The following is a 112,442-nucleotide window of genomic DNA, read 5'->3' on the forward strand; positions in this document are numbered from 1 at the left end:
ACCCACTCCAGTGTTCTTGCCTGGAGAATCCCAGGGATGGGGTCGCGCAGAGTTGGACACGACTAAAGTGACTTAGCAGTAAAGTCTACTACTACTTTATTTAGAGGACAGGTGTAAGTGAGAGCAGGAGAGAGTGGGGTAGACACGCCTGTCCCTGCTTTCCTCATCCCATCTGGACCCTTCTTTGCCCTTGAATCTATTCCTCCCTTTCCCCAGCAGTCTATTTATTAACTAGCAAGAGGGCAAATAAGGGATCTTCTAGGATTGATTTTGCTAATTTTTTTGAGGATACCGAGCACCATTTCACCATATTCTGTACCCTTATCTGACAATCCCTCCCAGAACTGAGTTTTCTTTTCATCCAGGGTTCAGAAGGAAAAACAAAAACCAAATCATATCGTCACGCACCAATAAAAGGTAAGCTGTCCAGATGGAAATAAAATCTAATTAGGCAATAAAAGTAGAGATTGTGAAACGGTTCAAAAAAAAAAAATTATTTGCATTTGGTCTTTGATCCCTACATAATCCAGCATTTTCATTTTCATGGAGATATACTACATATGTGTGTCTATTTACATACATATTTTTAAAATATATTTTAATACATATTTATATTTATATAAATGTAAGTAGATATTACTCTGAATGTCTTGGGGGGATTGGATCAAGATGTGAGCTATTATAAATAGTGTTGTGTTCATAGCTCAATCGTGTCCAACTCTTTGCAACCACATGGACTGTAGCCCACCAGGCTCCTCTGTCCATGGGCTTTCCCAGGCAAGAATACTGGAGTGAGTTGCCATTTCCTTCTCCAGGGGATCTTCCCGACCCAGGGATCAAACCCTGGTCTTCTGCATTGCAGGAGGTTCTTTACCATCTGAGCCATCAGGGAAGCCCATTATATATAGCAACTTGTCAATTTTCCAAAATCTTCTGGAAGAACAAATCTGTATCAGAAACATTCTTCCAACTAGAGCTGCTTGGACACGGCAGCTGTGCGTCAGCACAAGGTTAATTTGTGTTGACTATGATCCCCACAATCTTTGATCACTTTCCCTCTGCACTCTACTGCTATGTTTGAATATGTTGTCCTTTGAATCTTTCAACTTAGTTGCAACATTCTAAGGCAGCAGGCCAGACAAACATACCCCATTTTAAAAAATTTAGATTTTGACTCAGGAATTGATAAAATCTTCTTAAGAATGATGGTTCCAATAAACCATATTTTAAAGCTTTTATTCATTGTTTTGTTTAGTGAATGTTTACTGAGCACCTATTTTGTTTCTTTGATCTTTCAAGGCACAAAAGATACTATGGTACATATTAGAGCATTTTCCTGCTCAGATAATGAATAAATAAATCAATTTTAAAAGTTAATTATGCTTAATGACAAATGCTATTATATAAGGAAAATAAAAGAGCAATGTGACGGATGGTGATGGGGCGATGGTTAACTCTAAAGGAGTGGTCAGAGCAGACTAAGTCCTTACTGACAGGAAAAAGCCAGCATGAGAAGACCCAGGGTAACAGGATCTGAACAAGAGGGACCAGGGCCTTGGTCAGGAACAACTTTGGTGTATTCCAGGCACAGTAGGCAGGCAAGCATGGTGGGAGGCATGGTGAGAAAGTACGAAAGATGAGGTCAGAGAGATAGGCATGGGTGTGTCTGTTATCTCCTGCTACATAACAAATCACCCCCAAAGTTTAGTGATGTTGAGCTGACCAGTTATTACCTGAGACAATTTCTGAGGGTCAGGGATCTGGTAGCAACTTACTTGGGTGATTGTGGGTCGGGATCTCCCAGGAGGCTGTATTCAAGCCCTCAGCAGGGTCTGCACTCATCTGAAAGCTTGACTGGGGATGGGGGATCCACTGCCAACATGGTTCACTCACAGCTGCTGGCAAAGACCTCCTTGTCCACCTCTTCATGGGGCTGCTTGAGTGTCCTCATGCTGGATCCGCTAACTTTCCCCAGAGTAAGCAGTCCAGGAAAGACCAAGACGGAAACAGCAATATCTATGACCTGGCGTTGGAAGTCCTGGTTCCAAGGGCCGTGATAGATTGAGGAGATGGCCTAGAAGGGACGGGGCCAGCCAAGGAGTCTGAGGAGGAGGCATCTGTGAGGCCGGGGAGTGTGGCATCACACCGCTGGAGACTGAAGACGGCAGGCAGCGGGGTGCTGAGACAGACGTCTGACAGTGGGGCCGGCGGGGGTCGGGGGCAGGTTCTCATGGGAAGTTTGATGTAAAGACGGCAGCCATTGACAGCCCTTTGGAGAAGGCTCGCGCCGCAAAAGGCAGATGAGTGGGATAATAGAGATCTAGGACAGAAAGGAAGGGTTAGGCTCAGCTTTATTTGTAAATGTGGGAAGTCACCCACGAACAGCAGAAGCGGGTGTCCCAGCCGCAGAGGTTCCTAAAGCCCTAGGATGTCAGACCCCAGGGAGTGCAAGTGCGCCACCTAGTGTTCAGCCGTGGCATCCGCCAGACTCACTGCTCACGGTAGGTGGGGCCTCTTCAGTTGAGAGCAATCAACTTGCTGGAACAGAAAAATTGCTTTTTCTGAAGCCTGTGCTCTGGGACAACCCAGAGGGGTAGGGAGGCGAGGGAGGTGGGAGGGGGGTCCAGGATGGGGGGAAACACATGTATACCTCTGGCCGATTCATATTGATATACAGCAAAAACCATCACAATATTGTAATTATCCTCCAATTAAAATAAATAAATACAAATTTTAAAAAGTCGTAAATCCACATACACTGCTCCCAAGAGAAACTAAAACTGCTGATGGAAGGCTAAGTGGGAGCGTTGTCCTCTCTTCCCCTTGACACTTTTCTTTTTTTTCCCTTGACACTTTTCTTATGCCCTCATCTCTTCAGCTTCTTCCATAAGTCCTTCTGTTCCATGTCCTTTTCCATCCTCCGCTTCTATGATACAGATCAGAGTGATGCTTCCACAAGCCAAGGAACCCCAAGGACTACTGGCAAGGAGAAGAGCATCACGGAACAGATTCTTCCTCAGAGCCTTCAAAACGAACCAACCTTGTCCACACCTTGATTTCAGGCCTCTAGAGGGAATACATTTCTGTTGTTTAAAGCCACCCAATGTGTGGTCATCTGTTACAATGGCCACAGAAAACTAACACAACTACTTTGCAATAAACAAGAATGAATACACCCAACAACATAGTTGGATTTCAAAATGATACACTGAGTGGAAGAAATTAGACCAAAAAGCAAAAACAAAATTACTTGTACGGTTCTATTTATATACAGTTCTGGAAAATGCAAACTAGTTTATTTTGGCAAGAAAGTAACACATAGTAGGAAAGGAGCAGGGAGAAGACAGTCCAAGGGCATAGGACATACTATGTTCACCATATTGATTATGATTCTTTCGTGGGTGTATACCTGTCAACACTTGGACTTCCCTGGTAGCTCAGATGGTAAAGAATCTGCCTGCAAGGCAGGAGACCAGGGTTGAATCCCTGGGTCAGGAAGACCCCTGGGAGAAGGGAATGGCAACCCACTCCAGTATTCTTGCCTGGAGAATTTCATGGACAGAAGAGGCTGGCAGGCTACAGTCCATGAATTACAAAGAGTCAGACATGACTGACTAACACACACATGTTACACTTAAAGTATGTGCCATTTATTATATGGCAATTATACCCTCAAATATGATGCTAAGACTAAACGAGGCAAGTAAAACCCCCCAAATCTATCCTGTGATGGTCATTCTGGACAATTCCTCTCTTCCCCCCACGCTGCCTCTCTTTCTTCTGGGAAGTTGTCATCTAATTACAGTCAGGCTTTGGTCTCTCCTGTCCTACACCCCTTAGCCACCTACATCTCCACCCCTTAAAACCAACAGCAACAACAAGCACTCCAAAACAAATCCAAAAAGTCCTCTTTCGTCCCTGGCTGGTTTTCCGTTTATTTCCTTCCCTCTTTCCCGTCACCTCCAAAACTCAAGGAGTCTTTACTCTGACTTGATGCCTCTCCAAAGTCCTGAGCTTTGGTTTCTTACCGAATGAACTAATCACCGTATTAGTTCTAATAGTTCAAAACTCTTTCCTCATATCTATCCTCTTTGATGTCTTCACTGCAGATCCAAGCTCTGTCTCTTCTTCTATCAGCAACTTTCTGCCAGACCCCCGCCCTCCATCACTCTAGCACTGACATTGTCCGTACCGCTCACTTTCTTAGTTTTGTGATTCACACGCCTTCCTTGCCAACATGCTGTCACACGAATCCTATCCAATCCTGCTTCATTTCAAAAGGTCAGAATTTTCACAAAATAAATAACACGTTATCAGTGACAGCCCTCCCCCATCCGGAGCTCAGGCTTGTGAAGAAGGCTCTGAAAAGGCGCCAGTGTCTGACGTTGGGCAGAAATGCAGCATGTGGCAGGGCAACCAGGATGAGGCCCAAGAGCGGCATGATAGGGATGTGAAGCAAATTAAACAGGGTCTGTCCCAGAGACGGGTTGCAGGGGGAGGCGAGGGCAGAGTTCTGCTTTATCTTTTCCTGCTTTAATGAAGTATAACTGACAAATGAAATTGTACAGTATTTTTAAAATGTTTGATATACATCGTGAGATGGTTGCCCCCACCAAATTAATTAACACATCCATCATCACCATACATATTTACTTTTTATTTTTATTTTTTCATATTTACTTTTAAAAAATATAATATAATGCTACCATGGAGAAGAAAATGGCAACCCCCTCACCAGGAGAATTTCATGGACAGAGGAACCTGGTGGGCTACAGTCCATGGGGCCGCAGAGAGTCAGATACCACTGAGCAACTAACACACGTGTTACCAACTAGGGCCACCACGTTATACATTAGATCCTCAGAACTTATCCTATCACTGAAAGTTTGTACCCTTTGTCCGGTGAAAGCTCTACTTTTATTCTTTTATTTTTTTGTTGTTATGTATTTATTTATTTGGCTGTGCTGGGTCTTAGTTGTAGCATGTGGGATCTCGTTCCCTGACCAGGAATTGAACCCAGGCCCCCTACGTTGGGAACGTGGAGTCTCAGCCACTGGACCACCAGGGAAGGCGGGGGAGCTCTACTTCAGATGGGTAGTGAGGGAAAGCCACTCTGGGGAGGTGACATTTAAACTGAGACACAATGTAAGAAAGAGGCAGACAGGCAAGGAGTTGGGCAAGACAGTTCCAGATGGACACACCAGCATCTTCAAAGCCCTGGAGTGGAAAGCAGTGTTTGGTACTCCCAAGCCAAAGGAGGCATGACTGGAGGGTAGGGGGTGGCTTCCAGCACGAAAAAGAAAGGGTTAGTTGCTCAGTCATGTCCGACTCTTTGTGACCTCATGGGCTGTAGCCTGCCAGACTTCTTTGTCCATAGAATTCCCCAGACAAGAATACTGGAGTGGGTTTAGCCACATCCTTCTCCAGAGGGTCTTCCCGACCCAGGGATTGAACCCGGGTATCTTGCATCGCAGGCAGATTCTTTACCATCTGAGCCACTTGTGGAATGAGAAGGGGCGACAGATGGCAGATGACATGCTCCTTCAGTCCTGTCAAGGAATTTGGATCTTATTCTAAATGAAGTGAGAATCCAATGTCTGGCTTTATTCCATAAGCTTTTGCCAGATGATACAGTATTTTAGGAGGTATAATTTCACACTGTAGCTATTTGAAAGCATAGCTTGAACTGAAGAAGAAAAAACTCATCTGCTTCTGCACCAAAAAAAGGATGAAGAGAAAACTGAAAACCAGTCAGAGTGTGGATTTGCCAACTCTACTAGACTCGTTAGCTTTCTGGAGTTTCATGGACAAGTATGCTGGTATAATTTGTAAAACTTGTAAAATAAATGAATTGTAAATGTATTCAAAGGATGGGGGCTGAGAATTCCCTGGCAATCCAGTGGTTGAGATTCCGCACTTTTGTGCTTCCAATGCAGAGGACATGGGTTAAATCTCTGTTGGGAACTAAGATCCCACATGCTGTAATGCGGCCAAAAAAAAAAATCGTAACAGCATAGGAAAATGACTTTGATCTCAAGGGGTTATTAAGCACTTACTTAGGGAGCAGTTGTAGAAAACTATTTGATACCCAAACAAAAAGCAGTTTTTACCACTTATTCTTTAAATGTTGAGCTGTGAATGCATGACTCAGTGCTTTTAAAAAAGTGCCCAAAGTCTGTGGTAACTGGTTGTTGATACTGAGCTTATCCAAGGTGGTGCAAACAGCGATTTTAACAAAGGAAGGAAAGGAGGAGGAAGGGACACAATGCTTATCATAACTGTGTCTCAAGAATGTTAAGAAACAGGCAACTGTTTCTTAATGTTAAGAAACAGTAAAAAATACTGCTTAGTATTAAAAATAGTGTTTAACTTGTCACTTCTTTTTCTGATGACCTAATTTTTTCAAATCGGGGAAGGGCCAAATCTGAGCTATGTGATGCTCTTCATGGGTCTTCTGATTTCCTCATGGTTTTTATTTTCAGCGTTGGCACCATCCGAGCAGGCCAGGGTTAGAAGAAAGTTCCTAGTCAATATTCACCTTCTGTGCCCAAATTTCCCTTACAATGTGAGTCTTGGCAAATTTTCAGAAGTTAAATCATCATGCTCTAGCATATACAAGTTTGCCGAAACAGCTGCACTTTATCTTTGGAGCCCCTGCAGATAGTAAGCCTTCACATAGTAAGCCTGTAAGCACATTAAAAAAAAACACATCATTTTTGTAAAACAGAGTTCTGCTGGGAAAACTTTTCTGTGTAATCTGGAGAAACTCAATCTTAATATACCAGAAAATTCTTTCGATGGTATCTATTTGGACTTTTGATGCATCTCAGAATGTTTCATGGCCCCACCCAGAGTGTGCACCCCTGGGCCAGGCGGGGTTCACAGCTGCCCTCTCCCCTCTTCCCCAGCTGCCCGCAAGGCCTAACAAGGTAACAAGAGTGCCCTCATTGGAATTTTAGACTGGGCTCCAGTCTAGGAGCTTCTGGAGTCTTGGCAAACCAGACAGCAAAAAATTAGCCTTCAGTTCCTGACATGAGAAATTTTAGGAGAAACTGAAATCAGGAACATATGCTTTTTTTTTTTTTCAAATCACACTTCATAAAAGTCACAAGTAATCTTTAAATTTAAGAGAAAATGCTTTGGGGGAAGCTTTGGTTTATTTTGGTTACCCCTCTCTATATTCTTGTCTTTGTTATTAATTTTGGAACATGTCTTCTTCCTATCAAAAGTAGTTAAATACAGATTAGACATTTGCTAAGATGAGAGTCCGAGAAGGCAACGGCAACCCACTCCAGTACTCTTGCCTGGAAAATCCCACGGACTGAGGAGCCTGGTGGGCTGCAGTCCATGGGGTCACTAGGAGTCAGACATGACTGAGCGACTTCACTTTCACTTTTCACTTTCATGCATTGGAGAAGGAAATGGCAACCCACTCCAGTATTCTTGCCTGGAGAATCCCAGGGACGGGGGAGCCTGGTGGGCTACCGTCTATGGGATCACACAGATTCGGACACGACTAAAGCGACTCAGCAGCAGCAGCAGCAAGATAAGAGTATCCAGAAGGTGGTGGGCTTGGAAAGAAGAGATCCCAGCCCTGGTCCTTCCCACCCTTTAGCTGAGGGACTTCAGAAAAATCACTTAATGTCTCTGGGCTTCCTAAGAATCAAACGAAGGCTTGGAGAAGAGCACCAAGGTGGTTATGTCAGTTCTCCCCACCCCCCCCTTTTTTTCTTTTGCTGGTGATAATATGTGAGAAAGAGGGGAATCCCCACCACCAACTGTCTGAAGTGAGAAAGTTTGGGGACACAGAAGAAGAGAAGGTGGAGAGAAAGCCTTCATACTGGGCATTATGAGCAGACCCAGAGATAACTTATTTGGGGTTGTTTTTGTTTTTCTTAAAAAACTTATTGAAATATAGTTGATTTACAATGTTGTGTTAGTTTCCGTTATACAGCAAAGTGATTCAGTTATCTATCTTTTTTTAGATTCTTTTCCATCACAGGTTATTACAAAATACTGAATATAGTTCCTGTGCTATACAGTAGGTATTTGTTGGTTACCTATTTTATATATAGTAGTGTGAAAGAGAACTTATTTTGTAAAAACAAAGAGTAGAGGGGAAAAAAGAAGAGAGGCCCTCATACACACTCCACTCTTACTCAGGATTCTTTTTAAAGGTAGTTAAGTGCCCAATTTCTACCTTGCGAATGCCATGTTTCTACTTATTAAGACATAGCCACAAGGAAAAGTACAGATCTACTAAACACCTACCTGCTCAACCTGAGAAAAAAGGCCCTAAGGAGGACAAATGTTTTTAGCTTATCCATATTTTCTGGTTTGTCTACAATGAGTTCCTATAACTTATGCAATAATATTGAAAATATTTTGTAAGTGAATAAGGAGAAGGCATCTGTCTTGTCTTCTGAAAATGGTAGGATTCCCTGGGAATAGAGATGTTTCTTGCTCTTGGTTTTGAGAATTGTATTAATTAATTGTAGTTGATCTTCATGGTATAGAATGAGGGTGATCTGATGCCCTAACACTATTTAACATAAAAGAATTACAATTAAAGAATGACAATCAGGGAGTCCTGTATCAGTATATTTTCTTAATACTTTTTATTATTCCAAATTATAAACATTTAAACTTTTATTTATTTTCTGTTATTATAAAGGGAGTAGAATAGAATCCTTGAGAAAAATACTATCAAAGATGATGAGGATATAGAGAAGACTTTAAAATGAGAGAAACAGGTTTAAAACAGGTCTTTTATTTGAATACTGAATACATTCTATTTGCACAGAGTGTGCTGGGGATGAAGTTTATTAAAGAAAAAAAAAAAACCACAGGCAGAAATACAATTAAAATGGAAAAAAAATCGAATATAACACAAATGACAAATAGATACAAGAGCATTCCATGAAGCCCAATTAGGGCATTCCATCATCTGATAAGTTAGTTTATAATTTAAACTTATTCCAGACATGAGTGTTAGGAACCACCATCTATAAAACATGACATAAAAAAAAAATCAAAGAGTACATCACAATTTCATGAAAATATCTTTAATGAAATCAGAATCTAACAATTGGAAAACAGTTAAACTATTTATTTAAAAAAAACAAAAATCCCTCAAACTAGTGTCCTTATTAGAGGCAACAGTGTTTCTCGGGCAGTTTCCAACATCAAATAAGACCACATCGAACATCCCATACTGGAATTTATCTTTTCAATACAAACAGTGGGCTTCTGCCCGTTACAGCAGAATGACTCAGATTTAGTTTTCACTTCCTCTGGATTCTCAAAGCAGCAGTAAGACAAGTCTCAGGATCATCAAGAGGCTGGGTTAAAATAAAAGACAGGCAAGGGGAGGTGACTCAGGAGGTGAGAGAAGGCTCACGTGCCCACCTACGTGTGGTACTAGACCCTGGCTTCCAGGGTGCATCTCTGCTGCCACTGCCTGGGCCAGAGACGCTCTCAGGATCCCTGCACTTGAACTTCCAAGATGTGACTGAACTGGCCACTTAAAAAATGTTCACTAAGTGAAGGAGAAAACTCAGAATTCAATGTTCTGAAAATCTGGGCTGAACTTTTGTAAGAGAAAGGTTAGAAAACACAATTTTCAATAGTTAGTAAAGGCAAGGAGCTTGAAAAACTCATCAAGGGGCAATTTTATGCCATTATTACAATCTCAGCTACTTTCCAAGCTTGGAGTCTTGTCTTTTTAAGCTGTAAACCCTACTTTGACTTTCCACCACCAAGTATCATTATTAGAACAGGACTCTCATTAGAAATCAGCCCTGTATAATCACACTTTCGTTCCCAAATCGTAAACACTATATCCAGCCACGCTAGAAAATTCTATTGAAAAGTAGAAAGCAGAAAATTTCTCATTCCATTACCACCTAGAGATTATTAATATGAAGTATTTGAAGAATTTCCTTCCTATCTTGTTTATACACAGACTTTCAAAAAATTGAGATCACACTATATTTGGTTGTTTATTCTGTTTTCATCTCCTATTTTTTCATTGATATTTTCAAACATCACTAAATGGTTTTTGAAAACATGAGATGCAATACTTGCTCAATATTCTACTAAGTGGACAAAACAATTATTGAACCATTTCCACGGGTGAATTTTCAAGCTGTTTCTAATTTTTCAGTTCATCATGTCTTCAACTAGACACAGAGTTGCAATAAACATCAGTCTTTGTATACATCTCATTATTTCTTTAGCATAAATTGTTAAAAGTGAAAACGTACATCAAAGAAGATGAACACATTGACAGCTTTCAACATATAAAGGCAGCTTCCAAGAAGAATTTAAAATGTTATGCACAAATTTTCACTTGGGAATGTGCTTAATCTCATGGAAAGAATTAAGATTAAGAGAAACATGAAGCTCCCTGTTTATCTTTTTAAAAAATATTAAGTTTTCTCCCTTAAAAACTCAAAATAACTGTGAGAGACTATCACTGTCGAACTCTCTAAGAGAGATATCAGATTTAAATGAATACACTTACTGTCTCAGACAGGTAAATCCTGAGAGAAAAATGAGGCTGATTTTAATTCTTTATTCTGAAAAACGGTAATTGTGTACATGTGATCAGATACTACAGCAACACTAAGTGTATTTGATAAAAACATTCCCAGGCACATAAATGTCAGCGATTGAATGGATGATGTTTTAAGGTTTTACAGTCATGCTGACTGTAATAAAAATTACTTTGACCTTTCAAATTAAAACTGACTTTTGCCCAAAATTCAGCACTTCAAAATGACAACAGAGAAAAGAATAGATCAAAATAGGTTTTTCTTACCTTAAACCTGCAACCAGTCCAGCTGGCATGATTTTCTTGGATCTCTTAAATCTCACCCCCATTATGGTGGCCAGGAAGAAAGCTGTAACTAAAAAACAGACCAATGCATTGAACCAGGGCCTCAAACATGTTATCAGTGCTTGCTTGTGAAACAGAGGGATTTGATTTTAGCTTTCTGATATAACAATGATTATGTGTTGGTACTGAGTTGCTATGTTCTTGAAAAGATAAAGTGTTCTGTCAAAATACTTTATAAATTAGCTAATCAACAAGGTTTCTGAGTAAACAGCATGTTAAAATCCATTACTGAAATATCTTGAAAAGAAAAAGTGTTTTTCTAACTTAAATTTCTATTTATAGAACACTCCTGGGAAGGCCAGGACTGTATCTGTTTCAAGTTTCCTCAGAACACTAGGCAGTATGCCTAGACTCACAGGAGACATCCAACAAATGAAAGGAAAAGAATCAGTTACTAAAGCGAATCTTTAAAGCAAGACTTGATTATTAAAATAATAGTAGGAAAAGGCTGACTTTATTTCATAGCATTCCATTTTGAAAAAAATGAATGCCTGGAGACGAAATATATAAGAACAGTCTAGTAATAATACTAAATTCAGAAGCACCATACCAGTCTTTTAGGAGCTGAACCACTATGATCAGAGACTATGTAAGAGATGAGGCCATTGATATCACAATTTAAGAACAACTTTCAAGGCAAAATCACTTGCTAATACACAAATCAACATGACTGGCAGTAACATATATTAACTGTTTAAGTGCATATGAATAAAATGCCCAATATATATATATCTTTTAAAAAAATATTTATCTATTTATTTGGCTGTGCCAGGTCATAATTGCAGCATGTGGGATCTAGTGCCCTGCCCAGAAGTTCAGACCTACACCCCCTGCATTAGAAGGCAAAGTCTTAACCACTGGACAGTCAGGGAAGTTCCAGCCTTGCTTTTCTAGGTTAAATCTTAAGGCAAAGTGGGATCTAAAAGCAGTTTGTGAATTCAATAAAACAATCCAAGACTGTCTTTTTTAGATATTTTCACAGTAATATAAACTATGCTAACATGAATTTAGGAGGGTTAGCAGAAAATTCAGACATAATTCCTCGTTTTTTCTAATTTTATTGTCTCTTCCTAGTAACAAACTTTACAGAAATATTCCTCTGAGGCCTGGCAGCAACATCATTACTTTTGATTAGGTCTGTGTAGAAAGGAACAAGAATAGTCTTCCACCTCCATACAAGCATTTTGCCACCTGCCATCTGACTGGTATTTTCTAGGTCACTTGGGTTGGGTATTAAAAAGCTACCCCCAGGCTTTGATTTTGCATAACCAGGAAAAAAATGCCTTACACAGTGACAGCTTTACATCTCGCTTGTCATTGGAGACACGGTAAGCTCCATAGCCAGCCAAAAACCCAACAAAAAGACCAGCAATCAGAGACAGAACACCACCTGGAGGGGGAAAAAAAAAGTAAGGGTTAGGATAGAAAATCCTCAAATGAAGACATATCTTTATCACTTAATGTGTGATATAAGCAACAAGTGGAAGAAATGTGTTTCTTCTTGGGCACTGTAACTGCACAAGGCCAAATCAGGTGTCAGCTATCCATGGAGAGTTTCTAAGAAATGCCTGTTTCATGCTGAACCCCGAGAACACAGCAATGGGAGGGATGGGTATGGTGATAAAGTCTGCCTTATCGTCGTGTTTCCAATGGCGACTGCATGATCTTAGACAATTATCTAACTTCCTTATGTCCCTCTTTTATTCCCCCTATTCTCTTTGCCTCTATTATTTCACTCTCAGCTTGTGATGATAAAAATAAGATAAATGATGTTTTCAACTCATGGAGGTAGAGAGGGTCCTATGCAAACCAAGCAGTGGTTCTCTCCTGAATAATTAACAAAGCTTCCAGCCTCAACACATAAGGACTCATGGGTGGATCACGACAATGAGTAATAGGAAAAATCTGGTCACTGATCCCAGCTGCCAACCCATCCCCTTCTGCACCCAGTACCTGCCCAGCATTGCCCCAGGCACTGGGACAGACAGAGAGGTCTTCCTGTGCCCTAGGTAGGGAGCAAGAGGGCACATGCCAGTGATACTGTGACCAACACACACCATCCCCACTTCAGGGCACTCACTCTATTTAGAATCTATCAGATTGTAATCTCTAGGGTCAAGGCACCTCTGGGGTTTTTTTGGGGGGAAAGGGATTTAAATGTATCATTTATTTTTATTGAAGTACAGTTGATTACAGTGTTGTGTTAGTTACTGGTGTACAGCAAAGTGATTCAGTTACAAGGCATCTCTGTTTTTTAAACATCTACAGAAAATTCAGATTGCAGCAGGGTTAAGAACCATTACAGCAATGCACATACATACACACCCATCCAGAAACAGAAGTGACATGCACTAGGTTCTAGCTTAATTCTTCAGTCAACAAGTGGAAGAAGATGCCTTATAACTTATAACTAAAGTAACCCTTTCCTGCCACACCCTGCAGCACACACACACACACACACACACACACACACACTCTCGCTCTCCTTTTCCTACACCTCAAAAAAATCACTAAAAGAAGTAACCTTCAAAACCATATAGACCTGAAATTCAAGTCCCCCAATGTCACTGATAAAACAGTCTTCAAAATATAGCTTCATTTTATGAATTTCTTAAAAAAATAAGAAAGAGACATGTGGGACACTGTGACTATATAAATGCATCTACCTTAAAACAAAGTAAAATAGAAAACTTGGCCTTTCATCTTTTTCTCCATGAAATCCTTTATTTTATCAACTGGGTGTTTTCTCCACCTTGGGACAGAGATGAAGAGACCACTTCAGATATTATAACTAAGTATTGAACAAATTTTCTGTTGCCACACACAATATCAACGTAATTCAGATTTTTGACACATTTGGGACCCCATGGACTATATAGTCCATGGAATTCTCTAGGCCAGAAAACGAGTGGGTAGCTGTTCCCTTCTCCAGGGTGTCTTCCCAACCCAAGGATCGAACCCAGGTCTCCCACATTGGAGGCGGATTCTTTACCAGCCTGAGCCACAAAGGAAGCCCTTTTGACACTACGAGTATGTTAAAAAAAAAAAACAACTCATCTGATAATAAATGAGTAGCCCTGAGGAGGTTAAGTCAATTAATTATGCAACTGATATTAACAGATGAAGGGAGACCCAGACACCCAGGCTCTGGAGTGACGGGCTCTGTTCACCCAGCCGCAGGGAACCCCGCCTCCTTCCCCGAATCCTCCCACCAAATACTGGTCCTCAGCCACCTGAGGACTTCATTAGCTTCCTGTCCTATTTATAGACTCCTCAGATGATCCCAGCACAACCTCCCACCAGGTCGTTTTGAGGAAAAATCTGGTTTGGCCTCACCTCTCCGCTTATATCCCAAAATGCTTCCGAATGTCACCAGGGCTGCATAACCAAAACCAATCAGGTCCATTGGCAAGGTTCAAGTCTAAAGCAAGGGGAAGGGACATATTTTACAAGAGAAAAAGAGTCTGGGGGAGCAAATGTATATAAAAATGATGTGCATTCCACAGAATTATATACATTAATTTCTCCAGTCCACTAAGAAAAGGGCAGCTAGATCTTCCCCCTCTCCCAACACTCAGCCGCCACTCATCACTCCCCACCCTCATCACTCTCAAGATCACTCAGGGAGACACCTGAGGATGATTTTCCTTTCCTGTCTGCAAGACTTGTCCTGTCCTCTTAGTTGGGGACGCCTTTCCACCTCCCCAGCAGGACTTCTGCTCTGGTTAGCGCGGTCTCCTAGCGGGGCAGTGACCTTGCCATGTTCACTTTGCACTCCGTGCCTGGAACTTGTCCCCTTCTCCCTGACCTACATTCTCTGCGCACCATCTTCCTCTGAACCTCCTTTCCTTCTCAGCCACACCCCTAACTTCCATAACCACGCCCTTTCCCAACCACACCCCTAACCTCCTTAACCACTCCTTCTCGGCCACACCCCTAACCCCTTAGCCACGCCCCTTCCCAACCACACCCCTAACCTCCTTAACCGCTCCTTCTCAGCCACACCCCTAACCTCCTTAACCACGCCCCTTCTCAGCCACACCCCCAACCTCTTTAACCACTCCCCTTCTCAGCCACACCCCTAACCTCCTTAACCACTCCCACCTGCACCGTCCACCAGGTCTAGAGAGTCTGCTCTTCTAACTTCCTTGACCTTAACTCTATCTCGTAATTCTTTCCTTTTTGTACCCGCTCTTTACACCTAAGAACAGGAAAGGGGTAACAAGGACGTGTGCTTGTTGACTGATTCCCTTCCAACGTGCTCTTTGCTTTGTTGTGAGACAGCTCTCCTGTGGTGGCAGAGACACCCACGCTTGGTCCACGGGAAACCATTGAAGGATGCAATGCAAGGCAGCCCTGGCAGAAGTTAACTGAGTGGCCTTGAGATCCTGCAGGCCTCACAGCAGCAGCTGAAACACCCACAGGTGAAAAGTTCGAAGAAACTCCACGGAAATCCTGCCTGGAATTCTCCAAGACGTAGGAGAAAGAGTGCTGGCCACAGGCTGGACACACGGCTTCTGGTCACTAGTGGCTGCTGGACCCTGGACCATGCCCCATCCCTAAAAGGCCAACTCCCCCAAAATGAGGGGAATAGACGAGGTAAGCTCTAGAGTTTTTTGGTTTTTTTTTTTTAATTCTAAGATTCCTGGCGGTGACTGCACATCTTTTTACATCTCTATTTTCTCCCTGGGAAAAATAATTATCTTTGTATACACAAGGAATGGTAGATGAGAATTTTTTGTATTTTCACAATTTTCTCACTGTTTGCCATTTAGGTCAACCTGATCTTTAATTCTCTGTAGCAACTGGTAACAAACTCGCCCAGAAGAATGGAAAAGGAAAGTAAGCTAGCACTTACTGCGAGGAAGGGTCTGGGGTTGGGAGCCCAAGGCACAGGAGGTGATGGCGCTGAAAAGGAGGCAACGATGGAAAATTCTCAGTGTCTGTGGGATGAAGAATTAAAACAGGATGGTTGTTGATGCCCAAGAAGTGGTCCAGTGGGGCTGAATATAGAAGAAGGAAGGACCTGTGTTCCAAAACCATGGATAAATCATAATGAAGATGTTGTTTCTGAGCAGTTACCATGTGCCAGGCACCACTATAAGGCCTTATATGTATCAACTCATTTAATTATCACCACGACCCTAGGAGGTAAGTACTATCATTATCCACTTTGCAGATGAGGCGACTAAAGCACAGAAAAGGCAAGCAGCAGCCCCGAGGTCACACAGCAGAACCAAGATAGCAGACTCAGAGAAGTTTCATTCCTAATCAGTAGTACTTCCAAAAACTAAGTTAGTTGCCAAAAGAATGAACATGCAAGTGACACTGAAGTTCCTGAAAGTTTTGAATTCTGCGTTAAGCACTTCTTGGCCTCGTAGCTTAGCCCACACTGCACTGTCTTGCACCTGGAGACCTATCACCCTCAGCCCTGTGAGCACCTCACGTCCAGTCCTACTTCCTGTCTTTTTCAAGGAGCCCATCACATTCCACAGGGTATGCTTGTCTTCACCAACATGTAATGTTAGGCAGGTTGCTTAATCTCTCTGTATCTTAAGTTTCTCCATCTATAAAACAGGGATAATAAACATGCCTACCTCACAGAGTTGCTATGGTGATGAAATGAGTTACCGCTGTAACGCACTCAGAACCCATGCCTGGCACACACTGAACACCCAACAAATATTAGCTGCTCAAATGATGATCCTCCCTTTCACTCTTCACCCATTTTTATGCTTGACGTGAACAAGGGCAATACTATTTCAGCACAGTAAGAAATCAACTGAGGCAGGGTGGATTTAAGATGCAGGCGTTCATAGACTCAAGCCATAACAGTACTGATATAACTTGCACATATACTCAGTTACATCAACAACGATTTCTTGGATGTCTTCTATGTGCCGGCAGCAGGAAGAGACGGAAAGCCCCGTTGATGGACACGGCCCTGATCTTCCGGGACTTCCAGTGTGGCACCAGGGAGGCGGCAGCTGCATGAGGGAGCCCTTAGAGGACAGGGACAAGCCCTATAACCAGGAGCTTCACCCTCCCAGCCTGGGAGCCTAAGCTTCATTCTGTGAGGAAGCAGGGGCCCAGCGGGGGCCTTGAGGAGGGCAGGAGAAAGCAAGGAAGGAGGCTGGCAAGGAGGGGGGTGTCCTAGGCAGAAGGGAGACACCTACGAAAGCCCAGTGGCATGAGACAGCATGGCATGGTTTTAAAACGGAGAGCAGTGCAAGGGGTGTGAAAAGAGGGGGTGCAGGTGAGCAAGGGCCAGACGACTCCTGAAAGCCCTATAAAGGGAGTCTGGTAAAGATAGGCTGGGAGTCGGAAGCAGTAAGCCAAGCAAGAGATGATGGTGGTCTGGCCTGGAGAAATGAAAGTGGATGAAGTGGACAGGTCAGGTGGTTGAATCAACAAACCCAGGGTGTGTGTGGGGGGGGTGGGGGTTGTCAGGGAAGGGATGAGTCTCTGGCTTGGGCCACTAGTGAGGAGAAGAGCCTTGCTATTGTTTCCTGAGACAGGGAAACATATTCAGTCTAAGATGATCAACACACAGGAAACACCCTTACATACAGAGGTGAAGTTATGAGAGAAATCACTTATCATCAGGTGGTAACAGGAACCTAATTTTTTCCTTAAGTCAATCACCCGCTGTGGAAGGCTGTTTCCTTTTCCCTCTTCTGAGCCCCCACCCCCACCCCAGTTTTTCCTCTGACGCTCTCTTGGGGCCCTGATGCAGAGTCACTTCGGTTGACCTTCTCTCTCCTCCGCACCAGTCAAGCTCCTTCAAGACTAAACTCAGGAATAACTTCTGCCTTAAGATACTCTGTAACTGACCTACCCTCGCATAGATCTATTGCCAGGAAAAATCGCTTCATCTCCTTAGTGAACTGAGTGTTGTTCTAAGGAGGCAAAAGAAATCTATTTTCAGCTCTTGTAAGGGTTTACAGCGAAAATCCAAGCAAAAGGCAATTCGCCCTGTCGCTCCTTTTCCGTTGCAGGACCGTTTGATTTGCTCAGAATTACACAAGAAAGCCAGAGGCTGCGTTAACAAGGCGGGGACGGGAATGAGGATGGTGTGCGCGACGCATCACGTGCTCCCATCGCAAATGCAATGCCCAGCCCTTGGAAAAAGCCAGAAAGCATCTTGGGTGCAATGCAGCAAAATGATTTACTGCACAGCGGACAAAACTAGGTGATAGGGCCCTGGCTTGTCCCTAGCCCTCAAAAATTTGGAGAACCCACTAAGAGATCTCCCTAAGCTATTATATAAAAACCATTTGCTATGCTAAGTATCAATAATTACCTACCTTTGAACTCCTTGGGGGCTCGAAAGACTTTCCAGTGAAGTCTGGATGGTGCTGGGAAGGTTTGAAACCTTACCAAGCATTTCTGCGTTGATCCAAGGGCCCCACCCCCTTCTCCATCTCTCCCTAGCTCCGGGAAGGGAGGAGGGAGGACAGGTAGGAGATTCAGGACCTCGGAAGGAAGAAATTCGGGGACTTCCCAGAAAAAAGAGAAGCGATACCCGGAAGAGGAGACTCCACCCCCTGCAAAATCTTCCCAAGTTTCTCGGCATCGTTATTTGCCTATTTCTGCACCTTTGCATGAAAATTACGGGCAGAAAGATCTCGAGGTACAGCTAGATGTACAGCTCACCTGCAGCCTCAAGCTCTCCCCGCGGGTGAAAAGAAAAAAGTTGGGAGCCAGCTACAGGAAAACTTCGTACCTGGAACCGAGAAGCTAAGCTCACCGCCAGCGCCTTCCCACTGAGAGCTCACCTCCCAGCACTGGGCGGGACGGCTGGTTCCAGGAAGCACCGGCCCCGCCCCCTCATGCGCATGCGCTGCATCCCTTCCTCCGCAGCTCGGTCCTACCCGGTCGGTTCCGTCCCGGCGCAGCGGAGGTTGTTACTTGCCTGTACCACCTGCAGTGCCGGCGCTCTAGCATCCCAGGTGGCGGCCACACCTGGTCACTCGCTCGGGACCCGGCCACTCGCTCCGGCGGCCCGGCTTTCGGGTCTGGCCCTGATCCTGGGACTGGAGTCTGCTGCCCCCTGCTGGACGGAGCGAGACTGGGCGTGGACCTGGGTATAACGGGGATTCCAGAGGGCAAACGATTTTTTTACCAGAGAAGAGATTCCTTCATTTAAGGGGCGTTTGTGGGGCCTCTCCAGCAGGCCTTTTACGTACTCTCCAGCAGATTGACCCCATTTTCAGCGGAGGGAGCTAAAGTTCGGAGAGGCAAAGGAGTTTTCCACAGGCTCAACTCCTAAGTGGAGTGCAAAGGTTAGAGCCCGAGCTGGTCTGGTTTCAAAGCCCGAGCACCCTTCACTACATCGCACCATCTACGACGTTATCTAGATGTGGTGCGGAGACCGGCATCCTGGTAAAACCCAGGATTTGCCGGCCTTAAGTACCTGAAGGGACCAGGTACAGAGTGCCAGAACTGAAAGGCACTAAATCATGTCTAATTCCAGAATAACGCATTCCCAGGGATAAACCTGTGAGTCCTGCCTCCAGGCTACAACTTCTCACCTCACTCCAGTTTTGCCTTCCAGGCCACTGCCAGTAACTCCCACCCTCTTCCTTATATAATAGCTCTTCAGATTTGAAGAAGGCTCTCATCTAGGCTGTCGCTCTGTCGTGTCCGACTCTTTTCGACCCTATAGACTGTAGCCAGCCAGCCTCCTCTGTACGTGGCATTCTCCAGGCCAGAATACTGGAGTGGGTTGCCCTTCCCGTCTCCAGGGGATCTTCCCAACCCAGGGATCCAACCCAGGTCACCCGCATTGCAGGCAGATTCTTTACCGTCGGAGCCACCAGGGAAGCGTCATCTAGGGTTCATCAAGCAGCTATAGGGATGCCGCGGGACTGGGAATAATAGGATTTCTTTTTTAAAAAAAGAAAACTAAGAATATATAATTAAACCTTGTGATATTTGTTTGTTGAATCTACTCCTTGTGTTTAAAAGTGCTTCAAGGAAGCAGTGTGACTATATCTAACGTCTGAGAAGTCTTAAGGTGGGCTGAGGGAGTTAACAGGGTTCTGGGAGAGGCATAGGAGAGTTGATGGCAGGCGCTGGAATGTGAATGGAGAAAGTGGTATCCTAGAGTTTGGTGCTGAGTTCTTCCAGCTCTCCTCATCCCCTTCTATGCCCATCCTTAGCCCAGTGCACGCTGGAACCCTTGTGCGTGTGTTCTCCCACACATGTGCACACCCACGTGTGTGTGTCTCTTTTCCTTCCTCCCTCCTTCCCTTTTTCTCTCTCCCAAGACTCCCAGGACACTTTCTCTATCCAGAATAAAACCAAAAACTTTGGGATACCTCAGTTATCTTTAACTAATATGATCCCCCTCAAGTAAATAACTTATCCCTGAACCCCAGAGCCTGGATTTATGATGCTGAGATCCCTTCCAGCCCTGTCACTGAGGTCTTAGAGGCTGAAAGCATGAGCATTCCTACTCAAGGTATTTTCATCTAAAAAAGCAACATGAACAACATGTGGGAACAGGAAGGTTCTTGGGCAAAGGGGCCACGGTCCTCTCAACTTACATGCCACCAACTGCCACCTACTCCTTCTAATGGGAAGATTAGAGCCCAAGGTGAGGGTGCAGCAAAATCTATTCACCTCTGCCTTTTTTGTAAAGCTGTTTGCTCATTATCCACTTCCAATGTGCCACCACTCCTGCAGAAACGTACAAGATAAAATACACAGGATTGCCAGGGAAGCCAGTTTTATTGAAATAAAGTTATCCAAAGAAGGAAAGTTATTAAAGTAGTACACATTTAAATCTGTGCCAAAGATGTGCTTCATTATTAAATCATGGGATCTAGGAGTGGGTATAATAATTACTGTAACTTCCAAGTAGTGGTGCATATAACAATACTTTGAGGTATCTGTAACATGTGAGTATCTGTGATTCGTGGGGATGACACAGTCACAGGTACCAGTACTACTTGGTTTGCTGCCTATTTTCCTAATGGAAACAAATGTTAAATTTCAGTCAGAGGCTGGTGAACACAGAAACTTCTTTTTCCCATCCAGGTTCTCCAATTCCTGATTTCTATCCTCAGGCCCCTTTGGATTTGCAGAACTCCCAGTCCCCAGTAATGCAGGGTTTCCTAAGTTGATTTGATGGATGTGAAGGAAAAGAAGGGCAAGGCTGAGAGCCCGACTGACTTGCAGATGGGCTGCTCAGGCAGGACTTCCAAGGACGTTTGCACATCAGTAAATGCTCTGTGATCCTGAACCTGGTCCTCATTTTCAAATGTGCAGAAACTCAGTTTGTATCCTTTCTTCCAGGGGCATCCTGGCTTTGGGAGATTGATTCATAGAAACCAACATCACAAGGGACTAGTTGATTTTTAAACAAAGAACAAACCCTCTGTCAGGTCCTTGATTCTTTTCTTCTTCCAGATCCCACGTGGTTACTTATCATTTAGGCCTCTCTCTGCTCATCAGTCAAACAAATTTTGAACAAGCATCTCAATACATGTGTATCATTTATCTCTAAAGTAGACACATTGTGGATATTTTAAATATAAATATATAAATAAGATACATAAAGTAAAACTTTAAAAGGAAACTATGAATAAGATTAAACAGGTATTTCCCATATTTAAAAGATGACATATTTCTGTCCCAAGATACGGTAGAATATTTTCATTCTTTCTATCTTCTTTTCCAATAATACTTTTCTGAGTTGCTTGCAGCCTTTAGGACATCCTTTTCTTTGATGCAGTGGTAAAACTGCATAAAATACAGTCAAAAGTCATCAAATTCACTCTGACCTGCAGCTCTGTTCTCATGCTCACCACACTGAGGCTCAGGCCAATGTGATGATATTAAGCTATCCACTCAATACAAACATTTGAACATGGAATACTTGGAATTTTACTTATTAGTAATGACAAGTTTTTAGATTTGTAGGGATTCATTTCCATTTCTCCAAAAACATCCACCCACTTTGTTTCCACAGCCTTGTTGTGACAGCCCAGCTGCTGACATCTGTAAATTCATCATATAACCACAGGATATTCTGGTCACTGCCTCTGAATCAGGAAAAGTGACTGTACTCAGTTTCATAAAATAATCAAGGCACCCAAAGGACAAGGCATGTCTGTTCATGTGGGACACCCATGCTAATTCAGCAGCTGCTGTTGATACTTCTGACTGAAGGCTGATTTCATTTCTCCAAAAGACAACACTTTTGGTTTGTTTGGAGGCACTCACCTCTCTCATTCTGAACTTGCCAGATTCAAGCTCCAAATGTGCTTTCACATTCGCTTCTCCACTACGCCCAATCCCAGTCTTTCCCACACACTGCACAGGATGCTCTGTGTGGATTATTTACCACCACCCACCCCTTTCAATCCAACCGTATGTGTCCTTCCATTTGTTGTTAACATAAGAAAGTGAAGTCGCTCATTCGTGTCGGACTTTTTGCCACCCCATGAACTGTAGTCTACCAGGCTTCTCCGTCCATGGGATTTTCCAGGCAAGAATACTGGAGTGGGTTGCCAATTCCTTCTCCAGGAGATCTTCCCGACCCAGGGATTGAACCCGGGTATCCCGCATTGAAGGCACTCTTTACCTACCGTCTGAGCCAGCAGGGAAGTTAACATAACACAGTTGTTTAGCCTTTTTTTTTTGGTGATGGGATCATGCTTGCCTTGGTAGTATAATTGTTCTCATTTTCATTATCTGACCTCTTAGAAAACATGGTCACAATACTCAGTGTTATTTAAAAAAAAAAAAAAGGTTAAAACTAGCACTCTCCTGATACAAAACATGACAGTTAATACACAGGCTGGGTGTCCCAGCTTATGCCACCAATGAACAATTTTCTGAAAAGGTCAGGTGAGACACATGGCCACAAGAAGTCTTACAAAGAAGTCATGAGCTTTGAATGCCTTACTAGAAATCCATGAGCTAAGGAAGGGCTGGGTACCCCAAAGTTTTCACTGCAAGGATTACAAATAAAGCCACAATTCGCAGCAAAAGTCCATTCTCACTCACCCTGAGGATGAAAGATTCCATCTTGGAAAGACAGTTAACAAAGCTGCACCACCTCCTTACTGAGATCTCAGCTCCACCGAGGCCCTAACAAAACTCAAGACTGCAGCCCCTTCAGGCTGGGAGGGGAAAGAAAGGGCAACCTGGCCCGGGGGGCGGTCACAACTGGAAGACACCCTCTTATCAAAGTGCTACCGTCTATCCCTGTCTTCCTCTGTGCTCAGATGTCACGGTCAGGAAACGTGGCCTTCCTGGGGCAGAGGCTGCGGTGACACAGTGAGTCCGTTCCCAGCTGGAGGGGAGAACGTGCCGGGGGGATGGAGGTCTTGGCTGGGGTACGGCAGGACTTGGCTCAGCCCCAATCCGAGCGCACACTTGACGCCCGGCCTCCTATCCTCTAGGCCAGGAGGCTTGGGGACGATGCCCAAGGCCACCCAGGGACTCCCGAGTTTCCCAGCCCCTACCCGCGCCCTGCTCGCTCTTGGAAGGTTCTCCGGCGGCCCCGTGCCTGTTCTCGGCTGGGCGCATCGTCTCCATCGGCTGCTCGCCCTGACCTGCTTCTGACCCCCATAGCAGATCCAGCTGTACCCTCCCGGCGAGGACGCCGCGGAGCCCGTTCGTGGGCACCGGACACAGCCCAGACCATAGTCGGAACCACCTGCTTTCGTCGTGAGCGACCAGCAGACCGCTTATATGGCCGAGGTGGGCGGGCCCATATCGCCTAACTCGCATACTCATTGGTTGAGCCCATCCGACACTTAGTTGTGCGCCGGCGTCCCATTGGTTCTAACGGCGCGCTCTATAAATCCGGGGAAGTTCGGCGTCTGAGGAAGTTGAGTGGTCGACGCGCGTCAGAGGCTTCTTGGGTCGCGTTGGAGGGTTCCCGAGGCCGGAGAAGCCGGCGGAGGTCGCCTCCGTCAGCCGACGCCTCAACCTTCGCCCTGGGCGTCAGCCTCAGGCTTCACAGAAGTGAAAGCGAGCCAAGAGTAAGACAAAAACCAGTACAAATAAATCCCCAAGTCACAACAGGTACAGTCGAATTCAAGGAAAGCAAAAGTAAATGAGAAAAGTATAATTAAGCTAGTCATTTTTTTTTCCTGCGTAGGCAAAGTAAACAGCTGAGTTTCAAGACATTGACTTCTAGAAAAGATAAAACGGGAATCTAGCTTCAATTTTAGGGTATTTATACCAATTTCTATTTAAAACTTGATCAGCAAAAGTTCACGGTCAAAGAATCGAGCGTTTTTTATTTGGTTGCCTTTCCTACGAACGGCGGCAGGGGGCACTAGATGCTCTCGTTTCGTTCAGGTAGCCGGGACTTTTAAAACCTTTTGATAGACTTAGGAACGGTCTGACACCAAATAATTTGCTCTTAGAAAACAGATCGGTGGTCTGCGTAAAAGAATGTACTAAAAAAGTAATGCGTTCTGCAGTACGGCCTGTAGACTAAGGAGTACAGGTTTCTGAAATATTGTGGCGAGGGGAAAGGTCAGTTCCAGGATATAAGGGGGAATTTTTAGGTGGGCTCTGAAAGAGGCAGGCAGTGGAGAATGAGCAGGGAACCTCTGACTCCTTTACCTGAGTCTGCCATCTAGACTCACTTTTAACTTTTGCCGAGAACCGGGGACTTTCTGTTCTAAAACCAGGACTGAGAGGTTTCTTGGAATTTTTGACGTAACTATAAACAATAATGATAACAACTAACATTTAATGAGTCTAGTGGGCTTCTAAGCATTTAGTCCTCTCAGTAGCCGTCTGAGATAGATAATGGGTCATCCCCATTTTACAGAAGAGGAAACTGAGGCAACTTGCCAAAGGTCATGCTGACAGTTGAGAAGTGTCAGATCCAGGTTAAAGAAGAGTGTGTATACTGGCTCTGCATTTGTTGGGCCTGGCTCCAGTCATGGCTTCACTGCATATTTTATTAATACAGGAAAGCACATAACATTTTGACTGGTACGGAGGAAATACTCAATAGTGTTTGCTATTATTATTTAAAGCGTGGTCCTTGCTCTCCAAGACTTTAAAATCAATGACCCTTATGACTCATAAGTAGAGATGTCTCTAATGGGTGAATGGGACAGAGACTAGATGCATGAAAGTGAGTGGAGGAGGAAACAGCTGGGAAACAAGAGTGGTCAGGTCTGGCTCACAGATCACTGAATGCTTAAATGAGTAGCCTACATATCATCATTAGAAAGTGGTCTCAGATCCTGAATGGCTTGAGCTGATCACTGTAGTCTCTGTATTTAGGTATCATGTGGGCGTGCATGTTTAATTAAAAATGTAGTCAGGGCTTTCCTGGAGGTTCAGTGGTTAAGACTCTCTGCTCCCAAGGCAAGGGACAGGGGTTCGATCTCTGGTCAGCGAACTAAGATCCTGAATGCCACATGGTGAGGCCAAAAGAAAAATGTAGTCAGTTTTTATTAGTCACTGAAATTGTCCTAATAAATGTTAAGCTATCTACTCATCTAGCTGGAGGAGGCATTTATTAATTTTTTAGAGAAAGCATTTATTAATTTCATGAATAATTATCTGTTAGATGTTATATGGTCAGGCCATTCAAGATGGCTGTTCTCTCACTCTGCGTACATCCCTTGCTCCACCAGCCCCTGCTTCACTCACATAAATACTCAGTCCGCTTAGTTATAGGACTTAATTAGTCCCTGGTAACTGACATTAATTCTCCCTGTAAATGGTAGCCTCCTTCTCCCCTGAATAGCAAAGGATGTTGCCATGTCCTGTCCACACATTGTGTTGAGTTGTTGTTTCAGGACCCTTTGTAGGATTCCCCCTTCCAATAAACCACCCATGTCTCTGTCGCTGTCTCCAGGCTGTTTCTTTGGTCTTGAGGCTGGACAACTCCAAGGCTTGCAGACCTGTGGGATGCCCCCCAACAGATGTCAAGCCCTGGAATAAGAGTCTGAGACTAGGACTCAGAGTTAGAGACTGACTCTGGAGCGAGGGGAGTGGGAAGGGATATTGTAATTGAAACCTGAAGTCTGAGAGGGAGCCAGCAGCACGGAGTCAGGGGGCCCTCATTGCAGGCAGCAGGAATGGCCTGAGCAAAGGCCCTTGCAGGGGGCTGGATGGGAAGGGTTCCTTGCCTGGTGAGAACCAAAGGAGGGTGGGGCTAGAGAACTGTGAATTAGAGGCAGAGTAAATTGGTGCAGCAACAAGCTGTGTTCATAAAGAGCTGGGCTGAGTAGGGGTTTCCTGCCTCTGAGTCTTTTATTTAAATCGTCTTGACTGTGCAGCCTCCAGGTGTTGCTGAAGGGAAGTTTCCATCAAGGGGTGAGAGGTAACCGTGTGCATTGCTTTGTTTCCATTTGTTGTCCTTAACTGAGTCGAATGCTTTGCATCTGTGTGTGCTTAAATCCAGAAGTGCCTCTGTTTCAGAGGTCATGACTCCTGACTCTTCTGTCCTGATTAGCAGGTAAATGGATTGAATGGTAAAATGGATTTACATTCATTCCCTAGCATCTCTGTCTAACTTCATCTTTCCCTGAAGAGTTCTTGGAATAAAAAAAAAACAAATATTAAAGATAGCTCATTTTTCCTATTCTTTGGGTCTCCATGGAGCCAATTCTGTACTAGTAGTGTAAAAATCAAACAGATGTGAGAAAGAGGACTTGATGTACAGACTTAATTTGTGTTTCTTCTTCAGATCTCTTTGAGCAAGCAATCCTTAATGCAATAAAAATGACATCTTTGAGGAAAAGCAGATTATCTTATCCGATAAGGCTGCCTTTTCTCATTACTTTAATGTTCCTCTGATCATGCATTTTAAACAGTGCTTTTAATTTAAAAGAAAAAGTCCCAAGAGAAGACTTAGGTCGAAAAAGAGGGCATGATAACATTTGGAAACATGCAATGGAGAAACATTCTGAAAATCCACTCATCAGTGTAGTAGGACTCACTGCAAAGGTGAAATTGGGTCCAAACTTAAAGAAAGGAAAGTTTCAGCCTCTTTCTCTCCTTTCATCTTATACTTCATACCAATTATTAGAGCAAGTTTAAGTGGTATCTCTAACAAATGTCATGGGAAAAGGGAAGTGAATATTAGTTTCTGACATTCCAACCAGGTGTGGATGGAGAGTTAATTTTAAAACAGCCACACACCTGTAATACCTGGGGAGGCCCTGAAACTTCTATCAGCGTTTATATAACTCATTTCTCAGGCTGGATTTAATAAAGATCATTGGGATAAAGATGGATAGGAAGAAATTGAACTATTTATAAAATATTTTTTTGTCAGTTAATACAATTAGTAAAGTGGTTAATAATGCTGGCATGGAGGCTGGAGCTTTCAGTTAGGGAAAACTCAATGCTAGGAGCCTGCGAGATGAGTAAGAAACAGTCAGGGCTTCTCCCTCAAATTGTCTGGGGCTGTGCCCAAAATGTAATAGGATGCTTCTGCCATTCCCTTTTGCAAAGAGGCCTCTAACAGAACTTTAGGAAAACTGTTTGTTTGTCTTTTCTCATTCTTCTTAGATTATCTCCTTAGAGGCTTCTGAAATGCTCAATTCAGTGGTCCCCAAATTTGCTGCCCACTGGAATCACCTGGCCATCTTTTAAAACTACTGATGCCTGGCTCCCATCTCTCAGTATTGTAATTTACCAGGTATGGACTGCAACCCAGGCATGGGGAGTGGTTTTGTTAATCTCTTTATATATATAGGCTTACAGATGATTGTAAGAAATAATACAGAGAGAGTCCATATACTGTTTACCCAGTACCCCCTGCATGGTAACACCTTCCAAAATGGTACTACAATATCACAGCCACATTATTGACATTGATACATGCAAGATCCAGAACATTTCCATCATCACCAGGATCCTTCCCTCTTGTTGGGCTTTTATAACCACAGCTACCTCCCTGCCTGCTCCAACCCCATCCTTTTTTATTGCTTTTTAAAGTAAAACAATTTTAATCTCACAGTACAGCACCTTGAAAAGTACAGGAGTACATTATAACGGCTGGCACACAGGGGCTGGCATCAAGTGAGCAGGCAAGAAGAGTTACTGACTAGAGGAGGAAGGGGAGGTGGGAGATGGTAGAGCTGAAGGGTCATCAGCAATAGGAACGGAGGGCAAGCTGCAGTTTCACTCATGCCTGACGTCCAACCCCATCCTTAACCTCTTGGCAACCATTAATCTATTCTCTATTTCAATAATTGGTCATCTTAAGAATATAAGTGTAATCATGCAATGTGTAATCTTTGGGAACTAGCTTTTTTCACGCACCATAATTCTCTGGATATTCATCCAGGCTGTGGCAGGTGTCAATATTTAGTTTGTACCACAATTTGTTTTACCATCTGGAGTGTTACCAGATTTTGACTATTAGGAATGAACTCCTTTAAACATTGATGTACATATTTTTGTGTAAACATACATTGTCATTTCTCTGGAATAAATGTCCAGCAGTGGAATTGTTGAGTTGTATGGTTAGTGCATGTTTAGTTTTTGAAGAAAATGCTGAACTATTTTCCAGAGGGGCTGTACCATTTTTGCATTCATAAAAATGCAAAAAATCACACACAGCAATGTGTGAATGATTCGGTTTCTCTGCATCCTCGCCAGCATTTGGCATTGTCAGTCTCTTCTATCTTAGTGTGGTGATAGCACATTGTGGTTTTAACTTGCATTTTCCTAATGGCTAAGTAAACTCCTTTTATTTCGCCTTTCACGTGCTTTCCTTTTCTCCTCTGCTTTTTGCTTCTCTTCTTTCCACAGCTATTTGTAAGGCCTCCTCAGACAGCCATTTTGCTTTTTTGCATTTCTTTTTCTTCTTGGGGATGGTCTTGCTCCCTGTCTCCTGTACAATGTCACAAACCTCCATCCATAGTTCATCAGACACTCTGTCTATCAGATCTAGTCCCTTAAATCTATTTCTCACTTCCACTGTATAATCATAAGGGATTTGATTTAGGTCATACCTGAATGGTCTAGTGGTTTTCCCTACTTTCTTCGATTTAAGTCTGAATTTGGCAATAAGGAGTTCATGATCTGAAGCACAGTCAGCTTCTAGTCTTGTTTTTGCTGACTGTATAGAGCTTCTCCATCGTTGGCTGCAAAGAATATAATCAATCTGATTTCAGTGTTGACCATCTGGTGATGTCCATGTGTAGAGTCTTCTCTTGTGTTTGTTGGAAGAGGGTGTTTGCTATGACCAGTGCATTCTCTTGGCAAAACTTTATTAGCCTTTGCCCTGCTTCATTCTGTACTCCAAGGCCAAATTTGCCCTTTACTCCAGGTGTTTCCAAATAGATGGAGAAACAGTGGCAGACTTTATTTTGGGGGGCTCCAAAATCACTGCAGATGGTGACTGCAGCCATAAAATTAAGAGATGCTTTCTCCTTGGAAGAAAAGTTATGACCAACCTAGACAGCATATTAAAAACCAGAGACATTACTTTGCCAAAAAGGTCTGTCTATCAAGGCTATAGTTTTTCCAGTAGTCATGTATGGATGTGAGAGTTGGACTATAAAGAAAGCTGAGCACCAAAGAATTGATGCTTTTGAACTGTGGTGTTGGAGAAGACTCTTGAGAGTCCCCTGGACTTTGAGGAGATCCAACCAGTCCATCCTAAAGGAAATCAGTCCTGAATATTCATTGGAAGGACTGATGTTGAAGCTGAAACTCCAATACTTTGGTCACCTGATGCGAAGAGCTGACTTATTTGAAAAGACCCTGATGCTGGGAAAGATTGAAGGCAGGAGGAGAAGGGGACGACAGAGGATGAGATGGTTGGATGCCATCACCGACTCACTGGACATGAGTTTGAGTAAACTCCAGGAGTTGGTGATGGACATGGAGGCCTGGTGTGCTGCAGTCCATGGGGTCGCAAAGAGTTGGACATGACTGAGTGACTGAACTGAACTGAACTTCATGTGCTTATTTGCCACCATTTGGTGAAATGCCTATTCATGTCTCTGCCCATTTTCTAGTTGAATGACTTATTTTTTTACTTTTGAGTTTGAGGGTTCTCTATATATTCTGGATACTAGTTCTTTGTCACATTTGTGGTTTGCAAATGTTTTCTCCCATGTGAGATTTGTCTTTTCATACTTCTGATAGAGTTTTTCCATATAGAGCAAAAGTTTAATTTTGATGCAGTCCAGTATATCATTTTTTCATGGATTATGCTAGATATTACTCAAGGACTATTTAGCATTATCCACTAAACACATTGCATCAAAGAATGCTGAGTCCCTCACTGCAAAAAGCTTTCATGTTAAAACTTTCCATCTAGATGAAGATGTTTCCCTTCCTTTTCTTGTTTAGGTGTGTTGACTTTTAAAGGATGTTTGTGGTTTCAGAGAAACCCCAGGACACACAGAAACTTGAAATTTCCAAGGATGTGAACTGCAAGACAACCATTGCGTATCAGATCTTGTCCTTGACATTATGGACAAGCTTCTTTCAAAGAAAGCTCTTTACCCATGAGGATAAGGGAGTCGATAGATATAAGAGGCATCTCTGGATTGTCACACACAGGCCATACAACCTCACCAAATAAATAGTTCTTTGTATAAAGAAAAAAAGAACTGTTGTCATGTTGAGAAGAGGACAGGAAAAGGCTCAGATGTCCCAAACGGAATTACAACTCATTCATTTGAATGGAATATTTGAAAAATAAAATAGGGGGATTTAAGCACAGTCCTTGGGGATTATAAATTATGGGCAGTGTGTTCCTTATTCAGAATGTTTCGGGAGGAACAACTTTTGTAAAGTCAGAGTCACGAGTTTCCAGTTAATAGAGATTTTCAAGCAGGCCCTGGGCCACCACATGGCAGGGGGTGCTAGAGAGATGAGTCAGGCAGTAGAACGGTATACGAGGTGAACTCTGAGAACCTGTGCAGTCCTGCTGTCTCTGGCAACATCTCCTTTCTCCAAGGGAAGATACAGAATTATCCTGGAAAGGAAGAGTATAGGCAGGACTGAGCCCAAGAAATTTAGGCAAAGCACTAGGAAGAAGCCAGATAACTTGAAGAGAGCCTTCTCTAGATTAAGTTAGATTTATGGAGCTAGAAAAGACTTTGGGGGGTGTCTGTCTTGCTCTTGATAAAGAAATGGAAAAACTGTATTAGTCAGATAGGCTAGACTGTGATACGTTAATAAATTATGAAATCTCACTGGCTTAACAGGAGAAAAGTTGACTGTTCCCTTGTGCAAACTCCTTTACAGATGTTTCTGATCAGGCATTCTCCTCCAAGTGATGACTGAGTGATACAGGTTCCTTCCATCTTGTTTCATGTCCCTTCAACACATGGCCTGAAAAGTCCATGGGAAAGGGGAAGAGAATTCAGGAAAGGTACCTGGATACTTTAGACATCCAAGTCCTGAGTATTTCATGAATCACTTCCACTCAGATCCTTTAGGCAGAATGGATCCTGCAGCCAACCCAATTGCAAAGGAGGATGGGAAACAGAGAGCCACACAGATATTGGTCACACACCTGTAGTTTTTTCCCACAAGAAGCCAAGATGCAGAGGGATGCCATGATTTTATTATGTTCATTGTGTTAATGTTGTCAGAACTAAGATCAGATTCTTGATACGATGATTTATCAGGTTAAGTGTAGTATATGATGAAGACTTCCATGGCTGGATTCTGGGCATCCCACTTGGCAGCTAGAACCTCAACAAAACTTTTATAGTTCCTCATGCCCACTAGACCTTATATCTTTGCTCCTGAAGCCCCTTACTAAGGTGTGAATACCTTCTGCTTCTTTACCTACCTTCTCTGCCTACTTATTCTTTAAGACTTAAGCATCTCTGCTTCCAGGAAGGTGATCCTAATCTCCGAATGGCCTCCTCTCCAGATTGAGTTAGGTGTCCTATGCATCCACGTTATCCTGTCCTAACATCAACCCTGAATATTTACTGGAAGGATTGGTGCTGAAGCTGAAGCACCAATGCTGTGGCCACCTGATGTGAAGAGCCGACTCATTGGAAAAGACCCTGATGTTGGGAAAGATTGAGGGCAGGAGAAGAAGGGGACGACAGAGGATGAGATTGTTGGATGGCAGCACCAACTCAATGGACATGAATTTGAGCAAACTCCAGGAGATAGTGAACGACAGGGAAGCCCAGCGTGCTGCAGTTCATGGGGTTGCAAAGAGTCAGACATGACTTAGTGACTGAACAAAAACAAACAAAAAAATCATACATGGTAAAGGTTATGTCATTATCCATTTTTTTATTCTATTTCCAATCCTAGATTGTGAGCTTCTTTGAGGCAAGTGACATTATTGAAATTATTTATTTATTTATTTATTTTTTATCCAAAACATGTTTATGGGATGGTTTCCCGTTCATCTTGATACAGGGTACTTTTAGTGCTGCTTCTGTCTGAAAGAGCATCCTTCTGTAAGCCTTGCTTTTCCTTCTGCAGGCTGGCAGAGGACAGTAGAGCTGCCAGCACACAAAACTACTGTTTGTGCATGGCTAAAGACAGTGGTGATTTTGTAGCATCCTGGACATTTTACATCCATGAAATAGGAACTGGGGCTCTGCACCAGGCGCTTCTTCTTGTGTTTCCACTTCTCTTCTGGAGAGGGATGAAGAAGATCCTTTTCGAGAGGCATGTTCTCGTGAGGAGGTCGTCACCGCCGGAAAGGAAAATTTTTTTACATTGTAATAATTAAAATATTTTGACATACAGCAAATCTGACTTTTTATATAAAGTTTATGAAGTTTGACAATTGTATATATTTTTTGAGTTAAGATATTCCTGGTTCTTGATATGCTGAATAATTTGAATAATGGTATCCTGGACATTTTGAAATGATATTATGAGACTCTGAGCCTTGTTTGAATCCTGTAAAATGTTGCCATTTCTGTTTTAGCAGGCAATCAACTTAGCTGATTTCAATCTGCAAGATCTGGCCAACTTGCTGTGGATGGTGTTTTCAATATTGGTTCTATTTTCAAAGCCTTTGCCGCTCTCTTCTGAGCCGGTGTGTACGCCGCCTAGTGGCCAATCTGACCATGGGCGGTGATCTCACCCGTGGTGGGTTTCTCAGTCCCTCACTGGACTCTTCAGGGTCAGATTCACACACACGCAGCTAGAGAGTAAGGCCAGACTCTTAAACAACTTGAGCAGCGCCTCATCGGCCTCCTCTCTGATACCTTCTGAGGTCTCCCTGGTGCGCGCTGGTTCCCTGGAGTGTCCCTTGTCTGCCGTGTGTTTCCCATGACTGCACCCATGTCCGGAGCTGTTGGGGTCGCTCGGTGCAAGTGAGCTAGAACCCCACCCCCAGTGGTTTGGTTTTGTTTTGTTTTGGATATTAAGATCAATGATACCACACATGTGGCTAGATGCAACTAGGAGGCATGAAAAGGGTTATTACATTCTGGAGAGAGCAGGGAGAGCTCTCAGGCTTGTCTGAAAATTGCTTGGTGTTTGTGATGCTGGGGTATGATGCTGGGGTGAGTTCTTGGGAGCTGGAGCTCCAGCTGGAGTGTGAACTGCCTGCTAGTTACAAAGGAGTATCTTAGCTTTCTATCAGTTTTGCCCAGATGTGGGGCAGAAAGGGAAGGGGGTGTAGTGAGGTGTGAGAGCTATGACCATTCAGACTTCAAAAAAAGAATCAGATCCATCATTGTAAGCACCAGAAGATAGAAAAAAAAGTAACAGGATTTGTGCTATTCTCTTGGGCCACTTCTTCCAATCAGAGAGCAGGATTCCTCTCCCTCAGAGTTTTTAGGTGCCTGTGGGCTGTTGAAGGCTGGATCATGTGAGAGATGACAGAAAAGCAAAGGAAGGAAGAAGAAAAGTGGGGAATTTTCTCTGTTTTCTCGGAATGTCAGGAAACCCTCTGCCGTTCCTCATGTCAGAGTTTAAAAAGCATCCCCTGGAGCCTTCATTTTGCATCCTTGCCAAGGCTCATCTCCAGGTCTGAGGCGTCCCTGAGACCAGGCCAGGGCATATCAGTGGGAATAAAAGTGTCAGGTTCACCACCTATTCAGTGGTATTTCAAAATTTGGTCTTTTCTCCAGTCAACCTAATACTATTTACTTTTCATGGTGAATACTTGCTCCATGTAGTCTGTCCAGGTTTTACAGCTGCATTCAGTGGGAGACACAAGGCTACCTACCCCATCTTAGATAGAACTGGAATCTATGTAATTTCATTTTACTCCCCCAGGCCTAGCACAAGAAAGGACTTACCAGATGTCCAGTGAATGAACAAAGTGAATGAATGAATGAACCAGTGTACAAATCAGTTATTTGATTTATTTATGAATAACACAGAAATACTCATGTTTCCAAGAACAAATTTCTGATCACCATCAGTCAGTTCTCTCTCTTCTCTTCCTGGGAATGTGAGGTATACAGAACAGTTCTAGCCTGTTTATGAAAAATAATTTTTCTTGTTGAATATTTAAATCAGATAAATATTTCAAAAACAGAAGTTGCTGTGTCCCTGAAAAGGATTTGGACTGCACAGATTTCAATGAACTTTCTTGAACTCTGGTACTTGTTCAAATATTAAAAGAAAAATAAAAATTGACAAAGGACTTTCTTTAGTTGCATGTGTTTACAGCCTAGTTACTACCCATACAGGCTAAAGAGTAGGTTTAAAAACAACAACAACAACTCTACAGAGCTCTGTTGCCCATTCTTCTGTCTGAATATAAATTATTGGATCTATTTACAGTCCAAATGCTAGAAACCCCCAAGTACTTGAATAGCAGGCTCTTGTATTTCTGTCTCTTTAATCCTAGGCTGATCTGAACATTGCCAGCAATAGAATTTAGCTGGTGAGTCCAACATGAAATCAACTAGGGCTCATCTTTTCCATTCTTGAAGTTGGCTTTGACAGGGACCACAGGAGTCAATGGGACCTCTGTGTGTGGATGGGATTCCCAGGAGAGTCAGGAAGGGACGGATGATTCATGAGATAAAACATCCCAAAGGGACTCCACTTCCCTTTTAATTTTGTGTCCGTGTAAGGAATTTTGAAAACTGATGCTGCTGAAGACAAAATTCCCATCATGAGCTAAACAGGCTCCCTGACAGAGAGGAAACACAAGCTTCTGAGAACCAGGGTCCAATTCTCTTTACATAGAGGCCACACCGGTGGAGAAGGGCGCCCAGCCAAGTACAGTGCATGTTCTTTCAAATGGGATGTGGGCCTTGACCCCCTTCTGAAGAACCTTTTTCCACTCTGTCTGATTCCATAAGAATAAGTCAGTAATCTGCTCTAAGTGATCAAATGCCATTTCTCTGTGAGTCTACTTGTCTCTCCTCCCTTTTTGTTCTGTGTAGCTGCTTCGGCTCTTTGAATGGCTTTTTCTGTCCTAGTTTATCACAGGTTTGAGTTGCATCCGTATCAGGCATTCTCTCTTATGGTAGATTTGGCACCAAATGGAGAAGATGAAATCCTCCCTAAGTCAGATCCAGTTTCAGGGAACCCCAGGGAACCATCTGTGCACTTTGGATGCAATGGTTTTGGTTTTATCTGAGTTTTGTCTCATTTGCTGCAGCCTGGAACATACTTGATTATGTAAGAAGTTTTATGACATAGGTCTAGTCTGGCCACAGAATCCACTCCCTGCCTCCACCCTGCAATCTCAAAAGCCCGACAACCTGCTGGGGTGCATCCTCTGGGTCAGCTGCCATCTAGTCCAAGTTGACAACTTGAGGAGGGTTCCTGCAGGTGGACTTTCTACCTCTGAAGACCCGGCCCCTTGGGGGACCACCCTGTTGCCACATCTTTCTGGTTGCTCCCTGGGAATGTTTGTTCTTTCATTTACATCTGGATCCAGCTAATGAAAACAGAATGTGACAGGTAGTCTATGTCGCCCCTTCTTGTAAAAAATGCATAAGCAAAGCATGCTTGTTGCAGAAAAATGAGATAAAAAGAAAAACATCTTAAAACTATTTTTCAGTAAAAATATCAGGCTGAGGTCACTTTCCTCCTTCCAGTCTTTCTAACTCAGCTCCTGCTCACTTTCATCAAGTATTGATCTTGCCCTTCACGGGGACAGTGCCCCTAGCAACCAATATTTTTTTTATTCCTAAACCACTTTAGCGAAGTTACTTTAAGGAAAGTGTTCTCCCAAATAAAATGCAAAAGAAACATATATCCATGATAGAACAAAATATTTTAATGAGCAGTTTAAACAACTCTCTTATAAGGAAGCTTCTGAGTGGGCCATAGCACTGCTTCTTAGGGTTGCTTCCTCTGACCAGCCTTCGTCCTGATGTTTCACGAGCCTGGGTAATTTGTCTCTTGTGGGTGACACCCAGAGTTCTCTATTTAGGACCTCTGAACAGTGGTTCCTTGCCAGGCTGACCAGTCTCTCAGCTTCCAATCGGCAAGATGATGCCTTTTCTTGCACATTCTTAACCCTATGCCTCTACCACTTCCTTTCCCCATTTTGGGGAGGATAGTATGTCAGGTATGAACCGCAATTCATAAATTCAGGAACAACCTTGGAGATTCTTTGTCTATAAACAAACTTACTTTCTACTTCAAACCTTCATTTCATCTGATGGCAAGAGTTTAATCTGTCCAAGTGGGTTTACACTCAGGTACAGATCCACCTCATCTGGGTCACAGTCTCTCCATGCTGGTATCGCCCAGTGGCTGCCTGCTCTCACCTGGCCTTTGGACTGCCAGGTCAGTGCTAAGTCATCCCTGACCCAAGGCCCCCCAATTCCAGCTTGCTCTCAGCTCAATGCTTTACTACTTGGAGCACAAAGGTCTTCTTTCCCACATGGTGCTGAGAAAAGCAGGAACCTCTACGGGGCTATCTATGTACTTCATTTCATCTCTGCTATTTCACCTCTTCATTACATCTCTGCTATTCTTGGGTGCAGAGGTTTTGGTGGGCTGTGTCAGGCCCCATGTTCAGGGCAGCTACATCACTTGCCAGACTCCATGTAAAATGAAAACACCAGACTGGGCAGGGGTTGGGAAAGTCAATGTCCCCTTCTCGAGGGCCCACAGCAGACAGCCAGTCCCCGAGGGATGGCAGCCTTCATACTGGTACACATGCAAACTCAGTCTCTGGATGAGTGGGCAAGAAGCTTCACCAGATTGGTACCCTCAGCCTGAGGCCAAAAGGCAGCTTCCTTGAATCCCACCCCCAGATGCCATGGGGTGGGCACACCCAGCCCTGACACCCCCAGTGCCTGTACCTGTGCCCAGGCCCGCATCAGGTGTGAAGGGAGCTAGCAGATCACAACACAGGAAGAGGGAGATGAGAGGGGCTGTGGCACCAGGGGACATAGGAGTGAGCAGCAGGGATCCCAAGCCAGACACAGTGGGGGCAGGATGCACAGGAGTCACAGCTCCAAGCCCCTGGTGCAAGCTCCACTGTCCTGTGGTTTGGTTTACAAGTCACAGATTCAAAGCTAAAATTATTAAGAAATTCAGGGCAGCCACCACAGAGCATTCGACCTAAGTGCAAGGGCCTTCTGGGGGCAGTGCCCTCTGCATGACCCTGGTCACACAGCCAACAGGCTGGCCTGTGTGGTCAGATGCACAAAAGCTAGAAGTAGACTTCCTGTTTCTTGTACTATATCAGCCCTTACTTGGTGCAATGAGAATAAAAGTGTTCTAGCTGGGACCTCCCTGGTGGTCCAGTGGCTAAGACTGTGCACTCCCAATGAAGAGGGCCTGGGTTCAAACCCAGGTCAGGGAATTAGATCCCACATGCTGCAACTAAGAGTTCACATGCCACAACTAAAGATCCCACATGCCACAATGAAGATTGAAGATCCTGCATGCTGCAACTGAGACCCAGTGCAGCCAAATAAATACTTTTTTTTTCTTTTAAAGGGGTTCTAGTTGTTGCCTGGAGTAGAGTCAGAGGAGAGTTTTGGGTAAGGGACAGTGCTAGAGTAACGGGAATTATCAGAAAGGAAAAAACCCTGAATTCATACTTTTAAAATGTTTTCTCACCACACAAGCATCAGCAGATCCTAGCCCTCCTGGACTCCTGGCTCTAGTCCTGTATCTTCTTCACAAGTGATCTCACCTGGGGGACACCAGGGACTTTTGCACGACTGTCCAGGCTATGCCTCAAGCTCTGACTGGCATCTCTCCTAGGGGTTGGGGTGGGGAGAAGTGGGGGTCTCCTACTATCTAGGGCTAGGGCAGCGCGGTGTGGAGGTTTTATGTCAGCCGGTCAAGCTCTCTCAGAGTTGTATTTTAAAATCTAAACATGATCTTTAAAAGTGGGGTCCCACCCAGACCTGCAGTACCAGCTTCACTTGGGAACTTTTTAGAAATGCAAGTTCTCAGGCCCCAGCCCAGACCCACAGAAACTGAGGCTCTGGGGGCAGGGCCCAGCCTTTGTTTTAACAAGCTCTCCAGTGACTCTACCGCGCAGCCAGGTTGGAGAATCACTGCTCTCAATGTATGTGACATGGGGGACATTTTTCAGGATTCTTCAGGAAGGTTTCATTTACAGTCTTATAAAATGACTCTTGGACCTAGTGCCCAATGTTCAGAGAGTAAGAAGATGCTTCAGCACCTCCAAGTATGTTCTCTAACCATATGCTACAATGCTACAATTTGGGATTCCTGCTTTAAGAAATTTATTCCTTCAGGATCTTTTTACTGTTCTCTTTTAAAAGGTAAAGGTTCTACTTAGTAGAAGAAGAAGTGTTAGTTGCTCAGTTGTGTCCAACTCTGCAATCCCATGGACTGTAGAATGCCAGGCTTCAACTGTCCATGGAATTTTCCAGGCAAGAAATCTGGAGTGGGTTGCCATTCCCTTCTCCAGGGGATTTTCCCAACCCAAGGATCAAACCCAGGCCACTCTCATTACAGATTCTTCAATGTCTGAACCACCGTAAGTTCACACAAAAGTATCTGAGATACCTGTCATGTTCTGCTTACCGCGGTTAGGAAGAGAGAGAACATCACAGAATAAGGAAACAGCTGAGCCTAAATAAGCATTGCCTGGGGATAACAATTTTGCTTAGAGCTGGCATTTCCAGACCTTATGAAGTCACTAGAGTAAAACCATTTATTTGAAATGGGCCCATTATCTTAAAACAAGGGGGAGAGAATGGAAGAGTGAGTTCAGAGGGGTACCTGTTTGGTGAAACCTCAGTTCATGTGCTGATACCAACTAGCTAAAATCTTAGATAAGTTACTTAAACTGCAAGTCTGTAGAATGTGATGATAAAACCCAGAACATTATATCAATTAGGATTTGGTTGCAAGGGACAGAAGCTTCCATTTGAACTGGTTTATGCTGTCAGAGAAAAAGGATATCTATTGGCTTTAATAAATAAAAACTCTAGAGATAGTTCTGACTTAGAACAGCTTGATCAGGGTTCAGAAGAGACCATGAGAATGCAGAGGTTCTTCATTTTACTCTCTGTTTCGCTGGGTGCTGGCTTCATTTTGCGACTATGCGAGTTGGCAAGATGGCAGCCCCAGCTTCAGCCAACGTGTCTCCAGGTTCAAGTCTGGATCTGAGGGCAAACCCTGGAGCCCACATACACCCTCCAAAAGAGACTGATTGACTCTGACTTGCCTCCCTTGAGTTATGTGCCTACTCCTGAGCCAGTCACTGACCACAGGGGAAACTGATGCTCTGGATCAGACGCCAAGCCTGGATCCTACACTGTCCCTGGAATGGGCGTGGTGGGAGGTCCTGCCAAGGCCACAAAAACCACAGGGGATGGAGGTGGGGAAGGATGGTTCCCCACAAACATGGGAGGTCGTTACTGGAAACAGAGTGAATGGCAAAGGGCTGACCAGGAAGCCACACACGTCCACCACGAGGGTCTTGGTTCCCACATCTGTAATTCTGTGAGGTCCTCCCCTGGCCCAGAGTGCGGGTGTGGGAAGCTGCATTCGCTAGACTGCCCACCAGATGGAATATGGATTGGGCTTAGGGATGAAGGAATCCTGCTGCTATTGAGGATGACTAAACTCATCCCCTTCGACAGGCCCAGCGGAGAGGCTGTCCCTCCTGGCAAACCCATCCAGCTTCTCGCTCCTCTGGGAGGATGCACACAGTGCTGTCCACACCACACCCCTGCTGGCCTCTCCCCTCTGCTCACTGCCGTCCATGTCCCTGTTCACCTCTTTCTGTTCCCAGGCTCCTCCCTCGATACACGTCTCTCTCCCTCCTCCTCTGACCACCTCTGTCTCCTGTCTGCTCTTCTCTGCTGCCTCTTTCTGTCTCTCTCTCCATTGCTGCCTGGCTGCCTCTGTCTGGCTCTCTCTCAGCTCCTGTCTCTGCTTCTCTCCATTCTCTCTCGCTAGGATTCTGCCTGTCTGTGTCTCACTCACTCTTTCTTATACTATCTGTTCTCCGTCTCTATTTAAGTACCTTCCTATCACTTTCTCTACCTGCCCATTTCATCTTTTGTGTCTGCTTCCCTCTCTCATCTGCCTTTGTCTCAGATTTGTCTTGATTTCTTGAACAGTTCCCACTTCTCCCGACAGAACTCTAAAATGCTCACAAGCCATGTTTACTCCATATGTTTCTTGGCCAACAGAGAGTTTGTAAGGATGGAGGAAAGACCTTGAAGGGACGGAAATTCAGAGAGAAAAAGGAAGCATTGATGGGACACATGAGGCATAACACTGTGAATAAGGGGTTATTCAAGCCAAAACATACACAGCGCACTCACACATTAGAGTCACAAGCCACCTCCAGACAGGCAATGAGCTTCTCCACCACGATTACAGTTGGGTTTGGTTGAAGTCTTGTTTTTCTTAGCTTACCTTTTCTTAACTGAATAGCTGCTCCCTGGGTCTCTAAGCAGTCTGGATGTCCATAAATAATATACAAGTCTCAGTCCACAGCACGCTAGTTTACAACAGGGGCAATGAGTGACCTGACTGCGTATAGCACCTTGGTGACTCCCACCCTGTGGACAGCTCAGCCCGATTTTCTTTGTCGTGGCCACCCAGTCCTGCTCTTCAATGGCTATGAGTAAGTACATCTCTGAGGCTCCACTCAACAAGGGCTGCCATCAGGCCCTTCTAACGATCTACAATTTCCAATTCAGTAAGAGACGTTGCTGGGTTTTGAAGAAGAGAAGGAAATATATATACAGTCTAAATACATTAGAAGGAAATATGTATCCAATAGGCCTGGCACCCAGATTTTATTTCCATATATGTTTAAAAACTGGCTTCAGGGACTTCTCTGGCAGTCCAGTGGCTAAGACTCCATGCTCCCAATGCAGGGGGCCAGGGTACAATCCCTGGTTGGGGAACTAGATCCCACATGCTGCAGCGAAGAATTTCTGTGCCTCAACTAAAGATCCCATGTGCTGAAGCTGGGGATTCCACAAGCCACAAGTAAAACCTGGTACAGCCAAATAAATTAATAAAAATAAATATTTAAAAAACTGGCTTCACATAGCATTCTGAGGACTGTCCTTCTAATCTTCAGTGAGTCAGTCTTCATTTACTCATGTCTATGTTTTCAAAGGTCAGACGTTGGCTTCTGCAGTCACTAGCGTATTTTTTAATTACTGTGATGTAAATGGCAAAAAGAGTGTAAGGCCCTAGGATCTTTTTTCTTTCCAACTTTAACACTGAGTTGCTCTATCATGGTAAGCAAGTCAACATCCACGAGTCCCAGTTTCCATGTTAGTAAAATAAAGAATAACAAGTACCCAGCACAGTGCCTGGTATTTAGTAAATATGATTAAATATGTTCATTCATGTAACAGAATGATGCTCAGCTCTGGCTGCCCATTAGAATCTCCTGGGAAGTTTTTTTTAAATCTGAAGCTCAGTTCAGTTCAGTTTAGTTGCTCAATTGTGTCCAACTCTTCGTGACTCCATGGACTGCAGCACACCAGGCTTCCCTGTCCTTCACCAACTCCTGGAGCTTACTCAAACTCATGTTCATTGAGTCAGTGATGCCATCCAACCATTTCATTCTCTGTCGTCCCCTTCTCCCGCCATCTGTCTTTCCCAGCATCAAGGTCTTTTCCAGTGAGTCAGTTGTTCGTGTCAGGTGGCCAAAGTATTGGAGTTTCAGCTTCAGCATCAGTCCTTCCAATGAGTATTCAGGATTGATCTCCTTTAGGATGGACTGGTTGGATCTTGCAGTCCAAGGAACTTTCAAGAATCTTCTCCAACACCACAGTTCAAAAGCATCAATTCTTTGGCGCTCAGCTTTCTTTATCGTCCAACTCTCACATCTAAACATGGCTATTGGAAAAATTTGTAGATTAAACCAATTATACAAAAATTTCTGGGTCTGAGACCTGGCAGGAGTATGTTTTTCAAAGCTACCACTATTCTACCCCAGGTGATTACAATATACAGCCAGGCCTGATAACCACAAATTTAAGAGGAGGTTTACTTAGCTGTGTGCTTGTTTTGTGCTTAATAAAGGATCAAAGCCTCCTTTTTTAAGCATGTTCTTGGACTATAGTCCTCATGAATCCATTTGTCCAGTTTCCAAAGATCGCCTGCTCCTGTAAGCTCATCAAAAATAAAGGCTGAAGGGACTTCCCTGGTAGTCCAGAGATTAACACTCTACCTTCTAATACAGGGGCACGGGTTTGATCACTGGTCAGGGAACTAAGGTCCCGCATGCTGTGCAGTGCAGCCAAAAATAAATAAGTAAATAATTCTGTATCTTAAATCAAAATAAATAATAACCCATAAAATTTCTTTATTTGATCAAGGGAAAGTACATGTTAGGCATTCAGTTCAACAACACACACTATGAGTGTTTTCCACGTACTGAGAATTGTGCTAAACCAAAAACCTCTATCTTCAGAAAATAATCCATAACTTCAAAAAGCCCACCACAAGTAAAAAGCAATGCTTTGTAAAACAAAACAAAAACTTCGTTTTCTTGTAAGTTGATGCTTTTACGCATACACGCCGCCAAGTTAATTTTCTGCTGAATATCAGCTCTCCTGCTGCCTGTAATGAAGGGCCTACGAAGAGGAACAGGAAGTTTGCACCAATGTGGGAGGTTTACTGGAAAATTATGTGCTAAGAAAATAATCTCAGTGCTCAACATTACTAACAAAAATACACGGGGCTGACAAAAAAAAAAATTGAACAAGCTTTGTACTTGGTGGGACACAAGTGTTTTTAATCTAAAAAAAATTATGTGTGTACATTTATAAATATCTTCCTCAGTTTGATACTTTTGACACTCTGGAAATGATACGTGTTTCTATTTTCCCTTGTTCTTCACTCTGCATTGGTTGTTTCCAGTTGGAAAAAGAGGTGTAATCCCAGAAAGGAAATATATGAAAGGAGATCCAATGTAAGAGAGTCCATCAGAAACACCTCTTTAACTTCACCCTGAAGTCCTTGCTGTCATGTTTGCATACAGCAGCTCGTGTCAGCTGCCTTCATCTCCACCTTTTCCCTCACGCTCTGGACCCCCAGGATCACATTCTGGGCTAGTTTTCTGATGGCCAGTCAACCAACGCTACTCTCAAAAGAGTTCAGACATTGTAAAGCAACTCTATTCCAACACACACACACACACACACACACACTTCCCTAGTGGCTCAGACGGTAAAGAATCCACTTGCAGTGCAGGAGACCTGAGTTCGATCCCTGGGTCATGGAGATCCCCTTGAGAAGAAAATGGCAATCCACGCCAGTATTCTTGCTTGGAGAATTGCATGGACAGAGGAGCCTGCCAGGCTACAGTCCATGGGGTTGCAAAGAGTCAGACACCACTGAGTAACTAACACTTTTCACATACACACATATGTAAAGTCAAACTAGCATCTAGCATTCATTGATCACCTAGTGGGAAAAGATTTGGAGCAAGGAGGCCAGGGTTCTAAGCCTTGTCTTCTTCCTTACAATACCCATAACTCCAAGCAAATACACATCCTCTTTGAGCCTTTGTTTACTCATTTATAAAATGGGTAATACATAACCAACCTCACATAATCGTTGTGAAGGTTTGGTCAATTACAGGCTTATTTATACCTATAGTACAAATGTCCAGTGCTATCTTGTAACACTGTTTCTCCAGGTTTGGAAACATTTCACCCTTAATACAAAAAATTTATAAATGATTTGAACCAACTGAACTTTTTCTACTAATGTTAAGCTGCAAACTGCCCAGCACACACCCTAGTACAACCCTGTGCCTTTGGAACAGGTAACCCTGAACGCTCTAGGAAGAAAGTCAGATTTCCTAATATGTTCCTTTGTCCTTTTCTCTCTTGCTAGGTAATTTATTACAGAGATCTGGTTGGGCTTTGTAGTGAAGTCTGGTCGCTCTGAGGGAGGTGACAAAAGCAAAAATGGATCTTTAAGCAAAATGTAACAGAGGGCAGAGGGACTTCTCCATGCCTGCCCTCCCTGCCACACTGGGAGCATCCTTCAGGATCTGAGAGTGACCGTGGCAGCCTGTGCTGACATGTCCCCACCACCGGCTCTTGGGAAAGCTGCACTCCCACACACCAGCCAGGTCCCAGATCAGTGATTCCCAGTGAGCAGTAAAAAAACAACAGCAAGAAACGGCTTTCTTAGTACTCTTTCATCAGGAAGAAAAGAAACTGCAGGCAATATTTTCTTCATTAGTTATTATAAAATGTTCATGATGTTCTAGGGAGATAAAAGGCGAGTCTCGCACAGCCCTCCCACTCCCACCTGCCTTGATCCATCCATAGCCACCTCCCCTGTAAAACAGTTCAAACTGGACTTGTGTAAATTACCCAAAGAAGGTCCAGATTTTAGAGTGTACCTACCTCCGAAATATGGATGAAGGAACATTCTTCACTCTTGTCCCCTGCTAAGGAGTTAAAGGGAGGCAGTAATATTTACTGAGCTCCTGGCGGATGTCAAGGCATATTCTCAGATGATGTTTACTCTTCATTATGACACTTTGAGGTACATATTCATATACCTGTTGTTAGGGAGGCTGAGGGTTAGAAAGATCAAAAAATTTATTCAAGGTCACATAGCAAGTAAATGGTAAAAACAGCATCCTAACCCCAGTCTACCTCTTTCTTTTCATTAATTCATCTTCTAAAATATGAATGGAGAGGAGTACAGCATAAATTATTACTGTAATTCTTCAGTTGGTAAAACAGAAAAAAACCACTGAGCTTATTTTAAAACTAATCCTACTTGTTTCCTCCTAAAGGCAATGTTGACCAGTAAAAAAAAAAAAAAAAAACTTAAAAAATGAAGACTTGCTGGTATTTAAAAATTAGGTGTCAATAGGTCAAATTCTGACATTCCATTGAAATCCCTGAGAAGGCTAGAAAATTCTACCTTTCTAAAATTCGAGAAATTTCTCAAACCCTGAGACATAACAAGGGAGGAGGAAGGCTTTTATGAGAAAATCAACACACAATCATTCCTGGCTCATGAATGAACGGGGAATCAGTTGTGATGCATGTCTTAAGCAATTTATTACCAGTCACAGAAGTCAGCAAATCATTACTCCAATATGATGGAGTACTTATAAAAGTATACTTTCTATTGTTTTATATGTTTGAATTTGTATTAACAAAAAGATTTGTTTCTTTTAAATTTCCCCCTTGTTTATTGAAGTATAAACAATACTGTTTGTACATTTCACTCCTGTACAGTGAAATGACAGGTCTTAAGTTCACAGTTCTGAGTTTCAGCAGTCACATCTGTCTGTGTAACCCATACCCCATCACAATACAGAATACTGCAATAACCCCCCAGATACCTGTCAGCTCCATCCATGTCAACCCCTTCCATCTCCCACCCCACCCGACTCCACAGGCAGCCACTGCTCTGATTTTTTTTTTTTTTTTTTTGCCACAGATTGGTATTGCCTGTTTCAGAACTTCACATAAACAGAATCAATGTGGATCTCTTTGTACCTGGCTTCTTTTACTCAACACAATGACATTGAGGCCCGTCCTTTTGTTGTGTATATCAGAAATTATTTTCTTTTTTTATTATTTTTTATTGATGAGTAGGATTCCTTCATACAGAAGGATCCATTTTGTTTATTCATTCTCCTATTGATGGACATTTGAGTTGTTTCTAGTTTGTTGCTGTTCTAGTCGCTAAAACCTGGACTAGGAAAAGAGAGCAAGTTTTTGAAATCTGATTTTCTTCCTAGAACATTCTGTGTTAGGAATAAAGGTGCTGTGAATGTTCATGCACAAGTGTTTTCTGTGTTCAATGTTTTCATTCCTCCTGGGTAAATACCTAGAGGTGTATTTGCTCGGTCATAGGGTAGGTGCATGTTTAACTTTATGAGAAACTGCCAGACCAGTTTTCAAAGTGGTTGCACAGTTTCACATTCCCGCCAGTAACACATGTGGTTTGCTGCTCTGCATCTTGGCCCACACTTGGTGCTGCCAGTCATGACGTGCGTGGTGACTTGAACCACTTTTCCTTGATGACCGGGGATCAGTTTTTGTGTGCTTATTGGCAACTCCTCCTTTGTGAAGTGCCTGTTACAGTCTTTTCCCCACTTTGTTTTTTTAATCTAAAAATCATGTCATCTCAACACCCAGAGATAACCATCATTAACATTTAACATTTGGGGCTTTCAGGACTTCCCTGGCTATCTAGTGATTAAGAGTCCACACTTCCATTGCAGGGGCCATGGGTTCGATCCCTGGTTGGGGAACTAAGGTCCCACATGCCATGAGGCACAGCCAACACACACATACTTTTGGGGCTTTTGTCTATGCACTTACTTATTTACCAAGTATATTCTTTACAGAATTGGGTCCATATTGTATTAACTGTTCTGTAACCTTTTTTTTTTTCTCATTTAGCAATTTGTCATGAATGTTTGTCAGTAAATATACTTCTCTACCACCTTTTCTTTTTCCATGAATGATCATTGCAGTTTTATTCACAGTAATAGCCCAAACAGGATACAACCAAATGCCTTTCACCTGGTGAGTCAAAACACAAAATATGGTGTATATCTGTACAATAGAATACTGCTCAGCAATCAAAAGGAACAAACTACAGATAACTGTGACATACACGCAAAACCATTATGCTGAGTGAAAAAAGCCAGACCCCAAAGTGTAAAAACTATAATGAAAATGCAAATATAGTGACCAAAAAAACACTTGGGGCTAAGAGATAGACTGCTAAGAGGGAAGATGAAATTTTTGAGGGTGATGAAGATATTCTATATATTGATTGCAGTTATAATTTCATTGGTATATGCATTCATCAGAGTTTATCAGATTATGCATTTAAAAGGTGTGCATATTGAAGCAAATTATATACAGCCCATATTGAGGAGATGCAATATAGGATACAGGCTAAGCACTGAAAAAAGTGGGGCAAGCATGGCTGACACAATTAAAGAAAAGTCCTTCTTTACGGAATTCTCCCTAAGGAGAGAAAGCTGAGTTAAGAAAGTGGAGTTTTGGTCTCGGGGCGGGGGGCGGGGGAGGGGGATGGTGGGCGGGAATAGTTTTAAGTTGTATTAGGGCTCTTTGTTAAACCTCATCAAAGTTTAGGCTGGGTAGGTGATTTATTCCTCACAGCATACCAAAAAAATGTTGAACAGCTGGAACCAGACTCAAGGTTGTCCATTTGGGTCCTTGGCTAGAGCCAGTAGGCTTTTCTAGAGTGTGTGTGTATGTGTGTGTGTGTGTGTGTGGTGTGGTGTATGTGATGTGAGAGAGAGAGAGAGCGAGAAAAGAAAACCCAGGGAATTTACCACCTTGTTCCTCATTTCCTGAAGTCTATGGCTGGTCTTCCTTTTCCCCACCTTTCAGAGTCTCTTTATCTTTGCTTTATATAGAATGTCCAGAGTTTTTAGCTGTACTGAGCAGGAGGAGTAAAGTAAAAGTATGTCTACTCCACTTCTCTGAACGCAGAAGTCTTCCTGACTTTTATTTTTGTTTTATATTTATTTATTTATGGCTGCGCTGAGTCTTCACCGAGGATCTCGGGCTTCTCATCGGGGAGGCTGCTCTTGTTGCCGAGCACGGGCTCTAGAGCTCGCTGACTTGAGCAGTTGCGGCACAGGAGCTCAGCAGTTGTACGTGGGTTCTGTTGCCCCGTGGCATGCAGAATCTTCACAGACAAGGGTCGAAACTGTGCCCCTTGCATTAGCAGGCAGATTCTTAACCACTGGATCACCAGGGAAGTCCTTTTCGGCTACTTTTTTTGAAAAAATTGATTTGTTCATCTTTTTATTTTTGAGTCATAAGAGTTGCTCGTATATTCTGGATAAAAGTCCTTTGTCAGATATGTACATTATGAACAGAAAGGTTCCTATTATTCTGTGTTTGCTGAGAGATTTTACTGTGAATGAGTGTTATATTTTGTCAAATGATTTTCCTGTGTCTGTGGAGATTATCACATGATTTCTCTTCTTTATTCTGTTAAATTACATTAATTTGTATTCAAATGTTAAGCTAACATTGCATTCCTGGAATAAACCCCATTTGATCATGATAATTATTCTTCCATATGGCTGGGCTCAATTTGCTAAAATTTTGTTAAAGACTTCTATATCTATGTTCTGGACCATATTGGTCAGCAGTTTGGGGGGATTTTTTTGTAATGCCTTTTTAAAAAATTCTTTTTATTTATTTAATGAATTTATTTGGCTGTACCAGGTCTTAGTTGTGGTATATGGGATCTTAGTTCCCTGACCAGGGATCGAACCCAGGCACCCTGCATTGGGAGCATGGAGTCTTAACCACTGGACCACCAAGCAAGTCCCCCACCATTTTGTTTTGTTTTTTGGTTTTGAGATAAGTAACTCTTGTCTCATGAAACAAGTTTGTAAATGTTCCCACCTCCTCTATTTTCTACAAAAGATGTGTAGGATTAATATTATTTTCCCTTTAAATGTTATGTGTATATGTAACTTACCTTGTTTCTTTTCCTTCTTTCAGGAAAGAAAAGGAAAATTCTTTCAGGAGAGTCCCCCCAGACTGTTGTCCAATGTCTATTTTATGTACCTTATCTAGTTCTGTGGCTATTTATAGTGAAAGGGCTGTATGGTACCAGCTTTTCCATCCTGGCTAGGTCAGAAGTATCTAGTAAGAAGCTTGTCTAAACTGATCTTATTATTAGGGTAATTCTAAATTCAATAGATTCAGTATTGCCCCAGTATTGAACCTACCTCAATAGATTGTCCTAATTGCATTTCTATTGAACCTATCCCCAAATTAAATATTAATGTAATTAGTTAATTCAATATTAGCAAACACTAGTACAATGAACAGAAGTCTGGATTCAATATTAATAACATTGCTTTTACTTACTTCAATATTGATATACTTTCTTGTAAGGAGTACAGCAAAGTTACAGGTAGAGTTCTTTTGTGTAACTCTGATAGACCTCAGGAGAGTTTTGCATTCCATCTATTATGCTTATTAATAGAAGAGTGAGTGTTTGAAAGCCATCATTTAGAGATTTACATGCTTCAGAAAGGTTATTACTTAAATGTGCTAAACTTGTCTAATAAAAAGGTGTATATAATTCTGGTATCTTAGCAGAACCAAGGCATTTCCCAGTTGAGTATACAAGAGCTTTGCTATTACATCTTCTGTGTAGCTTTGTCCCTGCTGCTTCTCATCACAGACTAGACCATGAAGAAAACAATCATTTTCCAAAATGATATGTAATATCCAGGTTAAGTGGATTTATTAGGCTCATATCTCTCTGCATAAGGAACCATGCTGGAAAATGAATGCTTTGCTTATAAGGCCTAGTCTGGGCCTAAATCTGCCTTCTTAGATAAACAGTCAAATTACTTCAACTTCCTTTTTGGAATTAAGTGGGAATATTAAACAAATGATAAAGTAAAATGAAAAATGACTTGGCCTTTGTGGCTCTTGCCTTTGCTTAGAATAGGTGAAATAGCCTGTGCTCCCTTAGAGCACCTCACCTGGGGCTTCCCTGGCGGTCCAGTAGTTAAGGATCCACCCGCCAACACAGGGGACACAGGTTCCACCCCTGATCTGGGAAGGTCCCACGGTCTGCGGAGCAATCAGCCCCTGCGCAACACTCCTGAGACTGTGCCCTGCAACCAGAGGAGCCTCTGCGATGAGAAGCCCTGCACCACGATCAAGAGTAGACCCCGCTCGCTGCAACTAGAGAAAACCTGCATGCAGCAATGAAGACCCAGCGCAGCCAAAAATAAATAAAAATTTATTTTTTTAAAAAAAAGCATTTCACCCTTAGGACAGCCTCAAGATCTGAAGTCTGGCTCCCACTCTGGAATTCAAAGGGAAATCCTCAGAGCTAGGGGTCAACATAGCTCTCCCAGTGTGAACTCTGAAGCTGAAGTAGATTAAAAAAATACAACTCTGACATTACAGATCATTATAATGACACTGTAATTAAGAGTAATGTTACATTTTTTGAAATTTTTTCCATGATATTGCAACAGGGAGAACATGTAAGAGCATGCTAATTGATTAGCACTGGGGGAAAACTTTAAAAAACACATTACCGCAAAATGAAACAATATGTCCCTTTGTTGATAGCACTGGTGAATTCTGACACCTGTACTGGTGAGTTTTAGTTACAATTTCTTGGGGCTTCCCTGATAACTCAATTGGTAAGGAATCTGCCTGCAATGTAGGAGACCCCAGTTTGATTCCTGGGCTGGGAAGATCCCCTGGAGAAGGGATAGACTACCCACCCCAGTATTCTTGGGCTTCCCTTGTGGCTCAACTGGTAAAGAATCCACCCGCAATGCAGGAGACCTAGGTTCAATTACTTCCGACATTTTTCTACCAACTGTCCCCATCAAAATTACCTTTAGAGCCAGGGAGAGTCAAAGAATCTTGCTAATGCCTACCAACAATTCACAATTAAAAAAGATTGATTTTTTTTTTTTTTTTTTTTTTTGGCCATGCTATACAGCTTGTGGGATCTTAGTTCCCCAACCAGGGCTTGAATCCAATACACCCCCTGCACTGGAAGCGCAGAATCTTAACCACTGGACCACCAGGGAAGTCCCTGATGGTTTAGTCAATGCAGTGGGTTACAAACTCCCGGTGTTCAGAATCGCAATATAGTTTTTAAAAATTTAAATGCCCTAGCCTCATCTCTAGCTATTTGGATTTGGTTGATCTGAGTAGGGAATAGTTATCAGTATTTTTTCATAGAATTTTCTGAGATATAATTTACATACCATAAAATTCACACTCTCAAAATATGCAACTGAGTGGTTTTAGTGTCTTCACAAAGTTGTGAAACCGTCACCACTAATAAATGCAGAACATTCATCTTCTCAAAAGGAAACTTACACCTGTTGACTGCCCATTCCTTCCTCCTTCTAAACCCGGGAAAACACTAATCAACTTTCCATCTCTATGGGTTTTGCCTATTCTGGACATTTCATAGAAATGCAGCCATACAGTGTGTGGCCTTTGATGACTGACTTCTTTCACCTAGCATCATATTTTCAAGGTCATACTGTAGCATGAATTCCTACATCATTCCTTTTTATGACTGAATAATATTTCACTGCGGGGCTTCCCAGGTAGCTCAGTGGTAAAGGATCTGCCTGCAATGCAGGAGACACTGGTTTGACCCCTGATCTGGGAAGATCCCCTGGAGGAGAAAATGGAAACCCACTCGAGTATTCTTGCTTGAAAAATCCCATAGACAGAGGAGCCTGGCAAGCTATAGTCCATGGAGTCACATAGTTGGTCACGTGTGTTAGTTGCTAAGTTGTGTCCAACTCTTGCAACCCCATGGACTGTAGCCCACCAGGCTCCTCTGTCCATAAGATTTCCCAGGTAAGAATACTGGAGTGGGTTGCCATTTCCTTCTCCAGGAAGGAAGATATCTAATATATCTAAGATAATTGGTATCTAATATGGGCTTTGCTGGGGGCTCAGTGGTAAAGAATCCACCTGCCAATCCAGGAGACGCAGGTTCAATCCCTGATCTGGAAAGATCCCCCAGAGAAGGAAATGGCAACCCACTCCAGTATTCATGCCTGGGACATCCCGTGGGCAGAGGAACCTGGAGGGCTGCAGTCCACAGGGTCACAAAGAGCCAGACATAACTTAGCAACTAAGCAGCAATATCTAGTATATGATTTACAGATATATGATTTATAAATATTTTCTCCCAGCTTTTGGTGAGTTGTCTTTTCATTTTGTAGTGCTCTTTGCTGTGCAAAAGGTTTTAATTTTGATGAAGTACTGTATATCTATTTTTTTCATATTGCTTGTGCTTTTGGTATCCATTCTAAGAAACTGTTGCCTAATTCAAAATCATGAAGATTTACACCTATGTTTTCTTCTACAGCTTTAGTTTGACGTCTTACATTTGTGTTTTTGATATATTGATATTTGAGGTTAATTTTTATATATGGAATGAGGTAGGAGTCCAACTTCATTCTTCAGCATGTGGATATCCAGTCATCTTGTAATTCTGATTCTGATCTCATTTCTGATCACCAGCTGATCACCATTTCTGATTCTGCACCTAATTCCAGTGTGTGAGTGTTTCCCCTATGTCACCAAGCAATCTTCTGACACCACGTAGGTGTCCTAGAGTTCAACTCATTATCAGACCCATTGGTTGAGGGCTCAGTCCCATAAGACTGACCCCTCCATATTTCAGATGCCAGTAGCCTTCCAGATTATCACCTGGTCTCTGGCTATCGATCAGAAGTTCCCACAACCCCCTGTTTGAGTTCTGTTAATTGCTGGAGCAGCTCTTAGAACTCAGGAAAACATTTGCTTACTATGTTACTGGTTTGTTAAAAAGGATACATTAACCAAAAAAAGTCCCTCTCCATCTAGTTCTACAAGAATTAAGTCACTAGCCACTGCAGTCACCACTGACCTTTCACTCTGAAAGAAGTTCAGGACAGAGTTCACAAATGAGGCATTCTTTGCTCTGGAAAAACAGGCAGAACGGGCTTTTAGATAGTGATTTTCAGAAGAAAATGTTATGAACCCAATTTTTTGTGTCTTCTCATGTCTAGAAGAGCACCAAAATCATTACCAGAAGCGTCTGCTCCACATGACTAGCAGCAGCCTTCCGCTGAGATCTGTGCTTGCTTGCATGGACTGCCTTACAAAATCTTGGCGTTTACTGACCTCCCTCCCTATTTCTTCCGAGCAGTTCCTCAGAGCTACGTGAGAAGCTGTCTCCATGGCTGTAGTCTTCACTTGCTCCAAATAAAACTGAACTCACAGCTCTTGAGTTGTGCACTTTTTTTTTCAGCCAACAGATGTAACACAGGAATAGCCAGATGGAAGAGATGCCTCGGGCGGTGTACTGGGAAAGGGCATGGAACTTCTGTGCCTTCCAGGCGTGTCGCCCTCCTTGCTCTCTGGATTGATCTCTTGATCATCACGTAGTGTCCTGCTTTGTCTCTTGTAACAGTCTTTATTTTAAAGTCTGTTTTGTCTGATATAAGTATTAGTACTCTGGCCTTTTTTATTTCAATTTGCATGGAATGCCTTTTTCTCTCCCCTCACTTTCAGTCTGTGTGTCTTTAGATCTGAAGTGAGTACCTTGTAGGTAATATATATACGAGTCTTGTTTTTTAATTTTTTCGCCATACCAAGAGGCATGTGGGATCTTAGTTCCAGAACCAGGGGAGGAACCCATCCTCCCAGCATTAGAAGTGCAGAGTCTTAACCACTGGACCACCAGGGAAGTCCCACAGATCTTGTTTTTATATCCATTCAGCCAGTCTATGTCTTTTGAATGGAGCATTTAGTCCATTATGGTAATTATTGATATGTATGTTCTTTGCCCTTTTGTTGTTTGAGGGTTGTTTTTATAGGTCTTTGTTTTCTTCTTTTCTTCTCTTGTTCTTTTGTAATTTGATGACTGTCTTTAGTGTTTGAAGTCCTTTTATCTTTTTTGTGTATAGCTTATAGATTTTTGGTTTGTGGTCACCATGAGGTTTTTATAGGGCAGTCTATATATATAGAGAGAGACTGCATTTGATTTGTTCTCTCTTCCTCTCACAATTACTATTTGATAATTATATTTTTCATCTGATTGTTTTATGTATCCCTTAATTGCTTATTGTGGATATAGATGATTTTTACAATTTTTGTCCTTTAACCTTTCTAACAACTTTGTTTGTGGATGATTTCCTATCTTTTCTGTATGTTTACTTTTACCAATCAGTTCTTTCATTTCGCTGTTTTCGTGCATTTAGTTATGGCCTTTTCTTTTTCACCTAAAGAAGTTCCTTTAACATCTGTTGTTAAGCTGGTTTAGTGAATTCCTTTAGCTTCGATTGTCTGTAGAGCTTTTAATCTCTCCATCAAATCTGAACAAGAGTCTTGCTGAGTAGAGTATTCTTGATTGTAGGTTTTCCCCTTTCATCACTTTAAATATATCATGCCACTCCTTTGTGGCCTGCAGAGTTTCTCTCGTATGTTATTTGTTGCTTTTCCCTTTCACTTTTGATATTCTCAGTTTATCTTTAATTTTTGTCATTTTGATTACAGTGTGTTGTGTTATACTCCTTTTTGGATTAATCCTATGTGAGACTCTGCACTTCCTGGACTTGGGTGACTGTTTCTTTTCCCACATTAGGTGATTTTTTTAGCTATTATGTCTTCGATATGTACTCAACTCCTTTCTCTCTCTCTTCACCTTCTGGGATCCCTGTAATGCAAATATTTGTGCACTTGATGTTTCCCCAGACGTCTTTTAAACTCCTAATTTTTTTCATTCTCTTTTCTTTTTTCTGTTCAGTGGCAGTGATTTCCCTGACTCTATCTTCCAAATCACTTATCTGTTCCTCTATCATTTAGTGTCTATTGAGTCCTTCTAGTCTTATTTTTTCATTTCAGTTATTGTATTCTTCATCCGTGTTTGGTTTTTCTTTACATTTTCTAACTCTTTGTTAAAAAGACCTAACTTCTTGCTCTATGCATCTGTTCTTGTGGTGACCCAAGGACGAAAGAGCAAATAAAACCAGGGAGGGTCTTGGAATGCAGGAATGGAAAAACCAGACCCTTATCGTCCTTCCCTCCCCCATGTTGTAACTATTAATGGAACAGTATAACCTGTCTCCCCTCCTACCCCATAGGGAAAAGGTATTTGCCCTACTCTTCCTTTGGGGTGCACTTTCCATCAAGCCTTCTTATCACTTTCTATACCCATTACTTTGTTCTCCCATCCTGAAACAGCCACCTATAAGTCAGACCTACTTCCTTTTCCCTTCATAAAATGTAATTTCATTCCTTATACTTTCTTTATTGAAAACACACATCCTACCTTCCTTAAGCAACCGAGAACTGACCTTTATATTAGCATTCTATAGATTGGTGAACATAAATACCAGTGATAATTTCTAAAAAATATTCTAGAGAACATCTCAGGATGGCATCAAACATTATTCATTAATAGTCCAAAATCTTTAGTTTCTCTGTAAGAGGAAGTTAATATTCAGTAATGAATGTTTCAGAATCTTATTTTATTTGAAAATGACCTAGCTATTCAATAAACTTCTATCACTTTAGCACAACCCTAGAAATTCAGGTTACCAAAATCTAGAGAGACTGTTTTAGACAGACATTTTAAATCTTAACAGTTTATCTAAAAACTCATATATCATTTACATTTTTTTTTAAAGTTTCTTCACTCGAGTTACTTTCCTTGCTGACAAACTTGTAACAGAGATAACAATATAACAGTATTTAACTTATAATAAATCTAGACACAATGAAAATATTATGGTTAATGTTAGCAGCCCTTAGACATGTCTATATTAGATTAGCAAACAAATATTTATACTGGATATTTAATATTGAATATTTCCCAGTTCACATGAATCTGAAATTCATTTTGGTTGATTTCTCTTGTATTTAGAATTGTCTGATTTGTAAGCACTTACTTTTCTTTGGGCCAATTAAATCAGAACTCATTTACAACTTCAGGAATATTATTTAAAAAAAACCAAAAGATACACTGAGACATGCATAAATCCAGACAGACAGAGATCTCATAGTTTTCCACTTGAGATTTAAAATGTCTCTTTGACACTCCCCGCTCCACCTTTTTATTTTTTTTGAAGTTCTAATTTGCCCAAGGCTGATGTCTCAGGCAAAATGGGCTGTGTATTTCAGGGACATGGAAAGGGTTAACTTCAAGTTTTTCCTTAGGTAGGTTTTTTAACAAGCTAGTTGTTTTTAATTGCATATGCGAAAAGAACTGGTTTTGAAGCATAGAGGAGAGTTTATGATCCTTCAGGCTTTTGATTGTAGGAGAAAGACCTGGACCAAAGGGAACTTTAGAATCCTTTTTTAGAGATCATGTGGATATGAAAGGTAGAGCAGGGGTTATCTAGGAAATCTGATGGAGAGAAACAGAGGGCGACAGGAGATAGGGAGGCAACAAAAAGACACATGCCTCGTGAGTCCTCAAATCTGGATTCTGACTGAGGGCCACAAAGGAGTGAACGTAAGGAAAGTCTGAGTCTCTTCCCTGCTTTTGGGAAAAGCTAGTGTGCCATTCAGAGGCCATTTTTTCGGGTGGAGGGGGCCAGTTTGTACCGGGGCCAGGCCTTTTGCAGGGTCAAAATTTTCCAGTTTCTGAGAATGTAGCCAAGGGGTGAGTCTGAGAGAGGCTCCCGAGACGTACCAGAACTCATCCTTAGCCTTTATGCTGTAGAAGGGGGGCACTGAGAGTCACCAGTCGGCAAAAAGGCGTCCCTTTCTGTCTCAGCAACGTCTCCGCGCAGCTAAAGGCACAAAAATGGCCGACCGTCCCAACAGTCGCGTCCAACAGTGAGAGAGGTGACCTCTGAGAACCGTGCAGCTGTTCCCGGGCAAAGAAAGACAGATTTCTGGGAGCAACCAGGTGACTCACCGTTTGGCGATTCCCTGAAAGGTGGAAGGCACTCTTGGGATGGCTCAGAGGCAACACCTAGGCTCCTGTAAATCGAAAGGGAAAGGGACCGAAAGGGAAAGTGAAGAAGGAATTCACAGGGCCTGGACTCCATCTGAGGCCTGTCCGTGCTGATCGTGCTTGGCCACCTCTCCAGTGGACTCTGAGCTCTCTGCTTAGTGCCTGTGGGAACGACAATGGAAGGATAAGACCCCCTCCAGACAGGGGAACCTTGAAGATTGTATCCAGGTTATTCATCACCTAAGAGAAAACAGACACTAATCACCCCTGCCTCCGGACAGTATCTATCGGAATGTAACCACAGGCTTATCAGTTATTAACTGGTTGGAATGTAACCACAGGCTTATTGATTATTAACTGTTTGAACACAGAACACGTGAATGACGGGGTTATTGTGATTGTATTTACCCTTCCTTTGTAAGCCTCAAGGGATTTGGGATGGTGGGTTTAGACACGTACACATGGGGTATAAAAGATTTTCACAAATGCTGGTCGGGGTCCTTGGCTAAGAGGAGACTCTGCCTTGGGCCCCCCGGTGTAATAAACTGCACTCCACTATCTGCTTTGTCCTTCTGAGTGAGTTTGTTTCCCGGAAAGCGTGGCTATAACAAAAGAAGTGAAAGTGACGGGAAGAAGGCTGAGGAATCCGCCTTACAATCCTATCAGGGAGGTGATGGCCAGGTGACAATGGTCTCTGTTTTACTTCAACCACTATGTACCTGACAAGGTGCACGTAAGTTGTCTTGCTGGGGGTGGATGCCCTTGTGGCCTGATCCGTTCCGTGTCCCCCTTATCCTCACATGGGAGTCTTCATGTGGCAGGCGCCCTAATGGCTTTTAAGTGCCTGACCCGTGCCCACACACTATTGGTTGGCCTAGTCCTCAGTTGGAAAGAAGACAAAGGAGAGACCCTCACCCGTTCGGGCGGCAGCTGGGGCGCAGTGAGCTGTGGGGCCTTCGGAACACACAGGGGGTAACCCGGGCCAGAGTTCCTGAGCTGCTTCCACAGCACGTGCCTGTTCGCAGAGGGTCCCTATGAGAAAGGAGAAATGAGGAGCTGGGGGAGGAGACCCCAAGGTCCCCGTATGGGCCACCAAAAACCTCGTGGTCTGGGTGTGGGTTGGAAAAGAATTTCCAGACGTGAGACAGAATGAGAGGGAAATAAAGTTTATTAGAGTGGGAGACGCTGCTAGAACAGAGGGCCAGCTCAAGGGAGAACCGGCGTTGAACAGGGGTCTTTAGTCCACTTTTATACCCAGGGTCCAAGGAGTACCATAGGGGTCTTGCAGGTCATTTGCTGATTGGATGAGGCATGTATATTGGGTGGGGAACAAGTAAGGCAAATACCTTCTCCCTATGGGGTAGGATGGTAGACAGGTTATACTGTTCCATTAACAGTTACAACATGGGGGAGGGAAGGACGATAAGGGTCTGGTTTTTCCATTCCTGCATTCCAAGACCCTCCTTGGTTTTATCTGCTCTTTCTTCCTTGGGGTCCTTGGATCACCACACTCCTCCTGAGTTCTTTGATCAGCTTTACAGTCATTACTCTCAATTCTTTCTCAGGTAGCTTGCCCATCTCCACTTCACTTAGTTCTTCTTTTAGGGCTTTATCCTGATCCTTTGCCTTGGAACATGTTCCTCTGCCGCCTCATTTTGCCTAAGTTGCTGTTTGCATTTTTACGTATCTGGTAGGTCAGTTACATTTCCCAACCTTGGAGAAGTCGCTCTCAGTAGGAGACACACTATGTGTCTTAGCAATAGACTCCTTTCTTGTCACCCAAGCTATATGTTCTAGGGGCTCCCCCTTGGAGAGCTGCACGGGTCATTCTGTCGTGGCAGGCTGACTTTGTGGGCAGTCTGTAGGCTTGGTTGTCCCCTCGTCTGGTTGGTTACCAGGCCCTGCCTTGTGCAGAGGCTGCCAGCTCCTGGGTGGTGGGGCCAGGTCACGAGGTGGCTGACTGCAGAACCCCAGGGGCTCAGAGGCTAGTGCTGGCTCACTTGTGGGTGGTGTCAGGGTTTAGAAGTAGCTAGGGCTGTTGCCCACCCACTGGTGGGTGAAGCCAGATCTGTGGCAGGCAGAGTCGGGTCCTGGAGTCCGGCTGCAGGCCCCAGGGATTCCAGAGCTCTGGTGTCAGATCTCTGGTGTGGGAGGCTGAATCCTGATACAGTTGGGTATGGAGTTCAGGGTGTCCCAAAGCTCATGGTCAGGGCCCAGCTGGCCCCAGAGTAGGGTCTGGCCTGCTGTGGGCAGGCTGGGTCAGCAGGCTGTGGGATTGTGGTTTTCTTTTGCCCTGTGTCTACCTCCTGGTGGAAGACTCTGGTCTAGGGGCTAGAGCAGGCCTCCTGGAGGGCAGGCCTGGTGCCTGCCTACTGGTGGATAGAGGTGGGTCCTGTCCTTTGGTGGGCAAGGCCACATCTAGAGGCACATCTTGGGGTTCCTGTGCTCAGGAAGTCTTTGGCAGTCTGTCTGCTGATGATGGAGCCACAGCCCCACCCAGTTAGTTGTTTGGCCTGAGCCAGCCAAGCCCTGATGCCTGTAGGCAGTGACAGGAGCCAGGTCTTAGCGCTAAAAAGCTAGATGGGGGATTTCACAGTGGTTCCCCCCAGCACCAGTGTCCATGCTGTAAAGAAGATGCTAGTGTCTATGTGAACCACAGCCACCCCCTGCCTCTCCAAAGACTCCCTAAGACTAGCAGGAAAGTCTGGCCCAGACTCCTATCAAATTAGTTTTTGTCCTAGATCCCAGAGAGTGTGAAATTTTATGAGTGACCTTTAAAGGTGAAGTCTTTGTTTCCCCTAGTCCTTTAGGATTCCCCAAATGTTCTGGTGGTTCATCCTCCAAGCACAGGACCCCCCAGGCTGGGGAACCTGATGTGGTGCTCAGAACCCTCACTCCTGTGGGAGAAACTCTGTAATATAATTATTCTCCAGTTTGTGGGTCACCCACCTGGGGATATGGGACTTGATTATATTGCAAGTATGTCCCTCCTACCCATCTCATTGTGGTTCCTTCTTTATATTTTTAGTTGTAGAAGATTTCTTCTGGTAGGTTCCAGTCTTTTTCACTGATGGTTGTTCTTCAAATAGTTGTGATTATGGTGTGCTCACGAGAAGAGGTGACGCCTCTCTAGTTCCCCATCTTGTCTCCATCTACTTTCTGAATCTGGCCCATTTGGGTTTTTAAGGAGACTGCATTGATTAGGCATGATTGATTAAATCACTGGCTATTGGCAATCAATTCAACCTCTAGCCCCTTTCCTCTCCCCAGAGTTGACAGAGTTCCTTTCAGAGCTTTACTGAAAGTCCCAACATTCAATCCATGGGTTTGGTTCTTCTGGCAACCAGCCACCATACTTAGGTGTATTCCAAATATCTCCTCATTAGCATAACAAAAAACCATTATGGCTCTCATCACTTAGGAAATTTCAACGGTTTGAGGAGTTCTGTTTTGTGCAGCAAATTATGCTCTGAGACTGTTATGCTCTGAGACTAAGATTGTCTTTGCCAATAATTTGGTTAACACAGGTTCAAGGCAGTAATTATAATTTATAATAGTAATATTTCACAAGTCAATACTGTATGGGATAATGTCTCTTAATAAGCCAATAAAGAGATTTCATACTTCAATCCAATGATAGGTAAATTACAGTATTGCCTGAGGCAGAGGGGAGGTAAAAGAAGTCCAAATTTAGTTGAGATGTACTTTCTACAAGCTAGTTCTCAGTAGAGTCAGCCCACCAAGAGTGGGTATCCGGTTGCCAGCATGAACAGAAAGTCCCTTTTGTTGCTAGAGCTCAACGCCAGCAGAGTGAAGCTGCCAGTGTTGGCCGGGAAGGTGGGCTGCTCCGGAGACCCTTTCTTGCACAGCTTGCACCACTCTTGTGAGGAGTCGTCTTTCCAAGGCATGAACAGATGTCCTTTCTCTTCCTGAGACTGCTACCCAGTTTAACATCACTGCTGATCAGGAGTGGCCATGGCCGGAGCCAGTGTCTCTATTATTATTATTACTTTTGCCTGTACTGGATCTTTGTTGCTACACCAGGGCTTTCTCTAGTTGCAGTGCACTGGCTTCTCGTTGTGGGTGCTTCTCCTGCTGAGAAGCACAGGCTCGACAAGTGCAGGCTTCAGTAGTTGTATCACACAGTCTCAGAAGCTGTGGTTTGTGGGCTCTAGAGCTCAGGCTCTGTCATCGAGGCACAAAGGTTTAGTTGCTCCAAGGCATGTGGAATCTTTCCAGACCAGGGATCAAACCTGTATTCCCTGCATTAGCAGACAGATTCTTATCCATGGTACCAGTAGGGAAGTCCAGGAGCCAGTGTCTTAAGCTTGTCGGAGAGCTATTTTGATCAACAAATAACCTTGCCCAGACTGAACACTCCCAGTGAATCTTCACAAATACTTGGTATTTAAAGTTTAAATGTCCATTCTGTGTTGGCCACTCTTCCATATGTTTTGATCCATCGGCACCCCCGGCGGTTCCTCTCAATAGCTGAGCTCCTGAATGCTGATGCACAACAGCTATCAATGACATCGCCTTTATATAGCTTCCTCAAGATAAACAAGATCAAAACTTAAGTCATAAACAAGTGGACTTGAAATCATAACCAATCCACAACAAGTTTTGTGCCAGAAAGGGGGATGAAGACCAAATATATCTTATTATAAATCACAATATCACACGTCTTATCACCATTAGTTGAGAAGACTATTCTTTCCCCACCGAATGTCTTGGCACTCTTGTCAACTGACCATGTAGGTTTATTTCTGGACTCTCAATTCTATTCCATTGATTTATATGTCTAATCTTATACTAGTACCAAACAGTCTTGATGACTATAGCTTTGTGGTAAGTTTGAAATTAAGAATCGTGAGTCCTACAAATTTGTTGATCCTTTTCAAGAACGTTTTGACTGAGATCCCCTGAATTTCAGTGTGAATTTTAGAATCAGCTTGTCAGTTTCTATGAAAGGGCCAGACTGGAGTTTGATAGGAGTTGCATTGACTTTGTGTATAAATCTGAAGAATATTCCCATTGACCAGCGTTAAGCCATCCAAACCAGTACTTGTTTTCTTTTGTTTAGGAACATCTTCCATAATTTCTTTCAAGGATGTTTTATAGCTTTTTGTGTAGCAACAATTTTTGCAAAGCTCTTCAGAGAGTTATAATATGCAGCCAGTAAGGATCATTGTTTAACATCCTGAAAATTTTGTCCCCAAATCACAAATCTTAGGTTATGTGTCCATGTATGGCCCTGCTAGGCATAAGGAAGTGGGGCTGACTTTGACCAAGATGAACCACTTCTGAGAGATGTCCATTTCATGACATTTCTTAGGACAAATTTGGCAGCAAAATCTGATTACACCCTACAGAGAATCAGAGTTGCAAAATCTTAAGAGGCCTGAAAATTAATTTGTGTTGGTCCAGAGGGATGCGATCTATCCTGTTTTAGTGTCTGCTGAGAACAAATGTTCTTTGAACAATCTTTATCATTATAACCCATTCCCATGTTAACAAATTCTCTCCTCTGGAAATATCCTCATCCACTACCTCTGCTTCCCTATTTATCATTAGATTTTTAATCCTCTGGGCTCTCCATCCCATCTGCACCAAAATTATGATGTGTCTAAATTCTTATTATTATTACTTAAAGCCATTTCTCGGTGATCTGAGGAACATCTGTTCACCATCTCTAGTACAAACACCAGAGGACTTTGTTGTGTGTTTTTGTGTTGTTTGTTTGGTTTGGTTTGGTTATTTCCTTCTGGTTCTTGATTTTCACTGCCTTCTAGACTGGACAAAATCACTATGAGAGCTAAAGGGAATGAAGTGACGTTTCACTTTAATCCTACATTCTACATCCCGTCGATGTCTAAGTTGGGCTGTGCATAGCTGGATGTGTTGACTCAAAGTGCTTTCCTACGACTTCCCTGGTGATCCAGTGGTTAAGACTCCGAGCTTCCACTGCAGGGGATGTAGGTTTGATCCTGGTTAGGGATCTAAGATTCCCACATGCCATGCAGTATGGTCAAAAATAAGTATCCTAACAAATGGTCAGTCTATCTCTGGGGAAGCTTTGGAACAGGTCAGCACATCAACTTATCTGTGGCTGTCATCTATTCTTGACTCCATATCTTTTTCCTTCCCGTTGCTCAACCTGAGGGTCCCTCTAGGTCCTGACACCATCTGCTCTTCTGAAAGTCCAGTCCAGGTGAACTGCCTGGAGATTGAGGAGCAGTCTGGATTTCGGAATACTGATGTAGAAATGGGGTTGAAATACAGGCCCAAGGTTCTCATGTTTTTCTTACTGCAGTCTGAATGATGGGTGATGTTCGCAACCATGCCACTCTCTCATGATCTATCCAGATATTGAAAAATATCTGGAAATATTTTAAAGAGAAAAAATAAGAAAATAGTACTACTGACCTTTTTCCTTCATTTGAGATTAATGAAATCATTTTATTCATCTGATGAATCAGTCCTTTAGAATTTAAAAAATTATGATACAACATGGAAAACCACAGGGTTTGTCTAATTTTTAAATTTTATTTACAATGCAAGATGAGTTATTTTTCAATTCACTTCTCCACATGTATATTAACATGGCAAGGAAATATTACAACTGAAGAATAAGCTTAGATAAAACTTGTCTTACTATGCCATCTGTTGAGTTTTTTAAAAATTAGAATTAATATAAATAAAATAAATAATACATAGTTATAAATATAAATATTTATTTATAATATAATAAATAATAGTAATGCTTATTTCAGTCACATTGTTCCAGTAATAACTACTACTTATTAATGTTGTTGTTTAGTTGCTAAATCATCTCCGACTCTTTTGTGACCCCGTGGACTGTAGCCCACCAGGCTCCTCTGTCCATGAGATTTCCCAGACAAGAATACGGGAGTTGATTGCCATTCCTTCTCCAGGGGATCTCCCCAACCCAGGGATCAAGCCTGCATCTCCTTCATTGGGAGGCAGGTTCTTTACCACTGAGCCACCTGGGAAGTCCCATTATATATTAGTAGTGATGTACGTAGTCCCATTCTTGCTTACAAACAGTGTATGCATGTTGTCTACTCTTTATTTGTATTCTACTATACATCTATTCATGTTTCTCATTTAAAAGAAAATGAGAAATTTTCTCGTGAAAAAAACATATTACAATGATTTACAGTTTTCTTAACAAGTAATAGTATCTTAGAAATGAGGTCTAATTTGGGGCTTTAGAGAAAATTTGGCAAGCTGTATGACTCTTTTTCAATGGAAAAAAAGCATCCTACCAATAGCAAAGGCACAATCCATAAAATAAATAATTGATAAGCTGGATTTCAATTTCAATTAAAATTGGAAACTTCTCTGCAAAAGACAACATGAAGAGAATGAGACGACAAGCCACAAACTCAGAGAAAATTTTCAAAAACACATCTGATAAAGGACTTTTATCCAAAATATACAAAAAATACTTAAAACACGACAAAAAGGAAGCAGACAACCCAATTTTAAAAAGTGGACCAAAGACCTTAACAGACACCTCTGTATTTGTAAAGAACATGTACAAATGACAGTTGGGAAATAAAAATATACTCTACATCATATGCTATCAGGGAAATGAAGATTAAAATAACAATGACATACCCATTTTACATCTATCAGCATGGCCAAATCCAAAACACTGACATCACCAAATCCCACTGAGGAGGTCGAGCATCATTCATTGCTAGGGTGGATGCAAAATGGTACACAACCACTTGGAAAGGAAATTGGCAGTTTCTGAGAAAACCGAACATACTCTTACCATATGAGCCAGCAATCATGGTCCTTGGTATTTACTCAAAGGAGTTGAAAACTTCTGTTCAACAAAATTCTGTATACAGATGTTTTTGTTTGTTTGTTTTAAATATTTATTTATTTGGCTTCACTGGGTGGCATACAGGATCTTTAATTGTGACATGTACAGTCTAGTTCCTTGACCAGGGATCGAAGTCCAGTCCCCTGCATTGGGAGCTCAGAGTCTTAGCCACTGGACCACCAGGAAGTCCTGCTTACAGATGTCTTTGTCAGCTTTATTTATAATTGCCAAAACTTGGAAGCAACCAAGATGCCCTTCAGTAGATGAATGGATTGATAAACTGTGGTACACACAGATAATGAAATATTGTTCATCGTTAGAAAGAAACTATCAAGCTATGAAAAGACATGGAGTAAGCTTACATGCATGTTACTAAGTGAAAAAAGAAAATCTGCAAAGGATACCTACTGTGTGATTCCAACTATAAGACATTCTGAAAAAGGCAGACTATGAAGGCAGTAAAAAAGGCAGTTGCCAGGGGTTGGAGGGTGAAGAGAGGGATAAATTGGAGGGATGAATTGGCAGAAGATTTGGGGAGCAGTGAAAATTCTTTGTATGATACAATAATGATGGGTTCAGTTCAGTTACTCAGTCATGTCTGACTCTTTGCGACCCCATGGATGGCAGCACACCAGGCTTCCCTGTCCATCACCAACTCCCAGAGCTTGCTCAGACTCATGTCCATTGAGTCAGTGATGCCATCCAACCATCTCATCCTGTCATCCCCTTCTTCTCCTGCCTTCAATCTTTCCCAGCATCAGGGTCTTTTCCAATGAGTCAGTTCTTTCCATCAGGTGGCCAAGGTATTGGAGTTTCAGCTTCAGCATCAGTCCTTCCAATGAATATTCAGGATTGACTTCCTTTAGGATGGACTGGTTGGATCTCCTTGCTGTCTAAGGGACTCTCATGAGTCTTCTCCAACACCACAGTTCAAAAGCATCAATTCTTTGCTGCTCAGCTTTTTTTTATGGTCCAATTCTCATTTGTCCAAACTCATAGAATGTACAACAACACTAAGAGTGAATCCTAATGTAAACTGTGTACTCTGGGTGATAATGACATGTCTGTGAAGGCTCATCAGTTTTAACAAATGGTAGGGGATGTTGGTAGGGGAACAACATCTCTGGTAAGGGATGCTGATAATGGGGAAGGCTGTGCATGTGTGGAGCAGAGGTATTTGAGATATTTCTGTACTTTTAATTTGGCTATGGACTTAAGCCTGCTTTAAAAAATTGTCTTTTAAATGAAAAAAAAAATTAAAGCACACTACCTGTATAAGAACTGAGAGATAAACTGAGTCTGCTCTGATCTTTAAAAATCCCAATTTGATATAAAGCATTAACTGCTACATGTTTCACAGTTAATTGAGTCTGAGAGCCTCTGATCTAGACTGATAGTCTCTGATTTTTTTTGTTTTTTTTTTTTTTTTTGCACCCTACCATTAGAAAACGTGAGCATGCAACCCAGTGCTCTGTGACAACCTAGAGGGGTAGGAAAGGGTGGGAAGTCGGAGGGAGGTTCAAGAGGAAAGGGACATATGCATGCCTCTGGCTGATTCATGTTGTTGTATGGCAGAAACCAAATAACATTGTAAAGCAATTTTCTTCCAGTTAAAAGTAAATAAAAAATTTAAAACATGAGCATGAACACCCCATATATATATGTGTGTGTGTGTATTTATTTTTAAATTACATTCATGTACCACTATGCTGATAAATTCTGTGCACAAAGAGAAGGGAAATTTTTAAAAGGTGATGTGAAAGTAAATACAAATCAAAATTCTAATATGTTTTTGTTCCATCTATATGGATTGTGTTGCAGAGACTTTGGCACATTTATTTTCCCTCCAACTTTTAGCAAAAATAAAGTGGATTTTGCGGGTCCACCGGGGAATACAGGCCTTAAATGTTGTCCTTTAGTTAAAAAACAGCAAAACTACTAAAGAGCAGGTCAGATATTTGCTTATCTGTGTCATCTGTGTTCTGTGGGTGTCAGGAGGACTTTGGGTCTCCTTCAGAAGATTCCAGATTGGATTGGTTTTGACCTTTCTTGTGAACTCTGAAAAGAAGATAAAAATGTGTCATCATAGAGATTTGCAATTTTTCTCTTATTTTCCCCTTTCTTCCCATTGTAGGAATAGTACAGAGTTTTATGCAGCTTTCACAGTCTTTTCCTTTTGATGAAACATTGAAATGATGAACCTTTATCAATTGTCTGTAACACAAGGTGTGTCATGGGATATTCCTACACGTCTGCATTTGAATTTTGATCTATTCTGTACTTTGTTGGTTTTGTTATTCATGTCTCCAGTGACATTGATATGGGAATTGCAGTTATTTCATCCTCAATGGAACTGAACCAATCACAATTCATTTACTTTCCTAGCTTACTTTCTTCTTTTTTTTAATTAAAAAAACATTTATTTTTCTGTTTTCTGATTCACTGATTTCTGTTCATATCTCAATTTCTGTTACAGCCTCTCAGTTTATTTTTTGTTTTTATTTATTTTTTATTTTTTTGGCTGCATCACTCAGAGTGCAGGATCTTAGTCCCCCGCCTAGGGATTGAACCTGAGTCCCTGCGGTGGAAGCAGAGTCCTAACCACTGAAACTCCAGGGAAGTCCCTGGATGGTGGTATTTCTGATAGCTGAAGCAAGGCCCTAAAGCTAGGGCAGGTCCAGGAGCCATCATTCCTCTGTAATTCAGAAGCCCTGTAAAGCAGTTTTACTTTTTCCCAATGCTGAAAACATAATCCTTCCTCTTATGATCTCTTTTTTTGTTTATGTTTAGAATGTCCTTCTCTCATTTATATCTTAATCTTTATTTTCAATTAAAATTGTATATCTTAGCAGTTATATGGAAATCTTGAGGCCAAAACATTGGAATTAAGCTTGGTTTTGTTGTTCTTTTTCATATAATCAATGAAAATATATATCATCTGTTGAATAATCTTTCCTTTTATCATTGGATAGTGATATTCTATCTCAAACACATATATTTTTTTTTCCATTTATTTTTATTAGTTGGAGGCTAATTACTTTACATCATTACAGTAGTTTTTGTTATACATTGAAATGAATTAGCCATGGATTTACATGTATTCCCCATCCCAGTCCCCACTCCCACCTCCCTCTCCACCCGATCCCTCTGGGTCTTCCCAGTGCACCAGGCCCGAGCACTTGTCTCATGTACCCAACCTGGGCTGGTTATCTGTTTCACCCTAGATAATATACATGTTTCAATGCTGTTCTCTTGAAACATCCCACCCTCGCCTTCTCCCAGAGTCCACAAGTCTGTTCTATACATCTGAGTCTCTTTTTCTGTCAAACACATATATTGATAGATACTAATAAATCTGTTTCAGGGCAGATGTTCTATTCTGTTGTATTAATTCTTTTCATTCTTATAATACCACAACATTTAAAAAGCTGACATTCTGTGCTATGTTAGTGGAACAATATAAATCTTGAATTTTCTCCTCATTCAGTTCTTCCAAGTGAATTTTAGAATCATGTCCTCAAATGCCAACAACAAAACAAAATTCCACTGGGATTTTTTGATGGGATTGCCTTAATCTTGTAAATTAATTTAAGAAGGATTTATTCACCCTTTTTAGCAGTCAGGTTTTTTTCACCCAGGAATATACTCTACCTCTCCATTTATTTCACCCTACTTGCATATTTCTTAATAAAGTTTTGGTTATATAGTGCCTTGTATATTCTTCTGCTGCTACTATGAATGTATTTTTTTTCATTGGGTGTCCTTCAACTGATTATATATTGGAAAACTAAGCATAACTTTGGATAATTTACTCAATTTCACCTTACTCTTGGGGGCCTTCTTATTTACTTTTAAGTTTATCTGTGAAGTATGTTCCAGGAATAAAAGTTTTCAGTAAGAAAGAATTCACAGTTTCATTTGGTTATCTGTTTTGTAATACTAAATACTTAAAGTATTGTCACTTCTTTAATATTTAAAAGTTACCAAACTGTCCATATTATCCTGCAATTTACTTTTTCCACTCGACTGACAAGGAGAATTAGCTCCCTGAGTACAACCATTAGTGCTTCCTTTTCCTCGTTGTGTGATAGCCCACCATGTAACTGATTGAAGGCAGGAGGAGCAGGGGGCTGCAGGGTATGAGATGGTTAGTTGGCATCACTAACCCAGTGGACATAAATTTAAGCAAGCTCTGGGAGATAGTGAAGGACAGGGAAGTCTGGCATGCTGCGGTCCATGAGGTTGTAAAGAGTTAAACACAACTTGGCGACTGACAACAAAACTGTACTTCCTTTCCCTTGTTGTATGATATTCCACAACATGACTACACTAGTATATTTGTCATCTTTCATTCATGGATACTTAGGTTGTTTTCTGGGTTTTTTGCACAAGCAATGTTGCAATAAGAATCTTTGCCCTTGCTACCCAGGGTGGATAGTAAGTGATGGGATACCAGCAGAAATATTGATTTATCATTGAGTTCCTAACCTATTTTTAAGGTCTTGGATCATTTTCATTATTTTTTCCATTGTTAAGTAGTTAAACAAGATTGAGGCCCAGACTTATCTTCTCAGACTCGAACTAGTTAACAAGCAGATCTGGCCGTTGTTTTCTTTATTGGGCAGGGTGATTCCTGGAAGCCTCTGGAAGCAAGCTGCTGCTGTTTGTTTTTTACTCTGGGCCGTTTGACTTGGAACATTTCTAAGGCTGTTCAGTTCCTGTGCATCTAAATGGACGGCTGTTTCTGAGTACAGGTTGGTTGGTGGTTTTTAAAACCTGGACACGGGCCTCTGTTTTTGGAGGACTGTGTTCTGTGTACTTGTGTTCCTCCGTACAAGGGAGCCTTATGTGAGGAGCCATTCATCACACCTCTCAAATGGGCCACAGGAGAGAAGCAATTTCCCTCCAACCCACTGGTTATTACTATAAGGTGAGGGCCTGAGCTGAAGTCAGTGAGGGAAACATTAGTTCTACTCATTTTGCATGGTTTAAATTCCGCTCTCCCATATCTCATCAATATGAAATACCCCTCACCCTCTTCCCTGCTGAATCCTCCTTTTACTCCTCATTTCTTCATCCAACACCATGTTTATTATTATGTACCTACCAGTCTAGGCAAAACATATAGTAACCTGTACACTTGGCCGTATGAGGAAGGGTGATGGGATATGCTAAAACTTCTTTAATGAATACAGAGTAACTTTCAACTAAACAGACCTTAAAATTAGCTGTACTTTGGAATAAGATCATTCTGGGTTCAAATGCAAGCTTTGCTTGTTCATAATAAGCAAATATTTACAATCAACCCTAAGATCTGGAGCCAGTTACTTAGACTGGTTGAGTCTCAATTTTTTCATCACTGAATGAGTATAATAGTAGGTATCTCAGTCAAGGTCATGAAAATATGAGTTTGTTGTGAGTGCTCAACCAGTGATACCTATTATCTTTATAGCAAGAGTTTAATATGAAATCTCACCAGGTGATAGACTAGTCTCTGTACTGATTTAGGTAAATCGCCTATATTGTTCTTTTAAAGCCCCATAAAAAGCCTGAATTCTCAAAGACTGACTCAGCTGGGTTTCTCATACTTTCAGGACTAATGTAAGGACATTGATCAAACATCTTAAGAAGATCATTAACAATAATCCTAGAAAAAAAGACCTTACTTAATGCTCCCAAACACTCCATTCCAGATGTGTGGGACTCAGGCATGGCATTCTCCAGATGACAGCCATATCTGGTCATGAGAATCTGTGGCTTCAAACTCATCCCGCCTATGCCTGTCAGCCTAGTTGATGAGATCTCCACTGATCTAGGCTTGCTTCCGTCTGCAGTCTCTATTGGTTTCCCTATACACAACTCAACACACACACATACACACACACACACAATGCAAACTTGTATTCCATGTTCCATTCTGATTTGCATTCTCTCCGTTTCTCATACACAACCTGTTCTCATCGCAAGGGCATTGAGTACACTGCTTTTGCTGTCTGGAACACATTTTCTTCAGCCTCTTGCCTAACTTCTCACTTTAGATGTCATTTTCTCTGAGTGACATTGCTTTACTTCTGCAAAGCTGAATCAGCCATGTTTATGTGCACCCATCACATCTGGTGCTTAATTCCATCTAGCGCTCCTTCTGTCATTGTCATAGTCAATTCATTTGTTTTAATCCATGTCTAAACAATAAACTCTTTAAATACAGAGACTGTACACCATCCTTTGTCACAGCACTGCCACACAGAAGACATCCAATCCATTCTTAATTTTTTTTTTTTTTTTTTTTTTGGCCATGCCATGTGGCATGTGAGATCTTAGTTCCCCAACCAGGGATCAAACCCATGCCCCCTGCAGTAGAAGTGCAAACTGTTAACCACTGGACCACCAGGGAAGTCTCATCCAATCTATTCTTGAATAGATGAATAAATAGACTGGATGTATAGTTTTAGCATAACAATCTGATCAATTTGTCTGAGCAGAATATTTATAAAGAGGAGTTTGGAAAGTAAGGTCAGAAAATAAGTTCATTTCAGATTTTAGAAGCTCTTAAATTTAAGTTAAATTAAGAGTTTGATCCTTATCCTGTGAGCAGTGAAGAGCTATGAAAATGTTTTAACTCTATGAAATGGTATGATTAAAATGTTTACTTAGGAATATTAATTTGGATGTGGAATGCTTGACAGAGAAAATGACTAAGAGATTACAAACAGGAAACTTGAGTTGAACCTTCAGTTTCGCACAAGGAGAAAAATACCTGAGAAAGAGCTGATGACGTGTGACCCTTAAGAAGCTTCGTAGAGCTTCCCTAGTGGCTCAATGGTAAAGAGTCCACCTGCCAATGCAGGAAACACAGGATCCAGGAAGATCCCATGTGCCGCACAGCAGCTAAGCCCAGGCAACACGACAATTAAACCTGTGTTCTAGAGCCTGGGAGTTGCAGCTCCTTCAGCCCGCACCGCCACTGCAGTGAGAAGCCCGTGCACCGCAACTAGGGGAAAGCCTGATCAGCAACGGAGGTCCAGCACAGCCAAAAATAAATAAGTAAATAAAATTATCAGACAAAAACTTCTTACGATAAGAACCAATTCTTTTTTCTTGGTGGTGGTTTAGTCACTTATGCCACGTCCAACTCTTGCGACCCCAGGCCATGGGATTCTCCAGGCAAGAATACTGGACTGGGTTGCCATTTCCTTCTCCAGGGGATCTTCCCAACCCAGGAATCGAACCTGGGTCTCCTACATTGCAGGCAGATTCTTTACCGACCGAGCTACAAGGGAAGCCTATCTATTTCTTAGTCTTATTTTTGCCCACTGCAACTGATACAATGGCTTACATTTGACTGATACTTAGTAACTGTCACTAAGTAGATGGACGATGAATGTAAAAAAGAACAGATGCACAGACTTTGGAAAGGAAGAACTGATAAGACTTGGCTGATTGCCTCTGGAAAGGTGTCATGTAGAAAAGAGGCCCTTTGCTAGAAACAGAGGATATGGGAAGAAGATCCAGTTTATGGACAAGGTGAATCCAAGAATGCAGCTTTTCATGGATGTTTTTCCTAGAGGGGACAGACAAAAAGTTCATTCTCATAGTATCCTTAGGCCTTTGCCGCGATTCATAAGATTCCCCACTCTCCTCACCTTAAATGGCAGGAAGAAATTTGCCAGATGGTTGAGTGAGTCACCTGCAGTCATAAAGCCAGGAGAACAGAACAGAACAGAAGCCAAGCCCCCTCCTGACATGGGATCTAGGCGAGAGACCATGACAGCTCCTCTTTGAACTAAAAGGCAAATGCAGTCTTTAAATAAGCATATCACAACACTCCAGTTGTGCTACGCGCTCTTCAACTTTTCACCGAGGCTCAAGTAGATGAAACCCTAACTGCCTGACGTCTGAGTGAATAGCAATAGTTGAAAGGAAATAAATCCACACACTGCTTTTAGCAGAGTCCTCAGGTGGGCTGTTTTCCGGGAATGCTCTCTTGAGTAAAGAAGTGAAATGTGGTGAAGATGGCTAAATGACTAAAAGAAAGGGTGCAAGTGAAGCCTGGTGATGTGTAGTCCAAACTGGGATTAAGTAAATGGTAATCATCCTTGATGCAGGTTCAGTTAGGGGCCTTCCTTTCTATCTATCTATATATCTTTCTTTTTAAAGGCATAAAGATATTAACTGTCACACATACTTGACCTGGGGTCTATGGTCTTTGACTGCCAGCTGTGAGCCACACACAGCCCTCCCAGACTGCCTCCTTTCTTCACAAATGCCCCGGCTGGGTCCCCTCATGTCAGGGATACTGGCTGCATAATACACAGGGCAGGCCATGGTTATTCATTCACACACAAATATTTATAGAGTGCCTGCTTGCCTGACACTATGCTAAGTCTAGCGGAAGTGCTAAAGAATCGTAAATCCCAATATGCGGAAATCATTCCCTAAAACTGAAAGGAGCTTACCATCTACTCTGGCAGACAAAGGAAGTAAAGCAGTATAAAACTGTGTAAACATTATAAACACATGATAAGAGGTATAGGTGTCCCATGATACCATGCTAGGACTTTACAATGTGTGGAAAAAGTCAAAGGTGGGTTGAGTCTGTAAGACAAAAACAGAGTTTATTTTTTGTTGGAAGGAAGATCTGCAGGAGGAGGACAGAGCTGAGCTGGACTCTTTTGCCATCATTATACAAACCTGGCCTGAGGCTAAGCTAAAGATGTTGTATGGGTCGCCAGAGATAAAACAATTAAACAACAGACCACCTGGCTTGCACAGCCCAGCAACCAGTCCTGAAGCATTTTCCTCTGAATGGCCGACTGTTCTGGTATCACACAGCGTCAGCCTACTATTGCATCCTTTATTAAGACTCTAAATTTACTGAATTTACTGTTTTAAGACTGGTATGAGCTTTAGTTGTTGTTATGGCTTCCCTGGTGACTCTGATGGCAAAGAATCTGCCCACAATGTGGGGGACACTGGTTTGCTCCCTGGGTCAGGAGGAGCCCCTGGAGAAGGGAATGGCTACCCAGTCCAATATTCTTGCCTGGAGAATTCCAAGGACAGAGGAGCCTGGTGGGGTACAGTTCATGGGGTTGCAAAGATTCAGACATGGCTGAATGACTAACACACACACACACACACACACACACACACACACTCACGAATAATTAGTCAGATCTCTGCATAATTACTCAGCAAATGGAAGTCAGCTCTCCCTAGAACTCTGGATTATCGAGACCCATCGGGAACCCCAGAGACGAACGGAACACACCCAGCCTGATGAGTGACCCCGGTCTAAGACTCCAGCAGACAGGAAATCCTTTCCTCTTCTGAGCAGAGCCCTGGTTGGGAGTAAATGGGGTAGAGTGTTCCCTGCTCAGTCGCTTTGCTTAGAAGTGGGGAAAGACAATTTGGGGTCTAGAACTGTGTAAAGTTGCCCATCTTCTATCTCAATCCAGAAACTGTGATTTCAGTACAAGCTTACCCACACCATGGTTGTTATAGAGCCTGGGAGCGTACTCAAGGCCTTTCTACTGAAAGCTCAGGCCCTTGTTTTAGCCTAATGAGAAGAGGGTACCTCATATAGATGGTGAGGTCTGAGCTGGGCAGGGGGGAGGGAGTGATTTCAAGGGCAAATCCTCAGAGACATGTACCACTCCTGGCCTCTTGTTCATCTGCAAACTCCTTTTCACCCAAGCTTCATCTATTTTTTTAAAAAATATTTATTTATTTGGCTATGCCAGGTCTTTGTTGTGGTATGTGAGATCTAGTTCCCTGACCAGGGATGGAATCCAGGCCCTGGTGAAGGAGGAAACAGACAGAACTGGACTCCATCTCAGGCCAGGCTGCGAACATTAGGCTACACGCATGGTCACCCTCCCAATGAACTCTGAACTTTGTGCCCGGTATCTATAGAAGTGGCAGACCAATGGGAAACCAGACCCCCGGATAAAAGAGCCTCAGGACTTGCACTTGGGCTCTCCATTGCCTAAAAGAATATGCTAATTATCTCTGTAACAGAACAAAGTCATAAATTCCATTATGTTTATCAGGATATGACCACAGTCCTACTGATAAATGTCCACTGTTTATCTAGTCTTGTGACACATGAATCATGGGTTAATTTTGATTGTATCTCTCTTTTACCTTGTCCAGACTAGTTTCAAGGAATTTGGGGAGGTTTGAGCAAGTACACTTAGGGTATATAAGGTTTTCACAAAAACTGGTCGGGGTCCTTGGCCAAGAGGAGACTCTGCCTTGGGCCCGCCGGTGTAATAAAGTGCACTCCACTATCTGCATTGTCCTTCTGAGTGAGTTTGTTTCCCAGAACACATGGCTACAACATTTGGTGCATGGCCCGGGAAACTCCTCACTTTGAGAAGACAAGTCCCATTTGGGACTACTCTGAGGCCTTGCGGCTTGAATCTTCTGAAGGGGGGAAGGCGCCTCACCCTTCTCGAAGGATTCTGCTTCTCAACGCCCGGACCTTTCACGTTAGCAGGCAGTGGACGGCAGCAGGGGAACTGAGCTCTCAGGTGAGGAGGAACCCACCCAGGAGGGTGGAAGAGGGGGCCTGATCACCCCCCTGGGAGGGACTAGAAGCGGCATGGATCCACAGGAGCCTGGAATAGCAGGCAGCAGCGATTGCTTGGTACACAGGTCGACGAGCGTGCTAGGGCTTAGGAAGGAAATTTGCGAAGGTCATTTAGGAGGTGTGTCCCCGCCGTCTCAGGGAAAATTATTGCCAGTGATCTCCAGGGGATTTTTAGGATAGGAAACTGGTCCTTGTATGCTCATATTCTTCTCTCCCCCAGGAGGTGTTCCGTCTGCTGTGAAATTCTTGACCCCCTCAGAATTGTCAGGCTAGAAGGAGGGGGATACATAAGTGAGTATGAATTGGCTTTTCTGGAGATGGCCTGGGACATGGGATATTTAACCCATCTGTGTTTTCATCTGCACCTGATCAAGCCCACCAGGGCAGAATGGACTTTAAGGGAGAAACAGTCTTGGAACACGTGGTGTTCTGGTTCGGTCTTGCTGACTGGCAGGTGAAGACACGCCGATCCCCCTTCTCCCTCTGGGATCTGGCAGGACTTGGACGAGGATGACCTGCCCCTCCGCCGTACTGGATGATGACGCACCTGCCGGCCCAGTGCCCCACCAGGACCGGAGGCCGCCTTAACACCCGATCCAGGGCCCAGTGAAGTCCCTGCGGCAGCCGCTGCTCCTCCGCCAGCTCTCCTGGAGGTAATGAGCAGCCACTTCGGCGGCTCTGATCCTGGTGGCAGGAGCCTCTGGCCGACACTTCCAGGATCTGGCTCCAGCCGAACCGCCCAAGCTATACCCGCCTCTCCCGGGGAGTTCTGACAGGAAAGGAAGGGAGACGTTGGAATTAAGCATAGACTGTGCTCTGCCAGAGAGCCGGAGGGAAGGAAAGAGAACAGACAAGAGATTTGCAATGCTAGCTGCTGCTCTGGGAAAGTCTACCTCGGGCCTTCTGGAAAACCTCCTCTGCCCCAAGGACAGGACAGTCCTTCAACCGGTCCCAACAGAGGCCCCGGGCCCCGTTATAGCCAAACCAGTGTGCCGCGTGCCGAGCTTTTGGCCACTGGAAGAATGAATGCCCTAAGGCAAGGAAGGAAGAGGAAGCTCCCGCAGTTGTGGGGCTTGCTGACTTGGAAATTAACTAGGGCTGCCGGGGCTCAGAGATATCAGGTCCCCGAGAGCCCATGGTAACCTTAAAAGTGGGGGACCAAAACACTGACTTCATGGTGGATACAGGAGCAGAACTGTCAGTAGTAACAAAACCTGTGGCACCACTGTCCAGAAAGACTACCGCTGTAACTGGGGTATCAGGAGAAGAGATGATTAAATAGTTTTGCCAGCCCAGAAAATGTCAGATGGGGGGCACCAAGTGATTCATGAATTCCTCTACATTCCTGAGTGCCCAGTACCCCTGTTGGGAAGAGACTTGCTCTCCAAACTAGGAGCACCAGTGACTTTCTCCCCTGAGGAGAGGCCCACCTTCCAGATGGACACTATGACTTATTTGCTCTCTCTCTCTCAATACCACCCCAAGATGAGTGGAGTTTGCATGAAACGCCAAAGGAAGAACCGGGTGGGCCAGAAGAGCATGAGAGAGAGCTAACTGACTTATTTCCTGAGGTCTGCATGGAAGACAACCTCCACCAACCCCAGGCTGGCTAAACATCACGCCCCAGTGATAATAGAACTCAAACCGGGCACCATCCCGGTTAGAAAGCACCAGTGCCCGCTACCGATAGAGGCCTGGGCTGGCATACTGCCCCACATCAATAGATTGAAACAAGTGGGCATTCTAGTAGAGTGCTAGTTGGCTTGGAATACGCCAATCCTGCCAGTCAAAAAGGAAGGAGGACAGGACTATAGGCCTGTACAAGATATCAGGCTAGTCAACCAGGCTACTGTGACTTTACACCCCGCTGTTCCAAACCCTTATACATTACTTAGCCTCCTCCCGCAGAGGACTAAAGTTTATACTTGCCTAGATCTCAAGGATGCCTTCTTCTGCATACGCCTCGCCCCAGCATCACAGCCCATCTTTGCCTTTGAATGGGAAGATCCAGTCGGGAGCACCAAACAACAGCTCATCTGGACTCCCCCACAAGGGTTTAAGAACTCCCCAGCCATCTTTGGGGAAGCCTTGGCTTCTGACCTGGACTCATTCCATCCGAAAGAGTATGGATGTTGGTTCCTACAATATGAGGAAGACCTGCTGCTGGCTGCCGAGTCCAAGGAAAAATGCTGGAAAGGGACAAAAGCATTGCTCCAGCAGGGTGTCAAAGAAGGCACAGATCTGCAAGGAGGAGGTAAGGATATCTGGGGTTTGTCTTAAAGAAGGACACAAGGTTCCAGACCCTAATTGGGTCCTATATACTGATGGCACTAGCCTGATGAAACAAGGACAATGGCTATCAGGTTAGCCAAAGCAGAAGAGGCCATCAAAACTGAAAAGAGATGGTGGGAATTGCCAAGTGGCAAATTATTGGTACTGGAGGAGCTGGCACACACTCTGGTAAGCCAAACACACCAAGCGACCCACCTAGGCTATGCTGCCTGCTCACAGGTTAATACTGCCTCTCGGGTATACAGACAGAAACCTCCGGGTATTCAGCTGAAAGGCACACTGCCCCTTGAACACCTGGGAGTGGACATCACTGACATGAAACCTCACTGATACTACCATTACCTGCTGGTCATGGTATGTACGTTCTTGGGATGGGTAGAAGCTTTTCCTACCTAAACTGAAAGAGCATCAGAAGTAGCCCGGTGCCTGCTTAGGGAAATAGTTCCCAGATTTGGATTTCCTACCAGCATTGGATCAGACAATGGCCCGGCTTTTGTAGCTGATTTAGTACAAGTAAGCAAAACTTTAAACATCAAATGGAAACTGCACACTGCATACAGGCCCATAGAGTTCTGAGTTGGTGGAATGAACCAACCAGACACTTAAAGAGACTCTCCAAGTGGATCATAGAGATTAACTGCTCCTGGGTGGACTTGCTTCCAATGGCTCTGCCCAGGCTCAGGATGACCCCACAGTCCCAAGGCTATTCTCCATACGAAATTGTGTATGGGAGGCCCCTTCCCATAATAAAAAGGTGTCAACAAATTTGCCTCAGATAAGGGGGGATAGGATTTCACTGCAGATGGAACTGGGTAAGGTAATAAATCTGGTAACTAAGTTTGTACAAAAAAGGGTGCCGTTCCCCCATGGGGAACAGATTCATGAATTTATGCTTGGTGACCAAGTATGTGTCAAAGATTGGAAACTTGATTTATTAGCCCCTTGGTGGAAGGGTTGGGGCATAGGCTTGGATTACCATGACATTGAATGGTTTGCCTTGGAAAAGAACAGAGATCATTCTGTCGTTTTTGAGATTGCATCCAAGTACTGCATTTCAGACTCTTTTGTTGACTATGAGGGCTACTCCATTTCTTGTAAAGGATTCCTGCCCACAGTAATAGATATAATGGTCATCTGAGTTAAATTCACCCATTCCAGTCCATTTTAGTTCGCTGATTCCTAGAATGTCGACATTCACTCTTGCCATCTCCTGTTTGACCACTTCCAATTTGCCTTGATTCATGGACCTAACATTCCAGGTTCCTATGCAATATTGCTCTTTACAGCATTGGACCTTGCTTCTATCACCAGTCCCATCCACAACTGGGTATTGTTTTTGCTTTGGCTCCATCCCTTCATTCTTTCTGGAGTTATTTCTCCACTGATCTCCAGTAGCATATTGGGCACCTACTGACCTGGGGAGTTTCTCTTTCAGTATCCTATCATTTTGCCTTCTCATACTGTTCATGGGGTTCTCAAGGCAAGACTACTGAAGTGGTTTGCCATTCCCTTCTCCAGTGGACCACATTCTATCAGACCTCTCCACCATGACCTGACCGTCTTGGGTGGCCCCACATGGCATGGCTTAGTTTCACTGAGTTGACAAGACTGTGGTCCTGTGATCAGATTGGCTAGTTTTCTGTGATTATGGTTCAGTGTGTCTGCCCTCTGATGCCCTCTCACAACACCTACCATCTTACTTGGGTAAGATAGCATATTAAAAAGCAGAGACATTACTTTGCCAACAAATGTCCATCTGGTCAAGGCTATGGTTTTTCCACTGGTCATGTATGGATGTGAGAGTTGGACTTTGAAGAAAGCTGAGTGCCGAAAAATTGATGCTTTTGAACTGTGGTGTTGGAGAAGACTCTTGAGAGTCCCTTGGACTGCAAGGAGATCCAACCAGTCCATCCTGAAGGAGATAAGTCCTGGATGTTCATTGAAAGGACTGATGCTGAAGCTGAAACTCCAATACTTTGGCCACCTCATGTGAAGAGTTGACTCATTGGAAAAGACCCTGATGCTGGGAGGGATTGGGGGCAGGAGGAGAAGGGGACGACAGAGGATGAGATGACTAGATGGTATCACCGACTCAATGGGCATGAGTTTGAGTAGACTCCCGGAGTTTGTGATGGACAGGGAGGCCTGGCATGCTGTGATTTATGGGGTCGCAGAGTCAGACACGACTGAGCAACTGAACTGAACTGGTGGAAGGGCCCTTATACTGTTATTCTAACTACCCCTACTGCAGTTAAAGTTGCAGGTATTGCCCCTTAGATCCATCATACAAGCCTGAAGAGAGCATACCACGCAGACCCAGAAAACGCTGAGTGGACTGCACAGAGGGACCCCGCTGACCCTCGAGAGACCAAGACCAACCTTAAGAAGAAGGAAAAGAAGATCCCAGATGAGCCCTTTCAGGATGAAACTGCATGATCAACTCCTGCTGCTTGAGCTCATTGACACCAACTTCCACAATACCTCCGACTGTTGGGTATGTGGGGCTATGCCTCTGTCTGTGATGGATGGACTTCCCTGGTGGCTGTCACCACTCCACCAAGGAGATTTTAAACCACTCTGCTCTTTTCTGGGACACAATCATAATCTCTCCCTGCTCTCTCTGGGTGTAAGCCAGACCTACAGTCAATGGACTTGGGTCACAGGGCTACATTTGATATAAATGCCAGTGTAACAAAAGCCTAACCTACAACAAGCCCCAGTAAATCTACCTTATTTACATGCTAGGTGGACAAGATCTGTGTCTCAATGGTATGAGTATAATGTTGCCTTATTCGTACCCTCTATAGGGACAACAGATATTATGATTAAAGTAGATGCCTTGACTAATTTCACAAAACAGTCCCTCCTAGATAGGACAAAAGCCATCCAAGCCTTAAATGAAGAGCACATCCAAATGAAAAAAGCGGTAATTCAAAATAGAATGGCTTTGGACACACTCACAGCTGCTCAAGGAGGGACCTGTGCTATAATTAAGGTTGAATGTTGTGTATGCATTCCTGACTTATCTGGCAATGTATCAACTGCTTTAGATGACATGAAAAACCAGGTAAAAGCAATGTCAAATGAAAACATTCCTTTCTGGACTTCGGTCCTATCTTGGGTGAAGGGCGATTTGTGGAAAACTGTATTTACCATTGTTACAGTTGCCTTGGTAGTTCTGCTCTGTGGACCCTGAATTTTACAATGTATTATGAACTTTGTAACCCGAAGGTTGATGTCATTCTCCCAAATTGGCAGTCGGAGAGCCAGGGTGCAATATATCCCTATGAATGATGCTCATAATATGAGTTAAGAACATCAAGAGAGGGGAATGAAGGAGGAAACAGAGCTGGAATCCATCTTAGGCCAGGCTGCGAACATTAGGCTACACGCATGGTCACCCTCCCAGAGAACTCTGAACTTTGTGCCCGGTATCTATAGAAGTGGCATACCAATGGGAAACCAGACCCCCTGGATAAAAGAGCCTCAGGACTAGTACTTGGACTCTCCATTGCCTAAAAGAACATGCTAATTATCTCTGTCACAGAACAAAGTCGTAAATTCCATTATGTTTATCGGGATACGACCACAGTCCTACTGATAAATGTCCACTGTTTATCTAGTCTTGTGAGACATGAATCATGGGTTAACTTTGATTGTATCTCTCTTTTAGCTTGTCCAGACTAGTTTCAAGGAATTTGGGGAGGTGGGTTAGGGTATATAAGGTTTTCACAAAAACTGGTCGGGGTCCTTGGCTAAGAGGAGACTCTGCCTTGGGCCCGCCGGTGTAATAAAGTGCACTCCACTATCTGCATTGTCCTTCTGAGTGAGTTTGTTTCCCTGAACACATGGCTACAACACTGGGGACAGGCAATCTTAGCCACTGGACCGCCAGGGAAGTCTGGCTTCATCTATTCTTGAAAGCTTTTCTGCCTGTGTCCCCTTTGAGCCAACGGAGTTCCCTGTCCCACCCTCTGTAACTGCACATTGCATTGCAATGTGGTGAGTCACTCGCCCAGGAGAATCACTCCTTAGAGAGTTCATAGAAGAGACTGTCTTTAAGTTCAGTTCAGTTCAGCTCAGTCGCTCAGTCATGTCTGACTCTGCGACCCCATGAATTGCAGCATGCCAGGCCTCCCTGTCCATCACAAACTCCCGGAGTCTACTCAAACTCATGCCCATTGAGTCGGTGATACCATCTAGTCATCTCATCCTCTGTCGTCCCCTTCTCCTCCTGCCCCCAATCCCTCCCAGCATCAGGGTCTTTCCAATGAGTCAACTCTTCACATGAGGTGGCCAAAGTATTGGAGTTTCAGCTTCAGCATCAGTCCTTCCAATGAACATCCAGGACTTATCTCCTTCAGGATGGACTGGTTGGATCTCCTTGCAGTCCAAGGGACTCTCAAGAGTCTTCTCCAACACCACAGTTCAAAAGCATCAATTTTTCGGCACTCAGCTTTCTTCACAGTCCAACTCTCACATCCATACATGACCACTGGAAGAGACTGTCTTAATCACCTTCAAATGCTCAGTGCCTTCTTCATGTCTGACATACCGTAAGGGTTCAACACAGGTTTATTGAAAGAATGAGTCCTTGGAAATAATAGGTGGCAAAGTTGCGGCCAAGTGTCGTGTTTCTTAAGCTAGGTTCATCAGACTCCTGGAGCTTCTGGCACTCTAGAGGTGTTGTTCTAAAGCCCCAGAGAGGTGTCTTGGGGAACCTCCTGGGAATGTGGGGGAAGATGTTCCCCAGGGGTCCTTCTCCTCCTATAACTCTCTTTGATCTGAGTGGTTCTGCTTTTGTGTTTTATATATTAGGGGGTGGGCTACAGTCCATGGAGGTCACAAAGAGTTGGATGCAACTGAGCATGCACACACATCTGGTTTTGCTTGAAACTTGCTGGCAAACCCCTATAGGTGGAAGGAGGAAGAGTCTTTGGGTCTGTATGGTACCATATCAGCAGGATATCATCACAAGATAAAGAGGAGTGAGGCACTTGGGAGCGTCTGAGCATGGTCACAGCCTCAAGACTGATTGCAGGCCACTAGGGAAAAGACCTCAAGAGAAAGAGAAAGGTGGTCACGGGGGTCTCTGAGTCACATCTCAGGGGCCTCCTTGAGAAGATCGCCGTCCATGGGCCAGACTCCTTAGGACAGCAGACAAGGCCCCCCTTCCTCCTCTTGCTGTTTCCACTCCCTCAGTCTGCACTCCAGCCACTCTCCCCTCAAACACAATGCAATCTTTTCTGCCTCAGTATCTTTGCACAGGCTGTTTCCTCTTCCTGGAAAACTTCCTTCCTCCTCTCTATCTGGACCAGTTCTTCTTTAAGCCTCCACTGAATTGCCTGTCCCTGACGTGCATCCTATCTCCCTCAACCTAGACCAGATAGGAGCCTTTATTCCATGTATTTCCAACTCAGCGTATTTGTCACCAGTTGCAATCATCTACTGAATGTCTGTCCCCTTTCCCCCAGATAGGTTGTGAACTGTGATGAGAGAAGGGTGTTCCTCACTGTATCCTCTGTACCTGGCACAGGGCCACGCAGCTATTAGGGGCTCAACAAATTCTTAATACATGAGATTGACAGCCTCTCAGATGGCCCCCAAATATCTCTACCCACTGGTGTTCACAGCCTTGCGTGTTCTCCTTACCCTGAGAAACTTGTTTCTAAACCAAGGCATATGGCAACTGTGAGAGGATCTCACTTCCATTATCAGGTTATAATAGAGTATAACTTCCATCTTGCTGGTTACCTTCTCAGCTTGCTTACGTTGATGAAGCAAGCTGCCATGTTGGGAATGATCCCATCGCACGGAGCCGAGGGAGTCCTCAGGAGGAGCTGAGGTCCAGGCTAACATCCTGCAAGAAACTGAATCCTGCCCACAACCACATGAGCTTGGGAGTGGATGCTTCCTGACTGGAGACTCCACCCCTGGCTGACACTTTGATTACAGCCTTGTGGGAGACCCCGAAGCAGAGATTCCAGCTAAGCCACATCAGACTCCTGACCCTCAGGAACCAAGAGATAATAAATGTGTGCAGTTTTAAGCCACTAGGTTTGGGGGGTAATTTGATACACAGAAATAAATAACTAATAAGACAAATACATGAATAAATCAGTACACAAATGAATGAAACTGAAGAGCTCACCAAAGGAAAAAAAAAAAAGGGAACGTCAGACTTCGGGGGGATAAACTGAGTTGCTAAGTCAATAACAAGAGCTAGTGTTTCCTGTTTGTTTCTCCGGGCTGTGAAATCTGAAGATGGGATTCTGAAGTTTTGATTCTAAAAATTCTCCAGAGTTTTCAGAATCAGAAATCTATCAAGTCTGTAGACATTTTATTTGCCCTAGTCCTATCTGACATCACTCAAGAGAATTTGTGTTTGTAGGTAGATACCGAAAACACATCCTCAGTGATGCCAATTTGGTTCTGATTTATGTCAAAATAAGCAGTCTGGCTTCAGAGGCCTTTATTATAAATGACTGTATTTTAAATCTTGATCCGAGTGACCCTCTCAAAACATCTCTATCTCAGGTATATCTGGCTGCAAGAAGGTTCTCGTGTGACTTTTAAAATGGAAATAGCACTAATTAACTGGAATGGGTTAGTGGGCATTGATTGTGTATATAGTCTAGATGTAAATAATATAAAATCCTTGATGGAGCTGTAAATACCAGCTTTATAAAAAACTCTCATAATTTATAATTTACGAGTGCATTTCAAGATGCCAACTTTCACCTTTTCCCTAGATTGATGCACTCACTTCAGTGAAATAAAAGGGTGGGAAAAAATAATGATGTACTTTAATACGGGACTTCCCGGGTGACTCAGTGGTAAAGAATCCGCCTGCCAAAGCAGGAGATTCAGGTCTGATCCTTGGGTCAAGAAGATCCCCTGAAGAAGGAAATGGCAACCCACTCTAGTATTCTTACCTGAAAGATCCCATGGACAGAGGAACCTGGCAGGCTACAGTCCATGGGGTCACAAAGAGTTGGACCTGACTTAACAACTGAGCAAACACACATACTTTAAATGCTATTCAGGTTTCAACATCCAATTTTAATAGAGGTCTACAAAGAAGTTCCTTTTGTACATTCTTAAATCTCATATTTTTCCTTGCTCAGTTACCTATGGGAAATATAATTGCCTATTGAGTTTCCCTGGGTTAAGCTTATTTCAATAGGAACTACTAATTACTTGATCACTGTGGCATTGTAACTTGCCCTAACATTTAAAGTGTATTTGCTCTCAGATAAAGGGCATTTGCTTTTCCTTTTATTTATAATCATTTTCTTAATCTCCTAGCAGCGAACTCCCATTTCAATTGCTCATTATGAAAAACTCTTATTTGCTGTGTGGAAATGCAGAGATGTGTGTAATGGCATGAGGTACATTTGTGTGTATCCTAAAAAGAAAGGGAGCAGGCTTATTGAAGAAATCTGAATGGTGAAATCCTGAGCTTGAAGATAGGTTACAGGCTGCCTATTTGAGTAGAAAACTCTTTTTTTGGCTATGTCATTTGTCAAGTGGGGTCTTAGTTCCCCACCTGGGATTGAACCCATGCCCCCTACTCTGGGGGCACAGAGTCTTAACCACTGGACCACCAGGGAAGTCCCTTGAGTAGTAAACTTTTAAAAATCACTCTTCGCAGAGGGACGTGTTGTACTTTTGTACTACTGGTTGCAAGACCATGATTCTTAAAACTGCCATTTTAGAGGCCACCGTCAAGAGGCAATAGACCAGAAATTAAGCTAAAGTGTCTGTGAAGTTGTAATACAAGTGCACCGGGGCTGGAAGTTTACCCACACTGTGCTCAGGTGACCTGAGAAAGCAGCTTCTGACTTTCCCTCAAGCCCTTGCCTACTGACTCACCTTATTCTGCTGCAATAATAAGTGAAAATGCTTGGGCTTTCTGTTTTTGTTGCCCTTTCCTTTGTTTCCCTAAAATGGCATTGGGAGGAATAATCATGGGACTAGGGATGAAGGTCTAGAATCCAGAAGTGTCTCTGGTGCTCCGATCCCCACTGTTGCCCATTGCTGCCTCCCTGCTGACCTCTGCATACAGCTCAGTTGACTGGAGATCAGGGTTTGGGGCTGATTCCTGGTGCCTGGGGGCTTCCAGGTAGGGCTTCTCAGTGTTAAAGAATCCACCTGCCAATGCAGGAGACTAGGATTCGATTCCTGGGTCAGGAAGATCCCCTGAAGAAGAAGAAAACGGCAACCTACTCCAGTATTCTGCCTGGGAAATTCTGTGAACAGAGGAGCCTGGCAGGTTACAGTTCATGGGGTCCCAAGAGTAAAGGACACAACTTAGCAACTAAACAAGAACGTGGCTGCCTGGCTTCTGCAGCCTCTTGCAAGTGTTAAACCCTCCAAGCCATGCCCTCTGTCCAGCCCCCGCTCCGGGGGATTAGCCCGTCCTCCCTGCTGTAGGGTCAGCCCCCTCGTCACAGGGGGCCATTCTCAGCTCAGCTCCATCTTCTTCTCCCTTTCCATGAGGGGACATCAGGGCCCCTCCACGCCATGTGGGAGCTGAAATAGTCATGGTGCTACCAGGCTTACTGAGGAGTGGCTACCTCCTAGGTCTGGCTCAGGGAGGTAGCAAGACAACCTCATCCCAGAGTCCTAGCCATGAATTAAAACAAACAAAGAAGTGAAATACCCCTACCCTTGGCATTCTTCCCCACTGCTCCCCCAGACTTCTCCTAAAATGGAGAGATGGAGTACCATGTGACTCACTTCCTGACTCACACGACTCTCTCCTCACCCCTTTATCCATACAGGTAAGGAAGGGAACTTGTATTTCCCCTTTCTGAATCCCTGAGATCTCCTCCTTGCCAGCCCTGGCCTCAAGGCTGAAACTTAATGACTGATAGTGTATGACAAAGACCCGCTTACCCATAAAGGAACTAATTCAGGAGGTATTTGAAAAATACCACACCTCTTCTATAAGTCAACAGAAAATATATCACCTGATTTGAAATGAAAATTATATCTTGATTCTTTAAATCCACTTAGAAATGTATTGGATGTCAAGTATATGTCAGTCTTTAAAAATGATGAGCTTTCTTCTATTAATACATATTGCATGGTGACATTTATGACATTCAGTAAAAGACAAAACTAGAGGGAGAGAAAACAGATCGGTGGTTGCCTGAGGTGGGAGATGGGGAGAAGAGTTGATGACCGAGAGGAACAGAAGAACTTTTAGGAATGATGCATCTTGATTGTGGTATTGGTTACATGATTGTATGTGCTTGTTAAAACTTGTACATTAAGTGGGATAAATTTCATTACACATAAATTAGACCTAAATAAACTTGACTTTTACCAAAAATGATGAACTTTCACACTGTCAGCATTTTAGCTGACATATATTGAACATTCGTGAATGTTAAGTGGTTCTACCGTTGACTGCCTTAGCTCATTCAGTCCTCAAAACAACTCTGATTGGACGGAGCTATTGTTATCATCATCTCCATCTTACTGATAAAGGAACTGAGACCTAGAAAAGTTAAGTAACTTGCCTAAGGCCACACAGTGAGCACAGCTGGAATTCACACCTACATTTTTCTGTCGCCAAAGCCTGTGGGTTTCATCATTATGTTATATAAGTAAGTTTAGGCTGATAAATATTTAAGAGATAAACTTGTAACGTTTATGTATGCCTGTAACTTACCTTTCCCATGGTAAATTCAATCACATTTGCTCTCTGATCAGAAAGTATGTGGTACACCCCACCCCCAACACAGACAAAGACACAGACACACACACACACACACACACACACACACACGCCCCAGGAATGTATTTCTCCAGTTTCCCCAATTCAACATCCTTAGTTAGACTGAGAGTTGCATTCCTGTCTGTGAACTAAGAATGAGTCAGAGCTGGGTAACTACTGGTTAAAGGATCTCCTGGAAAGTTCCAGGGGCTGTGTGGCCCACCAAAGCTCAAACTCCTGACCAGGCCCCCATCCTATACTCTCAAGTAGGAGTCTTGCAGTTCCAACCCAGATGCCACCACAGCCTGCTGTAACAACGATGGCAGACTTCTCCTCTGCTTCCAGAGACTCCTTCTGAAGTTCGTGTTCAGTTGATCAGGGTCTGAGAACTCCAGCTCCTGCTTCCTCTGACAGCAGATGAATGAAGCACTGTTCTCATTAGCTGCTGGTTGCTAGCACACCCAGATTTCCGAGAGAGTCTTCCCAGCTGCTTCTCTCTACAGCAGAGGGCTTTCCATAATCAGCCATGGAGTTTGACGTAGGACAGTGGTCAGTCAGTTCACTCTCTCAGTTGTGTCCGGCTCTTTGTGACCCCATAGACTGCAGCACACCAGGCTTCCCCGTCCATCACCAACTCCATGTGGCAAACTGTGAGAACTCCAGGCTGATTCTCATCAAGGGAAGGGGACAAGGAGGACCACATCTGGTCTTTGGTTCTCTCAGTCGGGAAGGTATGCTGTGGAGCCCGCTCACCAATGAGCAAGGTGGTCCAGGAGTGCGCATCATTACAACAGAGGCATGGGCATGTGCTATGTTCACTGCCAGGAGAATCTAACTGGTCATATATCAATTTGCTCAGCCAGGGACCTTGGTTCAGAAGTAGATGGTGCAAACACACTGAAAGGGAAGTGATTTACCGCAGCAAAAACTACTTTGTGTTTTTTCTTATCTGCTTTACTTAGGGGACAACTGGTCCTCTGAAATCCCGGTGAATCTCCGATGCCCATAGGGCTGGAGGAAGGAGCTATGGAATCGGGAAGGGACCACACAGGGCACAGCTTCACTCACCTGTCATCAGTCTTTATGGGGCTCCTCGATCCAAGGGCAGGGTTGCTTATGTTGGGTGATTTGAAGGTCTATCATCTCAGAAATGCACTTTAATTCTCACTATTAAGGGGCCTGTTGTTAGATTTGATCAGTTTCTGACAAAGATGCTGAAAACTGGGGCAAGGCTGGATAAGTTTGGATGGCATGGTAAGAAGGGGAGAGGTACTGGGGTTAGGGCGAGACTGCAGGTCCAGAGCCTTCCCAGAGGCAACAGAGAGCCTCAGAGACATGCTCTGGGGTCCAGGGACACCTTGACACTGAAAACAGAGGATTAAAAGTAGTCAAGGAGGGGGCTTCACTGGTGGCTCAGTAGTAAAGAATCTACCTGCCAATGAAGGAGACAAGGGTTCAATCCCTGATACAAGAAGATCTCATATGCCACAGAGCAACTAAGCCCATGAGTCTGTACTCTAGAGTCTGGGAGCTGCAACCCACGAATCCTAGTGCTCCACAACAAGAGAAGCCCCTGGAATGAGAAGCCTGTGCACCGCAACTACAGAAAACCCACACAGCAATGAAGATGCAACACAGTCAAAAATAAATGAATGAATACTTTTTAAAAAGTAGTCAAGGAGAGCCTTAGGAGACAAATTGGTTTGCAGTTTAGCCTGAATACCACATCTCGACTACTCTAAACTGTCATCATTATCAGTTGTTCAGACCTGGATATAGTTTTTCCTTTTTTTCTAGAGGAAGCCATGAAAATACAGGACACCTGATGGGAAGGATCATGAGTGTAGGTCAACAAAGGACCCGGAGGAGTGAAGACTGGAGACAAAAGAGCAAATGTCGCTTATATTTACCTTTGCAACCTAGGCAAGAAGGATGAAGATTATTCAAATTCGAGAGGGCCTAGCAAATAAGCAATAGAGAGATCAGTCAAGGTAGTAACAGAAGACCAGTCTTCTTTCCCGCACAGAGGGTGGAGGGACCTGAGAAGGCAGCCCTCCTCTAATTTTATTTTCTCAAGCACTAGAAATCATGTGCGTGAAACCTAGAAAGCCATCTTATATGTATAAACATAAAAGAACATTGCTACATTTAGAGCCATCTCTTTTTCTGTCTCTTAGCAACCTATTTTGTTTTTTCAATCCTCCTAAATCTTATTGTTTTGATATTCTTTTGTTTAACAAATAGGTATTGCTGATGGTATATGCAAACCTCTTTCAAAGCTTGTTGCTACCAGTGGGGAAAGATAGCAATTTCATAAAACTGCTCAGGGTTCTATACTCAGATTGTGAAAGAAACATCAGGGTATTTTAAAAAATGAGCACCTACTGTATACAAAGCATGCTGCTAATAATCCAGAGTCACGCTGCTCTAACACTTCCAAAGATGGGGAATCCCTGATGGAGAGGAAATGTCCTAGGAGGGAAACTGAGTTATGATGTTTCCATTTCCATGATTAATTCCACTCTTTCCAACCTCCCTCCCCCAACCCACCTTTTCTCATCTATAAAATGCACTCAATCACAGTTTATTGATTTCAGCTCATTGATTTGTAAATACAGATCAAGATGCCAGACCAACATTTGTGCAAACTGGCCTTGCTCACAAATGTAGAAACTAAAATAAATCAGACCTTGGGCTACAAGCGGTCAGCTTGACCTCAGGAGGCAGAGACAGGGTGCTCCCCAGGGGCTGTCTCCCTCCCTCCTTCAATGCTAAGTGGTGATTCAATGCTGACCCGCATGCTGGCTTGGTCTCATCAACTCCAGAAGATCTTTGGCCTCCCTCCATCTCCCAGGGTTCAGTTCTCTGCAGAGTGCACCTATCTATACAGTATTAGCTCTTAGATGTTAAAGATTCTGTTCTGGTTCCCAGCACCATAGGCAAGACCAATGCACTTCCAAAGTCCAGAATGTTTCAAGGTTAGACTTTTTTTAAAAAGTGGAAGCAGGGGCTTCCCTACTGGTCCCATGGTTAAGACTACTCCTCAATTCCCCTGCAGGGGGCTCAGGTTCCATCCCTGGTGTGGGAACTAGGATCCTGCGTACCTCAAGGTGCAACCAAAAAAAAGTGAAAGCGACATAGGTTCATTTGTGGAAAATTTGGGGAATACAGAAAAGCACAAAGAACAGATAGAATTTGCCTTTAACCATGTTTCTAGTATTGTTATGCATACATATCCAGATTACCTTTAAGACTGTATTTTAGAGCAAAATCTGGTCCTTTTCATGGTTGATTCTGCTCTTTCTTTAAGATTGCCCAAGACTCTCCACGAAATCTTCTTCATCCTTTGCTCTAGCCTCTGACCTGATCGTTAAGACCATTCTTGGCAGGGAAACAGGAGGGGACAGATAAAAATTCTACATACAAGTTGGCATTGGAAAATCATTTTCCAATGATTTGGATTGTGTAAGACACTTTCAGAAAATGCAATTACCCTGTTTTATTTTAGGTTTTTGGCAGCAGTGGTGTGTGTGGAAGGGAGTGCCAGGGCAGAACAGGAGTATCTCTTAGTCCAGAAGACAAACCTCAGGGGCAAGTAAGTCAGAAACAAAAGTCCCTTGGGTCCCCCCAGACCTACTGGTTAAGAATCTGCATTTTCATGAGATTCCCAGCTGCTTCCACACTGTGCATCTGAAGTCTAAGAAGCCCCGGCCTGTGGAGACCCTTCCCGGCCTTCCTCAGGTGGTGTTGATTGTCAGGATTTGCACCTAACCTTCACACCTCCTTGATGTTGAAACTAAGAATAAAAATCCCACCTGCACAGGAGTGAACACCTTTGGCTCAGGCCACAGCCCTCATTCTCCTGGGAGAGCTCTGTAAGTCATTCTCAGGGCCCCTGGAGAGTTGGTCCAAATGGAAGTCAAAGGAGGAGGCCAACTTTTTACTCTGCCCTCCCACCCCCCAAAGTCCACTCCAGGGTCAGAGCTGTCACCGTAAATCATTCGCCAGGGGAAACAAGAGAGATTCAGGACCACGTTCTTTATTAATTTAAGCTTATTTACTTATTTTATTTGGCTGTGGTGGGTCTTTGTTGCTGCACACGGGCTCTCTCTAGATGCAGCAAGCTGGGGCTCCTCTTGATTTCGGCGTGCAGGCTTCTCCTTGTGGTGGCTTCTCTTGTTGAGAAGCGCAGACTCTAGGCACTCAGGCTTCAGTAGTTGTGGCAAACCGGCTTAGGTGCTCCTCAGCATGTGGGATCTTCCCAGACCGGGGATTGAACCCATGTCCCATGCATTGGCAGGCAGTACCAGGGAAGCCTCAGACAGCACTCTTTAAATTTTGTTGGAAAAATATCCACCAAACCCTCCCTCCCCGTCTGCACCAGCCCACTGGCCTTATTTCCAGCCTCCACTGATGCCTTTAACCTTGGTGGATCCACCAGGGGGCCCCACGGGGGCACAGGCAGGCACCCACGGATTGCGGCGACCCTAATCAGGAGAGCTGGGATCAAGGACTCTGAGTGTGGTACTGCTGATAGAGAGAGAAGAATCAGAGGGAGAAGAGTCAGAGAAGCCAAAACAGTCGTGTCTGCCCGGGCTGTCAGCCACAACCATGTGTGAACACTGGGACGTGTGTCAGCCCAGCCTGGGTGAAGCCTCCAGAGGGCTGCTGCCATTAGGGCTTCGCTTGATGTCTCCAACCAGGCAGGCGGTGTCTGAAGCCCATTTGAAGAGGAGCATCCCCCTCCAGGACTAGCTGCACCCAGCAGGGCGGGGCGGGGGTTGTCATTCCTCTGTCTCCTCACATACTTGAAAGGTGTCCCGGAGCCTTTGTGCCCGGGCACTGCAGCTCCCTCTGGGTGCTGGCACCGCATCCTCTATCTGTTCGGCAGCATCAGAGGATCCCGCTGGCGCCCAGCCCCGGCTTTGGCTATCAAGCTCTCATCTGGCACCTCTTCCCTCCCAGGGTTGGCACCCTAAGCTCTGGTGTCGGATCTGCAAATCCTTCCGTGGACGCAGATGGGACGCTTATGGGGCCCCAATGCCTGTAGCAATAAGAAGGATGGTTAGGAGTGGCTGCTTCTTAACCCTGGGGGAACTTACAAATGTCACCCAATTCATCCTGGCAACACCGTGTTTATAAAGCAAGCAACTACAATGGTCATCTTTCCAGAGGTTATAGTGCATAGTGAAAGTCGCTCAGTCGTGTCTGACTCTTTGCGACCCTGGCCAGAATTCTCCAGGCCAGAATACTGGAGTGTGTAACCTTTCCCTTCTCCAGGGCATCTTCCCAACCCAGGGATCAAATCCAGGTCTCCCACATTGCAGGCAGATTCTTTATCTGGTGAGCCACAAAGAAAGCCCAAGAATACTGGAGTGAGTAGCCTATCCCTTCTCCAGCCAATCTTCCCGACCTGGGAATTGAACTGGGGTATCCTGCATTGCAGGCAGTTTTCTTTACCAACTGAGCTATTAGGGAAGGAGATGGTGCATAAGGGATCGAAAACTCAGACACCGAGGTTGCAGAGGCCTGTAGTCAAAACCTGACTTCCCATCACTAGCTGGGTGCTTCAGCTTTAGAGTGGGGATCACAAGCCTAGCTTCACAGGGTCCTGTGAAAATTAAATGAGATGCTATATATAAAGCACAGTGCCTGGCAGTTAGTGTGTGCTCAGTGAGAGGTAACTGTCATTGTTGTTATTATTACCTAAAGAGGACAGCAAGTCAGGCCAGAAAGCCCATGAATCAGTGCTGGGTTTTGGATCCATTCTGGATCTGCCTTTAATCACCCCGTTCATCTGTTTCCTCATCTGTAAGATGTGGATGATGCTGTCTGGTGTCCTGACTTTGCTGTAGCTAGCGTTTATCCATTCGTACCAGGCACTGTTGTAAGTGCTTCTGTTATTAATTCATTTCATCCTCAAGATATCCCTGTTTGACAAGTGAGGAAACCAAGGTACAGAGATAACCTTCCCCAGGTCAAGCAGTTGGTAGCAAATGGAGCTGAGATTCCAACCCAGGCGGTCTGGCCCCAGAGCTTGCATTTCTACCTTTCTTACCGCATCTCTGTTTTTCTCCACCAGCAAGTGTACGTGTGTGTGAAGGCTTAGTTGCTTCAGTAGTGTCTGACTCTGTTTGACCCCATGAAGTGTAGCCTGCTAGGCTCCTCTGTCCATGGGATTATTCCAGTAAGAATACTGGAGTGGGTTGCTATTTCCTCCTCCAGGGGACCCTCCCAACCCAGGGATTGAACTCTTGTTTCTTGCATTGGCAGATGGATTCTTTACCACTGAGCCATCTGGGAAATTCACTTTGCTTACGGTGGGGAACCAAATGGTATTTTAATTATGAATGTGCTTTGGGTATGGGAAGTATGAGAAAAACATGAGAGATTATTACTACTTATTCAAGTCTCTTGGTGCTCCATCTTATTTTTTAAATTTCTTTCTTCCTTTCCTTTTTTTTTTTGGTCATGCCCCTTGGCTTGTGGGATCTTAGTTCCTTGACCAGGGATTGGACCCAGGTCCCCTTCAGTGAAAGCTCAAAGTCTTAACCATTGGACTGCGGGAAGCCCCTCTTGATGTTTGGTCTTGACCTGGAATCCTTACTCTTTCCTGGCAGGGTATAGAGCTGGGACTTTAGTTTTTCCTGAAGTCTTTTAATCACTGGATGTTGAGTTGAATTGTGTTCTCCAAAAAAAATACATGTTGAAAGTCTAGCCCCTCATACCTCCGAGTATGACTGTTTTTGGAAATAGAATCTTTTTAAAAATAATTTTATTGATTGATTGATTTTTTTTCTGGCTGTTTTGGGTCTTCCTTGCTAGGAGGGTTTTCCTCTAGTTTCCGGTAGCGTAGCTCCTCTCCAGCTGCAGTGCTTGGGGTTTTCACTGTGTCAGAGCTCGAGTTCTAGAGCACAGGCTTGATAGTTGTGTTGCACAGGCTTAGTTGCCCTGTGGCATGTGGGATCTTCCCAGACTAGGGATTGAACTCATGTCTCCTGCATTGGCAAGTGGATTCTTTACCACTGGCCCGCCAGAGAAGCCCAGAAATAGGGTCTTGACAGAAGTCATCAAGTTTAGGTGAGGGAATTAGGGGGAGCCCTAACCAATATGCCTGGTGTCCCTAACAAGAAGGGAAAATTTGGGCATGGATGTACACAGAGGGACAGAGGTCATGAGAGAATGCCAAGTGGAGGCGAAGTATTGGATCCATCATCTCCCAGCCAAGGATCACTGAGGCCACCTGAAGCTAGGAGAGAGGCACAGAAAAGATCCTGTCGTGGTTGCCAGCACCTTGATCTTGAATTCTAGCCTCCAGAATTGTGAGATGAAAATTTTCTGTTGTCTTAAGCCATGTAGTCTGTGGTACTTTGTATGGCAACCTCAGGAAACAAATACTCTTACTAAGATCAAGGAGGTGGAGATGAGATGAGGACAGAGATGAATGGGAAAGTCAAGGCTGATGATGGGTAATGAGAGGATGCTGAGAGGAGCTCAACACTCCCCCGTGTGCACACGTGTATGCACATGTGTATGTGCGCTTTGACTGTGAAATCTGAGCTGTAGGCTCACCAAGCCTGCAGAACTTTCCTCTACAAGATCACAGGAGAGGTCAAGCAAGCATTCAATCTGTTCCATCTCCACCTAAACAGGTAGGAAGAGGTGTCTTCTCTGGGAGAACCTTTAATTAAACCCCACCCCCTATTTTCTGCACCAGAGGATGTGAGAAGTGGGGAGCTGGGCTCCCAAGACCCCCACATCAGTGAACAGCAGCAGTGGGGTCGACATCAGCCATGCTGACACTAGGGGTTTATTTCTGGTTGGCATGGAAGAATTCACTCTTATGCTATTACAACTTACTTTACAAAATTACATTCTGGTTTGTTTATTTTTTAGGAAACTTTTGAATGAAATATAACAGACATACATGTCACAGATCCTAAGTGAACAGACATCGAAGTGTGTCTACATCTGTGTAAGCAGCATCTGGACAAAGACTGAGCCCATCACTGCACCCCGAGGCCCTCCTGCCCCTCGCAGCTACTCATACCAACAAAGGAACCACTATACCGACTTCTAACATCACAGATGGATTTGCCTGTTTCTGAGCTGATATAAATGGGATTCACAGTCCTCCTTTGTGTCTGCCTTCTTTCTCTGCACCTTATGTTTGTGAGATTTCTCTTCATTTTGCCTATGGAGCAGTTCATTCTCACTGGGAGAGAATAATCTGTGTTTCTGGTCTTTTGAATCAAATCAAGAGGTGCACAGAGACAGAAGTGTCCTTACATAATTCAAGCTAGTCCTTTAAAAAAAACAAAACAGTTAAAGCCACTCAATTGCTGAGACAACAGCAAAACAAGTTAATTAATCTTTGTAAATTGGATCCAATTTATTGGCCCTCTTTTAAAAACCACTTTCCCAGATCACTTTCAACCCACCCTCTCCTTTCCTGTTCCCCTGGATTCCCAAGCCCCAGTTATGTCACCCTGGGCTGACCTAGTCTGGACTTAGGGGAAGGGAGAGGGGGTTCACTTGCTTGGATTTCCCCGGGGTGAACCCATCTCGACCCCAGAGTAACTGGGAGCCTGGACTATCCCTCACTTGGCTAGTAGGGTTTCTGTGCCTTGAGCAGTGTCAGAGCCGCCTTCACCCAGAGTCGAGGAGGCTGCACCCCACATCTGAGATTTTGGAGTTCTTTGCCGCATCTGAATCAGAGATAAAGTCTTTAGAGCCCCAGTCCCTCCGAGGCAGGAGGGAGTCTGAGAAAGGGGGCGGGTTCTCTGCCGAGTCCCTCCCCTGGTACTGTGGCTGAGAGTCACTCCCACAGCTAGCTCTCGGCCTCCGGCCTTCCTTCCTAAGAGCTGCTTGGCTGGAAAGGGGTTGCACCCCCGCCCCCATCTCACCCCCGCCCCGTCCCTCATCGCTTCTCGCCAGACCACAATTGGCCAGATTCCTTTATGCTGACCAGCCTTTCTGGGGGCTTCCCTTTTGCTGGTTGCAATGACTTAATCCCAAAATGCAATTTTCTGGGAGCCCCGATGCCGGCCTGAGCCTGAGTCCATATATGGTCTTAATCCAACCCCTGGGCCGGGGCAGGGGTAGCGCTGAGAGGCCCTCTCCCTCCCCACGCCGCGCCTGCCCACTCCAGTTTCCAGCGACGTCAGCCCTGCACCCAGAACAAAAGGTTAAGGCGGCCCCCCTCGCAGCACTTCTTTGTGCCTTTGGAAGGAGCAATCTAGTTGCTTCTTTTCAGGCTCCCCAGTTCCTGGGGGCGCTTTCCCTTCTGGAATGTGAGAAAACTGCGACCCGACTGGTACTTTTTCTTCAGTCACTGCTCTGGCCGTGGGTGTGGGCAGGGAACATGAAGAGAGGACAGTTACTTGCTCAAGCCCAGTTGCCCTGGACTGTTTTGAACTGGAAGCAGTCCCAGGGCCCCACCCTGGCATGGGGCAGAGTTCAGTTTTCGCAGACCTTAGTTGGAGCCTTGGCTGTGCCTTGGTCTCCACCCTCAGCTAGTTTTTATTTGTTTGGCCTTTTGTCTGAGTGAGGGAACTAAGACATTGTCAGACAGGGGAAAGAATATTGAAGTCTAGTTACAAGCTCTATTCAAAGCTCATTAGTAGATGAGCATGTTCTTTTTATTAGCATTCTCACCACCATTCTAGAACCAATTAAAAGCAAAGCCTGGGACTAGACTCCAGCAATGGCGTGCTGGAGCTAGCTCAAACCAGGTGTGAACCTCATTGTTAAGTTCTCAGGAACTTTGCAAGCCTATGGTTAAACACAACAATTACTAAAGATTAATTTATATCCGGAGAAGGCAATGGCACCCCACTCCAGTACTCTTGCCTGGAAAATCCCATGGACGGAGGAGCCTGGTGGGCTGCAGTCCATGGGGTCCCTAAGAGTCGGACACGACTGAGCGACTTCACTTTCACCTTTCATTTTCACACATTGGAGGAGGAAATGGCAACCCACTCCAGTGTTCTTGCCTGGGGAATCCCAGGGACGGGGGAGCCTGGTGGGCTGCCGTCTATGGGGTCGCACAGAGTAGGACCCGACTGAAGTGATGCAGCAGCAGCAGCAGCAATTTATATACAATTAAAATAGAAGCAAAAAAAAAAAAAAAGAAGCAACTGGATTTAAAACAAATTTTAAGAAATGATCAAAACTCATTCACTGCCTAAGGATTTTACTGCATTTGCTGTTATCCGTGTTCTTGAGATTGAAAAAAAAGTGAAACTGTCAGTTGCTCAGTCATGTCTGACTCTTTGTGACCCCATGGACTATAGAGCCCACCAGGCTCCTCCTCTGTCCATGGAATTCTCCAGGGAAGAATACTGGAGTGGGTATCTGTGTTCTTGAGATTATTCACATCTATTTATCTGTGGGCTTCTCTGGTGGTTCAGATAGTCAAGAATCTGCCTGCAATGCAGTGGATCTGGGTTGGATCCCTGAGTCAAGAAGATCCCCTGGAGAAGGGAGTGTTGGTGGAAACCTATAGTGCAAACGTCCTATGATGCTGTGCACCGTTCAGTCTTCCCAGTTCCTGGTTCAGTAAGGTCACACTGGTATGTTGAAATCAGTCACGATGGGGGTATTTACCCACTAGAAAACATTATAAATCAGAGCTCCAAGCCCCAACCCCCAAGGCAGTTAGTTGTTGACCTTGACTGTAACTCTGAGAGGCAATAAGAAATGACTCACTCCCTGCCCTCAGGGTGCTTATAAGATGTGGAAGGGGACAAGTCCCTCATGACTTGGGCTGTTCATAACTTGTCTTCTCTAAAATGCCAAATGAAGAGTGTCAGAGGACACAGGCATTGAAGTCAGAGAGACCCACATCCGCATCCCAGTTCTGCCACATGCTGGCCATGTCCCCTTAAATAAATTACCTGATGTTTCTGAATCATTTGCCAGGGAATAATAGCATCAAAATATGGTTGCAGGGATTTAATGGAGAAGATATGTGAGTGTAGAAAGAATATTTCCAATTGAGGGAACAGCCTGAAGGGACAGTGTAGAAGCATATAGAAGTGGAAGGACTATTCAGGGAATGGCCAGCAGTCTGGGATGTCTGGATATTATGATACACCAGAAGTATCAAGCTGGGCAGAGTGCGGGTAAGATGTGAATCTGAAAATACAGGATTAACAGGGAGGGAAAAGCTGAGACTTCCTGAAGCAGTGCTGGGGAGACTGAGCTGCTGTGAGGGCAACCAGCAGTCCAAGTCACCAGGTTTGAAGGATACAGCAGAACCTGCCTGCTCCGCTCCGCTCCAGGCGGCTCCAGACACGGGCTTCTCGAAGCAGCATCCGCGGCCCGCCCGGTGCAGCTGCCTACCCGAATCCCCAGCTCCGGGGGGCAATGAGGGGGCGGTGGAAGGGGCACTACTCCTCGGGCATTACTTAGAGAAGCAAGACCGCCCCGCCCTCCCAGCCAGCCTTCCCTCGCTCCCGCCCAGGCCGAGCGGCACTCAGCCAGAGGGGCTCTGTTTAATTCAGCACGGAGAAAAGCACCACACAGATGGTCAACATTTTGCGTAAAAGCTCAGTAACCACCCCATTCACAGTAGATGTGGAGTTTCAGAAGGGCGTGCATTCCCAGTCTTGCCTGGACATGTGGTTAATGCTATCTAGTTCAACAGTTGTGCCCCAGGACAGTCGGCCCAATATGTCAAGACCTCTGATCACTAGATCTCCTGCATCTCCACTGAACAATCAAGGCATTCCTACTCCAGCACAGCTCACAAAATCCAACGCACCCGTCCACATTGACGTGGGCGGCCACATGTACACCAGCAGCCTGGCCACCCTCACCAAATACCCCGAGTCAAGAATCGGAAGACTTTTTGATGGTACAGAGCCCATTGTTTTCGACAGTCTCAAACAGCACTATTTCATTGACAGAGATGGACAGATATTCAGATATATCTTGAATTTTCTACGAACATCAAAACTCCTCATTCCTGATGATTTCAAGGACTACACTTTGTTATATGAAGAGGCAAAATATTTTCAGCTTCAGCCCATGCTGTTGGAGATGGAAAGATGGAAGCAGGACAGAAAAAGTAGTCGCTTTTCAAGGCCCTGCGAGTGCCTCGTGGTGCGTGTGGCCCCAGACCTCGGAGAGAGGATCACGCTCAGCGGAGACAAATCCTTGATAGAAGAAGTGTTCCCAGAGATCGGCGACGTGATGTGCAACTCCGTCAATGCGAGCTGGAATCACGACTCGACGCACGTCATCAGGTTTCCACTGAATGGTTACTGTCACCTCAACTTAGTCCAGGTCCTCGAGAGGTTGCAGCAAAGAGGATTTGAAGTCGTGGGCTCCTGTGAGGGAGGCGTGGACTCATCTAGGTTCAGCGAATACGTCCTGCGGCGGGAACTGAGGCGGACGCCCCGTGGACCCTCTGTCATCCAGATAAAGCAAGAGCCTCTGGACTAGATGGACATATTTCTTCTGCCAAAAGGAGAAAAGCATACACCACAAATAACACAAACACAAAAAAGGACATTTATGTGCAGTTGGGACAGCAAACCGAGTCCTGGACCTAAAGTTGAATAAAAGACACATTTATATCCAATAGAGACCACACCTGTATTCATATGGGAACAATTGGAATAGTGATATCCTCAAGATGTAAAAAATATACAAATATATATATATATGACATATATATATATCAAAAGGTAGGAAACGCAAAAAAAAAAAAGAAAAAAGGTGGTAGCTACAGTTGGTGCTGTGATGGCCGTGAAGTGTCCTGGGCCTCCCAAGGCCTCTGACCAATAAACAAGCCATGAGCAATGAGGATGAATCTCCTTACGGTTTCCATTGCCAACAGCCATCCATTGTTTCTTTTTCCTTTGAAAACAAAAACACCTAGAATCTCATTTCTTTGCATATGGAAGTTTCATGTCTCTCTTTAGATGGGGGACGGAGCAGAACTTCAACAAAAAACAAAAAACTCTCATGAGCACACCGCATTTGAAAGACGTGAGACATGAAATTTTAAATGTAGTTTGTACAGAAGTCACACTTTTTTGTCCGCCTCACCGATGTGAATGTTACTTTGTTTTTAAACTGATCAGTTTTGCAAAGGGGCCAGAATTATTCCTTGTTAGAGTTGCTCCAGTTTGAGTCTGCTGCTTTCCTACAATTTTTCAAATTTTATAATGTATTAAATACAATAAACTCTGTTTAAAAAATAAAAAATAAAAAAAAGAAGGATACAGCAAGTTCAGGCGCAATTCAGACAATCCTTTCAACCAGGATGTACCATATTTGTTGTTACTGTTCAGTCGCCAAGTCATGTCTGACTCTTCGAGACACCAAGGCCTACAGCACACCGCGCTTCCCTGTCCTTCACTATCTAGAAATTGACGCTCAAATTTATGTCCACTGAGTCAGGGGTTATGTAACCATCTCATCCTCTGCCTCCCACTTCTCCTCCTTCCCTCCATCTTTCCCAGCATCAGGGTCTTTCCAGTGAGTCAGCTCTTTGCATCAAGTAGTCAAAGTATTGGAGCTTCAGCTTCAGCAACAGTCCTTCCAATGAATATTCAGGGTTGATTTCCTTTAGGATGGACTAGTTTGATCTCCTTGCAGTCCAAGGGACTCTCAAGTCTTCTCTAGCTCCACAGTTCAAAGGCATCAATGCTTTGGCACTCAGCCTTCTTTATGGTCAAACTCTCCCATCCGTACAGTCTGGCACACGGCATTGTGGACTATGGGCGATCTGTTCCTCTAAGACTAATCCCCAGCCATAAGCAGAAATAAAGGGTCCTCCTCCAGCCCTAAAGAGAGGGCCAGCAGGGGTAGGTTAATAGGCTACGTTGATTCAGTGGCTCAACATTGTCATCAAAAGGCCAAGCACTCTTTTCATTTTGATATTTCCACTACTGTTCTCCGTGTGTCAGCTTTTGTTCTTGGCGTTGATGCCAAGCATGGTATGATGGTTGCCGCAGCTCACAGCTCCTCAAAGTAGGTAAGAGTGGGGCAAATCTCAAAATCATTATGCTGTGCTGTGCTTAATCACTCAGTCGTGTCCAACTCTTTTCGACCCCATGGACTGTAGCCTGCCAGGCTCCTCTGTCCATGAGATTCTCCAGGCAAGAATACTGGAGTGAGTTATCATTTTCTTCTCCAGGGAATCTTCCTGACCTAGGGATCGAAGCCAGGTCTCTCGCATTGCAGGCAGATTCTTTATTGTCTGAGGCACCAGGGAAGCTCAAGAATATTGGAGTGGGTAGCCTATCCCTTCTCCAGGGTATCTTCCTGACCCAGGAATCAAACCTGGGTCTCCTGCGTTGCAGGCAGATTCTTTACCAGCTGAGCTACCAGGGAAGCCCCAAAGTCATTGTATCAGGGAGCAAAATCTTTCTCCAAGCCCCAGCAGATTTCCTCTGTATGTCATCAGCCACAGTGGGTCACAAGCTATAGCAGGCAGACAATGGCCTCCAAAGATGATTATACTCTTACTGCCTGGAGCCTGTGAATTTGTTACTTTAAATGACAACGGGGACTTTGTAGGTTAAAGGTAAGATTCTTGAGATAGAGAGGCTATCCTGGATCTCTAGAATGTTCAGCATAATCACATATGGGAATTCCCTGGTGGTCCAGTGGTTGGGACTTCGAACTTCCACTGCAGGGGGCATGGGTTCAGTCTCTTGTGGGGAAATAAGATCCCGAAAGCCATCTTGTGTGGCCAACACCCCCATCAAAAAAAAAAACAACCCCAAAACAGCATAATCACATAAACCCAGTTGGGTGACAGAGATGGTAGTGTGGGGCAGGGGTTATATGTAAGAAAGAGGCCACTAGATACTAATAAAGGCCCCCAGCTGATAGCTAGCAACCTCAGTCTTTCAGCTGGAAGAAACTCAATTCTACCTATACCTAAAAGAGCAAGGAAACCAGTTCTTGCTCAGAGGCTACAGAAAAGAACTCAGCCCTGCAGGCTTGATTTTAGCCCAGTGAGATCTATACCCGACATCTGACTTACACAGCCATAAGAAAATAAGTTTGTGTTGTTTTATGCTCATTTGTTATGGCAGCAATAGTAAACTAACACCCCTGCTCATCTTGTAAACCAGTAAGGGCAAAAGAGACTGAGATAACTATCCCTGGCTTAGGGATAACTAGGGAAAACTAGGGATATTCCCCTGGGACTGGGTGAAAAGCCAAGTTCCCTGTGGGTGCTGGCAACAGTCCATAAAATCAGGAAGAAGTACCACAGTGAGGGTAGGGATCGAGTAAGCTCCAGGACAGACATGCCAATGGTTTTCAGCTATCTTCTTCTTTTTTAAAATATTTATTTATTTATTTAGCTGCATCGAGTCTTATTTGCAGCATGTGGGATCTAGTTCCCAGGGATGGAACCCAGGCCACTTGTATTGGAAACACAGAATCTTAGCCACTGGACCACCAGGGAAGTCCCTATCTTTTGTTTTGATGGATCCAGTCTCTAAACATTTTAAATATCATACAGGGTTGCAAGCAGAGGTCCATACAGGCTTCCAGAGATCACTCCTGTTACACCAGGACCCAGGTCTGACTGGGGGAGGTGGTCAGGAGGGAAGACTCAGAGAATGCGCAAGCAGTTTCCTAGTTCCTGGCCAAGCCTCCAGAGCTCTACTGTGGAAAACGCTACCCCCCACACTCCATCAAACCTGAGAAGCCTTCAATTGGAAGTGACATCATAACTTCACAAAACAACAAAAGAAAAAATGCTGTCAGATAAACAGCAGCCTGCCATCAATTGCAGTGTTTAAATGAGTAAGGTGTTAGGGTGAGAAAAAGAGTGCATCTTAAAATCAGCCAAATAGAATGCTACGAATCTTCCACCAACAATCAGGTTAACTCTTAAGATGCAAAAGAGTGCATCTTAAAATCAGCCAAATAGAATGCTACGAATCTTCCACCAACAATCAGGTTAACTCTTAAGATGCTGCCAGCTCAATCAAAATTGGCAAGGGATGTATTCATGAGTTTCTAGGGACCAAAGTGGGAGGGCGAGCGGGTGCTTGAAGTGGCTCTCCTTGAAGCCAAGCCTAAGGATGCAGGCTTCCTTGAAGCCAAGCCTAAGGATGCGGGCTTCATCCTGTGGGCAATGGGCAGTCACTGAGGGGTTCCTAGCAGGAAGGGGGCCCCCATTTTCTGAAACCAAATTTACAACTTTGTTTCAGATCAGAGCATGAAACACCACTCCTCTTCTCCCTGGAGAAGAAAATGGTAACCCACTCCACTATTCTTGCCTGGGGAATCCTATGGACAGAGGAGCTTGGAGGGCTACAGTTCATAGGGTCAAAAAAAGGGTCGGACACAACTTAGCGACTAAACAACAACAGTAAACCCTCTTTTCATCCACCCAAGGCTTTGGGGGCACAGAAGCACTAGCAGGGATTGCTCCAGAGGCCTGGTTTGGACAGAGGGAAACACGGTTGATGGAACCCTGAGGGGTCACCGACGATCACTTTTGCCACGCACTCCATCCCTTTGCCTGTGGTTGACCCCAGGTCCAGAAAGTTTGGAGATGTTTCTGACTGCCTTTATAATTGAGGGGGGAAAGTAACGGCATCACCACGTGGAAGGGCCCCAAGAAATCACCTCTTCCTCTTAATTTTTCCAATTAGAAAAGAGTGTAGCTGGCCTGAGGTCACCCACCTGGGGAGTGGCAGAACCAGCTTGGAATCTAAGTCTCCTCCTGCCCCCAGGGCACGTCCGGAGAGGCGAGGGTGGGGACAGGGGTGCCATCCCCAGGTGCACCCTGCTCTGCCTCCTACTGTCCTGGGGTCGTGGGCCAGTTACTTAGTATCTCTGGGCATCTACTTCCTGTAAATCGGGGCTACCAGCAGTACCTGCTGCTGAGGTTGCCGTGAGGATTATGTTAGAAGTTCGAGAGAGGGCAGAGACCGTTGGGTGCCAGCTGGTAATTGCTCCATCAAGAGCAATGGCTGTCTTTGTTATTCTTTCGTGTGATCTCAGGCCGCCTCCATCACCTTGCTCCTGCTATCAAACAGGAGGTCTGAACTTTGAGACTCTGGGACTGTGGCATCCATGGAATTTGCTCCCCTTGCTAATCTGGCAAAGTCAACAAACCTTTCTGTTTAACCCGACAGGAGCCGCCTGGAGGTGCTGGGTCGCCAATTGGAAGAGTGGGCTGGGAGGTCCCAGGATGCTGGCTGGAGGGAGAGCTGGTGGCCCCAGTGGCGGGGAGGAGGACGGGTGCAGGAGCCGGCAGGCGCCGGGCGGGGCACTTGGCATGTGAGTGGAGTGTGGAAGGCCAGGAAGGGGGGTTGACTGGGCCTTCACGCTAGAACGGAAGGGGACTGGAGTCGATGAAAAGAAGCATTTTCTGTGGCGCTCAGGAAGGGCCTCTCACTGGGGATTTCCTACCCGGGGCCGCAGGCCTTGGCCGCCTTCCCAGGAAAAGGTGGTGCTGGCCCTGGGGAGCCCGCACACTGCGAGGCCGCAGTCTGCGGACAGAGGTGCCCGTTCCCGCCTCGGCACTGCCGGGCTCCCTCAGCCTGCTTCAGCCTGGAACAAAACGCTCTTTGCTTGAACCATCCGTTTCAGACGTCTCCATGCAAGACAGGGACACCAAGGTCTGGGCGGAAGTGGAAGAGGGGACTGGAAACTACGAAGAGTGGGGAGTAGGGGAGGTCAGGGCCTCGTGGGGTGGGCCTTGGAGACTGAGCAGAAAGGCTATTTCAAAGGAACAGGCCTCGGCACAGGAGCTGGCGGGGGCCTAAGACCGCAGGTCAGCCCCGGACCACTGGTCATGCTGACGTGGCTGTTTCAAGGAGTTCGATGTGGGCTAGGGCAAAACCTCCTTGGGGAAAAGAGTTTCAGGATTAAACAAAGAAAGAAAGAAAAAACAGAGATCAACTCCCCTTTTCTCTTTTTCCCAGCCCCAATCAAAAAGTACACTATCTGCTATTGAAAAATCACATCTCAGAAGCGGTACCACTTTCTGACAGTATCTGCCAAGATTTCTGATGAGGCTGATGGAAACGCGTTCCATTTTCATGTTGTAGAGTGAGTAGACAGAGTCCTCGCACATTTGTTCAGGCGAGATAATGATGATATTATTACTAGAAGCACTGTGTTGCAAAGAGAATCTATTTTTTTTTTCTCTTTCCTACCCGCTGCCTATATCCAGCTTTCTTTCTTTCTTCTCTTCTCTCTTTACTGTCTTGTGCCTCCCATCTTCTGGTATTTACTTTCTTGCTCTCCCTCTTACTCTTCTCTTTCTTTCTTTCCTCACCTCAGCTTGTGGAAACCCAGGGGACAAAGCAAGGAATTCTTCTCTTATCAGGAGGAGGGGCTGCTGAGAAGGGGCAGCGGCCAGGGGCTGGCTGCCAAGATCAGGAGAGAGGGATCTTGTCTCTCTCCGCAGAACCCTGGTGCTGCCTGGTGAAGGGCTCTCTCCCACTCATCAACGAGTCCTTCAGACCAGAGAAACCTCTGGGCTTGCCCAGCAAAGAATCAAGCGAAACAGCAATGTGACCCACTCATTCCTGCCAAAGGGACAACAGATGGAAAGGACTTAATGTTTTTAGCATCCAGGAATATTTTGCATCATAACTGGACACTTTCTGGACACATACTTGATTTACAAAGGAATGAACTTTTCATGTTGAAATATAATCACAGAGAATCAGAATGGGAGGATGAATATCAGAATCAGGGGGAGCTTTCATTGTGTTTCCCCAAATCATTCATTCATTCATTTTTGTCAACAAACATCCACTTAGCACCTATTCTGTAGCAGAGAATGAGGTGGTTATTAATACTAAGTCACTCATGAAAAGCTATGATTCCGATCTCTCAGGGTCTTAAAATCAACCCCAAGGTTCTATCCAACTTAAATATAGCTTTGTTCTTGAACATATCCCCTGTGTGGAAGCAGACTCCCCGTGGGGTCCCTTCGCTATGGAATTACCTTGGGCACCAATATAAAGATGGGATGGTATGGATTCCTTCATGATGATGGTGGTTTAGTTGCTAAGTTGTGTCCAACTCTTGCAACCCCATGGACTGTAGCCCACCATGGGATTTCCCAGACAAGAATACTTGGTGGGTTGCCATTTCTTTCTCCAAGGGATCTTCCCAACCCAGGGATCCAACCCACATTTTCTGCTTGGCAGCTGGATTTTTTATGTCTGCACCACCAGGGAAGTCCAGATTCCTTTATATTGATCCATTAATCCATCCACTCTTCCACACATCCAATCATCCACCTTTCCAAACTTTCATTCACCTATCCACCTACCTTCAACCTAGTATCCATTCATTCATCTACCTACCCACCCAACCATCCAACCATCCACCAATCTATCCACCCACCCACCCTTTGACTCACCCATCATCTTTTCAAGCACACAGCAGGAGGTCAATTATCTGCTCAGTGGGGAGCGAGGCACCCATAAACAGTTATTGTGGTTGGGAACTGTACAAAGAGACCCAGGAGTTGTATGTAGCGTTCCTGATCGACAGCTGACAAGTGAGTGGTTCCTGAAGCCTGGGCTGTGATGTGAGAATCAAGATGGGATGAATTTCATGGACTGGTATCAAAGGCCCATAGGGAGGTGCTTAAATGTAATCAGAACAACGTCTCCCTTTCTCCCCAGTCTGGGCGAAATCTGCTTGGGGAAGGCAGTGGCTCCTATGAGCCATCTTTCCATTGAGCTTTTCCTCACTGTGACGCCCACTGCATGACAGAGCTGCTGCTCTGACAGTTACTGCCTTCTTTTTAAACACACTAACGATAAGTTTCCCAGATAGTTTCCATCTAAAGTGCTCCTCACATTGGAGAACTCAGTGGAAGTCAGGATCTGAAATTGTTCCTTTGCTCCCCAAATGTTGTATTCCAATTATTTTTCTGGTTGCAAGAATTCTGACTGCAACTTATTCATTTCTCGTGTTAACTTGAGTTGCGTCTCTTCTGAAAAATGCCCCCCACTTCCCTTCTGAATGGTGGCACATTCATTAGTCGTCTGGAATAAATCTGTCTCCAGCTGAATGAGAGCTGGAAAGAGGAAATAGAGGGCAGTGGTTAGAGCCCTGAGTGGTCAGGAGTCTTGGTTCTCATGTGTTACTCTGCCACTGAGTCACTAGCTGCCACTGGATGAGCTACTTGTTTTTTCTGAGTTATTGCCTGTCTGCCAGAGACTAGTGAGCATGGGATACTGAGACTGGGCTGGGAGCTCCAGGCCAGGAAGGGAAGCCTTGTCCTCGCCCCAGCTCACCAGTCTTATGGGCTTTCCTCTCATTGTCTCTGAAAGGAGGGGATTTGGCTATATAATCTTAAAGGTAGTTTTTAATATCTGGACTCTTAACTCTACATTCTCTTGTACTTACCATATTTAATAGTGAGCTGGCTTTTTTTTTTTTAAGACTCTGCTCCTTAAAAAAAAAAACCCAGAAATAATCATGACACATGACATGAAACTAATAATAAATAATAATGGCATTTTGTACTCTGTCTCACTGTTCTAAATTTTAAAACACAAATAAGAGCTGCAAGTGGTCACACAGAATGATGGAACTAAAGTGACAATTTGTCTCTTCATCTGTAAGATCATTGTTTATTTCCAACATGTGGTTCAAATGCAAGCTTCTGTTACCCCAGAGGGTGGAGATCTGGCTGTGCCGGAATTGAGCTCCGCTGATTCCAATTCCATATGAACTTACTTGAAATAAATGTGAGCATCTAAGAACCCGTAAATTAGGGGCCAGCGGTATATATGAGAGGTGAATTAACTTCATATAGGATGCAATGCTTATTAAAAGATAAGTAATAAAAATGGGCTAAGTGACATATTTATTATTAAAACTCAATAGCAACAACAATTGTTTAGAACTTAGAGCAAAAGTTTTGGGCAAGGGGGAGGTAGTTTACACATTTATTATTACAACTTAACAGCAATATCAACAATTGTTTAGAATTTATAGCAAAAGTTTTGGGCAAGTGGGAGGTATTTTTACTTCTAACATTGCTTAGAATTGCCATGGTGATATTTTAAAAAAAGGAAACACCAATTTTTAGTCACGTTTGTCATTTAAATTCTTTTAACTTTGAAATAATTTTAGATTTACAGGAGAGTTGCAAAAATATTATGGATCATCCTCATAAAACTTTTCACTCAGCTTATATAACTGTGGTCCATTTTTTGAAACAGAAATTAACGTTGGTACAATACTATTAACCAAACTACACTCTGTGTTTGGATTTGAGTGATGTTTTCACTAGTGTCCTTTTTCTGTTCCAGGGTTCAATCCAGCAGACCACAGTGCCTTTAAAGGTTTATCATTGTTTTAAAATTCTTTATAGATCATGCAACCCCTTTGTCCCTGCCCCCAGGGCTAACTGCTTCCACTGCCCTGACCTTGGTACACCACTGATTCCGCTACACTGTTGTGGGGTAGGAGGCAAGAAGATCAGATGGTTCATCATTCGGCAAAAGGTGGTTTTAATATGCTAGACTTCCAGAGCAACAATACTTCACTTTGTCAAGCTGGAGCTCCGTCAGCCAGACAGTTCAACAGTGACTGTTCGCTGTTTGATATTTGCAAAATTCATGTGTTTACTGTACAGAAACTAGAAAGCCCGACTCCTTTTGGGCAAGAGTGCCATGAGTCCCATAAGGCAAAGAAGTGAAAATACAGAGAGTAAAAAACCCTGACAGGGGCTTCCCTGGTGGCTCAGTGGTAAAGAATCCGCCTGCCAATACAGGAGACATGAATTTGATCCCTGATCCAGGAAGATTCCCCCATGCTGTGGAGGAACCAAGACTGTGAGCCACAACTATTGAACCTGTGCTCCAGAGCCCAGGAGCCACAACTAGAGAAAAGCCTGTGCAGCAACAGCGTCAAAGACAAATAAATAAAAATAAAAAGCCCTGACAAAAATTACCATGCAGACATTTCCAGATGCCTGCTCCATACCAGTCCCCCAGCCCTTTTTTCTTGCCATCAATAGTCAGGATCTTCACAGGAGGCTGAAAGTCTCAGCTCCTTTGAGGATGGCTTCCTGGTGAGGTTACTCTAATCATGTCCCATGGACAGAGAATCCCATGGACAAAGGAGCCTGACAGGCTACAGTCCATGGGGTCACAAGAGTTGGACATGACTTAGCATCTAAACCAAAACCCAATCATGTCAGTTCCACTCACCTCGCCAATGACTGGATTAAGAATGGACATGTGGTACCATCTGGTCAATGAGGCATGAGGGGAAAGTCTGGGGTTTCTGGGGAAGTTTTTTCACTCTTCAAAATGCCCCTCTTCATCTTGTCTAAATTTTGGGTCTCATTGTATGAAGGACAGATTACCTGGAGCTGTTGCAACCCCTTTGTAACCATGAGGAACAAGTCTGAGACAAAAGCAAAGTGGGAGGACAGTGAGATTCCAGGGCTGGATGAATCACACACACACCTGGGAAAGAACTAATTCAGGACTTCTTGTTATGAGGGAAAAGACATTTTCAATTTGCTGGGGATAGTTGTCAGACTTGTACTGGCCATGACAACAGCATTTCTCTTGCAGCCATTTATTCAATTAACTAACACTTGATGAGAACACACCATGATATGAGAGTAAACGGCTAGATTCCTGCCTTGAAAGGTGACATCATCCAAAAGGGGTGTAAAATTCATGGACAAATCCACTGGTTGCAGGAGAACTTGCTGCTTCCTGAGAGGAGTACACAGGTGCCATGTAATGTGTCCAGCCTGAATGCCCTGAAGACAGTTCTGTGAAGGAAGAGGTAATGCCCTTTATCTTGAAGATTGGCTACTTTTAGCAAAGGGACATGGCACAAGGGTCTTATGAGGGGAACAAAGACACGGAAAGGAGAAACTGCAGGGTATGGTCTAGAAAGAGGGGCTACTTCTGTTTAGTTAAGAATTGGTATTTCAGAATTATCAGTCCCCATGTTTGGACTCCCCTGGAGACTCAGATGGTAAAGAATCTTCCTGCAATGAAGGAGATCTGGGTTCAATCCCTGGGTCAGGAAGAACCCCTGGAGAAGGGAATGGCAACCCACTCCAGTATTTTTTTTTTTTGAAAAGTTAAAAATTCCTTAATTTTTTATTCCTGGTACCACTACCACAATTTACAGGGCAATATACCTGATGTAATGAAAAGAAAAAGAAAAAGACAAAGCTACAACAGATAAAAGACCTCAGGAATGTACATCTAATTGACACTACATTGCATTAATCAATAGCTGCACTTTTTGCAAACTGTGGCTATGACAGTCCTGAACAAGAAGGGTTTCCTGTTTAAGCTGCAGTAACTTTTCTGACTATGGATCATCGTTCCTCCTGTGGCAGATTTTTACAGTTCCTCTAACGCATTTGGGACGACTGTCTCAAAGTAACCTGCAGCTTTCCTGACAACTCCTCGCTCTCTCTCCTGCTAAGAACTGTAGCCCTTTTCTTCTGAGTTTTTAGAAACTTCTGCTACCATATCCACCACTTCCACCACCAGATCCATAACCACCACCACAGGGACTGCCCGAGCTTCTTCCACCAAAACTACCCCCTTTCATGGGTCCATAATTTGATTGCTGTTGTCCACTATAATTTCCAAAATCATTATAGTTTCCACCACCATAGTTACCTCCAAAATTTCCTCCTTCATTGTAACCATCATATCCTCCACCACCGCCACCATATCCACCACCTTGGTTTCCATATCCTGGTCCACCACCACCGTAACCTCCTCTACTACTATAACCAGGACCACCGCCATAGTTGCCACCATCACCTCCAAATCCATTGTATCCACCATCACCTCCTCCATAACTCCCTCGGCTGCCACCACCTCCACCACCATAGCCTCCTCTTCCACCAAAGTTTCCACCACGGCCAAAGTTACCTCCACCACCTCCAAAGTTTCCTCCACGACCCATAAAGTTGCCGGATCCACCTCCACGACCTCTTTGTGATCCAGCAGATTGCATCTCTTGTTTAGAAAGGGCCTTTTTCACTTCACAATTATGTCCATTAATAGTGTGGTATTTCTGAACAACAATTTTATCAACTGTATCATGATCATCAAAAGTTACAAAAGCAAATCCTCTCTTTTTCCCACTCTGCCTGTCTTCCATAACTTCTATGGTTTCAATCTTGCCATACTTTTCAAAGTAGTCTCTCAAATTATATTCTTCTGTATCTTCTTTAATACCACCAACAAAAATTTTCTTCACTGTTAGATGGGCACCAGGCTTTACAGAATCCTCTCTAGAAACAGCTCTCTTTGGCTCCACTACACGCCCATCAACCTTGTGTGGTCGTGCACACATTGCTGCATCCACTTCTTCAACACAAGAGTAAGTCACAAAGCCAAAGCCCCTGGAACGTTTTGTTTGGGGGTCTCTCATCACCACACAGTCTGTAAGCGTGCCCCATTTCTCAAAATGTTCTCTTAAGCTATCATCTGTAGTTTCAAAGTTCAGACCACCGATAAACAGCTTTCTCAACTGCTCTGGTTCCTTGGGATCATGACCCTCCTCCCCCTGGCAGCGGCGGCGACGGCTGGAGTCGGGCTGGGGGCGACCGGGCGGCGGTTTTACCTCCATTTTGAGACCGGACTCGCCTCTTCCAACTCGAGTTCAATATGGGACCCCACTCCAGTATTTTTGCCTGGAGAATCCCATGGACAAAGGAACCTGTGGGCTACCATCCATGGGATTGCAAAGAGTTGGACATGACTGAGCAACTAATGCTTCGTGATGGGACAGGTGGAGAGAGAGAGATGGCACCTACCTGATCAGGGCCATGCTCTAGGAAGCCTTAAAGGCTTCAGTCTGGGCAGGCAGAGAGGACCCAGTGCTGACCTCTGGTCTGAGTCCTGTTTCAGCAACCTGCTAATTATGTGGCACTTGGTCATTCATGTGTCTCAGAACAGCTATAAGAAGGGGCTGTTAATCACTATCTTGCTCCCTTATGGGGCAACTGTCAGCACAATATAAATGTGAGAGGTTATTATCTCCTCCACCTCCAGGCCTAACTATATAGTCACCCATCTTAGATCGTTGTCCCAGGCTTAGAGGAGTTTCCCTTCTTCCTTTTGCTGTTGGAGCGGCTCTCATGCCTCCTTGGTTTCATCCATGATCTCCCATATTTCTAGTATTTTATATTTCCCTCTCTCTCTCCTGAGTGTTTCTTCTCTGTCTCCAAACAATCTCAGATCTTAAAAAATAAAGATCCTTCCTTGGATCCTCCATATCTCCCAAGAACACCATCCATTTTCCTTTTTTTCACCAAACTTCT

General features: G+C 44.0%; 4 protein-coding genes and 3 long non-coding RNA genes across 14 annotated transcripts; 3 read left to right on the plus strand and 4 right to left on the minus strand.

Moving 5' to 3' along the window:
- Window positions 1-8,750: 8,750 nt before the first annotated feature.
- TMEM14A (transmembrane protein 14A) lies at window positions 8,751-18,726 on the minus strand. 6 transcript variants are annotated; one of them, XM_020902810.2, is made up of 6 exons: window positions 18,627-18,726; window positions 15,759-15,926; window positions 14,237-14,321; window positions 12,189-12,290; window positions 10,823-10,910; window positions 8,751-9,341 (listed from the first exon to the last, which is right to left on the minus strand). In XM_020902810.2, the coding sequence occupies exons 3-6, from the start codon at window positions 14,304-14,306 to the stop codon at window positions 9,302-9,304; spliced, it is 300 nt and encodes a 99-aa protein (XP_020758469.1). In that variant the 5' UTR covers window positions 14,307-14,321; window positions 15,759-15,926; window positions 18,627-18,726; the 3' UTR covers window positions 8,751-9,301. The 6 variants fall into 6 exon arrangements, with proteins under 6 accessions (XP_020758469.1, XP_020758475.1, XP_070312406.1 ...); XM_020902816.2 differs by having other exon boundaries at window positions 15,759-15,843; window positions 18,627-18,721; XM_070456305.1 differs by having other exon boundaries at window positions 15,759-15,808; window positions 18,557-18,698.
- A 4,995-nt stretch (window positions 18,727-23,721) lies between these two features.
- LOC110143236 (uncharacterized) lies at window positions 23,722-95,290 on the plus strand. Of its 2 annotated transcripts, XR_002315543.2 has the most exons (4): window positions 23,722-23,944; window positions 27,410-27,539; window positions 69,173-69,301; window positions 95,054-95,290. It is a non-coding gene; the product is annotated as an uncharacterized lncRNA (long non-coding RNA). The 2 variants fall into 2 exon arrangements; XR_011483876.1 differs by lacking the exon at window positions 69,173-69,301.
- On the minus strand, window positions 32,127-33,384 carry LOC110143226 (small ribosomal subunit protein eS27-like). The gene has a single exon (XM_020902826.2). The coding sequence runs from the start codon at window positions 32,511-32,513 to the stop codon at window positions 32,262-32,264; it is 252 nt and encodes an 83-aa protein (XP_020758485.2). The 5' UTR covers window positions 32,514-33,384; the 3' UTR covers window positions 32,127-32,261.
- Window positions 36,020-57,033, minus strand: LOC139031418 (uncharacterized). Its single transcript, XR_011483875.1, has 3 exons — window positions 56,651-57,033; window positions 44,608-44,780; window positions 36,020-42,079 (listed from the first exon to the last, which is right to left on the minus strand). It is a non-coding gene; the product is annotated as an uncharacterized lncRNA (long non-coding RNA).
- On the plus strand, window positions 74,990-79,810 carry LOC139031535 (uncharacterized). The gene is made up of 2 exons (XR_011484032.1): window positions 74,990-75,079; window positions 79,708-79,810. It is a non-coding gene; the product is annotated as an uncharacterized lncRNA (long non-coding RNA).
- A 3,499-nt stretch (window positions 95,291-98,789) lies between the features above and the next one.
- On the plus strand, window positions 98,790-99,746 carry LOC110143456 (BTB/POZ domain-containing protein KCTD1). The gene has a single exon (XM_020903086.2). The coding sequence runs from the start codon at window positions 98,834-98,836 to the stop codon at window positions 99,605-99,607; it is 774 nt and encodes a 257-aa protein (XP_020758745.2). The 5' UTR covers window positions 98,790-98,833; the 3' UTR covers window positions 99,608-99,746.
- Window positions 99,747-110,234: 10,488 nt separating this feature from the next.
- LOC139031419 (heterogeneous nuclear ribonucleoprotein A3-like) lies at window positions 110,235-111,763 on the minus strand. Of its 2 annotated transcripts, XM_070456308.1 has the most exons (2): window positions 111,743-111,763; window positions 110,235-111,676 (listed from the first exon to the last, which is right to left on the minus strand). In XM_070456308.1, the coding sequence occupies exons 1-2, from the start codon at window positions 111,746-111,748 to the stop codon at window positions 110,615-110,617; spliced, it is 1,068 nt and encodes a 355-aa protein (XP_070312409.1). In that variant the 5' UTR covers window positions 111,749-111,763; the 3' UTR covers window positions 110,235-110,614. The 2 variants fall into 2 exon arrangements, with proteins under 2 accessions (XP_070312409.1, XP_070312408.1); XM_070456307.1 differs by having other exon boundaries at window positions 110,235-111,763.
- Window positions 111,764-112,442: the final 679 nt, after the last annotated feature.

This window comes from Odocoileus virginianus, chromosome 27 (genome assembly GCF_023699985.2).
Source record: "Odocoileus virginianus isolate 20LAN1187 ecotype Illinois chromosome 27, Ovbor_1.2, whole genome shotgun sequence".
In the NCBI taxonomy this organism is placed as follows: Eukaryota; Metazoa; Chordata; class Mammalia; order Artiodactyla; family Cervidae; genus Odocoileus; species Odocoileus virginianus.

Excerpts from the sequence above, each read along its gene's own strand:
- LOC139031419 (XM_070456307.1), bottom strand. The coding sequence starts at position 111,748 with ATGGAGGTAAAACCGCCGCCCGGTCGCCCCCAGCCCGACTCCAGCCGT.
- LOC110143456 (XM_020903086.2), top strand. The coding sequence starts at position 98,834 with ATGTCAAGACCTCTGATCACTAGATCTCCTGCATCTCCACTGAACAAT.
- LOC110143226 (XM_020902826.2), bottom strand. The coding sequence starts at position 32,513 with ATGCCTCTCGAAAAGGATCTTCTTCATCCCTCTCCAGAAGAGAAGTGG.
- TMEM14A (XM_020902810.2), bottom strand. The coding sequence starts at position 14,306 with ATGGACCTGATTGGTTTTGGTTATGCAGCCCTGGTGACATTCGGAAGC. Across the intron at positions 12,291-14,236 it reads TTTGGGATATAAGCGGAGAG|GTGGTGTTCTGTCTCTGATT; the intron begins GTGAGGCCAAAC and ends TTCCCCCTCCAG. Across the intron at positions 9,342-10,822 it reads GGACTGGTTGCAGGTTTAAG|CCTCTTGATGATCCTGAGAC; the intron begins GTAAGAAAAACC and ends ATTTTAACCCAG.